The sequence below is a fragment of the Cibotium barometz genome, chromosome 10, assembly GCF_041138505.1.
Source record: "Cibotium barometz isolate CiBa-2024 chromosome 10, ASM4113850v1, whole genome shotgun sequence".
Taxonomy (NCBI): Eukaryota; Viridiplantae; Streptophyta; class Polypodiopsida; order Cyatheales; family Cibotiaceae; genus Cibotium; species Cibotium barometz.
Window position 1 is genome coordinate 57442048 of NC_141055.1, and position 144179 is coordinate 57586226.

Below are 144179 nucleotides of genomic sequence, written 5' to 3' on the forward strand. Positions count from 1 at the left end.
TGATGTGATGTAAATGGATGTGGATGTGGATGTGATGACATGTGGATGAGATGTGATGTGATGTAAATGGATGTGGATGTGAATGAGAATGAGATGTAATGATATGTGAAAGGATGTGATGTGATGTAAATGGATGGGAATGAGATGTGATGTGATAGATATGCATGTGAATGAATGGATAGATGTGAATGTGAATGAATGGATGGATGTGGATAGATGTGAATGTGAATGAATGGATGGATGTGGATAGATGTGCATGTGAATGAATGGATGGATGTGGATAGATGTGAATGTGAATGAATGGATGAATGTGATGAGATGTGATGAGATATGGATAGATGTGGAGGTGATGTAATGTGGATGGAATGAATGAGATGTGATGTGGATAGATGTGGATGTGATGTAATGTGGATGGAATGAATGTGATGTGATATGGATGAAATGAATGTGATGTGATAAGGATAGATGTGGATGGAATGTATGTGATGTGATGTGGATGCAATGAAAGTTATGGATGTGATGGATGTGAATGGGTGTGATGAGATGAGAATGGGTGTGATGAGATGTGAGTGGATATGATGAGATGTGGATGGATGGGATGAAATGTGAATGGATGTGAATGTGATGTGATGTGATGATATCTAAATGGATGCGATGAGATGTGAATGGATGTGAATGTGATGTGATGATATCTGAATGGATGTGACATGATGTGAATATGATATGATGAGATGTAAATGGATGTGAATATGATGTGATGAGACGTGAATGGATGAGATGTGATGTGAACCGATGTGATGAGATCTGATGTGAATCGGGGTAGATGTGAATGGATGAGATGTGATGTGAATGGATATAATGTGGATCTAGGTAGATGTGAATGGATGTGATGTGATGTGAATAGATATGATATGGATCTGGGTAGATGTGAATGTGATGTGATGTGAATATGATATGATGAGATGTAAATGGATGTGAATGTGATGTGAATGTATGAGATGTGATGTGGATGGATGTGATGTGATGAGATGTGGATCTGAATGAATATGAATGGATGTGATGTAATGTGAATGGATGGATGAGATTGATGTAAGGTGGTGGATGAATGGATGAGATTGATGTAAGGTGGTGGATGAATGCGATGTGATATGGATCTAGGTGGATGTGAATGGATGAGATGTGATGTGAATGGATGTGATGTGATGTGAATCGAGGTAGATGTGAAAGGATGAGATGTGATGTGAATGGATGTGATGTGATGTGGATATGGGTAGATGTGAATGGATGAGATGTGATGAGGATACATGTGGATAGATGTGATGAGACGTAATATGCTGTGATTGGATGAGAATGGATGAAGACGATGGGAATACATATGATTGGATGTGGAATAAGCAATGTGAATTGATGTAGAAGAATGTGGAATAGCGAGAAATGATGTGGAACAATGTGGAAAGATGAGAGTTCGTAAAGAAATTGTATTTATGAAACCTATTTTTAAATGATTGTTTTATGTCAAGAATGCTCGGGAAGCATTTTGACCATCTTGTGATTGAGACCGTTGAGACCTAAGTGATAAAGTTGCAAGAGATGATGACGGAGAGTCAATGAAGGACGTCTCAAGTAGTAAGGTCGGCCAAGGTCTTGACCAACACCGGTTTGATTTAAATGGTGAGCTTCTGGTACGGTGGATGAGGGACCAAGGAAACGGTCTATGAGTGAAGCGATAGGTGACCTACGAAGGAGCCTAGAGGGTGCTGACCATACAGTGCTCAGGCTCTAGGTCGCTGAAGATACCCACACGTGCATTGGGGAAGAAAATTGGAACAAGGAGTTAGACTTGTTTTCTGAACTCCGGCATGGATCTGGTTAATTGTCCTTGCTGGTCCTCAATGGATGAGTCCATGGCTCTTTTATATGCATCTGTTGGTTGATCTTGCTGATCTTCAATGGAGTGGATTTTCTTATGTGATCATATTGCCGGGTACTATGAGCTATGAACTATTCAAAAGGCCCCTGAGTGAACAGGTGGTGAGCGTTCTAGTTGCCAATGATGCCATAGGTACACCAATGAAGGAATGATTGGAAATTAGAATTCAAGCTGGATATTTTGGAGGATTATGATCAGTGATACTATGGTTTCATTAAAAGATTGTTTTAAAGATAGCTGAATCTGTGAAACAGGAAATTTCATATTGGGTGTGTAAGTGGTGTGACTATCTTGAAGTTTCCTTGAAGCACCGGTAAGGGGGCCTGGGAACATGTGAATGGGTGTGATGGATGTGAATGGGTGTGATGAGATGTGAATGGGGGGGATGAGATATGAATGGATGTGATGAGATGTGAATGGGGGGGATGAGATATGAATGGATGTGACGAGATGTGAGTGGATGTGATGAGATGTGAATGGATACACTGAGATGTGAATGGATGTGATGATATCTGAATGGATGCGATGAGATGTGAATTGATGTGAATGTGATGCTATGATATTTGAATGGATGTGATGTGATGTGAATATGATATGATGAGATGTAAATGGATGTGAATATGATGTGATGAGACGTGAATGGATAAGATGTGATGTGAACTAATGTGATGAGATGTGATGTGAATCGGGGTAGATGTGAATGGATGAGATGTGATGTGATGTGAATCGGGGTAGATGTGAATGGATGAGATGTGATGTGAATGGATGTAATGTGGATCTAGGTAGATGTGAATGGATGTGATATGGATCTGGGTAGATGTGAATGAATGTGATGTGATGTGAATATGATATGATGAGATGTAAATGGATGTGAATGTGATGTGATGAGATGTGATGTGGATGGATGTGATGTGGATCTGAATGAATATGAATGGAGGTGATGTAATGTGAATGGATGGATGAGATGTAAGGTGGATGAATGTGATGTGATGTGGATCTAGGTAGATGTGAATGGATGTGATTTGAATCGGGGTAGATGTGAAAGGATGAGATGTGATGTCAATGGATGTGATGTGATGTGATGTGGATATGGGTAGATGTGAATGGATGAGATGTGATGAGGATAGATGTGGATAGACGTAATATGCTGTGATTACATGAGAATGGATGAAGACGATGGGAATACATATGACTAGATGTGGAATAAGCAATGTGAATTGATGTAGAAGAATGTGGAATAACGAGAAATGATGTGGAACAATGTGGAGAGATGAGAGTTCGTTAGAAACTGTATTTATGAAACCTGTTTTTAAATGACTATTTTATGTCAAGAATGCTAGGGAAGCATTTTGAACATCTTGTGATTGAGATCGTGGAGACCTACGTTATAAAGTTGCAACAGCTGACGGAGAGTCAATGGAGGACGTCTTGCGTAATAAGGTCGGTCGAGGTCTTGACCAGCCTCGGTTCGATTTAAATGGTGAGCTTCTGGTACGGTGGATGAGGGATCAAGGAGGCGGCCTATGAGTGAAGCGCTAGGTGACTTGCGAAGGAGCCTAGAGGGTGCTAATCATACGGTGCTCAGGCTTTGGGTCGCCAAAGATACCCACGCATGCGTCGGGGAAGAAAATTGGAACAAGGAGTTAGAGTTGTTTTCTGAACTCGGGCATGGATTTGGTTGATTGTCCTTGCTAATCCTGCAAACAACGGATGAGTCCATGGCTCTTTTATATGGATCTGTTGGGGTTGATCTTGCTGATCTCCAACGGAGAGTCCATTTGGATTTTCTTATGTGATCATATTGCCGGGTACTATGAGCTAGGAACTATTGAAAAGGCCCCTTAGTGAGAACAGGTGGTGAGCATTCTGGTGGCCAGTGATGCCATAGGTACACCGATGAAGGAATGATTGGAAATTAGAATTCAAGCTAGATATTTTGGAGGATTATGATCAGTGATATATGGTTTCATTAAAAGATTGTTTTAAAGACAGCTTAATCTGTGAAACAGGCAATTTCATATTAGGGTGCAAGTGGTGTGACTATCTTGAAGTTTGCTTGAAGCACCGGGTAGGGGTCCTGGGAACTCTTTTCCCTGATGCCCGGGGTAAAACATAACCAAATTTCTAAATGGATCCTATCACTATAGTGGTTGGGCGGTTGGCTAACCCATGGGATGGGGTTAGGTTGGAGTGATGGATCCCTAAAATGAGACTCAATGTTGTTATGTTACGATAGATGAAGTAAATCCCGGATAGTCCTTGTTCTATGGAAAAGAATCAACGCCTGTGCCTCTTCACGAGGAAATTATGGGTTCGGTCGGATCAGTTTGGTTAGTGCAGACCTTGACTACGCTAGAATAAAATATCCTAGAGGAATCGCCTATGTCTGTTGGGGGCAAGGGAAGTTTTTCTGGGTTCGGTTTTGGAAGAATCGAGGGATTAGTCTCTTGTTCGGATATTCATGGGCAAGTCCCCGAGTGAGAGGCTCAGCCTTGCGTAAGAAGTGCTACTTTCACTGCTAGCATCCCAAAATTCGTTGCGTTGAGGGGTAGGGATCTTTTAGCTGGTAGTATCATAGCGAATTGGCTAAAGTGGATCAACCGAGAAGCAAGCAATGTTAAAAAGTTATGAAGTACCAGGAAAAGATTGTAATTGTGTGATGAAATTCATACAGTTTGATATTTAGAGTGAAGATTAATAAATTGGAAATTGGCACTTCGGATGGAAGTGCCACAATTGTGTGGAATCCCTAACTTGCTTGAGGCCTAGATATGATGGTATTTACCTTATAGCTCCAAGGACCATGACTACCCGTATATACCGTGGGTATATCTGCAGCTCTTTACTGACAATATATATGAGTAAATCTAAGACCTTGAAGTTATAAGCAAAAATGCTATCCAGAGGATGAATTGGAATGCTGGTTGATATGATTTTAGAATTCTGGTTGAGAATTGATGAGTTGATTTGGATTCCGATTGAAAGATGATGATTCCTGAATTCTGGTTGAAAGAAGATAAGTTGAACAAAGCCACAATGAGGATGAATGGGACGAATCCTAGTGATGATGTTAGTAACTGGAAGGACGATTATGACTTCAACAAATCACTATGAGATTAGTGGATTGTGCTGACAAATTGCTGCTATTAACCTTTGACCCAGTGGATCTAATTAAGGAATGACAAATTGAGAACTTACATAACTGAAATTTCCGTGGAGAATGTTAAGATGGAATTTTCGGTCTGATGGACCATTATTGTGTTAGGGATATGAATGATATGTTCTGAATGAATTATTCTCTGATAATGAGTTCTGTATGTTCTTCTTGTAGAAGAGATCTTTATCCCAGGATTCTGTGTGGGTTGACTAGACTATAAGGAACCCCAGAATCAATTGGATCTTAAGGTGAAAGAGTTTATCCTCCAGCTGCGAGATGAGGACATCTCACATTTTTTAAGTGGGGTAGGATGTAAGATTCCTCCCTCAACCTTTTGAGGTGTAACGGTGTAAGAACGTCCCCTTCTGTTCTTGAAATTATTCCCCTCTGAAATAGAAGAAAGATCTTGTTTTACCCTGTTTTGGCCTAGAGAGAGATAATCCAAAACTGAGATATCTTTGGATATAAAAATCCTCCTAGTGTCTAAAATGGATTCTCCTAAAACAGAAGTTCAAAATGAACTTTCCAATGTGCATTAGGAATTAATTGAAAATGGTATAAGAGACCTTAGCCTAAAGGTCTACATTTTTAGAAATTTTTGGATTATGGTCCAATTAAGGTTCCAATGGGCCAATTGGATTAATCCAAGTGTTGGGATGAGATAAATCCTAAAGAATAAAAGAAAATACCCAAAAATGAGTAAATGCTCACATAAGATAAAGAGTTGACTGAGTACAAGGTTTATTAGTTAAAAATTATGAGATATTACTAAAAAAATGAGACATTTTGGAATAATGATACATTTTTTGCCTTGGTAAGGAAAGGGGGACTCTTGAGGTAGGCGCCTATTTCACATGTGTGGAAGGGTTTTTAATTCAAAAAATATATGATATTTTTATCTCTCCTCTCTCTTGGATCAAACCAAATAAAAAAAAGTAGCAAAACTGGTCCAAATCTTGTCCAAATTGAGTCAAACTGAACCAGGAAATTTCTAGAATCCAGCTGGACTTGGTTAGTGGCCTCCCTCACTTATAAATAGACCCTCAGTCTTTTGTAATGGGATATTGGAGCTATACTATGTCAGTATTATATTAAAATAATCATATTTTCTATTATCCTTTAGATTTTCCTCTCTCTTGGGAGCTTGGAGCTCTCTCTCTACAAGAAGTGTTGTAGTTGCTCTTCTCCTCTTGGTGGACCAAATGATTGGTCGCGGGCTTCACTGCAATTAGAGAATCAAGCCAAACTTGGAGGCAAAATCAAATTTTATGGTTTTTTTCCATTTATCTCAATGACTTTCTTCTTCTCAACCCCTCTCAAGCTTGAGAAGCTTTCTAAATAATTGTTTTAATTCAAATCGAGCTTTCCCTTAAAGTCTTAATGCTTAATCAAGAGAAATTTAATCTTTATGCTTTTTTGTAATGCTTTCTTTAAGTAAATCTCTCTCTCTACAAGAATAGCCATCCTTATGACTAAATCCCTTGAAAAAGGATGCTTCTCAATGATAGTCTCTTAATTCAAAGCTAAACTCTAGGCTTGATAAGCTAGAGATTAAGAAAATGGTATTTTTATGATTTTGTGTTAACAAAATAATGGTTATTTATTTTAGATTATTTATAAGTAGTTAAGAGCTACTTTGATTGATTCTAAATGAGAAATAGATTATCCTATCAATTTGGAAAAAGAGGAATAATGGAATGAGCTTAATCTAGTGGGATAATCATAATTAAGTTTATGATTATGGTTAAAATTATGATTCAAATTCATAGTTTGATTTTAAGCATAAAAGAGAAACCACTATCATATTTTCATTACAAGCTTTTACTCTTTTAAGAAAAAATGAGAATTATCAGTAATAATAGCGAATGGTAAAACTTTTAGAAAATAATACATATCTTTTTTTTATGCATAATGCTAAAAAAGGACTTCCTACCATATTCTAGGATTGGACATCCTATGCAAAAAGAATGATTTTCATCATATTCATGAGAAATAATTTTTTTGTAATTATGCATAATTAATTGATTATGAGAAAGGAGTAAATTTTGGTAATTTTATTTTTATACAAAAAGAGGAATTCCCATGATATTTGAGATCCAAGTAATTAAATGGTAAAAGAGGAATTTTTGGTAAATTTATTTTATGCAAAAAGAGGAATTCTCACGATAATTGAGATCCAAGTAATTAAATGGTAGACAAGGATTTTTTGGTAAATTTATTTTTATACAAAAAGAGGAATTCCCATGATATTTGAGATCCAAGTAATTAAATGGTAAAAGAGGAATTTTTGGTAAATTTATTCTATGCAAAAAGAGGAATTCCTATGATAATTGAGATCCAAGTAATTAAATGGTAAAAGAGGAATTTTCTGTGAATTCATTTTATGTAAAAAGAGGAATTCCCATGATAATTGAGATCCAAGTAATTAAATGGTAAAAGAGAAATTTTTGGTATAATTCAAATTATGATTATTTATCAAAAGTGAAATTTTGAGCATTATTAATTTTAGTGGAAAATATGGATAGAATTGATTTTTGTAAATCCCATGAATCCTTTACTCAAAAAGAAGAATATTGAATATATTTCACTTAAGAAATTTGAGAAAGAATATGAAAATATCCATCAAGAAAAAGTACCTTTAACTACACCAAGCAATTGGCAGAAACTTAGAAAAGTCCCATTGGTATTGAACGTAGAAAACGGTACTAAATGTGAATGCGATGTGAATGCGATGTGAATGCGATGTGATAATATATGAATGCGATGTGATAAGATGTGAGTGGATGTGATGAGATGTGATAAGATGTGAGTGGATGTGATGAGATGTGATGTGATGTAAATGGATGTGGATGTGAATGTGATGGAATGTGGATGAGATGTAAATGGATGTGGATGTGGATGTGATGAGATGTGGATGAGATGTGATGTGATGTAAATCGATGTGGATGTGAATGGATGGATGTGATGTGATGTAAATCGATGTGGATGTGAATGGACGAGAATGAGATGTGATGATATGTGAAAGGATGTGATGTGATGTAAATGGATGAGAATGAGATGTGATGTGATAGATATGCATGTGAATGAATGGATGGATGTGCATAGATGTGAATGTGGATGAATGGATGGATGTGGATAGATGTCCATGTGAATGAATGGATGGATGTGAATAGATGTGCATGTGAATAAATGGATGGATGTGGATAGATGTGAATGTGAACGAATGGATGGATGTGGATGAATGTGATGAGATGTGATGAGATATGGATAGATGTGGATGGAATGAATGAGATGTGATGTGGATAGATGTGGACGTGATTTAATGTGGATGGAATGAATGTGATGTGATATGGATGGAATGAATGTGATGTGATAAGGATAGATGTGGATGGAATGTATGTGAGTGATGTGGATGCAATGAATGTGATGAATGTGAATGGGTGTGATGGATGTGAATGGGTGTGATGAGATGTGAATGGGTGTGATAAGATATGAATGGATGTGATGAGATGTGAGTGTATGTGATGAGATGTGATGTGAATAGATGTGATGTGATGTGAATGGATGTAATGTGGATCTAGGTACATGTGAATGGATGTGATATGGATCTGGGTAGATGTGAATGGATGTGATGTGATGTGAATATGATATGATGAGATGTAAATGGATGTGAATGTGTGTGATGAGATGTGAATGGATGAGATGTGATGTGGATGGATGTGATGTGATGAGATGTGGATCTGAATGAATATGAATGGATGTGATGTAATGTGAATGGATGGATGAGATGTAACGTAGATGAATTTGATGTAATGTGGATCTAGGTAGATGTGAATGGATGAGATGTGAATCGGGGTAGATGTGAAAGGATGAGATGTGATATTAATGGATGTGATGTGATGTGGATATGGGTAGGTGTGAATGGATGAGATGTGATGAGGATAGATGTGATGAGACGTAATATGATGTGATTGGATGAGAATGGATGATGAAGACGATGGGAATACATATGACTGGATAAGCAATGTGAATTGATGTAGAAGAATGTGGAATAACGAGAAATGATGTGGAACAATGTGGAAAGATGAGAGTTCGTTAGAAACTGTATTTATGACCTGTTTTTTAATGACTGTTTTATGTCAAGAATGCTGGGGAAGCATTTCGACCATCTTGTGATTGAGATCGTGTTGTTGGAGACCTAAGTGATAAAGTTGCAACAGGTGACGGAGAGTCAATGGAGGACGTCTCGGTAGTAAGGTTGGCCGAGGTCTTGACCAGCCTCGGTTTGATTTAAATGGTGAGCTTCCGGTGTACGGTGGATAAGGGACCAAGGAAGCAACCTATGAATGAAGCGCTAGGTGACCTGCGAAGGAGCCTAGAGGGTGCTGACCATACGGTACTCGGGCTCTCTGTCGCCGAAGATACCCACGCCTGCGTCGGGGAAGAAAACTGGAACAAGGAGTTAGAGTTGTTTTCTGAACTCGGGCATGGATCTGGTTGATTTTCCTTGCTGGTCCTCAACGGATGAGTCAATGGCTCTTTTATATGGATCTGTTGGTTGATCTTGCTGATCTTCAATGGAGAGTCCATCTGGATTTTCTTATGTGATCATATTGGTGGGTATTATGAGCTAGGAACTATTGAAAAGGCCCCTTAGTGAACAGGTGGTGAGCGTTCTGGTTGCCAATGATGCCATAGGTACACCAATGAAAGAATAATTGGAAATCAGAATTCAAGCTGGATATTTTGGAGGATTATGATTAGTGATACTATGGTTTCATTAAAAGATTGTTCTAAAGACACCTGAATCTGTGAAACAGGTAATTTCATATTGGGTGTGTAAGTGGTGTGACTATCTTGAAGTTTGCTTGAAGCGCCGGCTAGGGGACCTGGGAACTCTTTTCCTTGGTACCTGGGGCAAAACATAACCAAATTTCTAAATGGATCCTATCACTAGAGTGGTTGGTGGGCGGTTGGCTAACCCATGGGATTGGATGGGGTTAGGTTGGAGTGATGGATCCCTAAAATGAGACTCAATTATGTTATGTTACAATAGATGAAGTAAATCCCGGATAGTCCTTGTTCTATGGAAAAGAATCAACGGCTCTGCCTCTTGATGAGGAAAAAAGCGTTGGTCTCTATGATCCAAGTGCAAGTCTCTTCCTTGATCTGACCACATGAGATTTACAGGTTCGGTTGGATCAGTTTGGTTAGTGAAGACCTTGACTACTACGTCAGAATAAAATATCCTAGAGGAATCACCTATGTCTGCTGGGCGAGGGAAGTTTTTATGGGTTCGGTTTTGGAAGAACCGAGGGATTAGTCTCTTGTCTGGATATCCGTGGGCGAGGCCCTGAGTGAGAGGCTCTGCCATGTGCAAGAAGTGCTACTTCCGCTGTTGGTAGCACCCCAGAATTCGTTGCACGGAGGGGGCAGGGATCTTTCAGTTAGGCGGCTACAAAGTTTTTCCATAATAAGGTGGTTAACCACATGAATGCTCTAACCAAGGGGGGTCTATGATAGTTTTTTTTTCGTTCAAGTAGAAGGCATCAGTGTGTGCGTTCAACATACTCGACTTGGATGGCAATAAGGCATGGAATATAAGGTTTTTGGACTTGTGTGATGCATGGATGGAGCCACTCCAGCTGTGGACAAGCATCAAGGTGTAGCCAAGGCATCTCCTATGGGCTAGCCAAAGTGTGGAAGTAATGGCTGGGCATTTTTGTGCGTGTGAACACCTGTTATGTGGAACCAAAGCATTTAAGGTTTTTTTAAGGAGAAGCTTGTGGGTGTAAGCCTTACAATGCCTAATTGCACGAAGTGAGATGGCTTGGGTTTTGTCCAGAGCAGAGGGTGCAAAAGAAAGCAGAGGATCTTTTAGGATGTTGAGGTGCCCTAGGATCTCTGGGAACGTAGATCTGTTAGAACCTGAATCAATCGAGTGCTCTGCTTAATTATTCCGTTTTGGTGATTGAAGATAGAGACCTGCGAAAACTGGCTGTAGATTCCATTGATGTTTGTAGTTGTGAAGAAGAAAACACAAGTTTTGAAGAGTTATTTCTGGGATATACTTGTGGAAGATCCCTATGTCGTTTGGTGCACTTTTGGTGCTTCTTCTCTTTTGTTTGACCCATATCTTAGGGTTGTTGAGATTGTCTTGATTTCATCTATATGTAAAAGGCTTGAGTGTGAGTTTTAATCTTATGAATTGAATTGATGAGTTTTTTATGCTCCAACGTTATATTTGTGTTGTTTTGATGGAATTTGTTGAGAGGAATCAGTTGTGAGTGAAAGTCTCTCTTAGTACAGAATCAGAACTAAGTCAGATAGCTTTGATTTTGAGTCAGTAATGTCTGCCTGGGTCAGCTGGAGTTAGCTATGTATCTGGGTTAATCAGCTGATCTGTAGAAGAGTAGAACTTCTTTTGTTGGATTTAAGGGAAGCCTCTGAAGTCTAGCTTGAGAATCAGAGGACTATCATAAGTCATTTTCAAATAAGTTTGTGGACTAGATAGTGGTCCAGGTGTCAAGTGAGGGTTGATTCAGGTGACAAGGGAGTCAGATAAAGTCAGCTGTGCATCAAGAGAGATCAATTGGAGGTGTAGAGGGTAGATATGATCCTTCTAGGTTGAAGGGAAGTGGTTCTGGGTTTGGTATATGATAGTTAGAGGACTATTGGCACATTAGTCAATCACATTGTATTGTGGAGTGTAAGTGTTTCAGAGTCACTAGACAATCAACTGCTGTCAATGTTGAGTCTATTGTGTTGAATCTTGTGGGATATGAGGTATTTGAGGGTGTGGAAGTATACAAGGACATTGGAGTGGAGAGATCTGATTCAGCTGAGTCATCGAAATTAGTTGGGTCAGATTTGAGTCAGCAAGAAGTCCACATAGGAGTGCTGATAGGTTCAAAGAGGTTATGAGGCAAGGCATTTGACGGAGTCAATCACATTGTATTGTGGAGTGTAAGTGTTCCAGAGTCACTAGACAGTCAACTGTTGTCAATGTTGAGTCTATTATGTTGAATCTTGTGGGATATGAGGTATTTGAGGGGGTGGAAGTATACAAGGACATTGGAGTGGAGAGATCTGATTCAGCTGAGTCATCAAAATTAGTCGGGTTAGATTTGAGTCAGCAAGAAGTCCACATAGGAGTGCTGATAGGTTCAAAGAGGTTATGAGGCAAGGCATTTGATGGTTGCTGATGTTGGAGGAAATTTTGGGATCCTGGAGGACATGTTGGAGGAAATTTTGGGAGTCTATTATGTTGAATCTTGTGGGATATGAGGTATTTGAGGGTGTGGAAGTATACAAGGACATTGGAGTGGAGAGATCTGATTCAATTGAGTCATCGAAATTAGTCGGGTCAGATTTGAGTCAGCACAAGAAGTCCCAATAGGAGTGCTGATAGTTTCAAAGAGGTTTAAAGAGGTTATGAGGCAAGGCATTTGATGGTTGCTGATGTTGGAGGAAATTTTGGGAGCCTGGATGACATGTATCTGACAACAGGAATCTTATTCACGTTACAGTCAACAAAACTAATCAGCTGGGTGTTAAACCTAACATACTACCTTGCACCACACAAGGGAGAGAGAAGAGAAGAGAGACAACATGCAAGGGTTGAGTCCAGAGAGTTGCACTTAGCCAACCCTAATGAGGGTTAGCTCCTCGATGTGAAGCCACTAGGATCTCACTCCACCTCTCATTGTGTCACCCAAGTAGAGATTCAATGGCTAGGTGGAGATTAAGAAGGCAGGAGCTATGGAAAGCTCAACCTTCACCTCATGCCATATGCATGCAAGATGGACTTGGTAGAGATCAAAGAGAGGGGAGAGAAGCTAGATCATCACCATCCCTACAAGAAAACACCAATAATCAAGCATGAAAGCAAGGAAACACAAGCAAGCATACATCCACAAGCTCAAAAGAGAGAGAGAGAAGAGGCAAAACTCAAATGAGACTAATGGCATTGTCCTTGTTTATATTTCATAAATGTCTTATATACAAGAGCTCATAGTTTACAATGGCCGGCAGCCCAATTACAATTGGGCTGCCGGCCAATTGTATGGGGGCCCAAAACTAGTCTTCCTAGCTTTATGTACAACTATTCCTCATGACCGGAATTACACGTCGTAAGCTTGGTCATCCCATGTCTCTTTTACACATTAAGCACTTTTGTGCGGTTACAAAAGACGAATACAATAAGCGTAGCCATGCTTGAAAAGTAATGTCAACTAGAGTGGTTAATATACCCCCCTTCCTAATTCAAGTCCATCCTCGGAGCTAGCCGGAGCTATCTGTAGTAGATCGAATATGTTTGGATAAAGTCGCAGTGTGAGGTTAGAAGAGGGGGGGCTTGATGGAAGGGTCTGTAGCTAGTCCAAAATGTCATCTTCATAATATCTTCAAAAGTCTACAGTCTCTAGGCGATAGTCTCTAGGCAGGCATCCACATTATGCGCTCATAATATCCAAAAATCTTCTTGAGCATTGGCCCTTTGTTGATATGGCCAAGCCCTGCGTGCCTTCATGGTGGTAATGGTCCCAATCTAGAAAGGAATCTATCATTGTGTCTTCAATACATGGCTGCTGCACCGTCAGAGCCACGAAAAATTAAATTGTAGCTTCGGGTTTTCTTCTGCTCCTCGTAGAATAGATTCCACGCCCACCATCTTCTTATGGGTAGGTAGTCGGGGGGCTGATGGGGAGTGCTATGGGTGCCTTGTAGTAGGTGTCCCAGATGAAGGGTTTGAGTAGGAAAGGGTGCCTCCAGGCTGATTGCTCGCCCATGAGTTCAAAAGTGATGGGGTGAGCAGGCGGGTGGTCAATGGTATCCACCAATGCTCTCTAGGTGGATGCACCCACCACCATTGTTGATGTTTGGCCTCAAGGTATGGATGTAAGACAATGATTTCCATGTGGTTCGTTATGCGGGGGTGATGGGCATGGCTTCTTGGAGCTATCGACCGAGCAGGACAGCAATCGCCCTGCTCAAACTTCGTGCGGTCGATGGGGTCCCGCCAATTGAGAGGGTTAAGAGGAGGGTTGACCTCCTCACGCTCCAATGGTGGTGGTGGCAAAATCTCTCCATTTTCGAGGGTTGGGCAGGAAGGTTAATGTGTCGGTGATGAGGGTAGAGGGGTTGTCGATGTGGAGGATCCCGTAGAGAGATAGGCATCAAATAAGGGTGGGGGCTTGGTTGAGGTGGACGGGATCGCGGAATGCAGTGTGCATTCCCAAATCCAATGACAAGGAGGGTGATGAGGGTGGGGTGGGTGAGGGAAGTGGGGTAGGAAAATGAATTGGGGGAGTAGATGTTTGGGGAGGGAAGAGGGGTAGTGTGGATGCACCAGATGGGGTGGTGGTGGTTGGGTGCTGGTACTTGGGTGAGAGGAACTGGGTGGTGGAGGGGGAGGTGGGGGAGATGAGGATGGTGGGAGGTTACCGTGGTCGCCACACCGGTGTCATGGCCGTCATGGTCATCATGAGCATTTTTTGCCGAATTAGGTGGTCCATGGGATCGGAAAAATTCTTCATCATGCTGCTGCTGCCACTTCCTCAAAGGTGAATTCCATGGGGAATGCCACATGTGAGTCGTCAAACTGGCATATCCTGTGGCTTCCATGACCTCTTTTTTCTCATGACATATGTGGTATAGTACAAGGAGGCCTTCTGTTAATTAAGGGGGAAGGGCATGAGTGTGGAGGGAGTAGTAGGCTTTATTGAACGACGTGCCATCCCCTACCATGTAGATGTTGCAAGGCATCGATCTTCCTTTGGGAGGGGTAGGGATATAGACACAAACCTTCTGCAAGACGAAGAGGTCAATAATATCAGCTAGGTCAGATGGAAAGCTGAAGTGAAGGAGGTGACCCTAACTAACCAATATGGCTTGGAGAGGGTGGACAGGCAATGCATAGAAGTTGTGGGGGTGGGTAAATGATATGAGGCCCTGGGTGGAAGTAAAAGTGGGGGATGAGGGCGATGCTGGTGATAGGAGCTTAGTGAGGAGATAGGTGTAGGTGTGGCCAGAGAGTGGCTCATCCAAAAAGATGTGTTGGAGTAGGCTGAGTTGATGCTCCTGTAATGGAGGTCGATGAGCTCGAAGGGGTTCTGTGGGGGAAGGATGATAAGGAGCTTAGTGAGGAGTGTAGGTGTGGCAGGACAGTGGCTCATCCAAAAAGACATTGTGCTGGATTAGGTTGAGCGTGACGCTCCTGTAATGGAGGTTGATGAGCTAGAAGGTGTTCTGTGGGGGAAGGGTGAGTACTAGAAGCTCTGTTGTTGTATCCATAAGGGCGTCTACTTTCTGATCTGTGGCGTTGGAGCCTAGGGAGTAGGTGGCGGCTATGTAGCTCTAGCTTCGGCTTCTCCGAGGTGTTCCTCCATCTTGTGGGTGGTATCCTCCGAGACCTCCTTGTATCTTTGTCAAAATCCAACTTTGTCTATGCAAGGGTCTCCTGCGTAGCTTGTGCTCTATATTGGGAGTTGTCAGGGGCAAGGGTCTCTACTCCAGAGAGTTTGTGGTGGGACCTCTGAGCAGCTTTGTGGGCTTGTTGGAGCTATTGTTGCAATTTAATAATCTTGGCTATGGCTTGCTTGAGCTGCTGCTCCTTCTCATTGATCTTATTTTGCAGCTAGAGGTTATGCAGATTGACCTGGTAGAGATTTTCGTAGTCTTGCCTCTCCTGTGCTTTTTCCAGCAACATCTCTTGTTGTGAAACTGCATCCACCTCTTGTTGACAGTAGATACAATCTATCATTTGAGTGATCAACTCCCTGGCCATGTGTGAAAAGGCTAGTGCAAAATTGGACACATCACCATGGGTTGCATGCAGGCTCTTTGCGTATACTTGGCTGGATTTGAAACTGCCTAACCGTGCCAATAGAGGGTATCTAGTGTGTTTTGATGAGATATATGAAGGGAGGAGGGTCCAACCTCAATGAAATGAGGGGGGAAATCTGTAAAGTGCTCTGGGGGCACTGTTAAGAAAAGGTTCTGTTGAAAAAAATCCTATTTTTGCTTCTCCTTCTCCTCGGCCTGTCTTCTTGCTTCCTCAGCTGTCAGTTCATATTGTGTAGGCCCTGGGTGGACTGAGCGGTGGGGGTACCTGATCCTTGTCCTTAGGATCGAGGTGGTGGTGCTTTGCGGGTAGTGACTTTGGAGAGGACTATGGCAGGGGCATAGAAATCAGCATCGCGTCTAGGCCGCTCACCTGGATAGTGTGAGGTAACTCCTCCCACCCAGCCGCCATGATAAAGGCCATGGCACTTCTTTTTGTGGTTTGGTATGGCCGTGGCAAGCTGATTAAAAGTTGGAATGACCGTGTGGCAGTTTCAATGAAAGTTGGTGTGCCTGGGGCATATTCGGAACGGCTTGGGCAAATTTGAAGTTTTACTTGGTGCAGCCGTGGCAAATTGAGAACATGAATGGTACGGCCATGTCATATTTGGTACAGCCGTGGCACTTCTCTCTCTCTTCACTTCCTGCTTCTGTCTTTTTTTTTTTGGCACCCTGAATCAGGTTTTGTACCCATGGGCTATGCTACTAGCACCCCGTTGCGAGTTTTGTACTGACAGCATGCCCTATTTGCCAAAGTTAGGAGTCGGTTCAATCTTGGTGATGGAAAGGTGGGGAAGTCCAATTTATGGGGGGGTACAGAGACTAATGATAAGGGAGTACCTCAAACTGAAGAGGGTGACAATGGCTTTGGAGTACTCCGAGGTAGCCTTACCATAATAGGGGGAGGAGTTGCTGACGTTGAGGGTATATCATGGGTAGGGTCTATTGGCGGTATCATGGGTAAGGTCTATCGGCAGCAGAATGGGGGTTAGAGTGTCTTTGTGAAGCTTCTGCTTTCCTTTGTCAATGGTCATTGTTTAGTCTTTATGGCGGAGGCCACCTTGGGTTCCAAAAATGTCAATTTTCCTCATAGAAGTTTTGGGCTTGTAGTAGAGGTTTGGGGATCCACCGGAAGGTTGTTTTAGGCACGGTGGAGGGTTGGAGATTGAGGATGGGGATGCCGTGGGGAGAACAACACCTATCCTGTATCCTCTAGGCTTGTGGTTCGGCGAATTGGTTTCCTACAAGGTAGACGAGGAGCTCTGGATGCTAGTGGATGAAGGTGAGAGTTTGATCGTTGGGGGATCCACAATGTAGATGTTCCCTCATAAAAACCCTTTGTGCAGTTAGGAGCTTCTTAGGCACCCAAGTCGGTGAAGGCGTGCTTGTGCATATGTTAGTATGGTTAGGAGTATTAGTATGGTTAGTTTTCGGTAGGGCAGCAGTTTGTGTGATTGTGGACATGTCGAAGTGGGCTGCTGTTGGGTGTGGTGGTGGGGGGGCAAGGGTGTGAGAGGCAATGATGTGGTTGGAAGTTTGAGCGGCCTCTTCTTGAGTGGGATGGATTTGTGGGGGTGTGAAGGTGGAATGATGGTGGGGGGTGTAGGAGGGACGACTTCTTGGAATTTAGGGCATGCATATGGTTGCCAAGAACATGTACCCTTTTTCTACTATATGAATATACCAAAAGTTTCCTAAACCATTCTCTTTTCTACGTCTAATTGTATTTCCATGCTTTCCTTACCTTACGCTTGTTGATAGCATGTATGTAGGATGAAGGGGAAGAAGAAGAGAAGGATCCAGATTATCAGTGTGAAGCAAGTGAAGAGGACGAGGAATTGGATGAGGAAGATCACTCGGAATCTGCTGATCACGAGGAAGTGGATGATGAAGATCACTCGCAATCACTCGCAATCTGCTGAGGATTCTAGTTAGACACCCACCTCTTCATACCTCTTTTGTAAAAACTTTATGTATATATGGCCAAAGGCCCAACAATTTCTAAAATATAATAACCTTTTGGGCTCAATTGCATTCTCCACAATGTATGTGTTTCTTGTATATGTTTTTGTGTTTTGTATTTATGTATTCTCCACTTCATTATCACTTTGTGAGGGAGAAGGTTCTAGTAGCAAGAGATGTAGATCTGGTATATGTCAGCATAGAGGATCAGGTGGCTCATATCTTCACGAAGGCATTGGGCGCAGAGAAGCTCCACAGGTTTAGGAGCTTACTTGGAGTGCAGTGTGTGGAGTTTAGCTCGAGGGGGAGTGTTGAGACATTGAGCTCAACTAGTGATACGACGAACATTGATGACCCGCATGGGTGATAGCTTCCGCATCTACACCATTGGCATGGCTGGTGAGATTATGGATAATATGCGGCCAATGGGATGACAGGTTGTGTGATAGCCATTTTGGATTACTAGAGACTGGCAAAGTTAAAGCGCTAGCTCATTTAGTTGGGTTCACATTATGTTGTAGTAGTTGAGTACTAATCCATATAGTGTGTACTCTTATCTTTATGTTATGTTGGTTGAGTGGAGAAGAAGAAGATAGAAGAAAATTCAGCTATCCATCTCTCTCGTGTGTCTTGCTCTCTCTTGTGTGTGTGTCTTGCTCTCTCTTGTGTGTGTGTATTTGCGTGCTAGTTTTTGAAGCTCTCCCTCTCCCCCACATTCTCTTTTTACTCGAGCAAAACAAAGAGAGAAGGATAGATTCTTGACATGCCATAATCCATGACCCTATGTATGCCTCTACTAGAGACAGAGAGAGAGAGAGGTTGGTGCATGCTGAGCAACACATAATCAAGATACCATGAAAAGAAGATTTATGCTAATTTGAAAGTGTAATTAAAAGCCTTGCAAATGGACAGGTGGTGCTCAAATATGCTATCTAATTATTTCATTGAGTGAAAAAATAGCTGGGGCACCTATGGTGGGGAACTTTATTGAGAAGTTCAATAACATGGTTTGATAACATACATGTATTGTATTCCATCAATCTCCCTTTGATAGAATTTCTCAAAAACTTTATTGAGAAGTTCAATAACATGCTTTGCTAACATACATGTATTGTACTGCATCAATATCCCTTTGGTACGACTTTAGCCAACTAACTTCATTCGAGAAACCCTAACGGGCATGCATAATAATGTCCGGCCTTGAATTAGAACCTGCGAGAAGACCAACATCCCAAACATTAGCTCCTAAGATACACCATGCATAAAAGACGGCTTACGTTGAATTTCGGGGTGCCATGATACGTGGCACCCTGCGGGTCCGGTCACCCAGTCAATGGCCGGTGACGGTTCCATCTGTACACAAATGTCCGTAACATGTTATGGATATGTGTGCATATCATGAGTGTGCGCGTGGTGCAGTGGATAGGTGCTTCGCCTCCCTTGGTAGGGAACTGGGTTCGAATCTCAACAATGCACAAACATGTGTCTATACCCCTTTTGCACCACAGTCTAGACCAAGGCGGTCACCGGTTTGGTGACCGCCCGTGCTGGGACCTACGGTGGCACCCCGAAATTTAACATAATAAAAGACAAGTTCAAAGTTTAACCAAAGAAACGCTTATTAAAAGAATATTGCCCTTTGAGTTGTGCAAAAGACTGCGCTCGAGCCGAGAGCGGCGTTCTGCATCTCTGTTTCTCAAGTACTGAAGTTTGTCTTTACATCAGACAGGTGCACGGTCTTGACAGAGGTAAGGAGTGGATTGTAGAGATTGGGATAAGGGTTGGGTGGTCAAGGAATTGATTTATGAAAGAGATCAAGGCCATGAACCCTAGTTAGTAGGCCATGAACTTCCGTCTTTGATCATCTCATGGGAGTGGGAGAGGGAGAGAGAGAGAGAGAAACTTGCCAGAGAGACTCTTTCATCTTAACAAAGAGAAAAAAATCCATTGAGAGAGGAGAAAGAGTAAAAGAGAGAGGCCCGGGTTTGTATTTGATAATACGTCTCCTTGTATCGTTCATTCCCTCTCATGTGTGAGGTAGCATTTCAAGATTCCAGCTCTGAAGCAGCTACTCGAATCTGAATCATTACCTCTGCCAAGGCCCTGCGCCTGTCTGCTTGCATCTGTTGCAAAGCAAAATAGTTCTCAACACAAAAGCAACAACATCAATAGAGAGTAAGAGAACTCGTGCATACATGCAGTTACAGGAGTCATCTCAAATTATCAAATCAGATCGAGCTGCATAATTAATTAGCGTGTGATTTTGCATAGTGCAGTGGTCAGTCTAAGCCGATCATTGATCTCACCGCAGATCGAACCAGCTACTGTCAGGAAGCTCGATCGAGGCCCAGTGGCTTTAAAATAGTCTACGATTTCTACAAAAGCAGCCTGGATCTGCATGGCGCGCCATCTCGCCATGATCTGTAGCCGATCTGGTGAGAGAAGCATATGGTGCATGACCAATCGCGAAAAAGTAAAGATGGGCAGTCTCTGCATTTGTCAGGGGGGTTGCGTGCCGGCATGGCACGGTTTCTGTGCCTCGATTGGTAAACACAGAAGCAGCGCTAGAATTTGAAGGTTGCATTACCCTTCCAAGGGGGTCAAAACCTTTAAAGAAGGGTAAACACACAATTACCTTTCAAAATTGGAAAGGGATTTAGGAAATTTAGTTATATGCCTTTCCAATCTCTTGATAAAGATAAAGAAAAGCTACTTAAAGAAAAGCCTTTCAAAAGAAAAAATAGGGGTGCCTTTCAAATTCTAGTCTTGCACGGAAGCTTAATAATTTTCGGAATCTATTTTTCAACTGTGCAAAAACTAGAACTCAGTTAATTAAAGATATAAGCAATGATCCCCATGCATTCACTAAAACTCATTCCTTACAACAATAAAGTCTACTTCAAATCTCAACTAGTTTTTCTTAATTCTCGCCAATAAAAGTACACTAGAATGCTGTTTTCTTGATTATGGCCGATGAAAATGCACTAGAATGGAATCACTCCCAAAGTCGCATCGAGATTGAGAGGTAGCCAAAACTCCATCCCACTTGTTGCCAATGGCAGCAAGTGGGTGTCTCGACAATTGGATTCGTGATAGAATCATTCCCATAAGGGTCTAAAATGGTGCAACTAAAAAATCACTCGAGTTCGAATCACTCCCAAAGTCGCATCGAGATTGAAAGGTAGCCAAAACTCCATCCCACTTGTTGCCAATGGCAGAAACTGGGTGTCTCGGCAATTGGATTCGTGATAGAATCATTCCCATAAGGGTCTAACACTAGAATGCCCTTTTTTTGAGCAATATTAGGATCCAAATCCACTAACCACACCAATGGTCCACCACCACCACCACCAAATTCCACTCAACTTTGTATCCATTAATAAACAACACATTGCTATTCTACTTTCTAGTGTACTTTATGAATTGCAATGATGCTCTCAGTACAATGTCTCTCTAGCACTTTACTATACGGTGTACCCCATGCTAACCACATCATGAAAGGTTTCATACATATATGTTTGATTCACAACCATTGATTTCTATAAGTGCCTCAAAGACGCCAAAATATGTATATGCCACAATGTGACCTTTCTTTTGCATCCCCTATGTTCTCTCCCTCCTTCATGGACACCCTTATGTGTAAAAAACTTAAGATCACTACTCGGTTGTTGCAAATTTGAGATGGCTCACAACCACCTAGGAATTTGTATTCATGGCGTCCATATCGATTCTTTTTTACCTACATTAAACCTACTTTTTGCATAATGTTCCTGGATCAAAATCCGAGAGTGATCATTTTAAATCCATTACATTATACATTTTTTATTATTTATTAGTGGATCCCTTGAGTTTTATCTTCATAATTCACAAGGGCGCTTTAACATCACATCTTAGTGCACATGATATCTGCTGAGAAAATTCCCTTCCCTTTTCCCCCTCTCCTCCCTCCCTCTTCTCTCTCATGTACCTTCATATCTTAGTGCACATGATATCTACTGAGAAAATTCCCTTCCCTTTTCCCCCTCTCCTCCCTCCCTCTTCTCTCTCATGTACCTCCTCCTTTTGGAGATATTTTACTAGTACCGTTAGCAATGTAGGTTTGCTTTTAAATGCCAAGGATAAAACATAGTTTTCTCTTTTCATTAAGGTACACACATTCTGGTACTTACACGAATCGTTATTACTACATATACTTTGCATAGTCTCTCTCAATAATGACTAGATTCTTCTTATGTGATTTAACCTTACCTTCAAGAGGGGTGAGACTAAAGTTTCACTTCTTTTAATATGTAGCACTTGTTCAATGTATATCAAAAAAATATTTTTTAAAATTTAAGCTATATCTTTATTTTAATGAAGTAAAAGCACATTGTTTGATTTTGCTCCGATATATTCAAGACAGTTTGCTTGTCTTTTTACAAAAACTCACTAGTACTCCGTACTATAAGCTAGTAGCTTGAGCATCCTAAGAGTAAGATTCCATTTTGCCTTAGGTATTCAAATTGAAAGAAACCATGTGCACAAGCAAGCAAGAATTTGTAGCTTTTTATGATGTACTATTAGGAGCCTTCAAATTCTATGTAGTCATTCTACTTGATCGAATAAATGAGTAGTGATTAATGTCATGCTATGTTATGTAACAAATACCACATAGTTGAATAATTTGCATGAGGTCTCTCACTCAAGTTGACTTATAATACAAAACTAAGGAGAAAAAATAAAGGATTGTAACTAAATGTTTCTAAATGGTAATTGACATAGCTACCCCACTACCTTTGAAACTTAAGAGAAAGAAATATCTAGGTGATTGTTTTTCAATTCTATAATGGAATTACTATAAATTTCTAAAGTTTTACTTTATGATAAATTTTAGCTAGAGAATTCCTCCATTCAATACAATAAATAATTATAGCATATGATGTCTTCTTAAAATAGTATACCTTCCTTGTTTTTTATTTTACCTCTCTTGCATATCACAAGTCTCCCTCTTCTTTTTTATTTTCCTTATAAAAGATGTGTTTTAGTTCTGTGTGATACTTTGCCTTAAATTACACAACCAATAAATTTTAGAAATTATAATTGTTTAAAGTGAGCATTAGGAGATTACATAATAAAACATGAGTATTTTCTAAAGGGGTGCACACTATGGTTTATCAATCCAAATTCTCTATCTAAATCCTAACTTTTTCTACCATGCAAAATTGATCCAAATATTTTTCAATTGGATAAAACAATAAATTATAATTTTCACTAGATTAAACTTTTAGGTATTCAAACATAAATTACATTTGAATGCCTTGATATTTATAGGAAAACATAATAGAGTATACTACTCACTACATGTAACTTTTAAGTGTTCAAACACAAGAGTTTGAATGCCTTGATATTCATTATGTAACTACATGTAACTTTCAGTGTTCAAACACTCACTACATGTAACTTTTCAGTGTTTAAACACAAGAGTTTGAATGCCTTGATATTCATTATGCATAAGGTTATGGTTAACCATGTAGAAAACTATCTTGAAGCTATATGCCCTTGTTATATTCGATAACACATGTTCTTCTATTAATGATTTTAGTTATCAAATAATTATTCTCTTTTCCGGCTCTAAGCATGTTAGGGTCTAAAAATTTTAATTGTGAAGTTTTGAGCATCTATTGCATATAATCAAATTGCAAACTTTACATCACCTATTACAAAGATAAATTGATCTACATTCTTTTAACTTTCTCCTAGATAAGAAAACCTACAATTATCATAACTGAATAAATTAGTAGAAAGTGATACACTTGCAACAATTTCCATTATTAGATTTAAAACTCGCATGAAAATGTATTTTTTCTTCTCTCTCTCTCTCTCTCTCTCTCTCTCTCTCTCTCTATATATATATATATATATATATATATATATATATATATATATATATATATATGTATGTATATGTATGTATCATATTTTATATTTTTGGGTGGTGGGGTTAGCACATGAGTTCAATTCAGTTTTGTTTTGTTTTGGAGCTACAAAATATAATATTGAGTATTTTTTATTTAAATAGTGAAAAATATATATAAAAAGAAAACCTTTTATCATGTCTCAAATTTCATAAAAGGCATATATCTAGATTACTAACATCAAAAGGTACTAGATTTTATAATTAACCCTTGGATCCCCATGACTTATGTGGTTTTACATAGTGCCACGATATCTTAAATCATAAAGTGCCCCTCCTTTCCTTCAAAAAGAAGGGATTGTAAAAATATAAAATAGCACATGATTACAATAGGAGTATTACTTTTTTATTTTATTACAAAGGGTTTATAAATAATTAAAGGGTTTTTGATTCAAGTATTAAATAAACCATATAAAAGGGATGCTTTTATTATCTCAAAATTTTAATAAGAGACTAAAAAACTATATACCAATGCTCCACCCTCATATTATAATGTTTGGGCATCGACTAGTTGATGTTTATATAACCCCCATTATAAAGAGTAGCCATGGTTGAGTAGCCCAGGCACAACAGGGCGTCCTCCTATTCACATAGGAAAGTGGCATAAGCTGCCATATGATTTAGAGATGGGTTGGATTAGATTTGGCACACTCCAAAAATAGGCTACATACTACACTATATAGCAATTACTACATTTCATCTTTATGGGTTGAGCCTACAATGCAGTTGATGTACTCACTATGACCACATACAACCATAGACCTATGTGGTTATGTTATGGTGGCTACCTTGCATAGCATGCAATAGTGCTTCAAAAGAAATACAAATAGTGCTTGATTGTTGTTTACTGCTTTTAATAGCTTGAATGTAGTTTGCATAGTAGCACAAGTGTTGTGTGCCTTATAGTGCTTCCCTAGTTTTTTTAAAGTAGTTCCCATAGCTTCTAAGTGCTTTAGAGTGCTTGATTGGTTATGCAAACTTTCAACTAATTTAAAGGAATGTATTACTTTTAATTTCTTTATAGTGTTTCATTGCTTGTCAGTGCTTTCAACTAGTTTAAAGCAGTATATTACTTTTAAATACTTTACATTGTTTCACTAGTTTGTGAGTGCCTTTTAACTACTTTGAAGAAGTATTTATTGGTTGTTAATGCTTTTAATTTCTTTCAAGTAGTGTTTACTCGTTGTCAAAATTTTCTAAAGTATTATATTACTTTTATCTAATTACACTATTTTCTATGGGAATCTATTTTAAGCCCTCTTAAAAATATTATTCTACCCTCTTAGATAATTCGGGGACGCTTGGATTATCTTTGCATCATGCCAAATTATGTTAATATCATGGGTGATACCATTATAAATATTAATATGTTTGGTGGATATTGACGTATGCTTAGGGTCTCTAATGTTTGTTTCAGTTTGTTCGTATGTAGGCGTGATTCCTGGGTTACTTACACCTGGCAAACACGTGTGTGATGATGGTTTGTATGCTTATGGAATATTTATTTCACCAATTTATTTTTGGTTATTTTAGGTGAAGAGGATTGAAGAGAAGTCACACAAATTTATTACTTGGCACACCAATTTTGTAAACAAGCTTTGTATATACATGTGCTAGCTTGTGCACATTTCGATTTACTTTGAAAAAGGCATAGTTTATCAAGCATAGACTTGATCTTTAATATTTGGTAAAGCATGATATGCTTTAAACCCAAGCCTCAATTAATGGGAACTCTTTTCTTACAGATAAGAGAGTGTCGTGCAAGAAAAGCACCCTTTTTGTACTTTTGGAGGCTATGGCCTAAATTGGAATAAAGTATCTCGTAAATACTCATGTGTGGGGAAAAATAGGCCATACACACATGAGGGGGGATGATTGCATCCAATCTTGGAGTCGAACCTTTGTGAGCTAAGTATTTTTATTTGTTTTTTAATATATTTATCATGATCATGTGTGTTTGATGAATTATTTGAATTTAAATCAATCCTTAAAAAATATTTAAATTCTATCTCCCTAGAAATATAAATCCATGATAGTGGTATCAAAGCTAGACCTAGGGAGAAGGGGATAAGAATTGAGTGGTAAAAAACTAAATTCAAAGGTTTTTGAAGGATTGCTTCTCTATTAACCAAAGGGCAAAAACCAAAGGTTAAGAGGAGGGTGGTAAACCACTTTCAGAAAACTATGAAACCACTTTATATTTGAAAAGCGATTTTGCTAGATTCTTAACCTCATCTTGATCCGTCTGTATGGATGAAATCTATAATTGAGAGGAAATTTGGCTTAGCTTTTGGATTGCTAAACCACTACTGGAAGGAGAAATCTATAATGGAATGTGTTTGTGTCTCCATAAGTCAATCTGTGAGTATATATAGGCTCGAAGATTTTAGAAAAAGAGGCTTAATTAATTAAATTTCTTTTTTTTTCTTCCTTTCCTTTCTCTCCACGGTGACGGGACTAGCAAGAACCTCCAAGATTTTTTTTTCTCTTCAATTAGACCTCCGTTGGTCTACACTACGCGGATTATTCTAGGGAGGAGGGGGGGCTGCACTGTTTGCTTGTCTTTTTACAAAAACTCACTAGTACTCGGTACTATAAGCTAGTAGCTTGAGCATCCTAAGAATAAGATTCCATTTTGCCTTAGGTATTTATATTGAAAGAAACCATGTGCACAAGCAAGCAAGAATTTGTAGCTTTTTATGACGTACTATTAGGTGCGTTCAAATTCAATGTAATCATTCTACTTGATCGAATAAATGAGTAGTGATTAATATCATGCTATGTTATGTAACAAATACGATGTAGTTGAATAATTTGCATGAGGTCCCTCACTCAAGTTGACTTATAATACAAAACGAAGGAGAAAAAAAAAGGATTGTAACTAAATGTTTTTGAATGCCAATTGACATAGCTACCCCACTACCTTTGAAACTTAAGAGAAAGCAATATCTAGGTGATTCTTTTTAAATTCTATAATGGAATATTACTATAAATTTCTAAAGGTTTACTTTATGATAAATTTTAGCTAGAGAATTCCTCCAATCAATACAAGAAATAATTGTAGCATATGATGTCTTAAATTATAATTTTCACTAGATTAAACTTTTAGGTATTCAAACACAAATTACATTTGAATGCCTTGATATTTATAGAAAAACATAATAGAGTATACTACTCACTACATGAAAAGTACTACTCACTACATGTAACTTTTCAGTGTTCAAACACAAGAGTTTGAATGCCTTGATATTCATTATCCATAAGGTTATGGTTAACCATGTAGAAAACTATCTTGAAGCTATATGCCCTTATTATATTCAATAACACATGCTCTTCGATTAATGATTTTAGTTATCAAATAATTTTTCTCCTTTCCGGCTCTAAACATGTTAGGGTCTAACAATTTTAATTGTGAAGTTTTGAGCATCTATTGCATACAATCAAATTGCAAGCTTTACATCACTTATTACAAAGATAAATTGATCTATATTCTTTCAACTTTCTCCTAGATAAGAAAACCTACAATTATCATAAACTGAATAAATTAGTAGAAAGTGATACACTTGCAACAATTTCCATTAATAAATTTAAAACTCGCATGAAAACGTATTTTTTCTTGTATATATATATATATATATATATATATATATATATATATGTATCATATTTTATATTTTTGGGTGGTGGGGGTGTTGCTCACTAAACAATTTCTAAGGTAGCACATGAGTTCAATTCAATTTTATTTTGTTTTGGAGCTACAAAATATATTATTGATAATTTTTTATTCAAATAGTGAAAAAATATATAACAAGAAAACCTTTTATCATGTCTCAAATTTCATAGTAAAAGGTATATATCTAGATTACAAAAATCAAAAGGTAGTAGATTTTATAATTAACCCTTAGATCCCCATGACTTATGTGGTTTTACATAATGCCATGATATCTTAAATCATAAAGTGCCCCTACTTTCCTTCAAAAAGCAGGGATTGTAAAAATATAAAATAGCACATGATTACAATAGGAGGATTACTTTCGTATTTTATTAAAAAGGGTTTATAAATAATTAAAGGGTTGTTAATTCTAGTATGAAATAAACTATATAAAAGGGATGCTTTTATTATCTCAAAATTTTAATAAGAGACTAAAAAACTATATATCAATGCTCCACCCTCATATTATATTGTTTGGGCATTGACTAGCTGATGTTTATATAACCCCCAATATAAAGAGTAGCCATGGTTGAGTAGCCCAGGCACACAGGGCTTCCTTGTATTCACATAGGAAAGTGGCATAAGATGCTAGATGATTTAGAGATGGGTTGGATTAGATTTGGCACACTCCAAAATAAGCTACATACTACACTACCTAGCAATTACAACATTTCATCTTTATCGGCGCACCGGATTCTCGGTTGCTCTAGCAGCGGAAGTAGCTTCCTCTTGCGCGGGGTAGGGTTTCCCACTTAGGGCCTTGCCCTCGAATGTCCGGACACGAGACTAATCTAGTGGTCATTCCGAAACCGAAAAACCGGGAAAATTTCCCTTGCCCGAAAAACGCCTTTTTGATTTTCTTAAACGAATTTTCTAACGGGGTTAAGAGACTAAACTATCCTTCACCTAATTAAACCAGGTGAAGGAGAACTATCACTGACTTAATTTGAAGAAATCAATACTTTTTTCCTAACCGAAATCAGGCACAGCCATTGATCTAATCATTTGAGGAAATCAATGCTTTTTTCTTAACCGAAGTCAGGCACAGCCATTGATCTACTCATTTGAGAAATTCTTCAAGGTTTTATTTAACTACTCAAATTCTAAGCATATTCAGGCTGAGACTACAATGCGGGTGATGTACTCACTATGACCACATAGAACCATAGAGCTACGTGGTTATGTTATGGTGGCTGCCCTGCATAACATGCCTATATACATACATGGCCAACCCCTTCTCCACATAGTTTTTTATTCATGACTCTGTGAGTCTACTCCCTAGCTTGTACATCAACCAGATCCATGCCCGAATTCAGAAAACAACTCTTACTCCTTGTTCCAATATCTTCCTCGACGCATGCGTGTGTATCGTTGGCAACCCAGAGCCCGAATACCGTATGGTCAGCACCCTCTAGGATCCTTCGCAGGTGACCTAGCGCTTCACTCATAGGCCGCTTCTTCCTTGGTCCCTCATCCACCGTATTCGGAAGCTCACCATTTTAATCAAATCGAGGCTGGTCAAGACCTTGGCCAACCTTGCTACGCGAGACTTCCTCCATTGCAACTTTAACAGTTAGGTCTCCACAATCTCATTCACAAGACGGTCAAAATGCTTCCCCAGCATTCTTGACATAAAACAGTCATAGGTCATACATACAGTTTCTATAACGAACTCTCGTCTTTCCACATTGTTCCATCTTCAATCCACATTATTTAATTCCACAACCATTTCATAAGTATTCCTATTCTCATCCAGTCACATCATTTTCATCTCATCACATATTTCCTCAATTTAACCTCATCAGATCTCATCCACTCGCATCTACCCCCCATATCCACATCTCATCACATCACATTCATTCACATCTCATCCATTCCTTCACACCACATCACACATTCACTCACATCACATCTCATTCATTTTACCTCACATCTCATTCCTTCATATCTATCTTGATTCCTGATTCACATCCCATCACATTCACATTCATTTACATCCATCACATTCACATTCATTCATATCCATCACATTCATTCTCATCACCATTCTCATCACCATTATATCACATCACTTCTATCCACATCATATCTCATTCATACACATCTCATCTCATTCATCCACATCCATCCAATCGTTCACATGTACAACTACTCATATCTATCCATACATTCATATCTATCACTTCACATCCACATATATTCATGTCACATCACATTTCTTTACATCACATCACATTCTTTCACATACACATCTATATCCATTCTTTCACATTCATCCACATCCATTCTCTCACATACTCTTTCACATCCATTCTTTCACATTCATCCACATCCATTCTCTCACATACTCATTCACATCCATTCTTCACATACACATTCACATCCATTCTTCACATACACATCCATATCCATTCTTCACATACACATTCACATCCATTCTTCATATACACATTCATATCCATTCTTCACATACACATCCACATCCATTATCATCACATACATTCACTCACATCCCATATCATTCATTTACATCCTGATTTACATGACATCACATCTCATCTATTCATTCACATCTATCTGATTCACATCACATCTCATCACATCTATTCACCTCACATTCTCATCACCTCTATTCACATCACATCCATCCATCCATTCACATCTATCCGATTCACATCACATCACATCACATCTATTCACCTCACATTCTCATCACCTCTATTCATATCACATCCATCCATCCATTCATTCCCATCTATCCTATTCACATCACATCTCATCACATCTATTCACCTCACATCTCATCACCTCTATTCACATCACATCCATCCATCCATTCATTCACATCTATCTAATTCGCATCACATCTATTAACCTCACATTCTCATCACATCCATCCATCCATTCATTCCCATCTATCCGATTCACATCACATCTCATCACATCTATTCACCTCACATCTCATCACCTCTATTCACATCACATCCCATCCATGGATCCATTCATTCACATCTATCTAATTCACATCACATCTCATTCACCTCACATCTCATCACCTCTATTCACATCACATCCATCCATCCATTCATTCCCATCTATCCGATTCACATCACATCTCATCACATCTGTAAGATTCCTCCCCAGCCTCTCAGGATGTCCAGCATCTTCCCCTGTAATCAAATCCCTCTTCAGAAATATAAAAGATCTTGTTTCTACCTATTTTGACCTAGAGAGAGAAAATATTCTAGAGAGAGGTTATTAAGATTTTGAATATTTTTGGATGGAAAAATATCTCTTCTTATTAAAATAAGTTCCCTCAAAAGAGAAGTTCAAAAAGATTTTCAGAAGGTGCATTAGAAATCAAGTATAATCTGTTCAAGAGGCCTTATCCTAGGGGTCCAGACTTTCTAAAAATTTTAAATTAAGATTTTGAGGGGCCAATCAGATTCATCCAAATGTGTGGAGAAGATAAATAGAGGAAAGAAAGAAAATCCCCGTAAAAATGAGTAAATACTCACATAAGATGAAGAGTGGACTAAGGACCAAAGGAAATACTAAAAAAATAGATTTTTGACACCTCACAATGGGAATTCCCCCCTCATGAAGGAGGCGCCTATTTCACATGTGTGGTGGAGTTTTAAATTATCAAAAATTGAGATATTTCATCTCTCCTCTCTCTCCTAATTCAAGTCTAGTTCCAAAAAGTAAGCTAAATTGACCTAAAAATGGTCAAAAATTGACCAAATTGATCTGGAAAATTCTAGAATCAGTTTGCTTGGTTAGAAGCTCACTTTTTCCTATAAATAGAAGACTCCCCCTTTGTTAAAGCTTAATAGTGTTTTATGCACTCTTACTCTACTCCTCCCAAGAGCCAAGAACTGTAAATTTCTTAATAATTCACTAGTTTTTGACCATTCCCTCTTCTAAAGATTTTGTGGCCACTCTTGTTGCAAACAAGAGTAGATCCCTCAAACCATCAAGCCAAAGGAAAGCTCCCAGAATTCATGTAAGTTAGAAATCTTATATTTTTCTTTATTCTTTGAATGGTTTTCTAATTTTTGTTTTGTTTGAAATGATAAATGGATGCTATGCCTTGTTGGAAAGGCTTTTCCCCTCTCTCATTCTTAAAATCAGCCCTTCTTTATCCTAGTTAAGTGATCTAATAGTTGGAATTAAACTTTTCATATTGTTTCTCTTTTAAAAGAGAAAATTGATTAGTTTAGAGTGCTTAAAACCAATTGGGGTTAATTTTTAAGTAAATTAAAGTAGAAAAAATTAAAAAACGGTCAGCCATACAAAGGAGGTTATGGTGAAATTTTTTAAAATTTTGTGAAATAAGTTTCATCTTTTATTATTCTAAAAGAATAGTCCCTATTTTTTGTGTATTCTAAAAGTGTCATTTTCATTCTATGCATAGAAAAATGCATAGTAGAAATATATTTATTCTAAAAGTGTTATTTTCATTAGATTTAAATTCTATGCATAGAAAGATGCATATTGGTTATTTTTTTATTAGAAAAGAGTGATTTTCATTAGATATAAATTCTATGCAGCATAGAAAGATGCATATTGGTTATTTTTTTAATGATAAAAGAGTGATTTCATTAGATATAAATTCTATGCATAGAAAGATGCATATTGGTTATTGTTTTTTTATAAAAGAGTGATTTTCATTAGATTTAAGTTCTATGCATAGAAAGATGCATATTGATTAATTTTTTTATTGTAAAAGTGTTACTTTCATCAATAGTGATTTTTATGCATAAATAGATGCATAAAAGAATTTTTATTATTATAAAAGTGTTTCTTTCACTAATATTGATTTTTATACATAAATAGATGCATAAAAGAATTTTTATTATTATAAAAGTGTTACTTTCACTAATATTAATTTTTATGCATAAAAAGATACATAAAAGAATTTTTTTTATTATAAAGTGTTTCACTAATATTGATTTTCATGCATAAATAGATGCATAAAAAAGAATATTTTTTAAATTATAAAAGTGTTAATTATAAAAGTGTTAATTTCATCAAAATATATTTTTATGCATAAATAGATGCATAAAAGAATATTTCTTATTATAAAAGTGTTACTTTCATCAAAATGGATTTTTATGCATAAAACAATGTTTTTTTATTATAAAAGTGTTACTTTCATCAAAATGGATTTTTATGCATAAAATGATGCATAAAAGACTTTTTTTATTATAAAAGTTTTACTTTCACTAATATTGATGTTTATGCATAAAACGATGCATAAAAGAATTTTTTTAATTATATAAGTGTTACTTGCACTAATATTGATTTTTATGCATAAATAGATGCATCAAAAGAATTTTTTTTATTATAAAAGTGTTACTTTCACTAATATTGATTTTTATGCATAAATAGATGCATTAAAGAATATATTTTTTAATGATAAAATTGTTAATTTCATCAAAATGGATTTTTATGCATAAAAGAATATTTTTTATTATAAAAGTGTTACTTTCATCAAAATGGATTTTTATGCATAAAGGAATATTTTTTATTATAAAAGTATTACTTTCATCAAAATTGATTTTTATGTATAAAATGATGCATAAAAGAAAATTTTTTATTATAAAAGTGTTACTTTCATCAAAATGGATTTTTATGCATAAAAGAAATTTTTTAATTATAAAAGTATTACTTTTACTAATATTGATTTTTATGCATAAAATGATGCATACAAGAATTTTTTTTATTATAAAAGTGTTACTTTCATCAATATTGATTTTTATGCATAAAAGGAATTTCTTTTTATAAAAGTGTTATTTCCATAGAAGTTGGGTTTTATGCATAAATACATGCATACAAAATTTTTTATATCAAAATAAGAGTTCTCTTTAATCCTTTGTTTAAATCCCATGAATATTGGTAAATGAATAAGTAAATACTCTATGAAAGAAAATTCTACCGTTTCATATTCTCTAGGATGGTAATGAGAAAATTCAAAAAACCTATCGAAGTCGAAATTTTAGTTAAATGATTAATTTATCCCTAATAGAAATTCGTGATTAGTTTTGAATTTAGTTAAGCAAATACTCAATGAATGAAATTCAGTAAAGTAGTAATTGAAATATTACCCTTCGATAAAGATAGTTCAGGGAGAACCTTTCCAGACTCAATCCCCTGAATCAGACTATGACCAAGACATAACTCCTTCGTTAGTTTCAAAAATAGACGATGTGACCAGTTTAGTAATCTACACTCAAATCACCCACCGAATCTAAAACTAAGTTGAGACCTTTGATTTTGATATGAGGATCAAGATTACAAAATTCGAGGAATTCTGCTTGGGAATCAGTAGAGTTTTAATAATAAAATTGATTAATAGGATTATGCTTAAAACTCGAATAGTTAAATAATAACCTGAAGACTTCTCAAATGAATAGATCAACAGCTGTGCTTAATTCAATTAGGAAAAAAGCGTTGATTCCTTCAAGTTAAGTCTGTTATAGTTTCCCTTCTATCTGGTTTATTCAGATGAAGGTTAGATCACTCTTGACTTCGTTAGAAAAAATCATTAAGAAATTCAAAATGGTGGAATTGTCCCCGTTTTTTGGGCATGAAAAATTTTCCTAGTTTTGGTTTTTGGAATGACCACCAGCTTAGTCTCGTGCCGCCCGGACATTCGAGGGTGAGGCCTCGAGTGGGAAACCCTGCCCGGTGCAAGAGGGAGCTGCTTCCGTTGGGCCAGCAATCGGGAATCCGCCGGTGCGCGGAGGGGGCAGTGGGCTCTCACAGCAGTTGGTATCAGAGCGTTGTTGTAAATTTACGTAACAGCAACAAAAATTGCTTAAAGATTTTTAAGTAAATCTGGGAAATAATGTTTTCGCTTGTTAATATGATGTTGAAGGAACTTCAAAAGTTGTAAACTCATAAATTGAATTGGAATTTATAGATGGATACCCCGAATCTATCTAGCACTCTTGAACTCTCCCAGAGTCAGGATATGATAGCCTTTGCATTTGAGCACCTCACCAACTCTGCTCTGCTATGACCCGAGTAGGCAGAGTAGTGAGACTCGCACGTCATTTTGAGAGTCTTTACTTTCATGATCCTGTTGAGCGATGTCAGTATATGTGGTTCTGTGGAGGACGATGTATTAATGTCAGTACCAATCAGCGTCAGAGGCTCAGGCAAAATATTTCCTTGGCCATGATTCTGATAAGGCTAGGGCTTGTTCAGCATGTGCAACTCTTTGATCATTCACCCAGGAATTTCAGAACTTCATGCCGAGTTTTTAGGCTTCTTAGCCGTTTTATCCCTAGAGATAGAATTACAGCACCTCTTTTTGTAATGAATCGTGTGTACCATGGCATGTATCCTTTGCAATTTTGCTTCTTTATGCGTATACGATTGAGGCAACGATTTTGGGAGCCGTGATGCTCTATGTATATATCAAAAGCTTTTGATAATAAACGATGTTTTGTAAAAAAAATTTTAAATTGTTTTCATGATTGTGAATATAGTTAATAAAATTATTAGAGTAAATCTTGTTTCATGATGTATGATGAAATAATTATCTGTTTAAAGAATAAATTGTAAAAATTAAATAATCATAAGTCTGTTGTCAAAGTTAAGTTGACAAAAATCTCGTTTTGTCAGAGTCATGAGGCACGCGGCCCGTGCAAGGCAACCGGATCCTCTAACTGATGACGAAGAGTTAGAACGGATGTTCAAAAAGCCTTGCACAGATCCCAACATGGTCCCTTCAAGGGTGAAGGGGAACAATTAGGTGAAGTAGTGGAAGAGTGGATTGAGGAATGGAGGAATACTTTGATGTAACTGGCTACAAAGAGAGAAGCAAGATGGCTACAAAGAGAGAAGCAAGATGACTCTCGCTGATTAAAGATTGTGGAAATGGTCGGGGTCGCTTGGAGGAATCACTACAAGACTAACCGTCTCGATTGGAATACCCAGACCTGGACCGATCTTAAAGCTTACCTCAGAAAGAGGTTTTGTCCTCCGGGCTTCCTTGAAACTAGAATGAATGAGTTCTTGGAACTAAAGCAGGATAGCCGGACAAGAGTACCATCAAGCTTTTGCCCTTCTCCTCAAATATTCCCCGCAATTGGATGAAGAGCAGCTGATGGCCAGGTTCATTCGAGGAATGAACGAGCCATTGGATACCTTAGTAAAGAATGCCAAACCTGTCTCAATGGCAGAAGCAGTAAGAATGGCAAAAGACCTTGCCAAAGCCTTTGTTGTTAAGGTCCCGCCAAAGCCTACACCCTCTAACTTTAAAAGATTCCAAACCCCAGGAAGTACTTCAAACTTTCCTCCCCCAAAGAGGCAGCAAGACCCAATTCAGAATCAGGATGCGGGAAGATTCAAAAGTGAAGGAAGACCCTTCTCCCAAAACACTTTCTCAGGAGCCCCACCTATTTCAAGGATTCAGAGGGATGAGCTTAGAAGTGAGTACCAGTGTTTTGGATGCCAGGGTTTTGGTCACCAGCTGAAAGAGTGCCCGACTCCTGCCATGTCAAGGGGACAGGGAAGTCAAGGACCAAGAGTGCAAAGACCAACCCCTTCCTATCAGTCAAATCAAGGTCCATCTTGCCCAAATCAGGGAAATCCCAAGAGAACTCTAGCTCAGCCATTTGCCTCTATCCAGAGTAGCCTCAGAACTCCTTCCCAGAACTGGGGCAACCAAAGAGAAAGAGTTCCTCCTCGGACTGCAACAGCCAGAGCAGTCACAATTGCAGAAGTAGTGGAAGAGGAAAGAGGACAGATTTATGCTGCAACTGAAACCCAAGGGCCAAATGGCCAATTCTCCGTCATTCATACTCCAGCTGAGTATCAGTGTAAGCCTTTTAAGCTTTTGATTGATTCAGGCATTACTCATTCTTTCATTTCCCCTAGATGCTTGCGTAAGCTAGTCTTAGATCAGAAATAAGGAGAACCTATGCAAGTTGAATTGGCAAGTGGGAAGATTCTTTTCACTCACCTTGAGAAAGATCGTATTCAGTTCAATCTAGATGGGAATTTAACTGACTGTCAGTTCAGAGTTATACCTTTAGGAGTTTTCAACGGGATCCTTGGAATGGATTGGCTCCACAAAAATCAAGATGACATTCACTGTCATAATGGAACCATTTCCTTCCATGACCTTCACGGAAACAAGGTTCAAGGAACCGGAATTTCAGGATCCCCAAGTCTGCAGTAAAAGCTTCTAAGTTACTAAAAGGACTTACAAAGAAGCAGTGCATTTATCTTGTTAAAATGAATCCGATAGACTCAAAGTTAAAAGCTAAAGAACCTGAATGGTTAAGTGATTATGATGATTTATTCCCAGCAGAGCTAACAGAGATGCCTCCAATTTGGGAAGTAGATCATGTGATAGAATTGACCCCCGAAGCTCAGCCTGTAGCCTTGCGCACGTACAAAATGCCAGTTCTTGAAGCCATCAAACTCAAGGAACAACTTAGATAGCTATTGGAACAAGGGTTTGTAAGACCCAGTGTTTCACCTTGGGGTGCGCCAGTTTTCTTTCAGAAAAAGAAAGATGGAACGCTAAGACTCTGTGTGGACTACAGAGGTCTCAATCAGCTATGACAGTTAAGAATAAGTATCCTATCCCCAAAATTGATGAGCTTCTGGACAGGCTAAATGGAGCATAGATCTTCACAAAGATAGATCTCAAATCAGGGTATTATTAAATCAGGATTAATGAGCAAGATATCCCGAAGACAGCCATCAATACTCGGTATGGGCATTATGAATTCATTGTCATGCCGTTTGGATTGACAAATGCCCTAGCTACATTCAATCAATTAATGCAGGACATTGTCAGAGAATACTTGGATGATTTTGTTCTTATTTTCTTTGATGATATTTTGATTTACTCAAAGAATGCAGCTAACCATGAAGCTCATCTCAGAAAAGATCTTGAGATTCTAAGGAAGCACCAGCTCTTTGCAAAAAAGAGTAAATGCACTTTCTCTGTCGACTATGTTGAATACTTGGGCTTTCTGGTATCCAAAGATGGAATTTCTCCGGATTTCGCTAAAGTCCAAGCAGTCATAGCTTGGCCTGAACCAAAGACAGTGAAAGAAGTCAAAGGATTCTTGGGATTGACTGGTTGGTATAGAATTTTTATACCAAAGTATGCTCTCATACCTTTCCCCCTGTGACTAATCTTCTCAAGAAGAATATCCCGTTTCAATGGTCTGCCAGGTGCCAGAGTGCTTTTGATAAGTTAAAGACCACCTTTGGTAACCAATCTCGTTCTAAAGCTGCCAGATTTCTCTCTACCCTTTGAGGTAGTAAATCTGATGCCAGTGGTTTTGCCCTCGGAGGTGCACTCATGCAGGAAGGTCATGCAGCGGCCTATGAGTCCCGAAAACTCAGAACGCATGAGAGGAATTATGCTGTCCACGACCTGGAACTACTTTCAGTAGTGCCGTGAAGTTATGGAGACATTACCTACTGGGTCAAAGATTCACTTTAATGACAGATCATCAGAGCTTAAAGTGGATCTTCACTCAGAAGGATCTCAACATGCGCCAAAGAAGGTGGATGCAGACCCTACAGGAATTTGATTTTGAAATCAAGTACCGCCCACCAGGCAAAGAAAATGTGGTAGCAGATGCCCTCAGCAAAAAAGCCTCCTTGCTTGCAATTACTGTAGTGTCAAATCCTTTGATTATTGAAGAAAGAGAGAAGACCATGCAGGATAGATTCTTTGGCCCTATTGCTACCCTACTTATGCAGGAAAGCAAAACTCCACAGAAGTTGAACCGAGTTGAAGGGTACAGCTTGGATGATGGAATTATGTATTATAATCGTAGGCTATGCATTCCCAATGATGAGGGAACTAAGGGTCAAATTCTGAATGAAGCCCATGACAGCCTTATTGCAGGACATGTAGGTTTCATCAAAACCTACATGTATGTGCAGAAAAGATTCTTTTGGCCTAGTCTAAAAAAGGATGTACTTAATCATGTACGTCAATGTCTGACCTGTCAAAAAGTTAAGGCCGAGAGCGTAAAAATGCCTGGGAAGTTACATCCATTAGACATCCCCCAGATGAAGTGGGAATGCATCAGTATGGATTTTATTACTGGATTACCCTCAGTGCAATCAGGTTACAAGTCCATCTTCGTGGTAGTTGATAGACTAGCCAAAGTTGCCCATCTGATTCCAGTAAAAGAAACCTACACTGCAGTGGATGTGGCCAGAGTGTTCCTCAAAGAAGTCTTCAGATTGCATGGCCTACCCAGAAGAATATTAAGTGATCGAGATCCCAAATTCATGTCAAGATTTTGGACTGCATTTTTTGAAGCAGTAGGAACTTTCTTGGATCTCAGCACAGCTTACCACCCTGAGGCCGATGGTCAAACAGAAAGGGTGAACCAAGTAATCGAAGATATACTTTGGTCATGCTGTGGCAAGGAACCCAAGAAGTGGCTAAGCTATCTACACCTAGTCGAGCTCGCTTACAATGCTTCTTATCACAGAAGTATTGGGATGAGCCCTTTCAAAGCTTTGTATGGACAAGATTGCTTAACTCCATTAACTTGGTCCGACCCATTGATTAGGGTGTCGAGATGTCCAGACAGATGCTTGACGACATGGAGCAACAGATGCAGTCAATTTGCAAAAAGATATAAAAGCTGCCCAGGATGGACAGAAGCAGTATGCAGAGATAAGAAGAGGTCAGACAGAAAATTCGAAGAAGCAGATATGGTCTTCATTCGAGTACGCCCCAAAAGAAGTTCTCTATCTCTTGGGAAGTACAAGAAGTTATCCCCCAGATATTGTGGACCATATCTGATTACAAAGAAAGTAGGTGACTTAGCCTACAAGCTTCTTCTGCCTCATCTCAAAGTACATAATGTATTTCATGTCAGCCTTCTTTAAAAGTATGTACCAAGCCCGAATCATGTGCTTGATGATGAAATCTTAACTTCTTCAACCCAAGGGCAGATGGAACTCCAACCTGAAAACCTGAAGAAATCCTTGATGTTTGAGAAAAGGTTCTTAGGGACAGAATTCTGAGATAATTATTGGAGAGAATTATTGGTCAAATGGAAGTTCTATCCTTTTGAAGATGCCACCTGGGAGAAAGAAGCCGAACTGCTGCGGGATTACCCCCAATTTGCGAGATGAGGACATCTCGCATTTTTCAAGTGGGAGAGAATGTAAGATTCCTCCCCAGCCTCTCAAGATGTCCAGCATCTTCCCCTGTAATCAAATCCCTCTTCAGAAATATAAAAGATCTTGTTTCTACCTGTTTTGGCCTAGAGAGAGAAAATATTCTAGAGAGAGGTTATTCAGATTTTGAATTTCTTTGGATGAAAAAATATCTCTTCTTATCAAAATAAGCTCCCCCGAAACAGAAGTTCAAAAAGATTTTCAGAAGGTGCATTAGAAATCAAGTATAATCTGTTCAAGAGGCCTTATCCTAGGGGTCCAGATTTTCTAAAAATTTTAAATTAAGGTTTTGAGGGGTCAATCAGATTCATCCAAATGTGCGGAGAAGATAAAAAGAAGAAATAAATAAAATCCCCCCAAAAATGAGTAAATACTCACATAAGATGAAGAGTGGACTAAGCACCAAAGGAAATACTAAAAAAATGGATTTTTGACACCTCACAATGGGAATTCCCCCCTCATGAAGGAGGCGCCTATTTCACATGTGTGGTGGAGTTTTAAATTATCAAAAATTGAGATATTTCATCTCTCCTCTCTCCTAATTCAAGTCTAGTTCCAAAAAGTAAGCTAAACTGACCTAAAAATGGTCAAAAATTGACCAAACTGATCTGGAAAATTCTAAAATCAATTTGCTTAGTTAGAAGCTCACTTTTTCCTATAAATAGAAGCCTTCTCCTTTGTTAAAGCTTAATAGTGTTTTATGCACTATTACTCTACTCCTCCCAAAAGCTAAGAACTGTGAATTTCTTAATAATTTACTAGTTTTTTATCATTCTCTCTTCTAAAGATTTGGTGGCCACTCTTGTTGCAAACAAGAGTAGATCCCTCAAACCATCAAGCCAGAGGAAAGCTCCCAGAATTCATGTAAGTTAGAAATCTTATATTTTTCTTTATTCTTTTAATGGTTTTTTAATTTTTGTTTTGTTTGAAATGATAAATGGATGCTATGCCTTGTTGGAAAGGCTTTCCCCCTTGTTGGAAAGGCTTTCCCCCTCTCTCATTCTTAAAATCAGTCCTTGTTTATCCTAGTTAAGTGATCTAATAGTTAAGTGATCCTAGTTAAGTGATCTAATAGTTGGAATTAAACTTTTCATATTGTTTCTCTTTTTAAAGTGAAAATTGATTAGTTTAGAGTGCTTAAAACCAATTGGGGTTAACTTTAAAGTAAATTAAAGTAGGAAAATTTGAAAAACATTTAGCCATACAAAGGAGATTATGGCAAAATTTTCTAAAATTTTATGAAATAAATTTCAACTTTTATTATTCTAAAAGAATAGTCCCTATTGTTTGTGTATTCTAAAAGTGTCATTTTCATTCTATGCATAGAAAAATGCATAGTAGAAATACATTTATTCTAAAAGTGTTATTTCCATTAGATTTAAATTCTGTGCATAGAAAGATGCATATTGGTTAATTTTTATTATTATAAAAGAGTGATTTTCATTAGATATAAATTCTATGCATAGAAAGATGCATATTGGTTATTTTTTTAATTATAAAAGAATGATTTTCATTAGATATAAATTCTATGCATAGAAAGATGCATATTGGTTATTTTTTTATAAAAGAGTGATTTTCATTAGATTTAAGTTCTATGCATAGAAAGATGCATACTCGTTAATTTTTTTATTGTAAATGTGTTACTTTCATCAATAAAGATTTTTATGCATAAATAGACGCATAAAAGATTTTTTTATTATTATAAAAGTGTTTCTTTCACTAATATTGATTTTTATGCATAAAAGAAAATTTTTAATTATAAAAGTGTTAGTTTCACTAATATTGATTTTTATGCATAAATAGATGCATAAAAGAATATTTTTTAATTATAAAAGTGTTAATTTCATCAAAATGGATTTTTATGCATAAATAGATGCATAAAAGAATATTTTTTATTATAAAAGTGTTACTTTCATCAAAATGGATTTTTATGCATAAATAGATGCATAAAAGAATATTTTTTATTATAAAAGTGTTACTTTCATCAAAATGGAAAATGGATTTTTATTCATAAAATGATGCATAAAAGAATATTTCTTATTATAAAAGTATTACTTTCATCAAAATGGATTTTTATGCATAAAATGATTTATAAGAGATTTTTTATTATTATAAAAGTTTTCCTTTTACTAATATTAGCTTTTATGCATAAAACAATGCATAAAAGAATTTTTTTATTATAAAAGTGTTACTTTCACTAATATTGATTTTTATGCATAAATAGATGCATAAAAGAATTTTTTAATTATAAAAGTGTTACTTTCACTAATATTTATTTTTATGCATAAATAGATGTATAAAAGAATATTTTGTTTTATTATAAAAGTGTTAATTTCATCAAAATGGATTTTATGCATAAATAGATGCATAAAAGAATATTTTTTTTAATTATAAAAGTGTTACTTTCATCAAAATGGATTTTTATGCATAAAAGAATATTTTTTATTATAAAAGTGTTACTTTCATCAAAATGGATTTTTATGCATAAAATGATGCATAAAAGAATATTTTTTGTTATTAAAGTGTTACTTTCATCAAAATGGATTTTTATGCATAAAATGATGCATAAAAGAATTTTTTTAATTATAAAAGTGTTACTTTCACTAATATTGATTTTAATGCATAAAACGATGCATAAAAGATTTTTTATTATTATAAAAGTGTTACTTTCATCAATATTGAGTTTTATGCATAAATAGATGCATATTAAAAGGAATTTCTTTTTATAAAAGTGTTATTTCCATAGAAGTTGGATTTTATGCATAAACAAATGCGTACAGAATTTCCATAGAAGTTGGATTGTATGCATAAATAGATGCATACAGAATTTTTTATATCAAAATAAGAGTTCTCTTTAATCCTTTGTTTAAATCCATGAATATTGGTAAATGAATAAGTAAATACTCTGTGAAAGAAAATTCTACCATTTCATATTCTCTAGGATGGTAATGAGAAAATTCAAAAAACCTATCGAAGTCAGAATTTCAGTTAAATGATTAATTTATCCCTCATAGGAATTCGTGATTAGTTTTGAATTCAGTTAAGCAAATACTCAATGAATGAAATTCAGTAAAGTAGTAATTGAAATATTACCCTTCGATAAAGATAGTTCAGGGAGAACCTTTCTAGACTCAATCCCCTGAATCAGACTATGACCAAGACATAACTCCTTCGTCAGTTTCAAGATTAGATGATGTGACCAATTCAGTAATCTACACTCAAATCACCCACCGAATCTGAAATTAAGTTAAGACCTTTGATTTCCCGGTTTTGGTTTTTGGAATGACCACTAGCTTAGTCTTGTGCCCGAACATTCGAGGGCGAGGCCCCGAGTGGGAAACCCTACCCTGCACAAGAGGGAGTTGCTTCCGCTGCCAGCAATCGGGAATCCGGTGCGCGGAGGGGGCAGTGGGCACTCACAACATCTATTCACCTCACATCGCATCACCTTTATTCACATCACATCCATCCATCCATTCATTCACATCTATCTAATTCACATATCTCATCACATCTCATCACCTCTATTCACATCACATCCAATCATAGAATTTAAACATAGATTTTAAGAGAATTCTAATTTTATATAAAAAATTCTTTATGCATCTATTTATGCATAAAAATCAATTTTAATGAGAATAACACTTTTGAAATAAAAATAATTTCGTTATGCATCTTTCTATGCATAAAATCAATTTTAATGAGAATAGCACTTTTGAAATAAAAAAAATTCCGTTATGCATCTTTCTATGCATAAAATCAATTTTAATGAGAATAACACTTTTGAAATAAAAATAATTCCTTTATGCATCTTTCTATGCATAAAATCAATTTTAATGAGAATAACACTTTTGAAATAAAAATAACTCCTTTATGCATCTTTCTATGCATAAAATCAATTTTAATGAGAATAACACTTTTGAAATAAAAATAATTCCTTTATGCATAAAATCAATTTTAATGAGAATAACACTTTTGAAATAAAAATAATTCCTTTATGCATCTTTCTATGCATAAAATCAAATTTAATGAGAATAACACAATAACACTTTTGAAATAAAAATAATTCCGTTATGCATCTTTCTATGCATAAAATCAATTTTAATGAGAATAAAACTTTTAAAATAAAAATAACTCCTTTATGCATCTTTCTATGCATAGAAATCAATTTTAATGAGTAACACTTTTGAAATAAAAATAATTCCTTTATGCATCTTTCTTTGCATAGAAATTAAATTCAATGAAAACAACACTTTTATAATAAAAATTTCCATGATGCATCTTTCTATGCATAAAATTAAATTCAATGATTAATATCATTAATATCCATGCATATTCATATGTGAATATGTACATGGAGTAAATTAGAATATTTCTTTTAGAATGCACAAATGGTGGGAATTACTCTTTTGGAATAACATAAAAACAAACTTTCTTTTCCACAAAATTCTAGAAAATTTTGCCATAACCTCCTTTGTATGGCTGACCATTTCTCATTTTTAACATTCTATTTTCAATTTAAATTAACCCCAATTAGATGTAAAGGACTCTAATCTACTCAATTTAAATTAACCCCAATTAGATGTAAAGGACTCTAATCTACTCAATTTTCACTTTCCAAGAGAGTAAACAATAAGAAAAGTTTAATTAATCTTTTTGTTAAACATTCTAGGATAAAGAAAGGCTGAATTGTAAGGAAGAGAAGGGGATGGCCTTTTCATCAAGGCATAGCATGAGAATTTACTTTAATCATTTATAAGAAAAATCAAGAAAACCATAGATTTAAATTTAAAAAGTAAGAAAAATTTAGCTTACATAGAGTTGTAAGCTTTCCTTTGGCTTGAGGGATTGAGGGTTCTACTCTTGTTTGAAGCAAGAGTGGCCACCAATTACTTTGGAGAGGATTAAGCCAAAAACAATTGAATTATCAAGAAAATTCAATGTAATTGGCTCTAGGTAGGAGTAGAGTAATAGTGCGTAAACACCATTAACATTTTACAAAGGGAGATGCTTCTATTTATAGGAAAAAGTGAGCCTCTAACCAAGCAAATTGATTCTAGAATTTTCCAGATCAGTTTGGTCAACTTTTGTAGGTCAGTTTAGCTTACTTTTTGGATCTAGTTGAAACAGGAGAGAGGAGAGATGAAAATATCTCATTATTTTTTAGTTTAAAACTCCTCCACACAAGTGAAATAGGTGCCTCCTTCATGAGGGGAGATCCCCACACCGAGGTGTCAAAAATGCATCATTTTATCTAAATATCTCTTTTTTTTAAAAACTCATAAACCTTGTCCTTAGTCAACTCTTCATCTTATGTGAGCATTTACTCATTTTTGGGGGATTTTCTTTTATTCTTCAATTTATCTCCTCCCTACATTTGGATTAATCTTATTGGCTCATAGGAACCTTAATTGGACCATAATCCAAAAATTTCTGAAAATCTGGACCCTTAGGCTAAGGTCCTTTTTACCTATTTTCAATTAATTTCAATTGCACATTGGAAAGTTCTTTTTGAATTTCTGTTTCGGGGGAAACCATTTTAGACACTAGGAGGATTTTTATATCCAAAAATATCTCAAATTTGAATTATCTCTCTCTAGATATATCCAAAAATATCTCAAATTTGAATTATCTCTCTCTAGATATTTTCTCTCTCTAGGCCTTAATACGATAAAACAGGATCTTTCTTTTATTTCAAAGAGGGGAATAGTTATAAGATCAGAAGGGGAGGTACTTACACCTACACACCTCAAAAGTTGGAGAGAGGAATCTTACATCCTACCCCACTTAAAAAGCGCGAGATGTCCTCATCTCACAACTAGAGGACAACTCTTTCCCTTAAGATCCAACTGATTCTGGGGTTCCTTATACTCTGGTAAACCCAATAGAATCTTGGGATAAAAATCCCTTACATAGAACTCATCATCAAATAACAATTCCTTCAGATCATATCATTCATATTCTTAACACAAATATGGTCCATTAGAACGAAGTTTCCATCTGAACATTCCTCCAAGGGGAATTTCAATTATACATGTTTATAATTTGTCATCCCTTAACTTGATTCACTGGGTCAAGTGTTAACAGTAGCAAACTGTCAGCACAATCCACTAATCCCATAGTTATTTACTGAAGTCATTAACGTCATTGCAATTACGAACATCATCACAGGGACTCGTCCCATTCATCCTCATTGTGGTTTTGCTCAGCTTATTATTACATTTCAACCAAAATTCAAGAATCATCATTTTTCAATCAGAATCCAAATCAACTCATCAGTTCTCATACAGAATTTAAAAATCATATCAACCACATTCGAATTCATCATCTGGATAGCATTTATGCTTATAATTTCAAGTCTTAGATTTACTCGTATATAGTGCCAGTAAAGAGCTGCAGTTATACCCTCGGTATATACGGGTAGTCACAGTCCTTGGAACTATAAGGTAAATACCATCATGTCTAGGCCTCAAGCAAGTCAGGGATTTCATATAATTACGGTACTTCCATCTGAAGACCCAATTACCAATTTATGAATTTCAGTCTGAATAATAATTTGTATGAATTTTATCACACAATTACAATCTTTTACTGTTACTTCATAAATTTTTGACATTTTTGGATTCTCGGTTGATCCACATTAGCCAATTTGTTCTGATACCAGCAGAAAGATCCGTGTCCCCACCGTGCAACGAATTCAGGGGTGCTAGCAGCAAAAGTAGCATTTCTTACGCAGGGAAGCGTCCCTCACTCGGGGCCTTGCCCACGGATATCCGGACAAGAAACTAATCCCTGGGTTCTTCCAAAATCGAACCCAAAAAAACTTCCCTCACCCGAAAAGCACGGGCGATTTCTCTAGGATATTTTTACTCTAACGTAGTTAAAAGCCTTAACTTACTGAACTGATCTGACCGAACTCGTAAGCCCCATAATCAGATCAAGGAAAAGATTGCACTTGGATCATAGAGACCAACACTTTTTTCCTCATTGAGAGGCATAGCCGTTGATTCTTTTCCATAGAACAATTTTTATCCGGGATTTACTTCATCTATCGTACCAAAAAAGAATTGAGTCTCATTTTAGGGATCCATCAATCCAGCCTAACCCCATCCAGTCCCGTGGGTTAGCCAACCGCCCAACCACTGTAGTGATGGGATCCATTTAAGAATTTGGTTATGTTTTGCTCCCCCGGGTACCAAGGAAAAGAGTTCCTATGTCCCCTAGCCAACGCTTCAAGCAAAATTCAAGATAGTCACACCACTTAGACACCCAATATGAAATTGCCTTTTTCACAGAATCAGTTGTCTTTAAAACAATCATTTATTGAAACCATAGTGTCACTGATCATAATCCTCCAAATTTCTGGTTGAATCCTAATTTCCAATCATTCCTTAATCGGTGTACCTATGGCATCATTGGTAACCAGAATGCTCACCACCTGTCCACTCAGGGGCCTTTTCATGATGGTTCCTAGCTCATAGTACTCAGCAATATATCAAAATGGAATCTCCGTTGAAGATCAGCAAGATCAACCAATGGATCCATATAAAAGAGCCATGGACTCATCCGTTGAGGACCAGCAAGGTCAACCAACCAGATCCATGCCTGAATTCAAAAAACAACTCTTACTCCTTGTTTCAATATCTTCCTCGATGCACGCGTGGGTATCGTCGGCGACCTAGAGCCCGAGCACCGTATGGTCAGCACCTTCTAGGATCCTTCACAGGTGACCTAGCGCTTCACTCATAGGCCGCTCTTCCTTGGTCCCTCATCCACCGGACCGGAAGCTCACCATTTGAATCGAACCGAGGCTGTCGGCCAACCTTGCTACGCGAGACGTCCTCCATTGACTCTCCGTCAGCTATTGCAACTTTAACAGTAGGTCTCCACGATCTCATTCACAAGATGGTCAAAATGCTTTCCCAGCATTCTTGACATAAAACAGTCATTTAAAAACAAGTCATACATACAGTTTCTATAATGAACTCTCGTCTTTCCACATTGTTCCATCATCAATCCACATTATTTAATTCCACAACCATTTCATAAGTATCTTCGTCTCTCATTCACCTTGTTGGTCTTATCTTGGGATGGCTATCCTGCACTTCTTTTCTCATTCACCTTTTCGGTCTATCTATGTTACAATGACATCTATATTTCTTCTAGTTTCATGGGCCATATGAGTTTTGGCACTTGTGTCACTTGAGTTTTCTATTTTCTTATGAGCCATTGTGCCTAAGTTTGAATCTCAAAGGTACCTGAGTATAGGATGGTCCCACATAACCATAGGTTGGTGACCCAAATGATGCTTCTATTGGTTTCTCAGGAGGTACAAAGCTTGAATACATCATTGGATATCCACATACTAGCACTCTAGGAGTTACTCATATACTTGAGGCTCTATATTATTCATTCTCAACTTTTGTGATTCTTCCCCATCCTAAATGTATTGGTACTATATTACTGGAACACTTAAGGCTATATATTCCTGGTTCTATATTCTTGAGGCTCAATATTATTGGTACACTTGAGGCTCTATATTGTTGGTTCTCAACTCTTGCGGTTTCTTATCCTGAATGGATTGGCACTATTAATCAAGCTAGGGTTACCGATATGGTTCTTTCTAAAGGTGAAATTTCTTGCCTAACATTTCTTTCTAAAGGTGCAATTTCTCACCTAACATTTATTTCTTAAGGTTCAGCATCTTGCCCTAACAATTCTCACACCAATGGAAGTTAAATATTCCTCCCTTATATAGGGTCTAATGTGGAGGGAAGCTTGACTTTAAGTTTGCATCCATGAGTGGTTTTCCTTGTAGAAGAAATTAAAAATTTCCCATAGAGCTTCATGATCTCGAAGTGATTTTCTCAAGATAAGTCCTCACTTTCCTTGGCCTTGAAGTTCTTTTATTTGGATGGGAAGACTCTCCAATAGCCAAAACTTTCTCTAGATGGGAAGACTCCCCCTACCCAAAACTTCCTTTCTGTACCTCTTACTTTCTTGGCCATTCTTGGGATGTATACATTACCATCCTTATCCACATACATAGTTTGATAATTGGTTGGAAGATAACACCTATTGACTAAGGGTGCATCTAGAAACTTGTGGTTTCAATCCTCATCCCACTGTACAATGGTGATGAAGAGGTTACCATGGACATCCTCATATAGGCGTATACTACCTTAATCTTATTCAAATCTCCTCAAAAAGAATCTATTGCATTTGGAGGTTGAGCCTATATGATGAAGAGGTTACCATGGACATCCTCATATAGGCGTATACTACCTTAATCTTCTTGAAATCTCCTCATATAGGTGTATATAGGTTACAATGGTGATGATGAAGAGGTTACCATGGACATCCTCATATAGGTGTATACTACCTTAATCTTCTTGAAATCTCCTCAAAAAGAATCTATTGCATTTGGAGGTTGAGCCTCGGAAGGCTCCATGTGGGCTCTTGATGTTTTTTGGATTCTATGAGGTCCTTACACTTTAGTAGGTTGACTAAATGACTTGATACTTGAGGAGTTCTTTTGTGGGGATACTACATCTTTCCTTCCATATCTACATAGAGTTTATGTCCATTGTGCGTAGCGATGATACATTTTGGGTTATTGTTAAGGATCTCTGGTTCATGGCTTTGGCAATGCTAGAAGTCACCATCGCTCCAAAAGCACCCCATTTTGGTCAATATAGATTTAAATTTTTAATGTCACGAGGGGTGATACCTAGTCAGTGTGCTTCATTTCATAAATGAACCGTGCAGTAATAAGTTTGTCAATATCGTTTTGAATTAAAAAAATGGTAAGTTTGTCAATATCATTTTGTATAAAAAAAATGGTTGAATACTTAGGGTTTATTTGGTAAGGTTTTGCCTGTGTTGTTCTTAAACCTTCAATGATAGGGATCGTGTGTTGTACTACCTTGGGAGGTATTCCCTTCATGTATGTACATTAAGAAAATATGGACTCAACAAAGGGCCCTCTAAGAAGAGCCATGTCATCACTTTTCTAGAAGAAAGGAAGTCAAGGTAAACCTTATGTATCTTACATCAAAATCCCCACTTGTGACATACCATTGGAAAGCCCTTGAAAAGTAGATTCTTAAACTATAGCCGCCAAAAAACTTTGGAGTTGATATGCTCAAGTTATGCCTTCCCCACTAAATAGTAGATTCCAATGATTGTGATATCCATGCAACATGGATGTCACAATCACAATCGTTTGGATTCTACCTTTTAGTACAAAGGCAACTTGAGCATATCAACTTTCAACACCATATTAGTGAATTTGGGAATTTCCCAATTCCCATTTTTGAATACTTAAAAAAGGGGACATGGATAACATGTTTGTAAGTTTCTCAAAACCCTATCATATGACCTATCGTTGGAAAGCGCTTGAAAAATGGAATCTAAAGAGCTATAAAGCGCTCATTTTGGATTAGTGGTTTTCAAGTTATGGCTAATCCAAACTTTTGACCACGTGTCCCAAACTTGTGGGAAATTCCCATATTCCCCAATATGGTGTTTTTCGATTTTTCAAAGGTGGTAGATTTAGAATCTATTTTCAAGGGCTTTCAATGGTATGTCGCATATGGGGGTTTTGACGTAAGACATAATTTTACTAATGGCTCCATTTTTTCTAGAAAAGTGATGACATGGATCTTCTTAGAGGGCTCTTTTTTAGTCCAAATTTTTCTTAATGGTATTTTTAAGTAAAGAAATCCTTAAAATCTTATAGTAGATCCACCAACTCCCTTTCCTCCTCAAACACAAATCTTTAGCAATAAACACTAGTGTATGCTCCTTTGAGGGAAGTCTTTGGAAAGCTTATTGAGGTGAGAACTCTTAACCAAGTGAGATTCTACACTAAAAAAATTCATATTCACAAGATTCTGTACCATACCATTTTTACACACACACATTAAAGAAACTTAAACATTGCCTTTATTCATAAGACTATCTGAAATATGGGACTAAAATTACAAATGTATAGAAAAGGATGCATTTTTGTCTATGAAATCTATAAAAAGTTCTTTTTTTACAAGAATTAAAAAGGATACATTCATGTCTATGGAAGTTACAAGAAGGGCTTTTTGTACAAGAAGCCTAACTTAAATCGATGAGCATTTCTAAAAGAAGCCTTACTTGAATCGATGGTATTTCTAAGTAAAGAAATCCTTAAAATCTTATAGTAGATCCACCAACTCCCTTTCCTCCTCAAACACAGATCTTTAGCAATAAACACTAGTGTATGCTCCTTTGAGGGAAGTCTTTGGAAAGCTTATCGAGGTGAGCACTCTTAACCAGGTGAGATTCTACACTAAAAAAATGCATATTCACAAGATTCTATACCATATCATTTTTACACACACACATTAAAGAAACTTAAATATTGCCTTTATTCATAAGACTATTTGAAATATGGGACTAAAATTACATATGGGTTTTTGGCACAAGAAGCTTAACTTGTATAGAAAAGGATGCATTTGTGTCTATGAAATCTATAAAAAGTTCTTTTTTTACAAGAATTAGAAAGGATACATTCATGTCTATGGAAGTTACAAGAAGGGCTTTTTGTACAAGAAGCCTAACTTGAATCGATGAGCATTTCTATAAGAAGGAAAAAGGAGTCTGTGTATAAGACCATAACTTGAAGCCATATGGGAGTTACAAAAAGGTTATTGTCTTTCAAAACATGCCAACTTTGTGGGATGGTTGGCAGTACTAGAAAAATGTTTCTGTCTTTCTAAGTGTGTATAATCCGCATAACAAAACCACATCACTTGTGATTTTGTGCATATGCTATCATGATACTTTCTTATTCACAATTTACATAGGCTTATTTTAAATCATGATTTAAATAGACACATTTTGTAAGATTCCTCCCTAGCCTCTCAAAATGTCCAGCATCTTCCCCCTGTAAATCAATTCACTCTTTAGAAATATAAGAGATCTCGTCTCTGCCTGTTTTGTCATAGAGAGAGAAAATATTCTAGAGAGAGAATATTTAGATTATGAATATTTTTGGATAGAAAAATAACTCATCTTATTAAAATAAGTTTCCCTCAAATAGAAATTCAAAAAGAATTTTCCAATGTGCAATTGGAATTAATTGGAAATAGGTATAAAGGACCTTAGCCTAAGGGTCTAGATTTTCAGAAATTTTTGGATTATGGTCCAATTAAGGTTCCTATGGACCAATAAGATCAATCCATGTGTGGGGAGGAGATAAATCTAATTTTGTAAAAGATGATACCCAAAAATGAGTAAATGCTCACATAAGATGAAGAGTTGACTATGTACAAGGTTTATTTGTAAGAAACTATGAGTAATATCAAAAATATGAGATATTTTGGGTATCCAAAAATGAGTAAATGCTCACATAAGATGAAGAGTTGAAAATGTACAAGGTTTATTAGTAAAAAACTATGAGCAATATAAAAAATATGAGATATTTTGGGTATCCAAAAATGAGTAAATACTCACATAAGATGAAGAGTTGAAAATGTACAAGGTTTATTAGTAAAAAACTATGAGCAATATTAAAAATATGAGATATTTTGGGTATAATGATTCCATTTTGACACATATGTAAGGAAGGGGAGTCCATTAAAGGAGGTGCATATTTCACATGCTTGAATGAGTTTCAAACTCATAAAAATTGAGATATTTCATCTCTCCTCTCTCCTAATTCAAGTCTAGTTGCAAAAAGTTAGCTCAACTGACCTAAAAATGGTCAAAAATTGACCAAACTGAGTTGGAAAGTTCTAGAATCAGTTTGTTTGGTTAGGAGCTCACTTTTTCCTATAAATAGAGGCCTTCCCCTTTGTTGAAACTAAACATTGTCTAATGCATTGTTACTCTACTCCACCCAAGCCAAGAACTATGAATTGATAAGATGAGTTAAGAAGTGATAAGATGTGTATGGGATGAGGTAAGAAGTGTATGTGATGGGATAAGATGTATATGGGTTGTGATAGGGTGAGAATATGGATGTGGATGTGGATGCATGAGTATGGATGTATGGATGTGAATGTGGATGTGTATGTATGGATGTATGCATGTAGATGTGGATGCATGAGTATGGATGTATGGATGTGAAAGTGGATGGGTATGTATGGATGTATGAATGTGGATGAGAATGTATAGATGTGTATGTGGATGTGTATGTATGCATGTATGCATGTAGATGTGAATGTGGATGTGGATGAGTATGTATGGATGTATACATGTAGATATGGATGTATGCATGTAGATGTGAATGTATGCATGTAGATGTGAATGTGGATGTGGATGAGTATGTATGGATGTATGCATGGAGATGTGGATGTATGCATGTAGATGTAGATGTATGGATGTGAATGAGAAAGTAGATATGGATGTATACATGGAGATGTGGATGTATTCATGTAAATATAGATGTATGGATGTGAAAATGAAATGTGGATGTGGATGTATACATGGAAATGTGGATGTATGCATGTAGATGTAGATGTATGGATGTGAATGAGAATGTAGATGTGGATGTATGCATGGAAATGTGGATGTATGCATGTAGATGTAGATGTATGGATGTGAATGAGAATGTAGATGTGGATGTATACATGGAAATGTGGATGTATGCATGTAGATGTAGATGTATGGATGTGAATGAGAATGTAGATGTGGATGTATACATGGAAATGTGGATGTATGCATGTAGATGTAGATGTATGATGTATGGATGTGAATGAGAATGTAGATGTGGATGTATACATGGAAATGTGGATGTATGCATGTAGATGTAGATGTATGGATCTGAATGAGAATGTAGATGTGGATGTATACATGGAAATGTGGATGTATGCATGTAGATGTAGATGTATGGATGTGACTGAGAATGTAGATGTGGATGTATACATGGAAATGTGGATGTATGCATGTAGATGTAGATGTATGGAAATGTGGATGTATGCATGTAGATGTAGATGTATGGATGTGAATGAGAATGTAGATGTGGATGTATACATGGAAATGTGGATGTATGCATGTAGATGTAGATGTATGGATGTGAATGAGAAAGTAGATATGGATGTATACATGGAGATGTGGATGTATGCATGTAGATGTAGATGTATGGATGTGAATGTGAATGTGGATGTGGATGTATACATGGAGATGTGGATGTATGCATGTAGGTGTAAATGTATGGATGTGAATGAGAATGTGGATGTGGATGTATACATGCGGATATGGGATTGGATGTATGATGTGGATGTACGAACAAGGATGTGTATGTAGAATAATGAATGTGAATGTGTATGTGAACTAATGTGTCGTCGATATGAGAGAATGGATGAGAATGAGTACACATTGAATGGAATGTGGAATAAGTAATGGGGACTGAGGAAGGATAATGTGAAAAGACGAGAGTTCGATATAGAAACTGTATTTTGTGACTGTTTGTAAATGACTGTTTTATGTCAAGAATGCTAGGGAAGAATTTTGACCGTCTTGGGGATAAAAGTCATGGAGACCTAACTGATAAAGTTGCAAACTGCTGACGGAGAGTCAATGGAGGACGTCTCGCGTAGCAAGGTCGGCCGAGGTCTTGACCAGCCTCGGTTCGATTTAAATGGTGAGCTTCCGGTATGGTGGATGAGGGACCAAGGAAGCGGCCTATGAGTGAAGCGCTAGGTCACCTGCGAAGGATCCTAGAGGGTGCTGACCATACGGTGCTCGGGCTCTGGGTCGCCGAAGATACCCACACGTGCGTCGTGGAAGATATTGGAACAAGGAATAAGAGTTGCTTTCTGAAACTGGGCATGGATCTGGTTGATTGACCTTGCTGGTCCTCAACGGATGAGTCCATGGCTCTTTTATATGGATCTGATGGTTGATCTTGCTGATCTTCCACGGAGATTCCATTATGTTATGAGAATATATTGCCGGTTACTATGAGCTAGGAACTATGGGTGAGCGTTCTGGTTGCCAATGATGCCATAAGTACACCGATGAATGAATGACTGGAAATAAGGATTCAACCAGAGACTTTGAGGATTGTCATTAGTGACGTAATGGTTTTATTAAAGGATTGTTTTAAAGCTAGAAAAAGGCAATTTCATATTGGGTGTGTAAGTGGTGTGACTAGTTTTATGTTTGCATGAACTTCCGACTAGGGGGCCTTGGAACTCTTTTCCTTGGTACCCGAGACAAAACCTAACCAAATTCCAAATTGGATCCCATCACTACAGTGGTTGGGCGGTTGGCTAACCCATGGGATCGGATGGGGTTAGGCTGGACTGATGGATCCGTAAATCGAGACTCAATTTTTGTTATTACGATAGATAAAGTAAATCCCAAATAGTAATTGTTCTATGGATAGGAATCAATGGCTGTGCCTCTTGATGGGGAAAAAAGCGTTGATCCCAATGATCCAAGTGCAAGTTTCTTCCTTGATCCGACTGAGTATCTTTATAGGTGCAGTCGGATCAGCGTGATCAATAATGATCTTGACTACGTTAGAGTAAAAAGTTATCCTGGGGGAATCGCCCGTGCTTTCCGGGTAAGGGAAGTTTTTTCGGGTTCGGTTTTGGAAAAACCGACGGATTAGTCTCTTGTCCGGATATCCGTAGATGGGGCCCTGAGTGTGGGACCCTACCCCACGCAAGAAGTGCTACTTCCGCTGCTAGTACCCCGAATCCATTGTGCGGTGGGGACAGGGATCTTACAGTTGGTATCAGAGCAAATTGGCTAATAAAGATCAACTGAGAAGCCAAATATGTCAAAAATTTATCAAGTAGCACAAAAAGGTTATAATTGTGTGATATAATTCACACAAATTGATATTCAAACTAATTTCGTAAATTAGTAATTGGGTCTTCAAATGGAAGTACCGTAATTATATGGAACCCTGACTTGCTTGAGGCCTAAACATGATGGTATTTACCTTATAATTCCAAGTATCATGACTACCTGTATATACCGAGGGTATAACTGTAGCTCTTTACCGGCAGTATATACGAGTAAATCTAAGACTTGAAATTATAAGCATTAATGCTATCTAGATGATGATTTCAAATGTGGTTGATATGATTTTTAATTCTGTTTGAGAACTGATGAGTTGATTTGGATTCTGATTGAAAAATGATGATCCCTAAAATTTGGTTGAAATGTAATAAGCTGAACGAATCCTCAATGAGGATGAATGGGACGAGTCCCTGTGATGATATTAATAACTGGAATGATGATAATGATTTGAGCAAATCACTATGAGATTAGTGGATTGTGTTGTCAAATTACTACTGTTAACAATTGACACGGTAGATCAAGTTAAGGGATGATAATTTGAGAAATTACTTAACTTAAAATTCCGTGGAGGAATGTTCAGAAAGAAATTTTTCGGGTTGATGGACCATTATCATGTTAATGATATGAATGATATGATCTGAATGAATTGTTATTTAATGATGAGTTCTATATAAGGGATATTTTATCCCAGTATTCTGTTGGGTTGACCAGAATATAAGGAACCTCAGAATAAATTGGATCTTAAGAAAAAGAGTTGTCCTCTACCTTGAGAGATGAGGACATCTCGCGCCTTTTTAAGTGGGGTAGAATGTAAGAATTCCTCCCCCAGCCTTCGAGGTATATAGGAGTAAGAACCTCCCTTTCTGATCTTATAATTATTCCCTCTCTAAAATAAAAGAAAGATTCTGATCTTATAATTATTCCCTCTCTAAAATAAAAGAAAGATTCTGTTCAAAAAAGGAAGACCTTTCCCCATAATACTCTCTGGGGAGCCCCACCTGTTTTAAGATTTCAGAACGATGAGTTCAGAAGTAAGAACCGGTGGATGTGGATGAGTATGTATGGATGTATGCATGGAGATGTGGATGTATGCATGTAGATGTAGATGTATGGATGTGAATGAGAAAGTAGATATGGATGTATACATGGAGATGTGGATGTATGCATGTAAATGTAGATGTATGGATGTGAAAATAAAATGTGGATGTGGATGTATACATGGAAATATGGATGTATGCATGTAGATGTAGATGTATGGATGTGAATGAGAATGTAGATGTGGATGTATACATGGAAATGTGGATGTATGCATGTAGATGTAGATGTATGGATGTGAATGAGAATGTAGATGTGGATGTATACATGGAAATGTGGATGTACGTATGTAGATGTAGATGTATGGATGTGAATGAGAATGTGGATGTGGATGTATACATGGAAATGTGGATGTATGCATGTAGATGTAGATGTATGGATGTGAATGTGAATGTGGATGTGGATGTATACATGTAGATGTGTGGATGTGAATGTGAATGTGGATGTGGATGTATACATGGAGATGTGGATGTATGCATGTAGATGTAGATGTATGAATGTGAATGTGAATGTGGATGTGGATGTATACATGGAGATGTGGATGTATGCATGTAGATGTAGATGTATGGATGTGAATGTGAATGTGGATGTGGATGTATACATGCGGATATGGGATTGGATGTATGATGTGGATGTACGAACAGGGATGTGTATGTAGAATAATGAATGTGAATGTGTATGTGAACTAATGTGTCGTCGATATGAGAGAATGGATGAGAATGAGTACACATTGAATGGAATGTGGAATAAGTAATGGGAACTGAGGAAGGATAATGTGAAAAGACGAGAGTTCAATATAGAAACTATATTTTGTGACTGTTTGTAAATGACTGTTTTATGTCAAGAATGCTGGGAAAGCATTTTGACCGTCTTGTGGATTAAAGTCATGGAGACCTAACTGATAAAGTTGCAACTGCTGACGGAGAGTCAATGGAGGACATCTCGCATAGCAAGGTTGGCCGAGGTCTTGACCAGCCTCAGTTCGATTTAAATGGTGAGCTTCCGGTATGGTGGATGAGGGACCAAGGAAGCGGCCTATGAGTGAAGCGCTAGGTCACCTGCGAAGGATCCTAGAGGGTGCTGACCATACGGTGCTCGGGCTCTCGGTCGCGGAAGATACCCACACGTGCGTCGTGGAAGATATTGGAACAAGGAATAAGAGTTGCTTTCTGAAATCGGGCATGGATCTGGTTGATTGACCTTGCTGGTCCTCAACGGATGAGTCCATGGCTCTTTTATATGGATCTGATGGTTGATCTTGCTGATCTTCCACGGAGATTCCATTATGTTATGAGAATATATTGCCGGTTACTATGAGCTAGAAACTATGGAAAAGGCCCCTGATGAGCGTTCTGGTTGCCAATGATGCCATAAGTACACCGATGAATGAATGACTGGAAATAAGGATTCAACCAGAGACTTTGAGGATTGTCATCAGTGACATAATGGTTTTATTAAAGGATTGTTTTAAAGCTAGAAAAAGGCAATTTCATATTGGGTGTGTAAGTGGTGTGACTAGTTTTATGTTTGCATGAACTTCCGGCTAGGGGGCCTTGGAACTCTTTTCCTTGGTACCCGAGACAAAACCTAACCAAATTCCAAATTGGATCCCATCACTACAGTGGTTGGGCAGTTGGCTAACCCATGGGATCGGATGGGGTTAGGCTGGACTGATGGATCCGTAAATCGAGACTCAATTTTTGTTATTACGATAGATAAAGTAAATCCCGGATAGTAATTGTTCTATGGATAGGAATCAACGGCTGTGCCTCTTGATGGGGAAAAAAGCGTTGATCCCAATGATCCAAGTGCAAGTTTCTTCCTTGATCCGACCGAGTATCTTTATAGGTGCAGTCGGATCAGCGTGATCAGTAATGATCTTGACTACATTAGAGTAAAAAGTTATCCTGGGGGAATCGCCCGTGCTTTCGGGGTAAGGGAAGTTTTTCCGGGTTTGGTTTTGGAAAAACCGATGGATTAGTCTCTTGTCCGGATATCCGTAGACGAGGCCCTGAGTGTGGGACCCTACCCCATGCAAGAAGTGCTACTTCCGCTGCTAGTACTCCGAATCCATTGCGCGGTGGGGACAGGGATCTTACACATTTGGACATGTATATGATCAATCTTGTAATATACCTTGGATTATAGATGTAACGTACCAGTAATGACCACCCAACTACTCTTTGTGTGTGGTAAAACATAACATACAATTGTTGACGATCTGACTTCTCTTTGTGTGTGGTCAAACACAACCTATACACCGTTAAGATCACCACTTACATCCAAATCCATTCACCTCACCAATTCAACACCATATGTAGGTCACTTTGTAGAAATTTTGAAAACCATGTTGTTCATCTCCTTGATGAGCCTAAGGTGCCTTTTTGCATCTAGCATACAACACTGTAATATTACTTTTCATGAAGTTCAGCAGTGGTGTAAAGTTCAAGCTTGATTTTGCTTTTGCTTCTCACTGTTTTTTAGTGCTTTACAGTTCTTTGCTTTTCAATAGTGCTTCAAAAGCAATACAAATAGTGTTTCATTGTTGTTTATTGCTTTTAATAGCTTGATGTAGTTTTCATAGTAGCACAACTTTTATGTGTTGAAGTACATGCTCACATTAGATAGATGCGGGTTATGTGAGTGTGCCTTATATTAATAGTTATTTCCATTTGGATTAATTCTAGATGGTGTTTTCATGATTTTTTATCGTTGTTTAGCCACCAAAATGCTAATTAAAGTATTTTTTCTTATTATGTGCAGTTAGTTTTGGTGAATTAATTTGCTAGATCATTTTGGTCAAGGGTGGTCAAGTGAAGTTGGTTCGAGTGATTCATGATTTTCGGAGAACATTTTTACCATGGCTCACATTGATTTCTCGATCAATGATAATGTCGATGAGATGTGTGATCATCCTGACTCAGGAAGGGAAGATCTTCATTAGGACCTCAATGGAAGGCTTCTTGGGTCATTTTATTTGGCAGTTTAAGGAATCAAACCTTTTCTCTTAAGAAGAAACGTTTTCTAATTAGAAGCTTCAAAACGGCTACTTTATTCGAATTTGAATTTTGGGGAGAAAATGGAATTTAAAATCTAGCACACAAAACCATATCATGTAACATATCTATGGAAAGCTCTTGATGCGTAGATCACGGATCTATAATCTTCGCTCAAATCGGACTTGTATGTAGAAGTTATGGAGGTCCGAAAATTGTAAAATTGCCTCCCCCCCTTTTTGGGAGGAAAAGTGCACCCTTTGACCACTCTTACACCTCTCTTACAAACCCAACATTTCAGTCCACATGGCAACCCCCCATTTGGCTATTCCTTAATCACCTTGATTAGGCTTGGACAAATTAAAGGGCCCAAGAAGACCCCATTCACTTCCTAATGAAATTCCAAGTTGAAGAAGAGGAGGCTGTTCAAAAGAGTGAATTTATGGAAGTGACAGAGCATCTGGAAGCAACTATTGCCAAATGCCATGACGAGATGGAATCATTGAAGGTGCAAATCTTGACTCTGCAAAAGGCTCTTTTGGTGGCAACGCCTCCTCCTACCAAAGCAGTTGCTTTGTCATTTGCACCAAAGGTGTACGGCGGTGAGAAAAAGGAGAATACTCAAGAATGTGTACATGCTTGGCTCAACACGTGGACTACACACTCTGCCTTTCATCCATTTACCGATGCACAAAAGCTACAGATGGTGCACGGATTATTGAAAGGGAAGGCATTGGCTTGGTGGAAGGATCTCAAAGAAGATTCCATTCCTACCACTTGGCAGAATTTTGAAGAAGATTTCAAAAAAGAGTTCATCCAACCAGAGGATGAATTCGAGATAATTGCCAAGCTTGTTAAAATAGCATGGGAAATCGGTCATTTGACAGTTATGTGCAAAAGTTTAGACAATCGGCTGCAAAAGCCAAATTAGATGATGAAGTACCAGGACACCTAAGGAGGATCTTGGAGGGTTCTGACTAGGCGATGCACGGGCTCGCGGTGCTTAGGACACCCATACGTATGTGGAGGAAGATATATATATGTATGTTGATGAAATGATTATTGTAATCTGTTACTCGATCTCGTTGCTAACTTGCTGGTCCCAACGGAGAGTGCAGAGTGGTACTGTTTTTGTGAAACAAGGGATTGACTGGAAATTTTGAGTTATGAAATCTGTGATCATATCTGTTTTGTCAATGGATTATTTTTTTATATTAAAGTTTTAATATTAAAGAGGAGTGTGTGAGTATATGTTTTCTAAAGCTAAAGTTAAGAAAGGCATTTCAATTATGGGTGGGTGAGTACTTGTTTGGTTCTACCGATTCTAGTGGTAGGGTGGTGGCTAACCCATGGGCCTGATGGGGTTAGGCTAGAATCAGTGGAGTTTTAATAATCAAATTGAGAAATCTTAGGATTACGCTAGGATTCGAGTATAGCTAGTTAGTTCCCTAATAAATTTCTCAATTGAGTGGATTAACGGCTATGCCTGATCTTGATTAGGAAAAAAGTGTTGAAATTAGTCAGATGATCAAATTATAGCAGTGATAGTTTCCTTCTATCTGGTTTATTCAGGTGAAATATAGTTTAGAATTGATCTCGTTAGAAAAATTCGTGAAGAAAATTCAAAAAGGAGGAATCGTCCCCACTTTTCGGGCATGGAAAATTTTTCCAGTTTCGGACCACTAGCCTAGTCTCGTGCTCGGACTGTGAGATCCCTGTCCCCACCATGCGACGGATTCGGGGTACTAGCAGCGGAAGTAGCACTTCATGCGCGGGGCAGGGACCCACACTCGGGGCCTCGTCCACGGATATCTGGACAAGAGACTAATCCGTCGGTTTTTCCAAAACCGAACCCGAAAAAACTTCCCTTTCTCGGAAAGCACGGGCGATTCCACCAAGATAACTTTTTTCTCTAATGTAGTCAAGATCATTACTGATCACGCTAATTCGACTGCACCTATAAAGATACTCGGTCGGATCAAGGAAGAAACTTGCACTTGGATCATTGGGATTAACGCTTTTTTCCTCATCAAGAGGCACAGCCGTTGATTCCTATCCATAGAACAATTACTATCCGGGATTTACTTTATCTATCGTAATAACAGAAATTGAGTCTCGATTTACGGATCCATCAATCCAGCCTAACCCCATCCAGTCCCATGGGTTAGCCAACCGCCCAACCATTGTAGTGATGGGATCCAATTAAGAATTTGGTTAGGTTTTGTCCGAGGTACCAAGGAAAAGAGTTCCAAGGCCCCCTAGCCGGAAGTTCATGCAAACATAAAACTAGTCACACCACTTACACACCCAATATGAAATTACCTTTTTCTTAGCATCAGCTAACTTTAAAACAATCCTTTAATGAAACCATTATGTCACTGATGACAATCCTCAAAGTCTCTGGTTGAATCCTTATTTCCAGTCATTCATTCATCGGTATACTTACGGCATCATTGGCAACCAGAACGCTCACCACCTGTTCACTCAGGGGCCTTTTCCATAGTTCCTAGCTCATGGTAACCGGCAATATATTCATATAATAGAATGGAATCTCCGTGGAAGATCAACCCACAGATCCATATAAAAGAGCCATGGACTCATCCGTTGAGGACCAGCAAGGTCAATCAACCAGATCCATGCCCGGTTTCAGAAAACAACTCTTACTCCTTGTTCCAATATCTTCCACGATGCACATGTGGGTATCTTCGGCGACCCAGAGCCCGAGCACCGTATGGTCAGCACCCTCTAGGATCCTTTGCATGTGACCTAGCGCTTCACTCATAGGCCGCTTCCTTGGTCCCTAATCCACCGTACCGGAAGCTCACCATTTAAATCGAACCGAGGCTGGTCAAGACCTCGGCCGACCTTGCTACGCGAGACGTCCTCCATTGACTCTCCGTTAGTAGTTGCAAATTTATCAATTAGGTCTCCTTGACCTTAATCCACAAGACGGTCAAAATGCTTCCCCAGCAGACACCAAATCTATAAAGTTGGGAATGTTTTCCTGAGTCTCAATAGACATCTTGAGTGCCTTGTGTTGTGGCCCGAGACCATGTAGACAGACTTCCACCTTATCATCATCATCTACTGACACACCAATAGATGCAAGGGATTCCACAATACTCTTCATCTTCAGTGCATAGTCATTCACAGACATGCTCTTTTTCTCCACAGTATGAAGTTCGTTCTTCAACTGTATCTTGCGTGCCTTGGTATTTGTTTCATAGAGTTTAACCAAGGTGTCCCACGCCTCCTTGGGAGACTCGACATCCTGAATGTGCCCAATCATGGTGTCCTGTATATTAATGGAGAGCCAATACATAACTTTCTTGGCTCCTTGGTTCCAGTCTTTAAACTCTTTCACATCTGTAGCAGTCGTTTTATGTCCGGTATCTCCGGTGCCTCTTCATGCTCACCTTCTATGTAGTCCCAATAGCCCTTTCCCATCAAGAAATTCATCAACCTGAACCTCCAAGCATGGAAGTTATTCTTATGAAGCTTCTCAACCACAATCTGGGTTATCCCATCATTTGACATCTTGCCAAACACACAATTTTACCAGAAACAGCACTCTGTCATGTCCTGCACAAACTGCTGTATTTTCTGCAGCGGTACTGTAGTACTCTCAAATGTCACAACTAGTGACATTTGAGAGTACTGTAGTACTCTCAAATGTCACAACTAGTGACCTCAATGTGCATACATACACCCAATGGCAACTGTTGACCTCTTTGCAGCACACACAGTGTCTGCACAGCCAGCCAATCTGTCTTCCTGCAGTTCTTAAAATAGAGTTCTGCACAGAGAATCGATGACTTACCCGCAGTGCTCGAAATCGCCTGCTTTCTGAAAAACGGAGGTCCTGAAACGCATATTTTGGTCTAGAAATTCTATCCGATAGGACAGTCTAATAGGACAATATAGTTGCCCTATAGCTTTACTCCCGCGAAGAAAGATCCTCAATCAGAGATCGTTTGCTGTTGCCTCCCGTAGAGCTCCCGACAAGGGTGTAGTCACCAACACAAATAGGTAAGAGTAGTTGAAGCTCTTACCCTCGTACTGCTTCCTATGGTTCTCTTGCTTGCAGCTCAGTCCTTAGCACGAACCATGCTCTGATACCATGAAAAGATGCAGGGGGAAAGAGAGATTGAGCTCTTGCAAGCACACACACACTCACAAAACCCTAATAGAGAACACACAAGGTGAGGCTGAAAATCTTCTTCTTCTTCACTCAACACTCAACACACCATATACAAGATAAGAGTACACATAATATGAAAGGTACTCAACCAATACATACACGGGTTCTCTATAGTGTGAACCTAACTAAATGAGCTATCAAGCAAAAGAGGTGGAGTGAATCAAGGAGAAATCAGTGGGATTGGATGCTTGGATGTAAACTCTATAAATTGAGGCATTAGCCTAATGAGAATTTGCTGGTTTTTGATTATCCATGCCTACATTAAGCTATCAATTAATTGCTCACTAATCACATCTTAATTATCATCTAATCTCTTTGTTAATGATGTTGATTCTAGTATTTGATCCACCATTGCTCACTAATCACATCTTAATTATCATCTAATCTCTTTGTTAATGATGTTGATTCTAGTATTTGATCCACCATAGCTCATCACATTGCTGCAAATTTAATAGTCACGTTTATCATGGGTTAAGAATTATGCATTTAGGATTGCAGGTAGTCCATGGGTATTGACTTCCATACCCATGTGGTCTCGAAGAAGTCAAGAGCTTATAACAATACACAAGATTTTGCATATTGTGAAAAAATCTGCAAGATAATGGCATCCTCAAAACACTGCCATTCTCCCTTACATTCAAGGAAGAATGGAAGTGGTGCCATTCTCCCTTACACTCTAGGAAGAATGGTAGTGGTGCCATTCTCAAGGCCTCCCATCACTTCATGGGGAGAATGGCACCACTACCATTTCCCCTTACATTCTAAGAATAATGGCAATGGTGCCATTCTAAAAGCCTCCCATCACTTTGTGGGAAGAATGGCACCACTGCCATTCTCCCTTACACTCAAGGAATGGAAGTGGTGCCATTCTCAAGGCCTCCTATCACTTCATGGGGGGATAATGGCACCATTGCCATTCCCCGCTACATTCTAGGAAGAATGGCAGTGGTGCCATTCTAAAGGCCTCCCATCACTTCGTGGGGAGAATGGCACCACTTCCATTCTCCCTTACACTCAAGGAATGACAGTGGTACCATTCTCAAGGCCTCCCATCACTCACTTTGAAGGGGAGAATGGCACCACTCCCATTTAGCCTAGCATTAAAGGAAGAAGGGCAGTAATGCCATTCTAAAGGTCTCCCATCACCTTAAAGGGGAGAATGGCACCACAGTTGTTCCCCTCACATTCAAGGCAATCACCTGACAAGGGAGAATGGAACCAGTGCAATTATCAAGTCATCACTTCCCAACATCTTCAGGGGTATAATGGCACCATTGCCATTCCCCTTTCTTTCAGGGAGGAATGGCACTGGGTTCCATTCTCAAGTCCTCCCCCATTACCTTGAAGGGAAAAGTGGCACAAATGTCGTTCTACCTTACATTCAAGAAAGAATGGCACTGGCGCCATTCTCCCTTATATTCTAGGAAGAATGGTAGTGGTGCCATTCTCAAGGCCTCCCATCACATCATGGGGAGAATGGCACCACAGCCATTCTCCCTTACATTCTAGGAAGAATGGTAGTGGTGCCATTCTCAAGGCCTCCCATCACTTCATGGGGAGAATGGAACCACTGACATTCCCCCTTACCTTCTAGGAAGAATGGTAGTGCTGCCATTCTCAAGGCCTCCCATCACTTCGTGGGGAGAATGACACCACTTCCATTCTCAATTACACCACTCAAGGAATGGCAGTGGTGCCATTATCAATGCCTCCAATCACTCACCTTGAAGGGGAGAATGACACTACTACCATTCAGCCTTACACTAAAGGAAGAATGGCAGTGGTGCCATTCTCAAGGTCTCACATCACTCTGAAGGGGATAATGGCACCACTTCCATTCCCGTTACATTAAAGGCCATCACCTCAAAGGGGAGAATGGCACCACTATCATTCTCAAGGTCTCACATCACCTTGAAGGGGGCACCACTTCCATTCCCATTACATTAAAGGCCATCACCTCAAAGGGGAGAATGGCACCACTATCATTCTTAAGGCCTCACATCCCATCATCTTGAGGGGTAGAATGGCACCACTCCCATCATCTTGAGGGGTAGAATGGCACCACTCCCATTCTCCTTACTTTCACGGAAGTATGGTAGTGGCTGCCATTCTCAAGTCCTCCCATCACCTTGAAGAGGAAACTGGCACGACTGCCATTCTCCCTTACATTCAAGGAAGTATGGCAGTGGTGCCATTCTCCCTTACATTCTAGGAATGATGGTAGTGGTGCCATTCTCACTCACCTTGAAGGGGAGAATGGCACCAATATAAGGGAGAATTCCATTCTCCCTTACATTCAAGGAAAAACTAGAGTGGTGACATTTTCAATGCCTTGCATCCCATCACCTTAAAGCGGAGAATGGCACCACTCCCATTCTCCCTTACATTCAGGGAAGAATGGTAGTGGTGCAATTCTCCCTTACATTCTAGGAAGAATGAAAGTGGTGCCATTCTCTCTTACATTCTAGGAAGAATGGTACTGGTGCCATTCTCTCTTAAATTCTAGGAACAATGGTACTGGTGCCATTCTCAAGGCCTCCCATCACTTCATGGGGAGAATGGCACCACTGCCATTCTCCCTTACATTCTAGGATGAAAGGGAGTGGTGCCATTCTCAAGGCCTTCCATCACTTCGTGGGGATTGTGAGATCCCTGTTCCCACCGAGCAACGGATTCGGGGTACTAGCAGCGAAAGTAGCACTTCTCACGCGGGACAGGGGTCCCACACTCGGGGCCTCACCCACGGATATCCGGATAAGAGACTAATCCATCAGTTGTTCCAAAACCGAACCCGGAAAAACTTCCTTTACCGGAAAGCACGGGCAATTCCACCAGGATAACTTTTTACTCTAACGTAGTCAAGATCATTTCTGATCAAACTGATCCAATTGCATCTATAAGATATTTGGTCGGATCAAGGAAGAAACTTGCACTTGGATCATTGGGATCAACGCTTTTTTCCCCATTCAAGAGGCACAGCCGTTGATTCCTATCCATAGAACAATTACTGTCCGGGATTTACTTTATCTATCGTAATAACAAAAGTTGAGTCTCGATTTATGGATCCATCAGTCCAGCCTAACCCCATCTAATCCCATGGGTTAGCCAACCGCCCAACCACTGTAGTGATGGGATCCAATTTGGAATTTGGTTAGGTTTTGTCCCAGGTACCAAGGAATTTGGTTAGGTTTTGTCCCGGGTACCAAGGCCCCCTAGCCGGAATTCATGCAAACATAAAACTAGCCACACCGCTTACACACCCAATATGAAATTGCCTTTTTCTTAGCATCAGCTAACTTTAAAACAATCCTTTAATGAAACCATAGTACCACTGATCACAATCTTCCAATTTATCCGGTTGATTCAGAATTTCCCATCATTCCTTCATCAGAGTATCTATGGCATCATTGGCAACTAGAACGCTCACCACCTGTCCACTCAGGGGCCTTTTCAATAGTTCCTAGCCCATAATACTCGGCAATATAATCACTTATAAAAATCAAGATGGACTCTTGTTGAAGATCAGCAAGATTAACCAACAGATCCATAAAAAGAGCCATGGACTCATCCATTGAAGACCAGCAAGGCCAATCAACCAGACCCATGCCCGGTTTCAGAAAACAACTCTTACTCCTTGTTCCAATATCTTCCTCGACGCACGCGTGGGTATCCTAGGCGACCTTGAGCCCGAGCACCGTATGGTCAACATCCTCTAGGATCCTTCGCAGGTGACCTAGCGCTTCACTCATAGGCCGCTTCCTTGGTCCCTCATCCACCGTACCGGAAGCTCACCATTTTTAATCGAATCGAGGCTGGTCAAGACCTCGGCCGACCTTGCTACGCAAGACGTCCTCCATTGACTCTCCGTAGCAGTTGCAACTTTAACAGTTAGGTCTCCACGACCTTAATCACAAGACGGTCAAAATGCTTCCCCAGCATTCTTGACATAAAACAGCCATTTATAAACAGCATTTACAATAGTTTACAAATACAGTTTCTATATTAACTCTCATTTTTTCACATTATCCCTCATTAATCCACATTACTTATTCCACATTCCATTTATATATGTACTCATCCAATCACATCATTTTCCATTTCTTCACTTCAGATTCCTTCACATCAGATATCAAGTTTGATTTTTAATTCAAAGTGTCATTCTCATCTAAATTGAATTTATGCATAGGAATTTGCATAAAAGAATAAGATTTCAATTCAAAAGCGTTATTCTCATCCAAATTGAATTTATGCATAGGAAGATGCATAAAAGATGGATTTTTAATTCAAAAATGTCAATTCTCATCCAAATTGAATTTATGCATAGGAAGATGCATAAAAGATTGAATTTTAATTCAAAAGTGTCATTTTCATTTAAAATGAAATTATGCATAGGAAGATGCATAAAAGATTGATTTTTAATTCGAAAGTGTTAGTCTCCTTAAATGGAATTTATGCATAAATAAAAATGTAGAGAAATCTTATATCAAATATAAGAATTCTCTTGTATTCTATAAAAAGATATGAAATGTGATAAGACGTGATAAGAGTTGTATGAGATGTGATAATATGTGATAAGATGCGTATGGGAAGTGATAAGAGGTGTATGAGATGTGATAAGATGTGTATGAGATGTGATAGGATATGATAAGATGTATATGGAATGTGTAGGGCGAGAATGGATGTAATATGGATGTATGGATGTAGATACGGATATGTATGTATGAATGTGAATGTGGATGTGGATGTGTATGTATGAATGTGAATGTGGATGTGGATGTGGATGTATGGATATGAATGTAGATGTGGATGTGGATGTATGGATGTAGATACGGATGTGGATGTATGTATGTGGAAGTGGATGTATGAATGAGGATGTGAAAATGGATGTATGCATGGATGTGTATGTAGAATAATGAATGTGAATGTGTATAGGAAATAATGTGTCGTCGATATGAGTGAATGGATGATGATGAATACATATGAATGGGATGTGGAATAAGTAATGTGGACTAAGGAGGATAAAATGGAAAAGACGAGAGTTCGATATAGAAACTGTATTTTGTGAACTGTTTGTAAATGAATGTTTTATGTCAAGAATGCTGGGGAAGAATTTTGACCGTCTTGTGGATTAAGGTCAAGGAGACCTTACTGATAAAGTTGCAACTGCTGACGGAAAGTCAATGGAGGACGTCTCGCGTAGCAAGGTCGGCCGAGGTCTTGACAAGCCTCGGTTCGATTTAAATGGTGAGCTTCCGGTACGGTGGATTAGGGACCAAGGAAGCGGTCCATTAGGAACTCAATGGAGTCTTTTTGGGCCCTTTAATTTGCCATGAGGTTATGGAAACGTTTAACTTTTTGACAAATAGGAGCCCGCCATGTAAGCAAAAACCAATGGTTTGTAAGAGAGGTGTAAGAGTGGTCAAAGGGTGCACTTTTTCCCCCAAAAAGGGGAGGGGGTAATTTTACAATTTTCGAACCTCCATAACTTCTACATACGAGCTCCGATTTGAGCGGAGATTATAGATCCGTGATCTACGTATCAAGAGCTTTCCATAGATATGTTACATGATATGGTTTTATCCGCTAGATTTTAAATTCCATTTTCCCCCCAAAATTCAAATTCGAATAAAGTAGCCGTTTTGAAGCTTCTAATTAGAAAACGTTTCTTCTTAAGAGAAAAGGTTTGACTCCCTTAAACTGCCAAATAAAAGGGCCCAAGAAGACTCCATTGAGTTCCTAATGTATGAGTGAAGCGCTAGGTCACATGCGAAGGATCCTAGAGGGTGCTGACCATACGGTGCTCGGGCTCTGGGTCGCCAAAGATACCCACACGTGCATCGTGGAAGATATTGGAACAAGGAGTAAGAGTTGTTTTCTGAAACCGGGCATGGATCTGGTTGATTGACCTTGCTGGTCCTCAACGGATGAGTCCATGGCTCTTTTATATGGATCTGTGGGTTGATCTTGCTGATCTTCCTCCACGGAGATTCCATTCTATTATATGAATATATTGCCGGTTACTATGAGCTAGGAACTATGGAAAAGGCCCTTGAGTGAACAGGTGGTGAGCGTTCTGGTTGCCAATGATGCCATAAGTATACCGATGAATGAATGACTGGAAATAAGGATTCAACCAGAGACTTTGAGGATTGTCATCAGTGACATAATGGTTTCATTAAAGGATTGTTTTAAATTAGCTGATGCTAAGAAAAAGGTAATTTCATATTGGGTGTGTAAGTGGTGTGACTAGTTTTATGTTTGCATGAACTTCCGGCTAGGGGGCCTTGGAACTCTTTTCCTTGGTACCTGGGACAAAACCTAACCAAATTCTTAATTGGATCCCATCACTACAGTGGTTGGGCGGTTGGCTAACCCATGGGACTGGATGGGGTTAGGCTGGATTGATGGATCCGTAAATCGAGACTCAATTTTTGTTATTACGATAGATAAAGTAAATCCTGGATAGTAATTGTTCTATGGATAGGAATCAACGGCTGTGCCTCTTGATGAGGAAAAAAGCGTTAATCCCAATGATCCAAGTGCAAGTTTCTTCCTTGATCCGACCGAGTATCTTTATAGGTGCAGTCGAATCAGCGTGATCAGTAATGATCTTGACTACGTTAGAGAAAAAAGTTATCTTGGTGGAATCGCCCGTGCTTTCCGAGAAAGGGAAGTTTTTTCGGGTTCGGTTTTGGAAAAACCGACGGATTAGTCTCTTGTCCGGATATCCGTGGTGGACGAGGCCCCGAGTGTGGGTCCCTGCCCCGCGCATGAAGTGCTACTTCCGCTGCTAGTACCCCGAATCCGTCGCATGGTGGGGACAGGGATCTCACAGTCCGAGCACGAGACTAGGCTAGTGGTCCGAAACCGGAAAAATTTTCCATGCCCGAAAAGTGGGGACGATTCCTCCTTTTTGAATTTTCTTCACGAATTTTTCTAACGAGATCAATTCTAAACTATATTTCACCTGAATAAACCAGATAGAAGGAAACTATCACTGCTATAATTTGATCATCTGAGTAATTTCAACACTTTTTTCCTAATCAAGATCAGGCATAGCCGTTAATCCACTCAATTGAGAAATTTATTAGGGAACTAACTAGCTATACTCGAATCCTAGCGTAATCCTAAGATTTTTCAATTTGATTATTAAAACTCCACTGATTATTAAAACAGGGATCTCACAGTTGGTATCAGAGCAAAATTGAAAGCTAATAAAGATAATTAAATTCTTATCTGAAATTGGTAATAAGAATTCAGAAACAGCATTTTCATAATGAATTTTCATTCAGTAAGCTTCTTTAATGAAGAAATTTTAATCAAAGGAATTGTTTTTATAGATGGAAGTTTCCCATTTATCTGGTATTCCCAACCTCACCCAGTCGCAAGATATGATTGCATTTGCCTTCGAGCATCTCATCTCTTCCGCTTCAACTCGAACAAACCGAGCAAGACTCGCACGCCATTTTGAGGAATTATATTTTTCTAACCTAGTGGAGAGACAACAGCATAAGTGGTTTGCAGGGCTATATATCCATGCCTCTTGCAACCGGCATGCAATGCTGAGGCAGAACCTCTCATTGGCCATGATTTTGATAAAGCTGAAAATGACGCGTGGTGTCATTCTATATCATTCAACGCCTTAAAATTTCAGACTTGCTTGCCAAGTTTATAGACTCTTTAGTCGATTTATCCCTAGGGAGAAAATAATAGCTCCCTTCGCAATTAGAGAAATTATGTAACAGGGCATGACTATAGCCCAGTACCGTCGTCTTATGCGTCTCTCGTGGAGATTTTGAATTTTGGAGCCAAGACACTCTATGTACTTATTGCAACTTGTATATAAATATACAAATGTTTTTTTATTTAAGTGATTGTTTACGGACGATCGGATAAAGAAAAATCTGTTTATCAGACTTATGTCATAGATCTCCAATAAGATCAATTGAGGAGCCAATTATGTCAAAAGTTATCAAGACGCACAAAAAGGTTGTAATTGTGTGATATAATTCATACAAATTGTTAATTCAAATTGAAATTCGTAAATTAGTAATTGGGTCTTCAATTGGAAGTACCGCAATTGTATGGAACCCTGACTTGCTTGAGGCCTAGACATGATGGTATTTACCTTATAGTTTCGAGTATCATGACTATCCATATATACCGAGGGTATAACTGCAGCTCTTTACCGGTAGTATATACGAGTTAATCCAAGACTTGAAATTATAAGCATTAATGCTATCCAGATGATGAATTCGAATGTGGTTGATATGATTTTTTAATTCTGTTTGAAAACTGATGAGTTGATTTGGATTCTGATTGAAAAATGATGATCCCTGATAATGGATTGAAATGTAATAAACTGAGCAAAACCACAATGTGGATGAATGGGATGAGTCCCTGTGATGATATTCATAACTGGAATGATGATAATGAATTCAGCAAATCACTATGAGATTAGTAGATTGTGCTGTCAGATTGCTACTATTAATACTTGACTTGGTGGATCAAGTTAAGGAATGACAAATTGATAACTTAACTGAAATTTTCGTGGAGGAATGTTCAGAAGGAAATTTTTCGGTCTAATGGACCATTATCGTAGGAATGATATGATCTAAATGAATTATTATTTAATGATGAGTTCTATATAAGGAATATTTATCCCAGTATTCTGTTGGGTTGACCAGAATATAAGGAACCCAGAATAAATTGGATCTTAAGAAAAAGAGTTGTCCTCTACTTTGCGAGATGAGGACATCTCGCACCTTTTTAAGTGGGGTAGAAGTTTGTAAGATTCCTCCCCCCAACCTTCGAGGTATACAGGAGTAAGAATCTCCTTTTCTGATCTTATAATTATTCCCTCTCTAAATAAAAGAAAGATTCTGTTTAAAAAGGGAAGACACTTTACCCAGAATACCTTCTCAGGAGCCCACTGCCTGACTCCTACCATAAAAAGGGCACAGGGAAGTCTAGAACCCAAATTCAGAGACCAACTCCTTCATACCAATCTAATCAGGGTCCGTCTCGGACAAGATTGCTTAACTCCATTAACTAGGTCCGACCCATTGATTAGGGTCGAGATGACCAGTCAAATGCTTGGCGACTTAGAGCAACAGATGCAGGCAATTCATAAAGGTATAAACGCTGCCCAGGATCAACAGAGACAATATACAGATAAGAAGAGGACAGTCAGAGAATTCAAAGAAGCAGTTATAGTCTTCATTTGAATACGGACCAAAAGAATTTCTTTATCTCTAGGGGAGTATAAGTAGTTATCTCCCAGCTATTGTGGATCAAAGAAAGTAGGTGAATTAGCCTACGAACTTCTTTTATCTCCTCATCTCAAAGTTCTTAATGCCTCTTATAGAAATATGTGCCAAAACCAAATCATGGAAAGACGGTAAAACTTCAGTGGCAAGATACCGTTGGCTTCTAGGTTACGATAACTCCTTCCTTTATATAAGTCGTAACTTTTACTTATCGCTCACAGTAATCTTACTTCCATCGATCTCCCTTCTTCTTAATCTCCTTCATGGCTTGGCAACAGGAATTAGTTTTATCCATGATGATTTCTCACCTTCAAGACGCAAGCGAATCTGTGAAGAAGGATTTTATAGAACTGTATGAGCGCTCACTTTTTCCTCACTTGGGAACGTCTGTAGCTCAGACCAAATTGCGGACCTATCAAGACATAACTAGGGTAACTCCTTGGGGGTTAGCAGCACTTTTGTAACAATGTCCGCTTGGCCATGGTTATTGAAGCCTTGGGTTTGGGTCCCCGATACTACTGCATCATGAGATCAAGACATCTTGGGTTTTCTGAGTGGGTCTTCTTACTGGCGTGTTTTCTTCCTCACCAGAAGATATGCCTTTACCCCGTTTTTGGCTTGCCTCTCAGAGGTCCTTTTATTAGATCACCTCATACCACTGAGATAGGTGCGGCAATAACCAACAGAATTATTCCCATAAATAAGTTACCTTATACGTGCGCAGCTTGTGAGTGCTGCTTTTGTGATCATATGATGGATGGGCTTATGGAAGTGTAAAGAGTTCTTCTATCTTTACTGTATATGTTCCAAGAATGAATAAAGTTTAAATCTTATTCTTGTCTTGACCCTTACTCTCTTTGAGACTTTTCTTGGTGGTTAATCTTAATTATAAATTTTCTCTCAGTCTCATACTTGTGCATCTTGCGAAATTACCCCCAGTTTGCGAGATGAGGGCATCTCGCGTTTTTCACATGGGAGAGAATGTAAGATTCCTCCCCAGCCTCTCAAAATGTCCAGCATCTTCCCCTGTAATCAATCCCTCTTAAAAAATATAAAAGACTTGTTTCTAACTGTTTTAACCTAGAGAGAGAAAATATTCTAGAGAGAGAATATTCAGATTTTTAATATTTTTGGATAGAAAATTATCTCATCTTATTAAAATAAGTTCCCCAGAAACAGAAATTCAAAAAGAACTTTCCAATGTGCAATTGGAATTAATTGGAAATGGGTATAAAGGACCTTAGCCTAAGAGTCTAGATTTTCAGAAATTTTTAGATTATGATCCAATTAAGGTAGGGAGGATCCTTATTAAGATATTTTATCTCTCCTCTCTCCTAATTCAAGTCTAGTTACAAAAAGTTAGCTCAACTGACCTAAAAATGGTCAAGAATTGACCAAACTGAGTTGGAAAATTCTAGAATCAGTTTGTTTGGTTAGGAACTCACTTTTTCCTATAAATAGAGGCCTTCCCCTTTGTTGAAACTCAACAATGTTTAATGCATTGTTACTCTACTTCACCTAAGCCAAGAACTGTGAATTCATTAATAATTCACTAGTTTTTGACACTTGCTTCTTTCTTCAATCCCCATTGGTGGCTCCATCAACATACTAAACCAATTAATTGGTTAGGGGCCTCTACCGTGAACAAAGAATCAAGCAATTTGTAAGGTAATTAGTGAATATTGATCTTTTCTATAATTTCTCAATGTTTCTCTCTTCTCAACCCCTCTCAAGCTTGAGAAGTTTAATTGGTATGGTTTTTAAATGCTATTGAAGTTAAGAATAGTAGTGAAGAGTTACATAATTTGATGAATGCTATTGAAGTTAATTGATTAATGATAGTAAAGAATTACATAAATTTTCATTTATGTTTAAATTCTAATGGTTTTTATATAATTTCTCTCTCTCTCACTCAAGAAATTCTCAATCCAAATGAAGCTTTTCATAAAACTTTTTCTTAATCCAAGATTAATCTATGCTTGAGACCAAATTAATGGTTTTTTTTTCTATGCTTTTAGTTTATGTATTTCATGATTATTTTTGATTCAATCCATTATGGATTAATGATCCAATTAGGGATCATTCTAATCATTCCCTTAAAGATAAGCTTTATCTTTTAAAATAATTGAGATTTATCAGTCATAGCAGCGGAGCTATGGCAAAATTTTGTAAAAATTTACACATAAAATAATTTCATTCAAAGCATGAAAAGAGGACTTCCTACCATATTCTAGGAATTATCATCCTAGATTAATTAAAAGAATTTCATTGTAATCATGGAGAAATTAAATTTTTATATTATGCATAAAGGATAAATTTTTATATCAAAAGTGTTACTTTTATCATTTTTATTTTCATGCATAGAAGTATGCATAAAGGATAAATTTTTATTTCAAAAGTGTTACTTTTATCAGTTTTTATTTTCATGCATAGAAGTATGCATAAAGGATAAATTTTTATATCAAAAGTGTTATTTTTATCATTTTTATTTTCATGCATAGAAGTATGCATAAAGGATAAATTTTTATATCAAAAGTGTTACTTTTATCAATTTTTATTTTCATGCATAGAAGTATGCATAAAGGATAAGTTTTTATATCAAAAGTGTTATTTTTATCATTTTATTTTCATGCATAGAAGTATGCATAAAGGATAAATTTTTATATCAAAAGTGTTACTTTTATCATTTTTATTTTCATGCATAGAAGTATGCATAAAGGATAAATTTTTATATCAAAAGTGTTACTTTTATCATTTTTATTTCATGCATAGAAGTATGCATAATGGATAAATTTTTATATCAAAAGTGTTACTTTTATCATATTTGAATTTCATGCATAAAAGTTAATTATTTTATTATAAAAGTGTGACTTTTATTATAATTGAATTTCATGCATAAAGGTATGCATAAAAGCTGATTATTTTATTATAAAAGTGTGACTTTTATCATAATTGAAGTTCATGCGTAAAGGTATGCATAAAAGTTGATTATTTTATTATAAAAGTGTGTCTTTTATTATATTGAATTTCATGCATAGAGGTATGCATAAAAGTTGATTATTTTATTATAAAAGTGTGACTTTTATCATAATTGAATTTCATGCATAGAGGTATGCATAAAAGTTGATTATTTTATTGTAAGAGTGTTACTTTTATCATATTGGATTTCATGCATAGAGGTATGCATAAAAGATATTCTTTTTATACTAAAAGTGTGATTTTCATCATAAATGGATTTTATGCATAACTTAGATGCATAAGAGAAATTCTTTTATTCTAAAAGTGTAATTCCTACCAAATTGAATTTATGCATAAGAAGATGCATAAAAGTTTGATTTTTAATTCAAAGTGTCATTCTCATCTAAATTGAATTTATGCATAAGAAGATGCATAAAAGAATAAGATTTCAATTCAAAAGCATTATTCTCATCCAAATTGAATTTATGCATAGGAAGATGCATAAAAGATGGATTTTTAATTCAAAAATGTCAATTCACATCCAAATTGAATTTATGCATAGGAAGATGCATAAAAGATTGAATTTTGATTCAAAAGTGTCATTTTCATTTAAAATGAAATTATGCATAGGAAGATGCATAAAAGATTGATTTTTAATTCGAAAGTGTTAGTCTCCTTAAATGGAATTTATGCATAAATAAAAATATAGAGAAATCTTATATCAAATATAAGAATTCTCTTGTATTCTATAAAAAGATATGAAATATGATAAGACGTGATAAGTGGTGTATGAGATGTGATAATATGTGATAAGATGCGTATGGGAAGTGATAAGATGTGATAAGAGGTGTATGAGATGTGATAAGATGTGTATGAGATGTGATAGGATATGATAAGATGTATATGGAATGTGTAGGGCGAGAATGGATGTAATATGGATGTATGGATGTAGATACGGATATGTACGTATGAATGTGAATGTGGATGTGGATGTGGATGTGGATGTGGATGTGAATGTGGATGTGGATGTGGATGTATGGATATGAATGTAGATGTGGATATGGATGTATGGATGTAGATACGGATGTGGATGTATGTATGTGAAAGTGGATGTATGAATGAGGATGTGAAAATGGATGTATGCATGGATGTGTATGTAGAATAATGAATGTGCATGTGTATAAGAAATAATGTGTCGTCGATATGAGTGAATGGATGATGATGAATACATATGAATGGGATGTGGAATAAGTAATGTGGACTAAGGAGGATAAAATGGAAAAGACGAGAGTTCGATATAGAAACTGTATTTTGTGAACTGTTTTGTAAATGAATGTTTTATGTTGCTGATTATAGAAGAGAAGAGCTTGGGTGAAGACCAACAGTCTTCACAAAACAAAAACAATTCAGAGCAACAAGCCTTCTACACAAGTTTAGAAAGAGGACGAGGAAGAGGAGGCCGTGGACGTGGTTAAGGAGGTGGCCGAACAGGTAATCAGAATTATGGTCAGCAGCAACAACAACAACAGTCCCAGCATTCACAATAACAACAACAACACGCAGGTGGAAGAGGCAAATTCAGAGGCAGGGGGAGTCAAAGAGGTCGTGGAAATTGGCAAAGGCAATATAATGATGCACGTGAATGCTTTTATTGTGGTAAGCCTAGACATGTGCAGGCAAAATGTTATAAGAAGCAGGCTGACATGCAAAATGGGAAAGTGCAACAAAACAACTATGCATCCTCAAGCAGAAACAATGAGGATAATGAAAGGTTGTTTGTTATGCAGCATGTCGGAATGCCATGTCTGAAAATGTTGAAGCAACACAAAAAGATGATGTATGGTATGTGGATTCAGGTGCTTCGAACCACATGACAAGTCATGGGGAGTGGTTCAAGGAGATGAAAAACCTTGAAAGACCAGGTTTTGTGGAAACAGGGGATGACAGTGCTCATCCAATTGCCCATGTTGGAGATGTGCCATTGTCTATGCAGGATGGCAAAGTGAAGTACCTTGCAGATGTACTTCACGTTTCGAACATAACAAAGAATTTGGTTTCAGTTGGCCAGATGATTGAGCAGGGTTTGCAGGTTTGGTTTAACCCTGATGGTTGTTATGTTGAAGACTTTAAAGACAAGTGCAGGTTGGTTGCAAAAGGCAATAGAGTGGGCAGAATATTTACGTTGAATGTAGGCATGCCTGAAATGAGTGCTGCGATGTTTGCAAATGGTTCAGGAATTGTTGCAGACACAGACATTTGGCATAAAAGAATTGGACATGTGAATGTGCAGAGAATGAAGTCTATGCAGACTAAAGGAATTGTGACAGGGCTGCCAAAGTTTAAAGTGGAAGGTATGCAAAAAATATGTGAAGCATGCCAATTTGGAAAGCAAACAAACCATGTATTTCCACGTAACAGATATGTGAGCAAAAATGCACTAGATGTTGTGCATTTAGATGTATGGGGTCCTATGAAGACCATGTCTATGGGAGGCTGCAAGGAAAGTGTGGTGGGTATATTTCATGAAGGAGAAGAGTGAGGTGTTCACCCACTTTCAAAATTTCAGAGTTTTGGTTAAAAAGAAAATAGGGAAATATGTAAAGTGCCTAAGGTCAGATGGAGGGGGAGAGTACTTATCCAATGAGTTCTCTGAATTTTTGAAGAAGAATGGTATTCGGAGACAGTTTACATGCAGATACACTCCGCAGCAAAATGGAGTTGCTGAGCGAAAAAACAGGCACATTGCTGAGATTGCGCGAGTATTGATGGAAGAGAAGAATATGCCGCATAGCTATTGGACTGAGGCTGTTTCTACAGCAGTATACATCATGAACAGGACTCCAACTGCAGCCATACATGATGTAACTCCAGAGGAGAGGTTTACTGTGGCAGAAAACCTGATTTGTCTCATCTGAAAGTCTTTGGATGCATTGCATGGATGCATTGCATATGTGCATGTGCCAGATGAGCTGAGAACTAAGATGGATCCAAAAGCTGAAAAATGTGTGTTTATTGAATTTTCCTTTGAGCAAAAGGGATACAGGTGTTATAACCCTGCTACACGTGAGTTGAGGGTAAGCAGGGATGTTGTTTTTGATGAGATGAGCAGCTGATATGCTACTGAAAAAGAAGCTGTTGGGGCTGATGTGAGTGGAAGTGTGGTTGCACAAAATGCAGGTCAGCAATCACAATCTTTGAGTGGACCAGGAGAGTCCTCATCTAGTGGGTCTGTTGATAGACCATGGAGTGGCAGGCTGCGTCATAATACCAATCCTGCAAATGTGATTAGTACATCACGTAAAGGAAAAGAGAAAGTGGTTGAGCCCCTTGGTATGCCTGACATTTCTGCAGGGCATTCTCATGTTGATGGAGAGTCTAGTGGCTCAGATATGAGCCTTGATGAGGGGCTTGGGATCCCATCTATGAGAACACCTGGTGTAAAGAAGGCTATGGAAGCCATGAATGAAAAGCTGCGAAGATCTAGGAGAGTGAAAAATCCTGTGCAGAGATTTACCTATGATGGTTATGTGGCACATCACTATGCATATATGGCAAAGGTTGTGTAGGTTGTTGAGCCCACATGCATTGATGAGGCTATTGGAAATGTGTGTTGGGAGAAAGCTATGGATGAGGAGATGAATGCACTATATGGAAATGAAACTTGGGACTTAGTGCAATTGCCTGAAGGCAAGAAAGCCATTGGTGGATGCAAGTGGGTGTACAAAGTAAAACATAACAGTGATGGAAGCATAAACAGGTATAAGGCTAGGTTGGTAGCCAAAGGATATGCGCAGACATATGGCATTGATTATGAGGAAACTTTCAGCCCAGTTGCCAAAAGATGGCAGCAATGAGAGTTGTGATAGCAGTGGCTGCATCAAAGCAATGGTCTTTACATCAGATGGATGTAAAGAATGCATTCTTGCATGGGGATTTGCAAGAAGAGGTGTATATGTTGCAGCCACCTCGTTATTATGAGAATGTGGGTCACCCCGAGCATGTTTGCAGGTTGAAGAAAGCCTTGTATGGCTTAAAGCAAACACCAAGAGCATGGTCTGACAAGATTTCTGAATATCTTGTCACTATTGGCTTTCATGTAGCCAATGCAGATTTCTTGCTGTATGTGAGACATGTTGATAGAGGGGTTGTGCTTGTTGTCATCTATGTAGATGACTTGATCATTATGGGGGACCATGATGCAGAGATTTTTGATGTAAAGATCTTGCTTAGACAGAAGTTTGAGATGAAGGATCTAGGGGAGCTCAGATATTTCTTGGGCATTGAGGTGATTAGGTCACCACATGGTATTGGATTACTGTAGAGACAGTATGGCTAGGACATGTTGTCCAAGTATGGTATGACAGGCTGTAAGCCTATTTCCGTGCCATTGGATCAGAATGGCAAGTTGAGTGCAGATTCAAGAGTGATCTTGGAGGATCCTACTATGTATAGGCACATAGTAGGAAGCTTGATCTATATGACGATCACCAGACCAGATTTGAGCTATGCTGTTGGGTTGGTGAGTCAGTTTATGCAGGTTCCACGAAAATCGCATTTGGATGCATTGAGACGCATACTGCGATATGTGAGGTCTACTTTGCATTGTGGACTATTCTATGAGACTGGGACAGAGATATGTGTACATGGGTACACAGATGCTGATTGGGCTGGTAGTATCTCAGATAGAAGATCTACCAGTGGCTTCATGTTTTCTTTGGGGAGTGCTGCTATGACTTGGAGCAGCAAGAAGCAGCCTACGGTTTCTCTATCCAGTACAGAGGCCGAGTACAGAGGAGCTGCTATGGCAGCATGTGAGGTAGCTTGGTTGAGAAAGCTACTTGCAGATTTGGGTCTATCAGTGGATAGACAAGTTGTCATTTTCTGTGACAACATTAGCAGTATACAGTTAGCTAGGAACCCAAATTTTCATGCTCGTACTACGAAGCACATAGAGGTCCACTACCATTTCCTCAGAGAGAAGGTCTTGGCAGGAGATCTTGACCTTGTTTATGTCAGCATAGGAGGATCAAGTAGCTGACATCTTCACCAAAGCATTGGGTATAGAGAAGCTCCGCACATTCAGGACTTCGCTTGGTGTACATGAGATGGAGTTTAGCTCGAGGAGGAGTGTTGAGATATCGAGCTCATCTAGTGAGGCGCATCTACTAGTGAGGCGGTGGTGGACACAGATGACCCACTTGGGGGATAGGCCCCACACTTACACCACTGGCATGGTTGAAGATCTTAGGTAATATGCGGCCAGTGGGATGACAGGCTGTGTGGCAGCCATTCTAGAGACTGGCATAGTTATAGCGCTAGCTCATTTAGTTGGGTTCACACTATAGAGAACCCGTGTATGTATTCGTTGAGTACCTTTCATATTATGTGTACTCTTATCTTGTATATGGTGTGTTGAGTGTTGAGTGAAGAAGAAGAAGATTTTCAGCCTCTCACCTTGTGTGTTCTCTATTAGGGTTTTGTGAGTGTGTGTGTGCTTGCAAGAGCTCAAGCTCTCTTCCCCCTTGCATCTTTTCATTAATCTGGTTGAGCAACTAGGATTCAAAGGAGAATTTATCAAGCCACACATTGCTAAGGATTACATAAAGTCCTTAAGGATTGCACATGGTTTCTCATGGTATAAATATTGTATTCTTTTATCTATTTGTATCTCATATGTTTTTTTGATGATGAATATGAGATATTATTCTTGGTGCTACTTTTTGGGATGATACAAATGTTGTGCATTGGTTGATAAGCTTACCAGATGAACAAGAAAAGCTTAACGGTGGAAGACCATGATGATAAATTTTGGAAGCTTTCTCGTATATTGAATGTAGCCAATTGGCTTGCAGAGGATATCCTCAATTATTATTTCATCAGCAGACAAGTAAAAAGGGAAATAGCCAGTTTTTATCTTGCCATCATAACTCTTGAGTAGCTGGTCAAATAAGCTCTAAGGGTAGAGCGTTTGTTGGTAGGATCCGTCAAGAGCAAAGGCAAGACCAAGAGAAAGAGGAAGTCCAAATATTCCGCTTCCAAATCTTTGGAAGAGGAGGATGACTCTGATAACTCCACTGCAAGTGAGGAATTGGAGGAGGAGGAGGAAGATCATAAAGGCACGGTCCAAGAGCAAGAACGCAGGAAAGATAGCCAAGGAACTAGCAGTAGCCATGGCTCAGAATGTGTCTTGAATGAGCTTTGGTGTGCCATCTGCAGAACCTCCACCCATACCATAGAAGCATGCAAATAATATGGGAGGAGAGCACCTCCACAGCATGTGATCCAAGGCCCCGTGGTGACAATCATTCAACCCACCCCGCCAATGGCTGTGTTTGATCCGTCCAAAGGCTACAATTCCATCCACATGGGAATTACCTCCCAAGGATGTGTCTAGTGCTCAACAACCTAATTTCACATGTTTTTATTTCCATGCCTTGGCCATCGCAAGTTTGAATGTGAAATATGGAGAAAGCATAGGGACAAAGTGAAAGGATCCCAGGCTTCAGTATCAGTTGTGCAAGTAGTGATGAATGCTGTAGAAGGCAAAGCTCTTGATGAGCAAGAAGTAGTCAAGCCAAGCACAGAGGTGGCCGAATCATCTACCATGTTGGTGACAAGATCCATGCAACCCGAGTCTCCGGAGGTAGAGAAAAAACTAACCTCGGGATAAGAGGGGGAAGCAAAAATTTGTCACCTACTAGTAGGAGCAGAATGGGGTACATACGGAAGTGTCCGATTGGGTGGAAAAGTAGCAGGCTAGAGAGGTGCGGAAAAAGGAGCCAGAAAATCCCTGTACACTCTATCGCCAAGATCCCAAAGTCAGTATACCAATGATGAACCTGAAGCAAGAACGTGAAGTGCTCTCACCAGAGCCAAGGTCAAAGAAAGGTGTGGAGACACCACTGCTGGAATAAGGTGCGGAGGCACTAAAGGAGGGGGAAAGCCAAAGTAGGCTTACTGAAACAAAAACGTAGCCATCCGATATGTGGGAAGATCTAAAGTGGCAATCTATTTGTATTTCAGTGAAACATCTCCTCTTGCTAGTACCGAACTTCACGCAGCAGCTCTGCTATGTTGACTGATGCCTCAAGAAGAGAATATGGTACCCTTGCAGCCTGCTAGAACATAGAAAAGAGAGAAACCTCGTCAAGGGAATCCCTAATTTATGATGAAGCCATCCCAATGATCCAGGTCAAGCTGGTCGAAGTGGACATAGTAGCAAAAGTACTATTGGATGGTGGATGAGGAGGCAACATCCTGTCAAATACGACATGCAGAATGCTCTCATTGAGTATATGGGATCCCACTCCATTGACCATAAAAATGGCAAAAGATCAGTGGCAAGTGCAGCCACTCAGATTAATCCACAAGCTCACTGTGGAAGTCATTGAATTCAGTTTCCATATTGCAGGTAGTGGTGCTCCAAATGGAGGACATCAAAGGTGCCTACCTAATTCTATTGAGCAGACCATGGCTCAGGCAAGCACAAGGATCAAGCAAGACGGGGTTGCGGATAGGATAACTATCTTGTAATAAGAAAAGAGGAAAGTCTGGATTTCTATTGGCTAGTCGATGGAAAGTGCAGAGTCTGTCCTGCCAAAAGTAGCTGAGGGAGTAAATATGTTGGAAGGATTAGACCTCGATGATGAAGAGGAAGAATATCTCCAACAGAACGCCAATCTGATCAGTGGTCTGAGGTTTATGTGGTCCTCAGATAATGGACAGGTACAGACCATATCGTCAGCACAAAAATGCAATCGCTAGGGGTGAAGCTTATTCGCCGCCGCCAAATGAAGGGAAAGTTTTTGATGAGGTCAAAGTTTTTATGAAGCTTTAGCCGATGATGGTAGTACCTTGACTGTGCAGCATATCATTTCAGTGGTGGAGAGAGCCTTTGACTGGGACCTCAAGCAATCCAAAATGGTCAAGGAAGATGAGCTGATGGAGATGAATCTGGGAATAGATGTCGCCAACTTGAAGATGGTGGTCAGAGTAAGTGTGTGCCAAGTTGGACGTTCATTTCGGTGACAAGAAGTTTGGATGTTTCTCATGTCCTTCAAAGATGTTTTTATATGGAGCTACACCAAAATGAAAGGATTGACCCTCGATTCTACTAGCATCGGATCAACCTGAGGGAAGATGCAGTTTTCATATCTAGGTATCGGATTAATCCCAACTATGCGAAAAGGGTTAAGGAGGAACTAGATAGATTGTTGCACGTTAGATTCATACATCTAATTGATTGGGTGACATGGTTTTTCCCCATCATGATTATTCCCAAGAAAAATAAGAAGCTGAGGGTCTATGTGGATTACAGGAAGCTGAGTGCCGTCAAAATATCAGATCCCTTCTCTTTGCCGTTCACGTATTACCAGCTAAATGTTGTAGTCTGCCATGAAATGGAATCCTCCTTGGATGGATTAAGTGGCTACAACCAATTCTAAATGGCACAAGAATATCGGAGAAGCTTATTGAAATTTTATTTTGATCATAAAAGTGTGATTTTCATCATAAATGATTTTTATGCATAAATGGATGCATAAAAGAAATTCTTTTATATTTAAAGTGATTTTTATCATAACTGATTTGTATGCATAAACATATGCATAAAAGATAATTTTTATATTAAAAGTGTGATTTTTATCATAAATGAATTTTTATGCATAAATGGATGCATAAATAAAATTCTTTTATATTAAAAGAGTGAGTTTTATCATAAATGATTTGTATGCAAAAATATATGCATAAAAGATATTTTTATATAAAAAGTGTGATTTTCATCATAAATGATTTTTATGCATAAACATATGCATAAAAGATATTTTTTTATATATTAAAAGTGTGATTGTCATCATAAATGATTTTTATGCATAAATGGATGCATAAAAGAAATTCTTATATTAAAAGAGTGATTTTTATCATAAATGATTTGTATGCATAAAAGATATTTTTTTATATTAAAAGTGTGATTTTCATCATAAATGATTTTTATGCATAGGAAACCGTGGCCGTCAGCCAGCAGACCCTCTCTCTGAACATGATGAGCTTGACCCTGACATTTGCAAGGCTCTTCATAGAACTCAACACCCTTCAAAGGAGAAGGGGAGAACCTGGGCGAGGCTGTGGAGAAATGGGTGGAAGCCATGGAAGAATATTTTAACGTTACAGCCTACAATGAGCAAAGTAAAATGCCTCGTGCCAGGCTGAAGATAGTGGAAATAGCCAAGCATGGAGGAACCATTGTGACACTAACCGTCTGGACAGAAATACTCAGTCCTGGAACGACCTTAAAACCTATTTAAGGAAGAGATTTTGTCCCCCTGGATTTTTGGAAACCAAAATGAACGAATTCTTATAGCTGAAGCAGGGGAGCAAAACCATCAAGGAATATCACTCAGCCTTCGCTCTTCTACTCAAATATTCACCACCTCTAGATGAAGAGCAACTCATGGCCAGATTCATTCGGGGAATGAATGAACCCTTGGACACATTGGTCAAAAATACCAAGCCAGTGTCTGAAAATATGCAGGGGAGAAGAGAGCTTGAGCTCTTGCAAGCACACACACACTCACAAAACCCTAAAAGAGAACACACAAGGTGAGAGGCTGAAAATATTCTTCTTCTTCTTCACACAACACTCAACACACCATACACAAAGATAAGAGTACACACTATGAAAAGGTACTCAACCAAATACATACTAGGGTTCTCTATAGTGTGAACCCAACTAAATGAGCTAGCGCTATAACTATGCTAGTCTCTAGAATGGCTGTCACACAGCCTGTCATCCCATTGGTCGCATATCACCCATGATCTCACCAACCATGCCAGTGGTGTAAGTGTGGGGCCTATCCGCCCGAGGCGGATCATCAGTGTCCACCACCTCACGCATAAATTCAATTTGGATGAGAATAACGCTTTTGAATTGAAATCTTATTCTTTTATGCGTCTTCCTATGCATAAATTCAATTTAGATGAGAATGACACTTTGAATTAAAAATCAAACTTTTATGCATCTTCTTATGCATAAATTCAATTTGGTAGGAATTACACTTTTAGAGTAAAAGAATTTCTCTTATGCATCTAAGTTATGCATAAAATCCATTTATGATGAAAATCACACTTTTAGTATAAAAAGAATATCTTTTATGCATACCTCTATGCATGAAATCCAATATGATAAAAGTAACACTCTTACAATAAAATAATCAACTTTTATGCATGCCTCTATGCATGAAATTCAATTATGATAAAAGTCACACTTTTATAATAAAATAATCAACTTTTATGCATACCTTTATGCATGAAATTCAATTATGATAAAAGTCACACTTTTATAATAAAATAATCAACTTTTATGCATACCTTTATGCATGAAATTCAATTATGATAAAAGTAACACTTTTGATATAAAAATTTATCCATTATGCATACTTCTATGCATGAAATAAAAATGATAAAAGTAACACTTTTGATATAAAAATTTATCCTTTATGCATACTTCTATGCATGAAAATAAAAATGGTAAAAATAACACTTTTGATATAAAAATTTATCCATTATGCATACTTCTATGCATGAAAGTAAAAATGATAAAAGTAACACTTTTGATATAAAAATTTATCCATTATGCATACTTCTATGCATAAAAGTAAAAATGGTAAAAATAACACTTTTGATATAAAAATTTATCCTTTATGCATACTTCTATGCATGAAAATAAAAATGATAAAAATAACACTTTTGATATAAAAATTTATCCATTATGCATACTTCTATGCATGAAAGTAAAAATGATAAAAGTAACACTTTTGATATAAAAATTTATCCATTATGCATACTTCTATGCATGAAAATAAAAATGGTAAAAATAACACTTTTGATATAAAAATTTTATGCATACTTCTATGCATGAAATAAAAATGGTAAAAATAACACTTTTGATATAAAAATTTATCCATTATGCATACTTCTATGCATGAAAGTAAAAATGATAAAAGTAACACTTTTGATATAAAAATTTATCCATTATGCATACTTCTATGCATGAAAATAAAAATGGTAAAAATAACACTTTTGATATAAAAATTTATCCATTATGCATACTTCTATGCATGAAATAAAAATGGTAAAAATAACACTTTTGATATAAAAACTTATCCTTTATGCATAATATTAAAATTTAATTTCTCCATGATTATAATAAAATTCTTTCAATTAATCTAGGATGATCATTCCTAGAATATGGTAGGAAGTCCTCTTTTTATGCTTTGAATGAAATTATTTTATGCATAATTTTTATAAAATTTTTGCCATAGCTCCGCTGCTATGACTGATAAATCTTAATTTTTCTAAGGGATAAATCTTATCATTAAGAAAATAATTAAAATGATCTCTAATTGGATCATTAATCCATAATGGATTGAATCATCAATATACATAAACTAAAAGCATAGAAAAAAGCCATTAATTTGGCCTCAAGCATAGCTTAATCTTGGGTTAAGGAAAAGCTTTATGAAAAGCTTCATTTGGATTGAGAATGGGTCATGAGTATGACCATTTCTTGAGTGAGAGAGAGAAATTACATAAAAACCATTAAAGTTTAAATATAAATAGAAATTTATGTAATTCTTTACTATCATTAATCAATTAACTTCAATAGCATTCATCAAATTATGTAACTCTTCACTACTATTCGAATTAACTTCAATAGCGTTTAAAAAACCATACCAATTAAGATTCTCAAGCTTGAGAGGGGTTGAGAAGAGAGAAACATTGAGAAATTATAGAAAAGATCAATATTCACTAATTACCTTACAAATTGCTTGATTCTTTGTTCATGGTAGAGGCCCCCAACCAATCAATTGGTTAAGTATGTTGATGAAGCCACCAATGGGGATTGAAGAAAGAGGAAAGCTCCAAAAACTAGTGAATTATTAATGAATTCACAGTTCTTGGCTTAGGTGGAGTAGAGTAACGATGCATAAACACTATATATTTTTTTTCAACAAGGGGAGGCTTCTATTTATAGGAAAAATTGAGCTCCCAACCAAACAAACTGATTCTAGAATTTTCCAACTCAGTTTGGTCAATTTTTGACCATTTTTAGGTCAGTTGAGCTAACTTTTTGTAACTAGACTTGAATTAGGAGAGAGGAGAGATGAAATATCTCAATTTTTATGAGTTTAAAACTCATTCAAGCATGTGAAATATGCACCTCCTTTAAAGAACTCCCCTTCCTTACATATGTGTCAAAATAGAATCATTATACCCAAAATATTTCATATTTTTAATATTGCTCATAGTTTTTTACTAATAAACCTTGTACATTTTCAACTCTTCATCTTATGTGAAATATGCACCTCCTTTAAAGAACTCCCCTTCCTTACATAGTGTCAATATGAAATCATTATACCCAAAATATCTCATATTTTTAATATTGTTCATAGTTTTTTACTAATAAACCTTGTACATTTTCAACTCTTCATCTTATGTGAGCATTTACTCATTTTTGGATACCCAAAATATCTCATATTTTTAATATTGCTCATAGTTTTTTTACTAATAAACCTTGTACATTTTCAACTCTTCATCTTATGTGAGCATTTACTCATTTTTGGGTATCTTCTTTTACGAAATTGGATTTATCTCCTCCCTACACATGGATTGATGCTATTGGCCCATAGAAACCTTAATTGGACCATAATCCAAATTTTTTTGAAAATCTAGACCCTTAGGCTAAGGTCCTTTATACCCATTTCCAATTAATTCCAATTGCACATTGGAAATTTCTTTTTGAATTTCTGTTTCAGGGGAACTTATTTTAATAAGATGAGATAATTTTCTATCCAAAAATATTAAAAATCTGAATATTCTCTCTCTAGAATATTTTCTCTCTCTAGGTTAAAATAGTTAGAAACAAGTCTTTTATATTTCTGAAGAGGGATTGATTACAGGGGAAGATGCTGGACATTTTGAGAGGCTGGGGAGGAATCTTACATTCTCTCCCACTTGAAAAATGCGAGATGCCCTCATCTCGCAAACTAGGGGTAATTTCGCAAGATGCACAAGTAAGAGACTGAGAGAAAATTTTTAATTAAGATTAACCACCAATTAAAAAAGTCTCAAAGAGAGTAAGGGTCAAGACAAGAACAAGATTTAAACTTTATTCATTCTTGGAACATATACAGTAAAGATAGAAGAACTCTTTACACTTCCATAAGCCCGTCCATCATATGATCACAAAAGCAGCACTCACAAGCTGCGCACGTATAAGGTAACTCATCTATGGGAATAATTCTATTAGTTATTGCCGCACCTATCTCAGTGGTATGAGGTGATCTAACAAAAGGACCTCTGAGAGGCAAGCCAAACACGGGGTAAAGGCATATCTTCTGATGAGGAAGAAAACACACCAGTAAGAAGACCCGCTCAGAAAACCCAAGATGTCTTGATCTCATGACGCAGTAGTATCGGGGACCCAAACCCAAGGCTTCAATAACCATGGCCAAGCGGACATTGTTATACGAAAGTGCTGCTGACCCCAAGGTGTTACCCTAGTTATGTCTTGATAGGTCCGCCATTTGGTCTGAGCTACAGATGTTCCCAAGTGAGGAAAAAGTGAGCGCTCATACTGTTCTATAAAATCCTTCTTCACAAACTCACTTGCGTCTTGAAGGTGAGAAATCATCACGGATAAAACTAATTCCTGTTGCCAAGCCATGAAGGAGATTAAGAAGAAGGGAGATCGATGGAAGTAAGATTACTGTGAGCGATAAGTAAAAGTTACGACTTATATAAAGGAAGGAGTTAGCGTAACCTAGAAGCCAACAGTATCTTGCCACTGAAGTTTTACCGTCTTTCCATGATTTGGGTTTGGCACAAATTTCTATAGAAGGCATTAAGAACTTTGAGATGAGGAGATAAAAGAAGTTCGTAGGCTAAGTCACCTACTTTCTTTGATCCACAATAGCTGGGGGATAACTACTTATACTCCCCTAGAGATAAAGAAATTCTTTTGGTCCGTATTCAAATGAAGACTATAACTGCTTCTTTGAATTCTCTGACTGTCCTCTTCTTATTTGTATATTGTCTTTGTCGATCCTGGGCAGCCTTTATATCTTTATGAATTGCCTACATCTGTTACTCTAAGTCGCCAAGCATTTGACTGGTCATCTCGGCCCTAATCAATGGGTTGGACCTAGTTTAAGCAATCTTGTCCGAGAGATGGACCCTAAATAGATTGGTATGAAGGAATTGGTCTCTGAATTTGGGTTCTAGACTTCCCTGTGTCCTTTTCATGGTAGGAGTCGGGCAGTCTTTTAACTGATGACCAAAACCTTGGCATCCAAAACACCGGTTCTCACTTCTGAACTCATTGTTCTGAATCCTTAAAACAGGTGGGCTCCTGATAAGGTATTCTGGGGAAATTGTCTTCCCTTTTTTTAACAAAATCTTTCTTTTATTTTAGAGAGGGAATAATTTTAAGATCAGAAAGGGAGATTCTTACTCCTGTATACCTCGAAGGTTGGGGGGAGGAATCTTACAAACTTCTACCCCACTTAAAAAGGTGCGAGATGTCCTCATCTCGCAAAGTAGAGGACAACTCTTTTTCTTAAGATCTAATTTATTCTGGGTTCCTTAGATTCTGGTCAACCCAACAGAATATTGGGATAAATATTCCTTATATAGAACTCATCATTAAATAATAATTCATTTAGATCATATCATTCCTACGATAATGGTCCATTGGACCGAAAAATTTCCTTCTGAACATTCCTCCACGGGAATTTCAGTTAAGTAAGTTATCAATTTGTCATCCCTTAACTTGATCTACTGTGACAAGTGTTAACAGTAGCAATTTGACAGCACAATCCACTAATCTCATAGTGATTTGCTGAAATCATTATCATCATTCTAGTTATGAGTATCATCACAGAGACTCGTCCCATTCATCCTCATTGTGGTTTCGCTCAGGTTATAATATTTCAACTAAATTTCAAAAATCATCATTTTTCAATCAGAATCCAAATCAATTTATCAATTCTCAAATAGAATTAAAAATCATATCAACCACATTCGAAATCATCATCTCGATAGCATTAACGCTTATAATATCAAGTCTTAGATTTACTCGTATATACTGTCAGTAAAGAGCTGCAGTTATACTCTCGGTATATATGGGTAGTCATGATACTTGGAACTATAAGATAGATACCATCATGTCTAGGCCTCAAGCAAGTCAGGGTTCCATACAATTGCGGTACTTCCATCTTAAAACCCAATTACTAAATTACAAATTTTTCAGTTTGAATATCAAATTGTATGAATTATATCACACAATTACAACCTTTTTGTGTTTCTTGATAAATTTTTGACATATTTGGCTTCTCAGTTGATCTTTATTAGCCAATTGCTTTGATGATTGTATCCTGTGACGTCAAAATACTCTTCCAAGGCTTCTACCCATTTCTCCACAGCCTCACCCAGGTTCTCCCCTTCTCCTTTGAAGGGTCCTGGCCGAGACCTATGAAGAGCCTTGCGAACATCAAGGTCAAGCTTGTCATCTTCAGAGATGGGGTCTGGCTGACGACCGCAATTTCCTCATCTCATGATTCTGCCAAAATTTATATATTATTAAATTTTTATTTTGATATTATTCACGAGATCCTAAGACCTAAGAGTTCGGAAAACAATTTCTTATACAAGACAAGATCTTAATGGAGATCTATGACATATGTCCGATAACAGATTTTTTTCTTTATCAGCCAGCAGATCGTTCGCCATAAACAATCATTTATCCAATAGGAATTTTTTTTAACCGAAAAATGTTTCTTTATTTATATAAAAGTTGCAATATGTACATAGAGCAACTCGGCTCTGAGTTCAAAATCTCCTCGAAAGACATATAAGAGGACCGTACTGGGCCATAGTCATGCCCTGTTACATAAGTTCTCTAACTGCGAAGGGAGCTATTATTTTCTCCTTAGGGATAAATCGACTAAGGAGTCTATAAACTCGGCAAGCAAGTCTGAAATTTTGAGGCGTTGAAAGATATAGAATGACACCACGCGTCATTTTTAGCTTTATCAAAATCATGGCCAATGAGAGGTTCTGCCTCAGCATTGCACGCCGGTTGTAAGAGGCATGGATATATAGCCCTGCAAACCACTTATGCTGTTGTCTCTCCACTAGGTTAGGAAAATATAATTCTTCGAAATGGTGTGCGAGTCTTGCTCGGCTTGTTCGTGTTGAAGCGGAAGAGATGAGATGCTCGAAGGCAAATGCAATCATATCTTGAGACTGGGTGAGGTCAGGAATACCAGATAAATGGGGAACTTCCATCTATAAAAACAATTTCTTTGATTAAAATTTCTTCATTAAAGAATCTTACGGAATGAAAATACATTATGAAAATGCTGTTTCTGAATTCTTATTACCAATTTCAGATAAGAATTTAATTATCTTTATTAGCTTTCAAAACCTGCTCTGATACCAACTGTGAGATTCCTGTTTCCACCACGCAACGGATTCGGGGTACTAGCAGCGGAAGTAGCACATCGGGCGCGGGGCAGGGGTCTCACACTCGGGGCCTCGCCCACGGATATCCGGACAAGAGACTGATCCGTCAGTTTATCCAAAACCGAAATCGAAAAAACTTCCTTTACCCGGAAAGCACGGGCGATTCCACCAGGATAACTCTTGACTCTAACGTAGTCAAGATCATTACTGAATGATCAAACTGATCCGACTGCACCTCTAACGGTACTTGGTGAGATCAAGGAAGAAACTTGCACTTGGATCATTGGGATCAACGCTTTTTTCCCCATCAAGAGGCACAGCCGTTGATTCCTATCCATAGAACAATTACTATCCGGGACTTACTTCATCTATCATAATAATAGAATTTAATTCTCGATTTACGGATCTGTGAGATCCCTGTTCCCACCGAGCAATGGATTCGGGGTACTAGCAGCGGAAGTAGCACTTCTCGCGCGGGACAGGGGTCCCACACTCGGGGCCTCACCCACGGATATCCGGATAAGAGACTAATCCGTCGGTTGTTCCAAAACCGAACCCAAAAAAACTTCCTTTACCGGAAAGCACGGGCGATTCCACCAGGATAACTTTTTACTCTAACGTAGTCAAGATCATTTCTGATCAAACTGATTCAATTGCATCTATAAGATATTTGGTCGGATCAAGGAAGAAACTTGCACCTGGATCATTGGGATCAACGCTTTTTTCCCCATTCAAGAGGCACAGCCGTTGATTCCTATCCATAGAACAATTATTGTCCGGGATTTACTTTATCTATCGTAATAACAAAAGTTGAGTCTCGATTTATGGATCCATCAGTCCAGCCTAACCCCATCCAATCCCATGGGTTAGCCAACCGCCCAACCACTGTAGTGATGGGATCCAATTTGGAATTTGGTTAGGTTTTGTCCCGGGTACCAAGGAAAAGAGTTCCAAGGCCCCCTAGCTGGAAGTTCATGCAAACATAAAACTAGCCACACCACTTACACACCCAATATGAAATTGCCTTTTTCTTAGCATCAGCTAACTTTAAAACAATCCTTTAATGAAACCATAGTACCACTGATCACAATCTTCCAATTTATCCGGTTGATTCATAATTTCCCATCATTCCTTCATCAGAGTATCTATGGCATCATTGGCAACTAGAACGCTCACCACCTGTCCACTCAGGGGCCTTTTCAATAGTTCCTAGCCCATAATACTCGGCAATATAATCACTTATAAAAATCAAGATGGACTCTCGTTGAAGATCAGCAAGATCAACCAACAGATCCATAAAAAGAGCCATGGACTCATCCATTGAAGACCAGCAAGGTCAATCAACCAGATCCATGCCCGGTTTCAGAAAACAACTCTTACTCCTTGTTCCAATATCTTCCTCGACGCACGCGTGGGTATCCTAGGCGACCCAGAGCCCGAGCACCGTATGGTCAGCACCCTCTAGGATCCTTCGCAGGTGACCTAGCGCTTCACTCATAGGCCGCTTCCTTGGTCCCTCATCCACCGTACCGGAAGCTCACCATTTTAATCAAACCGAGGCTGGTCAAGACCTCGGTCGACCTTGCTACGCGAGACGTCCTCCATTGACTCTCCGTCAGCAGTTGCAACTTTATCAGTTAGGTCTCCACGACCTTAATCACAAGATGGTCAAAATGCTTCCCCAGCATTCTTGACATAAAATAGCCATTTACAAACAGCATTTACAAACAGTTTACAAATACAATTTCTGTATTAACTCTCATTTTTCCACATTATCCCTCATTAATCCACATTACTTATTACACATTCCATTTATATGTGTACTCATCCAATCACATCATTTTCCATCTCTTCACTTCAGATTCCTTCACATCACATATCATATATTCACATCCATATCCACATCCATACATCCACATCCACATCCACATTCACATCCATACATCCACATCCACATCCATATCCACATCCATACATCCACATCCACATACACATTCACATCCATACATCCACATCCACATCCACATCCACATTCACATCCATACATCCACATCTACATCCACATACATACATACATCCACATCCACATACATACATACATCCACATCCACATTCACATCCATACATCCACATCCACATTCCACATTCACATCTATACAGCCACATCTACATCCACATTCACATCTATGCATATACATCTTCATGCATACATCCCTTTCCACATTCATACATCCACACTCCCATCTCCACATCCACACATCCACATACATACAACCATTTCCACATTCCCATTCATATAACCCCATATGCCTTCACATCTAATCTTTTACATCACATCCATTCTCGCCCTATCACAACCCATATACATCTTATCCTATCACATACACTTCTTACCTCATCCCATACACATCTTATCAAATCTTAATTCATCTTATCACCTCATAACTTATTTCATAAGCATCTTATCACCTCTTGTCACATCTTATACACCTCTTATCACATCCTATCACATCTCATATCTATTTATAGAATACAAGAGAATTCTTATATTTGATATAAGATTTCTTAACACATTTATTTATGCATAAATTCTATTTAAGGAGATTAATACTTTCGAAGTAAAAATCAATCTTTTATGCATCTTCTTATGCATAAATTCAATTTGGTAGGAATTACACTTTTAGAATAAAAGAATTTCTCTTATGCATCTAAGTTATGCATAAAATCCATTTATGATGAAAATCACACTTTTAGTATAAAAGAATATCTTTTATGCATACCTCTATACATGAAATCCAAATATGATAAAAGTAACACTTTTATAATGAACTTTTATGCATACCTCTATGCATGAAATCCAAATATGATAAAAGTAACACTTTTATAATAAAATAATCAACTCTTATGCACACTTCTATGCATGAAATTCAATTGTGATAAAAGTAACACTTTTATAATAAAATAATCAACTTTTATGCATACCTCTATGCATGAAATCCAATTATGATAAAAGTAACACTTTTATAATAAAATAATCAACTCTTCTGCATACTTCTATGCATGAAATTCAATTGTGCTAAAAGTAACACTTTTATATTAAAATAATAATCTTTTATGCATACCTCTATGCATGAAATCTAATTATGATAAAAGTAACACTTTTATGTTAAAATAATAATCTATTATGCATTCCTCTATGCATGAAAATCAATTATGCATTTCTCTATGCATGAAAATCAATTATGCATAATATAAAAATCAATTTCTCTATGAATATCTTCAATTAATCTAGGATGATAATTCCTAGAATATGGTAGGAAGTCCTCTTTTCATGCTTTGAATGAAATTATTTTATGCGTAATTTTTATAAAAATTTTGCCATAGCTCCGCTGCTATGACTGATAAATCTCAATTTTTTCTAAGGGATAAAGCTTATCATTAAGAATTAATTAGAATGATCCCTAATTGGATCAATAATCCATAATGGATTGAATCATCAATATTCATGAAATACATAAACTAAAAGCATAGAAAAAAGCCATTAATTTGACCTCAAGTATAGATTAATCTTGGATTAAGGAAAAGCTTTATGAAAAGCTTCATTTGGATTGAGAATGGGTCATGAGTATGACCATTTCTTGAGTGAGAGAGAAAAATTTCATAAAAACCATTTGAATTAAGCATAAATAGAAATTTATGTAATTCTTAACTATCATTAATCACTTAACTTCAATAGCATTCATCAAATTATGTAACTCTTCACTACCATTCATCAATTAACTTCAATAACATTCAAAAACCATTCTAATTAAGCTTCTCAAGCTTGAGAGGGGTTGAGAAGAGAGAAACATTGAGAAATTATAGAAAATGATCAAAATTCACTAATTACCTTACAAATTGCTTGATTCTTTGTTCACGGTAGAGGCCCCCAACCAATCAATTGGTTAAGTATGTTGATGGAGCCACCAATGGGGATTGAAGAAAGAGGGAAGCTCCAAAAACTAGTGAATTATTAATGAATTCACAGTTCTTGGCTTAGGTGGAGTAGAGTAACGATGCATAAACACTATATATTTTTTTTCAACAAGGGGAGGCTTCTATTTATAGGAAAAATTGAGCTCCCAACCAAACAAACTGATTCTAGAATTTTCCAACTCAGTTTGGTCAATTTTTGACCATTTTTAGGTCAGTTGAGCTAACTTTTTGTAACTAGACTTGAATTAGGAGAGAGGAGAGATGAAATATCTCAATTTTTATGAGTTTAAAACTCATTCAAGCATGTGAAATATACACCTCCTTTAAAGAACTCCCCTTCCTTACATATGTGTCAAAATGGAATCATTATACCCAAATATCTCATATTTTTAATATTGCTCATGGTTTTTCAATTCTAAACAGAATTCCTTGAATTCTGTTAACTTGATCCTTAGATCAAAATCACAAGTCTTAACTTAGTTTCAGATTCGGTGGGTGATTTGGGTACATTTTCCTTGAATTGGTATATCGTCATTGATTGAAACTGAGGAAGGAATTAGGTCTTGGTCAATAGTCTGAGTCAGAGTTTAGGTCTGAAAAGGTTCTTCCTGAAATTATCTTTCTCCAAGGTACTATCTCAATTTCTCTTTTTCTAAAATTTCTTTCAACGAATATTTATTTACAAATTTCAAAAACATGGATTTCTTTGGGAATATTTATTTTCCTCGATCTTCGATTAAAAATTATCTTTTATGCATAATTTTATGCATGAATATCAATTATGATAAAAGTAACACTTTTATAATAAAAATTTATCTTTTATGCGTCCTTCTAAACATTAAAATCAAATATGATAAAAGTAACACTTTTATAATAAAAATTTATCTTTTATGCATACTTCTATACATTAAAATCTAATATGATAAAAGTAACACTTTTATTATAAAAATTTATCTTTTATGCATACTTCTATACATTAAAATCGAATATGATAAAAGTAACACTTTTATAATAAAAATTTATCTTTTATGCATACTTCTGTGCATTAAAATCGAATATGATAAAAGTAACACTTTTATAATAAAAATTATCTTTTATGCATACTTCTATGCATTAAAATCAAAAATGATGAAAATAACACTTTTGATATAAAAAAAATTATCCTTTATGCATACTTCTATGCATGAAAATTAAAAATGATAAAAGTAACACTTTTGATATAAAAAATTATCTTTTATGCATACTTCTATGTATGAAAATTAAAAATGATAAAAGTAACACTTTTGATATAAAAAACATTATCCTTTATGCATACTTCTATGCATGAAAATTAAAAATGATAAAAGTAACACTTTTGATATAAAAAAAAGTTATCCTTTATGCATACTTCCATGCATGAAAATTAAAAATGATAAAAGTAACACTTTTGATATAAAAAAAAGTTATCCTTTATGCATACTTCCATGCATGAAAATTAAAAATGATAAAAGTAACACTTTTGATATAAAAAAAATTATCGTTTATGCATACTTCTATGCATGAAAATTAAAAATGATAAAAGTAACACTTTTGATATAAAAAATTTTATCCTTTATGCATACTTCTATGCATGAAAATTAAAAATGATAAAAGTAACACTTTTGATATTAAAAAAATTATCCTTTATGCATACTTCTATGCATGAAAATTAATAATGATAAAAGTAACACTTTTGATATTTAAAAAAATTTATCCTTTATGCATACTTCTATGCATGAAAATTAAAAATGATAAAAGTAACACTTTTGATATTAAAAAAATTATCCTTTATGCATACTTCTATGCATGAAAATAAAAAATGATAAAAGTAACACTTTTGATATATAAAAATTTATCCTTTATGCATACTTCTATGCATGAAAATTAAAAATGATAAAAGCAATAAAAAAATTATCCTCTATGCATACTTCTATGCATGAAAATTAAAAATGATAAAAGTAACATATTTGATATAAAAAAATTTATCCTTTATGCATACTTCTATGCATTAAAATCAAAATGATTTTTAGAATATAAAAACCATAAGGATTACTCTTTTTGAATAAATAAAGGATGAATTTTATTTCACTAATTTCTACAAATTTCACCATAACCTCCTTTGTATGGCTGACCATTTTTCAAGTTCCTAAGTCTTTAGAACTAATTAAAAGTACACCAAAGTATTGAAATATCCTAAAGTAAACATTTATCCATTTACTTGAAACAACATTATAAAAATTTGACATTAATCAATTAACCATTCACCTAGGATAGAGGAAGGTTGGTTTTGCTAGAGAAGAGAGGGGAATGTCTTTTGTATAATGAGGCCTAACATTATAGAGAAGACATAAAGCATAAAAACCATAAAAATCCATAAAATAATTGAAAGAAAGAAGAATCACCAACTTACTAATAATGACTTTGATAGCTTTGCTTTGGCTTGATGGTTTGAGGGTTCAACTCTTGTTTGGACAAGAGTGGCCACCAATCTTTGGAAGAGGGAAATGTCAAAAACTAGTGAATTATTAATGAATTCACAGTTCTTGGCTTGGGTGGAGTAGAGTAACAGTGCATAAAACACTATTGAGTTTCAACAAAGAGGGAGACTTCTATTTATAGGAAAATTTGAGCTCCTAACTAAACAAACTGATTCTAGAATTTTTCAAATCAGTTTGGTTGAATTTGGACTAGATTTGGACCTAGTTTGGTTCCTTTTTTATTCGGTTTGGTTCCATTTTGATTTGGTTTGGTTCAAGAGAGAGGAGAGATAAAAATATCCCATTATTTTTAAGTTTAAAACTCATTCAAGCATGTGAAGTATGCACCTCCTTTAAGGGACTCCCCTTCCTTACATATGTGTCAAAATGGAATCATTATACCCAAAATATCTCATTTTGTTTTAGTAGTACTTATAGTTTCTTACTAATAAACCTTGTACATATTCAACTCTTCATCTTATGTGAGCATTTACTCATTTTTGGATACCCAAATTATCTCATTTTTTTGATATTACTCATAGTTTCTTACTAATAAACCTTGTACATATTCAACTCTTCATCTTATGTGAGCATTTACTTATTTTTGGATACTCAATTTATCTCATTTTTTTGATATTACTCATAGTTTCTTACTAATAAACCTTGTACATAGTCAACTCTTCATCTTATGTGAGCATTTACTCATTTTTGGGTATCTTCATTTACAAATTGGATTTATCTCCTCCCCACACATGGATTGATCCTATTGGCCCATAGGAACCTTAATTGGACCATAATCCAAAAATTTCTCAAAATCTATACCCTTAGGCTAAGGTCCTTTATACCCATTTCCAATTAATTCCAATTGCACATTGGAAAGTTCTTTTTGAATTTTTGTTTTAGGGGAATTCATTTTAATAAGATGAGATATTTTTCTATCCAAAAATATTCAAAATGTGAATATTCTCTCTCTAGGCTAAAACAGTTAGAAATAAGATCTTTTATATTTCTGAAGAGGGATTTGATTACACGGGAAGATGATGGACATTTTGAGAGGCTGGGGAGGAATCTTACATTCTCTCCCACTTGAAAAACGCGAGATGTCCTCATCTCGGATAATCTCGCAAAATAGATCGGCTTCATTCTCCCAGGTGGCATCTTCAAAAGGATAGAACTTCCATTTTACTAATAATTCTCTGAGAATTCTGTTCCTGAGAATCTTTTCTCGAACATCGAGAATTTCTTCAGGTTGGAGTTCCATCTGTCCTTGGGCTGAAGAGATTAGGATTTCATCATCAAGCATATGATTTGGGTTTGGCACATATTTCTTTAGAAGGCTTACATGAAATACATTATGAACTTTGAGATGAGGAGGCAGAAGAAGCTCGTAGGCTAAGTCACCTACTTTCTTTGTAATCAGATATGGCCCACAATATCTGGGTGATAACTTCTTGTACTTCTCAAGAGATAAGGAACTTCTTTTGGGCCGTACTCGAATGAAGACCATATCTGCTTCTTTGAATTCTCTATCTGTCCTTTTCTTATCTGCATATTGCTTCTGTCTATCCTGGGCAGCTTTAATATCTTTACGAATTGACTGCATCTGCTGCTCCATGTCGTCAAGCATTTGTCTGGACATCTCGACCCTAATCAATGGGTCAGACCAAGTTAATGGAGTTAAACAATCTTGTCCATATAGAGCTTTAAAAGGGCTCATCCTGATACTTCGGTGATAAGAAGCATTGTAGGCGAACTCGACTAGATGCAGATAGCTTAGCCACTTCTTGGGTTCCCTGCCACCACAGCATGTCCGAAGTATATCTTTAATTACTTGGTTTACCCTTTTAGTTTGACCATCGGTCTCAGGGTGATAAGCTGTGCTGAGATCCAAGAAAGTTCCCACTGCTTCGAAAAATGCAGTCCAAAACCTTGAAGTAAATTTGGGATCTCGGTCACTTACTATTCTCCATGCAATCTTAAGATTTCTTTGAGGAACACTCTGGCCACATCCACTGCAGTGTAGGTTTCTTTTACTGGAATCAGATGGGCAACTTTGGTTAGTCTATCGACTACCACGAAGATGGAGTTGTAACCTGATTGCACTGAAGGTAATCCAGTAATGAAGTCCATACTGATGCATTCCCACTTCATCTGGGGGATGTCCAATGGATGTAACTTCCCAGGCATTTTTACTCTCTCAGCTTTGACTTTCTGGCATGTCAGACATTGACGTACATGATTCAGCATATCCTTTTTCAAACCAGGCCAAAAGAGGCTTTTCTTTACGCACATGTAGGTCTTGATGAAACCTGGATGTCCTGCAATAAGGCTGTCATGGGCTTCATTCAGAATTTGGTCCTTGGTTCCCTCATCATTGGGAATGCATAACCTGCGATTATAATACATAATGCCATCATCCAGGCTGTACCCTTGAACTCTGTTCAACTCCTGCGGAGTTTTGCTTTCCTGCATAAGTAGGGTAGCAATAGGGCCAAAGAATCTATCCTGCATGATCTTCTCACTTGTTTGAATAATCAAAGGATTTGATATTACAGTAATTGCAAGCAAGGAGGCTTTTCTGCTGAGAGCATCTGCTACCACATTCTCTTTGCCTGGGCGGTACTTGATTTCAAAATCAAATCCCTGCAAGGTCTACATCCACCTTCTTTGGTGCATGTTGAGGTCCTTCTGAGTAAAGATCCACTTTAAGCTCTGATGATCTGTCATCAAAGTAAATCTTTTACCCAGTAGGTAATGTCTCCACAACTTTAAGGCATAGACTACTGAAAGCAATTCCAAGTCGTGGACAGCATAATTCCTCTCACGCGTTCTGAGCTTTCGGGATTCATAGGCCACTGCATGACCTTCTTGCATGAGTGCACAAGGCGGTCTTCAGCTTATCAAAAGCACTTTGGCACTTGGCAGACCATTGAAATGGGATATTCTTTTTGAGAAGGTTAGTCAGGGGGGAAGCTATGAGAGCATAATTTGGTATAAAAATTCTATACCAACCAGTTAATCCCAAGAATCCTCTGACTCCTTTCACTGTCTTTGGTTTGGCCCAATCTATGACAGCTTGGATTTTTGCGGAATCTGGAGAAATTCCGTCTTTGGATACCAGAAAGCCCAAGTATTCAACGTGGTCGTCGGCAGAGAACGTGCATTTGCTCTTTTTGGCAAAGAGTTGATGCTTCCTTAGAATATCAAGAACTTTTCGGACATGAGTCTCATGGTCAGCTGCATTCTTTGAGTAAATCAAAATGTTATCAAAGAAAACTAGAACAAAATCATCCAAGTATTATCTGAGGATGTCCTGCATTAGGCGATTGAATGTAGCTGGGGCATTAGTTAATCTGAATGGCATGACAGTAAATTCATAATGCCCATAGCGAGTATTGATGGCTGTTTTTGGTATATCTGGATCATTGATCCTGATCTGGTAATACCCAGATTTGAGATCTATTTTGGTGAAGATCTGGGCTCCATTTAGCCTGTCCAAAAGCTCATCAATCCTTGGGATAGGATACCTATTCTTAACTGTCAGCTGATTTAGACCTCTGTAGTCCACACAGAGTCTAAGCTCATCAATCCTTGGGATAGGATACCTATTCTTAACTGTCAGTTGATTTAGACCTCTATAGTCCACACAGAGTCTAAGTGTTCCATCTTTCTTTTTCTGAAAGAGAACTGGCGCACCCCAAGGTGAAACACTGGGTCTTACAAACCCTTGTTCTAACAGCTGCCTAAGCTGTTCCTTGAGTTTGATGGCTTCAGGAACTGGCATTTTGTAAGAGCGTAGGGCTACTGGTTGAGCTCCGGGTTGAGCTCCGGGGGTCAATTCAGTCACATGATCTATTTCCCGAATTGGAGGCATTTCAGTTAGCTCTGCTGGGAATAGATCATCAAATTCACTTAACCATTCTGGTTCTTTAGCTTTAAGCTTTGAGTCTACTGGGTTCATTTTGACAACATAAATTTGTTTCTTCTTCCTAAGTCCTTTAAGTAACCTGGAAGCTTTTACTAACTGAAGGTCTGGGGATCCGAAAACTCCAGTTCCATGGACTTTGTTCCCGTGAAGGTCTAGGAAGGAAATGGTTGCATTGTGACAGTGTATGTCAGCTTGATTTTTGTGGAGCCAATCCATTCCAAGGATTCCGTCAAAAACTCCTAGAGGTAAGACTTTGAACTGACAGTCGGTTACATTACCATCTAGATTGAACTGGATAAGATCTGTCTCATGGTGAGTGAAAAGAGTCTTCCGACTGGCCAATTCAACTTGCATAGGTTTCCCTGATTTCTGTTCTAAGACTAGCTTACGCAAGCATCCAGGGGAAATGAATGAATGAGAACTGCCTGAATCAATCAAAAGCTTAAAAGTCTTACCTTGATACTCTGCTGGAGTATGGATGACGGAGAACTGCTGGTTCCCCTTGATTTTCAATTGCAGCATAGATCTGCCCTTTTTCCTCTTCTACTACATCTGAAATTGTGACTGCTCTGGCTGCTACAGTCTGAGGTAGAACTCTTTCTCTTTTGTTGTTCCAATTTTGGGAAGGAGTTCTGAGATTACTCTGGATAGAGGCAGATGGTTGAGCTGGAATTCTTCTGGGGTTTCCCTGGCTTGGGCGAGACGGACCCTGATTAGACTGGAATGAAGGGGTTGGTCTCTGAATTCGGGTTTCTTGACTTCCCTGTCCCCTTGACATGGCAGGAGTCGGGTAGTCTTTTAATTGGTGACCAAAACCCTGGCATCCAAAACATCGATTTTCAGTTCTGAGCTCATCCTTCTGATTTTTTGAAAGCGGTGAGGTTCCTGATGAGAAAGTACTCTGGGGGAAGGATCTTCCTTCACTTCTGAATCTTCCTGTATCCTGATTCTGATTCAGGCCTTGCTGCCTCTTTGGGGGTGGAAAGTTGGAAATACTTCCCTCGGCTTGGAATCTTTTAAAGTTAGAGGGTGCAGGTTTTGGTGGGACCTTTACTACAAAAGCTTTGGCAAAATCTTTTTCCATTCTTACTGCTTCAGCCATGGACACTGGCTTGGCATTTTTGACCAGTGTGTCCAAGGGTTCGTTCATTCCTCGAATGAACCTGGCCATGAGTTGCTCTTCATCAAGAGGTGGTGAATATTTGAGTAGAAGGGCAAAAGCCTGGAGATATTCCTCAATGGTTTTGCTCTCCTGCTTTAGTTCTAAGAATTCGTTCATTTTGGTTTCTAAAAATCTAGGAGGGCAAAATCTCTTTCTTAGATAGGTTTTTAGATCATTCCAGGATTGAGTATTTCTGTCCAGACGGTTGGTGTCACAGTGGTTCCTCCATGCTACCCTGGCTGTTTCCACTATTTTCAACCGGGCAAGATCCATTTTGCTCCGCTGATTGTATCCTATGACGTCAAAATACTCTTCCATGGCTTCCACCCATTTCTCCACAGCCTCGCCCAGGTTCTCACCTTCTCCTTTAAAGGGTCCTGGCTGAGTCCTATGAAGAGCCTTGCGAACATCGAGGTCAAGTTCGTCATCTTCAGAGACAGGGTCTGGCTAACGACCACGGTTTCCTCGTCTCATGATTCTGCCAAAATTTATATATTAATAAATTTTTATTTTGATATTATTCATGAGATCCTAAGACTTAAGAGTTCAAAAAATAATTTCTTAAACAAGATATTGGAGATCTATGACATATGTCCGATAACAGATTTTTCTTTATCAACAGATCGTCCGTCGTAAACAATCATTTATACAATAGGATTTTTTTTTTCGAAAAACATTTTTTTATTTATATAAAAGTTGCATTATGTACATAGAGCAGCTTGGCTCCAGAATTCAAAATCTCGTCGGGAAACGCATATGACGACGGTATTGGGCCATAGCCATGCCTTGATACAAACGTCCACTTACTGACAAGGGAGCTATTATATTCCATTTAGGAATAAAACAACTAAGAAGTCTATAGACTTGGCATGCAAGCCTGAAATTCCGAGGCGTCAAATGATATAAAATGACACCACGTACTATTTTCAGCTTTAACAAGATCATAGCCAATGAGAGGTTCTCCCACAGCATTGCACAACGGTCGCAAGAGGCGTGGACATATTGCCCTGCAAACCACTTATGCTGAAATCTCTCCGCTGGGTTAGGAAAATATAAATCCTCGAAATGGCGTACGAGTCTTGTTCAGCTTATTCGAGTTGAAGCGGAAGAGATGAGATGCTCGAAGGCAAATGCAATCATATCTTGAGAATGGCTGAGGTCGGGAATACCAGATAAATAGGGGACTTCCATCTATATAACAATTTCTTTGATTAAAATTTCTTCATTAAAGAAGCTTACGGAATGAAAATACATTAAGAAAATGCTTTTTCTGAGTTCTTATTATCAATTTCAGATAAGAATTTATTTATCCTTATTAGCTTTCAATTTGGCTCTGATACCAACTGTGGGATCCCTCTGCCCTCTCCGCGCAAGGCAGGGTTTCTCACTCGGGGCCTCGCCCTTGAATGTCCGGGCACGAGACTAAGCAGGTGGTCACTCCAAAAACCGAAACCGGGAAAAATTCCCATGCCCGGAAAGCGGGGACGATTCCACCTTTATGAATTTTAATTTTTTTTAAAACGAATTTTTCTAATGTGAACAATTCTACGCTATCCTTCAACTGAATAAATCAGATAGAAGGAAACTATCACTGATATAATTTGATCATTTTAGTAAATTCAATGCTTTTTTCCTGATCAAGGTCAGGCACAGCCGTTGATCCACTTATTTGAAAAATTTATCAGGGAATTATCTAGCTATTCGAATCTTAGCGTAATTCTCAGATTTTTCAGTTTGATTATTAAAACTCCACTGATTCCAGCCTAACCCCATCCGGCCCATGGGTTAGCCACCACCCTACCACTGGAATTGGTGGAACCAAACAAGTACTCACCCACCCATAATTGAAATGCCTTTCTTAACTTTAGCTTTAGAAAACAGACACGCACACACTCCTCTTTATTAAAACTTTAATAAAAACAATCCTTGATAAACAATTTACGGGTTATACATGTCATACTTCAAAATTTCCCATTGATTCTTTGTTTCTCAACAAACAATATCACTCTGGACTCTCCGTTGAGATCAGCGAGTCAACAACGAGATCCAGTGATAGATTACAAAAAACATAGGTCCATCATATAATATCTTCCTCGACATACGCATGGATGTCCTCGGCACCGCGAGCCCATGCATCGCCTGGTCAGAACCCTCCAGGATCCTCCTTAGGTGTCCTTGCACTTCACTCAGGGACCGCTTCGTCGGCCCTCGTCCATCATACCGGAAGCGCACCATTTTAACCATACCAAGGCTGGTCAAGACCTCGGCAAGCCTTGCCGCGCGTGAGCTGTCCCTCGAATACTCCCCGCCGCCAGCTGTTGCAACCGAACTTCCCTTAGATAAACATATATGCCAAATGCTCCCTCCAGCATTCTGGCGTAAGACAGTCTTTTAAGAAGGCAGGGTTTCTATGAAAGTTTACAGTTTTGATTGTGTTTGAATACCATTAGTATATCTTAAATCCGTATCTCATTACTTCTAGATCCAGTTCTCAATTCTAAAGAGAATTCCTCGAATTCTATTAACTTGATACTCAGATCAAAATCACAAGTCTTAACTTAGTTTCAGATTCGGTGAGTGATTTGGGTACATTTTTCCTGAACTGGTACATCGTCATTGATTGAAACTGACGAAGGAATTAGGTCTTGGTCAATAGTCTGAGTCAAAGTTTAGGTCTGAAAAGGTTCTTCCTAAAATTATCTTTCTCGAAGGTACTATCTCAATTTCTCTTTTTCTAAAATTTCTTTCAACGAATATTTATTTACAAATTTCAAAAACATGGATTTCTTTGGGAATATTCATTTTCCTCGATCTCCGATTAAAAATTATCTTTTATGCATACTTTTATGCATGAATATCAATTATGATAAAAGTAACACTTTTATAATGAAAATTTATCTTTTATGCGTCTTCTATACACTAAAATCAAATATGATAAAAGTAACCCTTTTATAATAAAAATTTATCTTTTATGCATACTTCTATACATTAAAATCGAATATGATAAAAGTAACACTTTTATTATAAAAATTTATCTTTTATGCATACTTCTATACATTAAAATTGAATATGATAAAAGTAACACTTTTATAATAAAAATTAATCTTTTATGCATACTTCTATGCATTAAAATCGAATATGATAAAAGTAACACTTTTATAATAAAAATTATCTTTTATGTATACTTCTATGCATTAAAATCAAAAATGATGAAAAAAACACTTTTGATATATAAAAAATTATCCTTTATGCATACTTCTATGCATGAAAATTAAAAATGATAAAAGTAACACTTTTGATATAAAATTTTATCCTTTATGCATACTTCTATGTATGAAAATTAAAAATGATAAAAGTAACACTTTTGATATATAAAAAAATATCCTTTATGCATACTTCTATGCATGAAAATATTAAATGAAATAAGTAACACTTTTGATATAAAAAAATTTATCCTTTATGCATACTTCTATGCATGAAAATTAAAAATGATAAAAGTAACACTTTTGATATAAAAAAAGTTATCCTTTATGCATACTTCTATGCATGAAAATTAAAAATGATAAAAGTAACACTTTTGATATAAAAATATTTATCATTTATGCATACTTCTATGCATGAAAATTAAAAATGATAAAAGTAACACTTTTGATATAAAAAATTTATCCTTTATGCATACTTCTATGCATGAAAATTAAAAATGATAAAAGTAACACTTTTGATATTAAAAAAAATTTATCCTTTATGCATACTTCTATGCATGAAAATTAAAAATGATAAAAGTAACACTTTTGATATAAAAAAAATTATCCTTTATGCATACTTCTATGCATGAAAATTAAAAATGATAAAAGTAACACTTTTGATATTAAAAAAAATTATCCTTTATGCATACTTCTATGCATGAAAATTAAAAATGATAAAAGTAACACTTTTGATATAAAAAAATTATCCTTTATGCATACTTCTATGCATGAAAATTAAAAATGATAAAAGTAACACTTTTGATATAAAAAAATTTATCCTTTATGCATACTTCTATGCATGAAAATTGAAAATGATAAAAGTAACACTTTTGATATAAAAAAATTATCATTTATGCATACTTCTATGCATGAAAATTAAAAATGATAAAAGTAACACTTTTGATATAAAAAAATTATCCTCTATGCATACTTCTATGCATGAAAATTAAAAATGATAAAATTAACACTTTTGATAATCCTTTATGCATACTTCTATGCATTAAAATCAAAATGATTTTTAGAATATAAAAACCATAAGGATTACTCTTTTTGAATAAATAAAGGATGAATTTTATTTCACTAATTTCTACAAATTTCACCATAACCTCCTTTGTATGGCTGACCATTTTTCAAGTTCCTAAGTCTTTAGAACTAATTAAAAGTACACCAAAGTATTGAAATATCCTAAAGTAAACATTTATCCATTTACTTGAAACAACATTATAAAAATTTGACATTAATCAATTAACCATTCACCTAGGATAGAGAAAGGTTGGTTTTGCTAGAGAAGAGAGGGGAATGCCTTTTGTATAATGAGGTCTAACATTATAGAGAAGACATAAAGCATAAAAACCATAAAAATCCATAAAATAATTGAAAGAAAGAAGAATCACCAACTTACTAATGACTTTGATAGCTTTCCTTTGGCTTGATGGTTTGAGGGTTCAACTCTTGTTTGGACAAGAGTGGCCACCGGAAGAGGGAAATGTCAAAAACTAGTGAATTATTAATGAATTCACAGTTCTTGGCTTGGGTGGAGTAGAGTAACAGTGCATAAAACACTATTGAGTTTCAACAAAGGGGGAGGCTTCTATTTATAGGAAAATTTGAGCTCCTAACCAAACAAACTGATTCTAGAATTTTTCAAATCAGTTTGGCTAAATTTGGACTAGATTTGGACCTAGTTTGGTTCGGTTTGGACTAGATTTGGACCTAGTTTGGTTCCTTTTTGATTCAGTTTGGTTCCATTTTGATTTGGTTTGGTTCAAGAGAGAGGAGAGATAAAAATATCCCATTATTTTTTAGTTTAAAACTCATTCAAGCATGTGAAGTATGCACCTCCTTTAAGGGACTCCCCTTCCTTACATATGTGTCAAAATGGAATCATTATACCCAAAATATCTCTTTTTTTTTAGTAATACTCATAGTTTCTTACTAATAAACCTTGTACATATTCAACTCTTCATCTTATGTGAGCATTTACTCATTTTTGGATACCCAAATTATCTCATTTTTTTGATATTACTCATAGTTTCTTACTAATAAACTTTGTACATATTCAACTCTTTATCTTATGTGAGCATTTACTCATTTTTAGATACTCAATTTATGTCATTTTTTTGATATTACTCATAGTTTCTTACTAATAAACCTTGTACATAGTCAACTCTTCATCTTATGTGAGCATTTACTCATTTTTGGGTATCTTCATTTACAAATTGGATTTATCTCCTTCCCACACATGGATTGATCCTATTGGCCCATAGGAACCTTAATTGGACCATAATCCAAAAATTTCTGAAAATCTATACCCTTAGGCTAAGGTCCTTTATACCCATTTCCAATTAATTCCAATTGCACATTGGAAAGTTCTTTTTGAATTTCTGTTTCAAGGGAATTCATTTTAATAAGATGAGATATTTTTCTATCCAAAAATATTCAAAATCTGAATTTTCTCTCTCTAGAATATTTTCTCTCTCTAGGCTAAAACAGTTAGAAATAAGATCTTTTATATTTCTGAAGAAGGATTTGATTACACGGGAAGATGTTGGACATTTTGAGAGGATGGGGAGGAATCTTACAGCTTTTATTCTTGTCCTTTTACTGAACTTCTTTGTTTCTACCTTTAGAGGATCCTTGTTCAACTTTGTGATCGAAGTGGTTACTAACATTGCTTTGGCAATCCCAAACCCATCTTGTTGAGTTGTCTTCTTCCTCCACACCAATGTTTGTGTAGTTTTAGCATTGGTTGGGAGTTAATGCTATATGCTCTTACTACTCTTTCTTTTGCTATAAAAAATGCTTGTGATGGTGGCTACTAAGTGGGGTTTGGGTATCCACACTGCCGTATTGCCTTGGTAGTATCCTTGCGCTCGTAGTACATCTTTTTAGACCCATTTCTTATGAAAGCCTTGTGGGATGCTAGTATGTCTGTAGTACTGCCAACTTGTTTGAGAAGGCCAAGTCTGATTTTTTGCTCCTTTGTGAATATTTCTTGCTGTCCCCATATTATTATTCCTCTCCTTCTTGTATGGTTTGTTTTTGAGTTGAACCTTGGGCACCCACTTCTGTGTACCCTGCAACTTTGGGTATTGTTTGTGTAGGCTTTGTGGGACTGATTCTTGTGTTGTTTTATGAGTTGATGTTACTATACTTGGTGTTGTTCTTTGTCAATAATGATCTGTTTGCCTATGGTTGTTAGGCTCCATAAGGGTATGGACATGAAATTGTGGCCCTCGTTTAACAGCATTGTCCCCTCCTCCCATTGAATATTGCATTTTTTGGCACAAATCCAAGATCTTTCTAGAATCATTGCCTCTTCCATGGAACCTACAGGCATGACAAACACTTTCCCAACCAAGGAATTATTTTTGATGGAAATGTTAACACTAAAAAATCCCTCAAGTTTTGTAGTTATCAAGTGTACTTATGCATCAGTGGGTTTAAGTTATGGTCTATCTAAGGCTTCCCATCTCTCATATGAGATCAAATTATGACTTGATCCCATATCTATTAGTGCAATGCTCGTTGCATGGCCTTCAGCTGTACAGAACTAGTTCCACCGTGAGTCATGCAGCGCTGGTTCAATGTTGAGTTCCTCTTCGTCTGAGAGAGTCAAGTAATCCATGTTGACATGTAACATCCTCTTCTAGAGTAACTGTTTAGTTTTGGCCTCCCTTGCCTTGGACTCTTTGGAAGATCCTTGTCCCCACCGCACAAACGAATTCAAGGATACTAACAGCGGAAGTAGCACTTCTTGCGCGGGGCAGTGTCCCTCACTCGGGACCTCGCCCACGGATATCCGGACGAGAGACTAATCCATCAGTTCTTCTAAAACCGAACGCGAAAAAACTTCCCTTGCCCGGAAAGCACGAGGGATTCCTCCACGATAATTTTTCTCTAACGTAGTCAAAAGCCTTAACTAACTAAACTGATTTGACCAAACCTGTAAGTCCCATAGTGAGTTCAGGGAAAAGATTGCACTTGGATCATAGAGACCAACGCTTTTTTCCTCATTGAGAGGCACAGCCATTGATTCTTTTCCATAGAACAATTTTTGTCCGGGATTTACTTCATCTATCATACCATAATAGAATTGAGTCTCAATTTAGGGATCGATCAGTCCCATTGGTTAGCCAACCGCCCAACCACTGTAGTGATGGGATCCAATTAGAAATTTGGTTAGATTTTGTCCCGAGTACCAGGGAAAAGAGTTCCCAGGCCCCCTAGCCGGATATTCATGCAAACTTAAAACTAGTCACACCACTTACACACCCAATATGAAATTGCCTTTTTCATAGACTCAGCTGTCTTTAAAACAATCATTTAATGAAATCATAGTTTCATTGATCATAATCCTCCAAAATCTCCAGTTGAATCCATATTTCCAATCATTCCTTCATTAGTGTACCTATGGCATCATTGGCAACTAGAAAGCTCGCCACCTGTCCACTCAGGGGACTTTTTGATGGTTCCTAGCTCATAGTACTCGGGAAAATATTCATATATCAAAATGGAATCTCCGTTAAAGATCAGCAAGATCAACCAACAGATCCATATAAAAGAACCATGGACTCATCCGTTGAGGACCAGCAAGGTCAATCAACCAGATCCATGCCTGAATTCAAAAAATAACTCTTACTCCTTGTTCTAATATCTTCCACGATGCACGTGTGGGTATCTTCGGCGACCCAGAGCCCGAGCACCGTATAAGTCAATATTAGGTAATTTGGAAAAAATCGCACATTTTGGGAATCAATTACTCCATATAGTTTTGGACATATCTTAAACATACTAACTCCAAATTTGTCGGAGATCATAGATTTAGATTCTACTCTTCAAGATCTTTCTAATGATATGTCACATGAGGGGGTTTTGACAAACTTTTGGACAAGTTCACCATGCTCCCATTTTTCAAATGGAAATGGGATTTTTCCCAAATTATCTCATATGGTGTTGTATGGTCAGCACCCTCTGGGATCCTTCGCAGGTGACCTAGCGCTTCACTCATAGGCTGCTTCCTTGGTCCCTCATCCACCGTATCGAAAGCTCACCATTTGAATCAAACCGAGGCTGGTCAAGACCTTGGTCGACCTTGCTATGCGAGACATCCTCCATTGACTCTCCATCAGTTGTTGCAACTTATCAGATTAGGTCTCCATGACCTCATTCATAAGACGGTCAAAATGCTTCCCCAGCATTCTTGACATAAAACAGTCATTTAAAAATAGGTCATAAATACAGTTTCTAAAATGAACTCTCGTCTTCCACGTTGTTCCACATTATTTAAATCACATCCATTTCATAAAAATTCCCATTCTAGTCCGACCACATCATTTTCATCTCATCACATCTTTCCTCATTTATCCTTATCATATCTCATCCACTCGCATCCATCTCTAAATCTCATCACATCACATTCATTCACATTTTATCCATTCACATCCCAATTCCCATCACATTCACTTAAATCCATCACATTCATTCTCATCACCAACCTATCACATACATAACATCACATCACATCTATTCACATGATATCTCATTCATACACATCCATCCAACCGTTCACATGTACGACTACCCACATCTATTCATACATTCATATCTATCACTTCACATCCACATATATTCATGTCACATCACATCTCTTTACATCACATCACATTCTTTCACATACACATCCACATCACATTCTTTCACATACACATCTAACTCAACTATTATCTTCTATTTCACACATGACTAAATCACATTTAGAACAATAAGATGGTCAAAATAGAAAAGAAAACATAATAACTCAGACAAAATTAAACCATAACAAAACAACATAACATATAACAAGATGGACATACCTCCATTGCTCTCTTGTTCTTTGATTCTTTTGCAAAGCTTAATGAACATAAAGGTGATTGAAGGGGAAGATGAATATGTGGTTCCAACTAAATGGCACCAAATAATCAACATACCCTTCAATTTCTCTGTTAAGGATAGAAGAAACCCCATGATTAAGAAGATCTAAGCTCATTAATTTGGTTTAGGATGGAAAGAAAGCTTTTGAGCATAGCTACTAAAGAAAACAAGCACAGATTTGAATTTTCTCTATACAAAGGAGGGAAAGTGAAAAACCTAAAGCAATATCTCATCAAAGCAAACTAAAATTGCCCTAAATTGAAAATCCTATTTTTCTTATTTTAAAAAATCTAGAGAAGTCTCTAAATGAAGAAAAAAAATCATAAACAACTCTATACTTAATGAAAAATGACAAAAATTAACGTCACACTCTTAGAGCATAAAGGTAGGCATGGGTAAAAAGAAATTCAAAAATGTGATGCCTACATCAAGTTATTCCGTTTTTTAACTTCTCCCATTTTGAAATACGTAAATGCAATCTATTTGGAAGGATTTAGAAGCTAAAAAGTCATGTGGGTATTTAAGAGTGTCACATCTTAGATGCTTCACGTTTTTAGATCAAATAGAATATTATTATTCTAGATTTGAGAATTTTGAGGACAAGTGGTCCTAACTTTGGACATGGGACAATACTACAATAAAATAATTGATGAATCTCTTTTAAAAACAATATAAAGAGATCTCCTTGATTCTACAAGAGCTAATATTATAACATTATTTTAGAATCTTTTTCTAGAGAGAGAGAGAAGTGAAAGAAACCCCTTAAAGGGTAAAGTGGAGAGTCCATATTTCTCATAATGCATCCGAGAGGTCATCATCTACACGAGTTGTTGGTTCCCCATTTGGAATTCTTGACATATGATCGGCTAACACATGATGTGTCCCTTTCCTTACCATAACTGTGAAGTGTCCAATAGTAAGAGCAACCATCGTGTGATTCTTCCCATGGTACAAGGCTTATTCACTAAGTATAATAAGGCTTGATGGTCCACGAAGAATACAAATTTGTTGGCCAATAGGTAATTTTGATACTTCTTGACAGTGTAAACCATGGCCAATCCTTCTCTCTCTGGTGGTGGTGTAGTTCACCTCTGCATCATTTAATTGACAACTAGTGAAGCAGACTAGATAGTCTAACTTGAACTCACCGGGTTGGGCTAGTACGCATCCAATAGCAAAGTTTGATGCATCAATATGCACATGAAATATAAGGTCCCAAATGGGGGGTCTTAAAATTGGCGCGCTGGGCAATGCCTGCTTCATGGCATTCCTCAGTCCATTCAAAGACAATGAGTAGCTTGTACAATGGCTTGTCAATTTCCGCATAGAAGATTATGAAGTAGCGGTAATAACCAATCTGGCCCATAAATCTTTGCACACCTTTGTAATTAGTGGGTGATGGCAGCTCCAATATCAATTTGACCTTGCTATCATCTGTGGAAATATCGTTCTTTGAGATAATATGTCCCAATATCACACCATGCTTGACCCAAAATTGGCACTTTAAAGGGTTCAGGGATATACGATATAATTGACATCGCTCGAACACCTTCCTTAAGCAAGATAGATGGTCCGCCCATCGAGAGTGTGCATAATAAAACCATTTCTTAATCTACTATGGAAAAGAAAGAATGAAATTCACAAAGTTGGAATTTCCTTACGATTAGAATTTCAGTAGTTGTTTATATGAGAAAATCCTTATTAGAACTAAACCGAATGATTTTGGTTAGACTACAAGAGGAACGAACAGTAAACCTACTTGTCCATCTCTCGATCATCTGAATCAAGCAAGAACTTCGTGACCAATTCCAGTTCCTAAATACAAAGAATAGACTACCGTTGAACTAAACTAGTTTTTCTTTGACACCAAAATCACCAAGAATCTAGTTGGACAATTAGTCAAATGATGGGTATAACGGGTAGATTGGCCTGATGAGAGATCAAGGATTCTCATTATTATGAAATTACGAAACTAAGGAGAAAAGGGTTTTGTGGAACCAATCTCAAACTGGGAATTTTACTTGCATAGAACCTTTGTTTTTCATTTCAAGGACTGTTTTACGCCACAATGCTGGAGGAAGCATTTGGCATATGTTTTACTAAGTGGAGGTTCTTTTTGCAATAGCTGGCAGGGAGTCATCGAGGGATGTTTCTCGCGGCAAAGCCTGCCGAGGTCTTGACCAGCCTCGGTATGGTTAAAATGGTGCGCTTCCGATACGATGGGCGAGGATCAACAAAGCGGTCCTTGAGTGAAGTGCTAGGACACCTAAGTAGGATCCTAGAGGGTTTTGACCACGTGATGCACGGGCTCGCGGTTGCTAGGACACCCATGCGTGCATCGAGGAAGATTCGGATGGACTAAAAAGAATGACTTTTTTGAATCAAATTTTGATATTAGATCTCGTTGGTTGGTCAGCTGGTCTTCAACGGAGAGTCCAGATGACATATTATGTAATACAATCGACCCAAAATTTGGGAGGATGATGATCAGTAATATTATGATTTTCATTGAAGGATTGTTTTAAAGATAGTCGAATCTGTTATAAATGGCAATTTCATATTGGCTGTGTACGTGGTATGCCTACTTTAAATTTTGCTTGAAACATCGACTAGGGGGCCTGGGAACTCTTTTCCTCCATACCCGAGTAAAACAAAACCAAATCTTTATAAAGGAATCCCACCAATACAGTGGTCGAGCCCATGGGCCGGTTGGATTGGGAGATTCTTGCGATATCATTAAGTTTTTATTAGTTACGTTAGTTAGATTAAGTCCTGAGAAGACCCTTGTTCTATGGGAGGGAATCAACGGGTGTGCCTCGTTTAAAGGAGAAAAAAACGGTGATTCTATGGACCAAGTGCAAGTCTCTTCTTTGATCTAACCATGTGACTTCAAGTTTGGTCGGATCAGTTTGAATAGTTAAGACTTTGACCCGTTTAATTGATTCCCCCATTAGAAGATTTTCCCTGGAGGAATCGCCCGTGCCTTTCGGGCGAGGGACGTTTTTCCAAGTTCGGTTTTGGAGGAACCACTAGACAAGTCTCTTGTCTGGATATCCACGGGCGAGGCCCCGAAATTGGATCCCTGCCCATGCGAGAGGCTGACGCTGCTTCCACCGCCAGCGCCATCGAAGGGGGCACCGCGAAGGGGGCGGGGGTCTCACAGCAGCTGGTATCAGAGCTTTGTTGAAAGCTAATAAGGACAAATGAATTCTTATCAAATAAAAACTCAGAAATAGCATTTACATATTGTATTTTCATTCCTTAAGCTTTATTAATGAATATTTTTAATCAAAGAATTTGATTTTATAGATGGAAGTTCCACACTTATCCGGTGTTCCCAACCTCACCCAGTCACAAGACATGACTGCGTTTGCCTTCGAGCATCTCATCTCTTCCGCTTGACACTTTACCAACATGCGCAATGGGATGCATAGTATCATCACCTGTTTGACAGCAGTATCATCACCTGTTTCTACATAACCTAGTTTTTCCATTTTCTACATATCTCTAAACCACTCAGCATGACTGGTCATATAGTTAGAGGTGCCAGAATCCACATACCATATATCTTGAGATCCTGACACATCCCCTGTTATGGAACTAAGCATGTGCTGCATCACAAACAACTGCTCACTTCAATCATCACCTCCATGTTTGCTAGATGATGCATGGTTGCCTTGCTGCAACTTCCCACTTTTAATGTCATTCTGCTTTCTGTAGCAGTCCCTTGCATGTGTCCTGGTTTGCCACACTAATAGCTTTCTATGCTATTTGTATTTTGATTTCTTTGCCAACCACCTTTGCCTCTTTGGCTCCCCCTACCTCTAGACTAGCCTCTTCCTCGTGTATATGATTACTGTTGTGAATCATTGGACTGCTGTTGTGAACAAGTTATTATCACAAAAAATCTATTTTCAACTAACCTCTACACCCCCAGCTAGTGGAGGAGCTCCCTTTTCCTCTAGGCTCAACATTAGCTCAAAAGAATCCAGCCATAGCTAGCCACAATCCCTATGCTCTAGCCCATCGCCTCAACACGTCAAACCACTAGGTGGAGCTACCGATTTTCGCGAAAACGCCAATGCTATTTTTTCTGAGAGCAAAACTTCAATTGTGGCTTCCAAACTTGGAATTGGGAGCAATGGCATTAGCCCAAAGGGTTTTTAGATGCTCTGAGCATGCTGGTGGCCTCAGATCTAGAAATTCTTCAAGGAGAAAGCGGAATCAAGCTCTGCATCAAATCTGCAACAAGTGACTTTGGTAAAACAGAGATTAAGCATTCAATGTTTGGTCAAATCTTTTGTTTCTTGGCTTGATCCTCTACTAGACTAACTGCTATTGATGCCTTTGAAAGGAGTTGAGCTCATTTGGACTCTAAGGCCCCAGATCTGGCCTCCCCGATACTCTATTTTTTGCACACAAAACATGAGATTATTTTGCTAATTAGTGATTAATTAGCACTAATCACTATATTTTGGTACGATTGAGGGTTCAAATTTACTATTGGGTATCTCATACAGATCCCTATAACTTCAGATTGCAATTCAGAGATGGTTTGATACTCCAACCATTCAGTACATATTTGTTACCCTTGGCTTTATGTAATTTTTGATGAATTTATGCTGATAAATCTGTTGTTATCATCACCTAAACACCAGATTGAATTGTAAAAGGGTAGACACTACCCTTGAATCTTGAAATTAAAGCAAGAGGTAAGACCCCCTTCACATTATCATGAGCACGACACAAGAGATAACTAAATTTAATGGAGAGCAGTTTTATACATGGCAAACAAAAACCATGTATTTGCTCATGCGAAAACATCTGTGGGGGCTAGTCAAGGGAAGAGATGAATGCCCAGAGGTGAGTGGGAAAAGTGAGTGGAAGATCAAGAATGAGAAAGCATTAGGACTAATTGCACTCAGTTCAAATGATGAAATAATTCACCACATCACACGGATACAATGGGCAAAAGATGCATGGGATGAAAATAAATTATTTGGCACTCAAGCAAAAAATTCAGAGATAAATCTGTTAATGCAATTCTACAAACTTGACATGAAGGAAAGTGAACCTTTAATCACACACTTGAACAAATACAAAAGCATTAAGCAACAACTGGCAGCCATTGGCAAGAAGGTAGAGGATGATAAGGCACTAGCAGTGCTTCTGAAGAGTGTGGACAAAGGTGAATATGAAAACATTGTAGCAACCTTAAAGAATGTACCTGCATGAGATAGAAGGAGCTCTACTAGAGAAAGAGACTAACGTGAAAGAGAAGAAATGGTTGGACTCAAAAAGCATTCTTCACCCGAGGAGGATTCTCACGAGGACGAGGAAGAGGCAGAGTAGGAGGAAGGACCTTCACATGCCACAACTGTGGGAAGCCAGGAAACACGGCAAGAGACTGCTACAGCAAACCCAGTGGAGAAGGAACGACATCGGCAAACTTTATGGAGACTCCTAAGGAAGTGGAGTCAGATCATCTTTTCTAAGAGAGAGAGAGAGAGAGAGAGAGAGAGAGAGAGAGAGAGAGAGAGAGAGAAACCCCACAACCCAATGTAACCTGCCCCAATAGAGTAAATCCACCTCTGAGCCACCGATGATGTAGGCCATGTGGTAGATGTATGTGTGAGCACTTTAGTCAAGGTCACGGGTGCTTGTAGTAGCCTTGGACACATAGAGAAAGAGAATGTTAAGGACTATGAGTTTAGGGACTTGAGGCACTGTGTTCAAGTAAGAGGGAAACTTGGTTTAGGGTCCAGGTGTGCTAGGATTATTCACTTGAGTGGAGGTGTTGAAATATACAAGTGAATAGGGTGTGTGCGGGAACAAGCCCTTAGCAAGAGACTATAAAAGAGAATCTGTAAATGAGTGAGAAGCAGTGAAAAGGTGAGAGGTATCTACTAGGAGAGAATAAAGGGTAGCATGAGAAGATTTAGGATGTGTGGAGATACTCTGGGAAAAGTGAAGAGATGGAGAGAATCAAGCAAAAGAGGTGGAGTGAATCAAGGAGAGATCAGTGGGATTAGATGCTTGGATGTAAACTTTATAGATTGAGGCATTGGCCTAATGAGAATATGCTCGTTTTTTATTATCCATGCCTACAATAAGCTATCAACTCACTAATCTTATCTTAAGCATCATCTAATCACTTTGTTAATGATGTTGATGCTTGTATTTGATCCACCATAGCTCATCACTTTGCTGCAAATTTAACATCTGTGACACTAATTGAAAGCTAGTACATGCGAGTGGCATTCTTCTCAGATAACTCTGGATGCTCCTCATTGTCTCCTTCTACATAATCCCAAAATCCTTTACCCATTAGGAAATTGGTCATTCTGAACTTCCAGGCATGGAAGTTATTCTTATCCAGCTTCTCACTAACCATCTTATTAATTCCGTTAGACATGTTTTCCTGCAGCAATCAAATAATCTATAAACAGACAACTTTTGTATGCAACTTGTAATACAATAGTATCTCCTATAACTGCTGCAGTAGCGGTACTTCAGCACGGCCTCCGTGTCACAAAATGCGACCAGAGTACATGTACATACACCTAGTATATCAACAATACATGTGCAAACCCTGTCTGTGCTTCCAAAATGCACTACTGCATTGCAATAACCAGATTTTGAGCAGAAACAGTTCTCTACTAGAACTTCCAGAAAACTGCCAGAATACCATACAGTGACAAAACAGGGCCCGAAACACTCCTGAAATGCGAATTTGGCTAAAAAACCATTGTCTAATATAGGATGATATATCTGCCCTATAGCTCCTCTCCGTGTGAAGACATCTCCTCAATGTGTAGCTCCTAGAGCTACTGAGGGGGTGTTGTACCTAAACTAAGAAGGGGAGAGAGATGATGGTGCTCTTACCTGTGTGTAGTACCGCTTTCTTCCTTGCTTGTTCTTGCCTCTTGCTTTCCTCCTTAGCTCTCACACGAACCAAGCTCTAATACCATAAAGAGAATGTGGGGGAGATGGAGAGCTTCAAACCCTAGCAAGCAAACACACACACACAAGAGAGAGCAAGACATAAGAGAGAGATGGATAGCTAAATTTTCCTCTATGTTCTTCTTCTCTACTCAACCAACATAATATAAAGATAAGAGTACACACTGTATGGGTTAGTAATCAACTACTACAACATACAAGGGTTGGTCCATAATGTGAACACGACTAAATGAGCTAGCACTATAACTATGCCAATCTCTAGTAATCCAAAATGGCTGTCACACAGCCTATCATGCCACTGGCCGCATATCACCCATAATCTCACCAACCATGCCATTGGTGTAGATATGAAGGATATCACCCAATCGGGTCATCAATGTCCTTCCTAGCACTATAGTTGAGCTTGATATCTCAACACACCCAAGGGGAGTAATGATTGTTGTAACTCACATCGGACCACCTTGAGTAGCCCAGAGATACGGCACCAAGGGGGGTGTTGAGAAGCGTGGTGCCATAGAGCACGTGTAGAGGCAGGGAGTGAGTAGGTGAGGATGAAACCATATGGAAAAAATGGATTATCCCACATGTATGTGGAACAAGAAAAGATGTACTCTACCCATATAAAAGGGGTCATTTTCAAGCAATGGAAGTACAAACACATCTCAAGAATCTCTATGAGTGCAAGTTAATCTATCTTGCAATCTACTTAGCTTGTGATCATCACTTTGTTTCACATACTCTCATCACGATCATGCTTAGGCATCATCCACCTTAGTATTAAGTTAATAATGTGTCATTATTTTTTCTTAGTATGTAATTAGTCTAATTAGCTTCTTGTAGGAAGTACCATAAATCTTAACATTTGTAAGTATCGATCTTTCTAAAAGCTTATCAGATGCAAGTTTATATATTTTCTTTGAGAAGGGCAGGTGAATTATCATTGTGCTATATGTGGGGGGATGACCTCCTTATGATAGGGAACCACGAAGACATGGCCTAGAAAAATACACAAGAGATGTTGAGTTCAGAGTTTGATATGAATGACTTTGGCCTTATGCGTTTCTTTTGGGGATTGAGGTCTAGCAAGTGTTAGATGGAATATTCATTTCTCAAAAAAAGTATGCAGGTAGAAATTCTGAAGGGATTGGACATGGATGAGCAAGTTGGTGGTTACTGCCATGGAGGTTGATGCGAAGCTATCTGTGGAAGATACTTTTCTATTATAGATATAAAAGAGTACAAGAAGTTGGTGGAGAGTTTGATCTTTCTGTGTAATACATGACATGACATTAGCTTTGTAATTGGTGTCCTTAGCAAGTTCTTAAGTCAACTCTAAGAGAACCACTAAAAGGTAGGGATGCGGGAGTTGTCAAAATACATCAAAGATACCATTGGGTATAGCATCTCTTAACAAATCAGGTAATTCATGGAGTAGATTTTTTGACTTAGATTGGGAATCAGAAGAAGAGGGTCAAAAAAGAGGGAACAAGCCTAGCTAATTCCTGGAGTAGATTTTTTGACTTAGATTGGGAATCAGAAGAAAAGGGTCAAAAAAAGGGGGAACGAGCCTAGCTTACCTAAAAAGGAAGCTCCACAACACTTAGAAAATCTCACCAAGCTCTCCCTTCATACTCACCTCTCCCTCACAAGCCTAAGCTTAATCAAATGACAAGAAAATGGCAATGAGAATATGGAAACCCACACACAAGCTCTCAACCATAAGCCTCACACCACACATGGGGATTACTCAATAGTGAGCAAATCATGCCCAAAATGACACACCCTAGTTCTCTCATGAGCAAGAAGAAGACCTCACTCAACCCTAAGCAAACCCTAAAAGGAGTTACCTCACCCTCTAAGATGAGAGAGAGGAGCACAAGACTTAATCTTGATCAAAGGAAAAGAACAAAAGAATCATATCCACAACTTGTACTAGAGGGGAATGAGATCACCCTCACCTATGCTCTCTATATATAGTAAAACAACATAGGGCCGTCCCATATATGTAAGTGCCACATAGTGAGCATAGATGAGTCCACAAAAGATACACATGCATCTCAATGTTACCTAAATATCCTATGGAAAAATATAGGATATGTGCACCAAAGTGATATGGCTATACATGTGCATGTGCACCATCATGTGGAGAAGGTATGTAGTGAAAAGCTATGCTATATAGAATGGGGTTAGCATCCAGTGCCATGGATGTGGTCGGATGTGATGGAAATGAGTACAAAAATGGAGGGGGGAAGGGAATGTTGATGTTGATGAAGCCCAAAAGAAGGATCATGGAGAATATGTGTTCACGTAGAGCATGACCCAAGCCCAAGGATCATGTGGAATATGTGTTGATGTAGACTCGCATGACCCAAGACTAATCCTAATCCACGCACCAAAAAATGAAGCAATAGAAACTTCCCATCTTGAGACGATGGAAGTGTTGTGTGACGATAAAGAGGATCCAGATCCATGCACCAAAAAATGAAGCAACAGAAACTTCCCACCAAGAAGCTCCCAAAGGTGTATTCCATGATCCCATATGTATGAGGAAATAGTCGTGCTCAAGGAAAGGTATGTCAATTGATAAGGTGACATCAATGAGGCCCGTGTAAAGTCAATGTAGAGGGTGGCATCAATGAGGCCCACGTAAAGTCAATGTATACTAATCTTGAATCCCACACAAAGTGGCTCAAGGTGGGTAACCATGCATAGTCTAATGATGAATAGAATCCATACAAAGTGGGGCCTTTAGAACAAGATGGAGATAAGGTCTCTAAATGTGACGTGGAATGGAAGGGATAAATAGGCTTCCCCTAGAAAGATGTAAGAAGGGTGGAGGTGAAACCCCCTCAAAATTTGAGGATAATGTATCCACACCCAAGGATATTGGATACCAAATGTAGCTACTAAGAGCAGGTTCTCTGTGAAATGCAAGTGATGAGTGAGAACCATGCAACATGAGGGTGGACCTGGTGGTGCATATGCCTTGAATGGTAGGTAGTCACACGGGTGCAAGGGTATCCCAAAAAAAGTGTATGAAGGGTAGGGGAAAGATCCTCTTCAATAAGAGCAAGAGGGTACTTGGATACAATGCTCGATGGCAAGGATGTGTGAGGTATGGTAGGCTTGTCCCAAGGCTCAAGATGTGGTGATACAAAGCTCAATGATGCCGAAGCCATGGGGAGCATGAGGTGGAGCTCCTCATGATGCACCATGATGTGGTCCAAGTGATGCGGGTAATGAATGTGTGACACCAAATGTGGTCCAAGTGATGCGGGTAATGAATGTGTGACACCAAATGTGGGGGTTGTTGCAAGATCAGGGTGTCTAGTTTATCCAGTTTATGCTGGACTGGGACAATGCTTGGAGAGCAAATTTTGGGGGGCAAGGTACTTAAAATGAGATCAAGCAAATAATAGAAAATACACTTGCCCTTAAATTAACCCAATATAACTTAAATTAATATAAATTAGTCTAATTAATCAAAATTAATCAAAAATATGATGAAATGATAAACAAATGATCTTTCCATACTTAGAGTGATCCGATTTATTTTCCATAGATGCACCATTACAAGTACACTAGTCCCAATAGGTTTTAGATGATTCACATCAAAAATGTAATTTTACTAATTAGATTATTAATATTTGCAGGTCTTCTGATAGTCTGGAAGAATTTTGAAAAAGAGATCATTAAAAATCCAACCATTGGATTTGCAATTTTTACTTACCACCACATTCTAATAATGTCTCAGTATCTACCCACTCTTTTGATCTACAAGATTGAGGATTTTAAGTGGTAGCTATTATGGGTACAAAAAGTGGCGTATATTATAACACTTTAAAGACCTTGAAATATTTAAAGAAAATAGTCAAATATCTTAAAATTTTCTCGAAAAATCAAGTTAAGATCCATATTATGTGAAGATCAAAGGTACAAAGTGGGAATCTCATATGAGTTTATATGTAAAAGATATTAGCATTTTATGGAATCAGTTCAAATTTGGGACAGGGTGCATACATTGACTTTGTACCTAAGAAAATGAGGACTTTTGACTATCTAATGCTTAATCAAATTATGCAACTATATTTCCAACTTTGAATATGATGTTCCAACAAAAAAACTTGAAACGAAATTCCTTCATTTACTAGGAGATATTAACCAATGCCTGTTTTTTTACTATTTACAAGGTGCCCCAGTGGACAAAACTGGGCACCCTGATCTTGCAACTACCCGTGGCCAAATGGTTAGGAGATGGCTTATGTAGACTTGACACTCTGGCAAGTAGGTATGCATGCCTATATGGGCTACGTGGCTGTGTTTGTGAGTACTAGACACATCAAACCAAGGACATATTGTTCTTGGGTTCTAGGGCCCATTTAAGGGTCCAAATGGTCTAAGATGGCCACCCATGGAAAATGAGTATAGTCCCTTTGGGACTTTGTTATAGTATAATATGGTCCCAATCAGATGATATGGTTGGTTGGAAACTTTGGAACAAGTCATGGGGTGGCCAACCACCGCCAACACCCATACTGACCTTGGGTACTATATATAGACTAATTTGGCAACCTTAGTTAATCATCAATTTAATAGTGTTCAAGAACTCTTGTAAGAAAAACATCCTCTGTCCCCACAAGGAGCTATCTAGATCTCCATCAAATCTCCTTACACAGAGCACATGGGTGGGTGGAACTGCCATCTGTTTATAGTCAAGTTTGCAAGCAGTAATATTATTTCCTCTCCACTTCTTTCTATAATTTAGTTCATTGTATTGTGTTGATCATGCTTCCACTATTGTGTACTCTTACAATTTATGCTAGCACTTTCAAAGGAGAGTAATAGATGAAAGGATCAGAGATCCTTAGTTGTATTTATGATTAACTGTGTCAGATACTCCCTTTAAATTTTGCATATAGGATTGTTCTCACTTGGATTGACTACGCGAGATTCTCACATTGATTGACCATGTGAGGTTCTCACTTTGATCGGCCATTAGAGATTCTTAGTTTGTGTTTTTGTAGGTGATCATTGATAACATTCTCACTTTGAAGGTTTAAATTCCATATCAATTTATATGTTAGATCCTCTTTGCCATGTTTTATATCAAAACATTCTTCTACCCCTTGTTTTTTTTTTGTGAGGACTTTCTATGAGTAGTTAAATGTGTTATTTTTGACATACTATGTGTCTGACTATATGCTCAAAAAAAGTGATTGCAATATGTATCATCAATCCTTATCACCACACACTTCTAGATGCACATCAATTGTAATTAATATATACAATAATAATCATGAGGGGATGCCAACATTTTTTTGTCCCATGAGATGAAAAATAATTTTGTGTCTATTGAAAAATAAAACTATCATTATAGTGTATCCATTGATATGATAGCTATAGTATAATTAATTAATACCACCGAAAATTGGGGATTACTTATGTGTATATATTAGTTTTATGATTCCTACAATATCTTTTAATAAAATTAGTACATATATTTGCACCTTGCAAGCATTCGAGTCCCTATAGATTTATTACTTTTCCTCTTAATAAGTAGATAGTATATGTGTATATAATTACTTGCCTCTACAAGGAGGGGGAATATCATGTATAGAGGAGGAGGATCTAATTAAATCCACACAATTATTTTATCATGTCCACAAGGAGGGGGAATATTATACTTAGAGTACGTGAGTTCAACCCACACAATCAAGTTATCCTAGTGTATGGTTAAGAAGCTTGATATTTTAAGTGTGCATTCTCAACAACGAAAAAAAACTCAAGTCATTTTAGAGATAATAATAGACGAGTTGGCCTCATTTTAATGTTTTAAAAAAGGACATAAACTTGTATCTTTTATACGACAAGCCAAAAAAGACCACAAGATTTGAGGATGGAACTTGAAAGAAGTTTTTACAAATGGTTTTTTGTTTATTGTGGTAGGTTCCTTTTGGCATTTTTTTAAAGAATAAACTTTAATTACATTTAGTGCAATAATACAACACAATTTATGAAAAACATTCAAGATGTAAACATGTCCATACTTTTTGTTTTTGAGAGATTGGGTCGTTTTAATCACAGACATGTGCAAGTCCTCCCCCCATATTCTTATGATGTTGCAGCCATTTGCAAGCAACGAGATCCAAACCCGTGTTCTCCCTTGGGGAAGTCCAAATATCTGACCACTACATGAATATCAATGTACTAATTTTATTAGGAGCGCCACTAAACCTAGTTTTTTATAGAGAACTTAGAATCATTATATTCTTTTGCTTTGATAAGCAGAATTTAGAATTAAGAAGAAATGAGTATGTTATATGACCACTAGAAGTTCCCCAAAATTTTAAGCATGCAAATCAAAATTTTTTGAGTATCTTCAGTCATGCTTTAGATATGTACCTTGTTCTTCCGGTCATGTATGGAAAAGAACCAAAAAAGAAGAAGGAAAAACCCCTTGAATGCAATAGCACTACTCAAAAAATTATGTTAATAAGACTCAATTAATCAAAGTTGTGTTGGAAAGCTAAATACAACAAAACAAACTTCACAATTGAACACATGAACTTTTTGATGTTGGTGGTGCCTTCACCTTGTTGATAATTGCAAAACATAACTTTTGGTCTAGAAAGCTAAACACAAAAAAATAAGCTTCATAGTTGAATACATGAACTTTTTGATGTTGGTGGTGCCTTCACCCTTGATGATAAATAATTTCTTGGAAGTTTAAATGTAGACTTAGAGATTTTGGGGAAATGATGTAGATAATGATCAACACGAACACACATGTGAGCTTGTTTAAATAGTAGACCGAACTTCAATGAGCATCTTGGCTTTTTTAAAGGCTTTTCGATTTTCTATTGGGCATGTTTTAACTCATTTCTACTCCTAGGAAAAATGGTTTTCTATTGGGCATGCTTTAACCTTTCCCGTGTCTTACACCATTTGAACTCCTAGGGATATTAAGCACCCGAGCTACTTTTGTAATAGGGGGTTGTACATACATGAGCTAGCCAATAACCAACCAATACCATGAAATTAAAATACGAGGGTGGATCATTGATATCCAACATTGTACTAGTTACCTTCTCGAAGAAAGGTGAGGATGTTAGCACTACATGCTCTTCCCTTTAATACCTTCATATGCCACCTTCTTGTGAAGCGTGGAGGGAGTTCCCCCCTTCCCTTTCTATTAGACAGCTTGCACCTCAATAGGATTTCTCCAATCCCTTTCAATCTCGGAATGGTTGCTCTTATTGATTGGTTGAAGACATGAAGTTTTAGTGATTTATGAGGAACTTCAATTATTTTTTTGCTACATTTTTAGGCATGCAACAACTTGTTGAATATTTTCAAGCTACATGGGGAGCTTTTTGAATAGTGCTCTAAAAAGTATTTTATTTTTTTGCGCCTTTGGTACAAGAGAAAGAATTGGTGTATTTTTCCTACTTTTTATTAGAAAAAAGGCATAGTGCCTGCCGGTAGCATTAGACTATAACACTTTAGCTCGACTCTTTGCGAAGGGACGTGTCGGAGTATAAACAAGTCTCTCGGTCTCTTCCGGTGGCGTACAGAATGTTGCTGATCAGCTAACATGGGAGCCGGCTGCGACCAGGCAACTGAATTGGGGAAAACATATTAAAAAACAACAAACAGCAGGCTCCGTAGCCACGCCTATTGGACGGACGTTCTCTCTCTCTCTCTCTCTCTCTCTCTCGCTCTGTCTGTGGCTCTGTGTCTATAGGAGGCGAGAGGGGTCATCATAGACATACATGTGCAGCCTCTATTGTATATTATGTGACAGAGCATTCGCCGTGCATTCGTTTTGAAATCCATGTCTTCGCGTGCCTGCATTTCTATCTTCTTGCTTAATCTTGGTGCTCGTGCATGCAGTGTGGTAAGCATCTTCTATGAAGTATCCAGCTGACTGACTGCCTGCCTGCCTGCGCTGCTTGCTGTGCTTGGTTGTTCGCGACAAGGCCAGTCCCACCACGTACTCTCGATAGAGAAAAGCCTGGTTGTGTGAATTTCTCTCTATCCTCCACTCAGCACTGGCCTTGTTCCTACCTCACTCTCTATCTAAGCTTCTATTTATTTATTTTGCAAACTAGTTAGCTTACTTAACTCACCTCCAAAGCTCCTATAATTTAGCGCGTACTAGTCAAATGGGCAGCACGCACTCATTAATTTTGCACCTAAGCTGATGTCCATTATACGATCTTCAAGTACATGGAAGTTGGAACATTATTGAACACAGATTGTACTTTTGGTATTATATGTGATAGCTCTTCAAAAGAGTCAATTTGTTTTATGTGCTCGCTTATTAAAACTTGCCTTTAGAATAAAGCTTGGCATCTCGAGGAGCTAACTTGTGATCAATACTCATTTAAAAGGAGCTAGATCTTGAGAGCACAATCATGGTAGTGACTAAAAAGCATTATACTTCATGATATCAACTTTATCACACTTTTGAATTTTATATTACTAGTGGAAGAACTCGTGGCTAGAGGACCAAGAAATACTAAGTACTCTCACATAGAATGTGCTCAGATCCTGATGATGGTGTATTTTGTTTCGGTAACATACGTTAAAATTATAGTCAATATCCTTTTTCAATTTTGCCATCAAAACTCTTATAGAAAACATTGAAATTTGAGCTACAAAGTTTATTATTTAATATATTCAAGCATTAAATTACTTGATTTCTATCCCTTGGATCGACCAATAGAGTCCTAAATAGTTAGTATTATGGTATTATTTATATTGATTTTGAAATATGAAGATGGGTCACTACCAAAACTATATTTTCTCTCATAGAGATCACATATAATGTATCATATTAAGAGCATCTACACAACTTGTTTCCACCTTAGAAGGAAAAGGACATAAAAAATTATCAACATAATTTCTATCACTACAAGAGATCAACCCTTATACCGATGTTATTTACTTAGGAAAATCTTAGTCGATATAAGCACCATTATTGAAGTATCGATAAAGAAGTCAATGCATATTGGTGCCTGTACTGCCTTGCATAGAAAATTACAAAGCATTGGTATAGTTAAATAATAACCGATGACTATATCGACGATTATACTAACTCTGTAAATGAAATGCTTATAGTGACTCTTTAAAAAAAAAGATTGGGTAAAATGGGATAGATTGGGCCCTACTAGCCCCAATCTGTTCTTCCCATGGTACCTCAGGTTGATTCACCCATAATAGAACATCAAGATACTCAAATATAGAACACATTGAATAAAAATTAATGACACAAAAATGTTATTTATATTGACGAGCGACAATGTATATAACAATTACAAGGCTTCCCAATTGAAACCAATGGCTTATAAAAATATGAGCTACTGGCTTACAGAAAGGGTGCTAGGAATTAATAGGTAGGAGCCAATGGCTACAAATAGGATAAAATGTCAGCTTACAAAAATTATGCCAAAATAAAATTGGTATGAGGAATGAGTTGAACTACTCGTCCACATTTTTTTCCTTCACATCATTACCACCTTCTTCATCTTCATTGTGTTCCCTACATAAATATAATAAAAAACACAAGTTCATTGCTTGCAATAGTTTTTCAAATCAAAGAAGATACAAAGGTTATACTTACATTTCCTTCACACTCCATATTGTGAACAATGCATTGATACCATGAGACCATGCATAGTCATACTCAGCTTCCACGTATAATCTTGCACCCCATTATGTGTCTCTACATCCTGTAAAAAATAATAATTAGCATGGATGACTATGCACAAACCTATTAATAAGTATATCAAAATGGAAAGAAACATTTACTTATAAAGTAGGTAAAAATCACTCATATCCTTTGTTGTTCCAAGATGAGAGGCCCTTAGTCCTTCGAGGCATGCTCTAGCCACCTTTCATGTTGCTTATACTTGTCTTGGGTGTCATGGATCTTGGCTTTGGTCTTCTTCCAATTATCCACATTGAGATACGAAGGCTTTTCCTTTCATCTTTGATTGCATGTCACACTTCATTCATTTGATTTTCTTATTATGGACCTCATCCACTTGAACATCCACTTGTTATTGAACTGGTTGCCTTTAGTAGCATCAACAAAGGCATTAGAAACTCTCTACTACTTAATCATGTGTCTCTCCTTATTGTTGTGTTTGGTCATGCCACCTGGTGAGGATGTATTGGTTGAACTCGACACAATTGTTGAGATGTCAAGCTTAACATGAGCTAACACTCACGAGGCACCTGCATGACCGTTCGATATTTACATCGCAGGTTTGGTAGCTGGCACTGACATATCTTCGCTAGAGATTCTACAACTGGACTACACCGACTAGTCCACACCTACCCACCCCCCTTAGCGTGTTCACATTATGGACTGCTTGTATATACTCTATTATGTGTCTTAGTCACTTTATCTTCTTTGTAGACCTCTTTTGTTGTGTGAAGAAGAAGAAGAATTTTCAGCCTCTCACCTTGTGTGTTCTCTTCTAGGGTTTGTGTGAGTATGTGTGTGCTTGCAAGCTCTCTTCTCCCCTGCATCTTTTCATGGTATGGGATTCTAGTTCATGCTAAGGGAAGATCGGTAAGTAAGAGAAGCACACGAAGTGGTACGAGGGTAAGAGCTTCATCTACTCTTCCCCCTTTGTGTTGGCTACTACACCCTTGTTTTTGGGAGCTCTTCAAGAGGCACCGGTAAATGAACTCTGATTGAGGAGCTTTCTTCACGAAAGCAGAGCTACAGGGCAACTATACTGTCTGTTGGGTGGTTTGGGTGTAGTATAGTACCACTACAGGGAATACAAGAGTTTGTGCAGATCAAACAAGAGTGTTGTTTTTGGTACGTTTGTGTTGCAAAAAAGATGTCGAATGATGGAATAAATGAGAGTTTTTGCAGAGAATATTGACAAGAACAACTTCCATGCTTGGAGGTTCAGATTGATAAATTTCCTGATAGGAAAAGGTTACTGGGACTACATTGAAGGTGAACATGAGGAGGCACCAGAGATACTGGAGATTAATCCAACTGCTCTGCAGATGTAAAATAATTTAAGAATTAGAATCAAGGAGCAAGGAAAGTCATGTATTGGCTTTCACTATGATTGGGCATATACAGGATGCCAAGTCACCTAAGGAGGCATGGGACACCTTGGTGAAGCTGTCTGAAACCAACACCAAGTCACGAAAGATTTAATTGAATAATAGGCTTCATACCATGGAGAAGAAAAATATGTATGTGAATGATTATGCCTTGAAGATCAACTCAAGGGAATTGTGGAATCCCTTACATCAATTAGTGTTGGTGTTGATGATGATGATAAGGTGGAAGTGTGTCTACCTGGTCTCGGGCCACAATACAAGGCATTCAAGACATCTATTCAGACTTGGGATAACATTCCCAACTTCACAGATTTGGTGTCAATACTGATTATTGAAGAGAAGAATTTGGGTGAAGATTAACAGTCTTCACAAAACAAAAACAATTCAGAGCAGTAGGCCTTCTACACAAGTTCACGTAGAGGACAAGATAGAGATCATGGACGTGGCCAAGGTGGTGGCCGAACAGGTAATCAAAATTATGGTCAGTATAGCAGCAATAGTCCCAGGATTCGCAAAACAACAATACAGAAGTAGAAGAGCCAGTTTAGAGGTAGGGGGAGTCAACGAGGTCTTGGTAATGTGCAAAGGCAACATAATGATACACGAGGTTGTTTTTACTATGGTAAGCTTGGACATGTGAAGGCAAACAGCTATAAAAAGCAGAGTGACATGCGAAATGGAAAAGTGCAGCAAAACAACTATGCATCCTCTAGCAGAAATAATGAGGATAATGAGAGGTTGTTTGTTATACAACATGTGGTTAATGCTGTGTCTAAAAATGATGTAGCAGCATCTAAGGGGATGATGCATAGTATGTTGATTCAGGTGCTTTGAACCAGATGAAAATTCATGTTGAGTGGTTCAAGTAAATGAAGAGTCTTGAAAGACCAGGTTCTATTAAAATAGGGGATGACACTGCTCATCCAATTATCCATGTTGGAGATGTGTCATTGTCTATGCAAGATGGTAAGGTGAAGTACCTTGCAGATGTACTTCATATTCTAAACATTACAAAGAACCTAGTTTCTGTTGGACAGATGATGTTTACGTTGAATGTAAATATGCCTAAAGTGAGTGCTGCAATGTTTGCAAATGGTTCAAGAGTTGTTGCAAATACACACATTTGGTATAAGAGAATTGGGCATATAAATGTGCAAAGAATGAAGTCTATGTAGAATAAAGAAATTATGATAGGGCTGCGTAAGTTTAAAGTTGAAGGCATGCAGAAAGTATGTGCAGCATGTCAATTTGGAAAGCAAACAAAGCATGTATTTCCACATGATAGAAATGTGAGCAGGAATGTACTAGATGTTGTGCATTCAGATGTATGGGGTCCTGCAAAGACTGTGTCTCTGGGTGGCTGTAGCTACTATGTAACATTAACTGATGACCACATGAGGAAAGGGTGGGTGTATTTCATGAAGGAGAAGCGTGGAGGGTTTAATCATTTTTAGAATTTTAGAGCGATGGTTGAAAAATGGACAAGAAAGCATGTGAAGTGCCTAAGGTCAAATGGAGGGGGAGAATACTTCTCTAATGAGTTCTCTAAATTCTTGCGAAAGAATGGCATTCAGAGACAATTTAAATGTAGATACACTCCATAGCAAAATGGAGTTGTTGAGCAAAAAAATAAGCACATTGCAGAGATAGTATGAGCATTGATGGTGGCAGAGAAGAATATGCCACATAGCTATTGGGCTAAGGCTGTGTCTATATAACAGTTTATATCATGAATAAGAATCCTACTCCAACCATACATCATGTAATGTCAGAGGAGAATTTTACAGGTAAGAAACCTGATTTATATCACTTGAAAGTTTTTGAACATATTGCATATGTGCATGTGCCAGATGAGTTATGTACCAAACTGGATCCAAAGACAGAAAAATGTGTGTTTACTGGGTATTCCCTTCAGAAAATGGGATATAGATGCTATAATCTTGCTACACGTGAATTGAGGGTAAGTAGGGATGTTGTATTTGATGAGATGAGTAGTTGGTATGATGCTGAAAAAGATGTTGGGGATGATGTAAGTGGAAACGTGGTTGTACAGAATGCAAGTGAGCAATCACAATCATCGAGTGGACCAGGAGAGTCCTCATCCAACGGTTCTATTAATAGACCATGGAGTAGTAGGCTATGTCATAATACTAGTCCTGAAAATGTAGTTGGTACATCACATAAAGGCAAAGAGAAAGTGGCTAAGCTCCTTGGTATGCCTGATATTTCTGTAGGGCATTCTCTTGTTGATGGAGATTCTAGTGGCTCGGAGATGAGCCTTGATGAGGAGCTTGGGATTCTAACAATGAGGACACCTGGTGTGAAGAAGGCTATGGAAGCCATGAATGCAAAGTTATGATTATCTGGAAGAGTCAAAAACCCTATGGAGAGGTTGACTTATGATGGTTATGTGGCACATCACTATGCTTATATGGAAAAAGTTGTGCAGGTTTTAGAACCCACTTTGATGAGGCTACTGGAAATGTGTGTTGGGAGAAAGCTATGGATGAGGAGATGGTTGTAGTGTATGGAAATGAGACTTGGGATTTGGTGCCATTTTTTGAAGGCAAGAAATCTATTGGCTATAAATGGATGTATAAGGTGAAACATAACAGTGATGGTAGCATAAGCACGTAGTACAAGGCTAGATTTTAGTAGCCAAAGGATATGCGCATACATTTTCTCGAGTTGGAAATATCGCAGCTGTGAGAGTTGTGATTGCAGTGGCTGTAGCTAAAGGTTGGTTTTTACATATAAGATGGATGTAAAAAATGCATTCTTACATGGTAACTTCCAAGAAGAGGTGTATATGGATCAGCCCCACCAGGTTTTGAGGATGCAAGTCACCCAGAGTATGTATGTAAGCTTCGTAAGGCTTTGTATAGGTTGAACCAAGCTCCAAGAGCATGGCATGACAATATTGTGAGTATCTTGTCACTATTGGTTTTCATATGGCAGATGCAGATCCCTCTTTGCATGTGCGCAAGAGTGATAAGAGTATTGTGATCACTATATATGTAGATGATCTTATTGTTGGGGGGGGCTGAAAACTTGGATGAGATCGAGCATGTGAAAAGTCTTCTCAAAAGGAAGTTTGAGATAAAGGATTTGGGAGATCTGCACTACTTTTTGGGAATTGAGGTCGTTCGCATACCTGAGGGTATTTGGCTGTCAGAGACAGTATGTATTGGACATGTTGTCCAAGTATGGGATGGCTAATTGTAAGTCAATCTTGGTGCCATTAGATCAAAATGGCAAGCTTAGTGTGGATGAAGGTTATGTGTTGGAGGATCCCACTATGTATAGAAAGATTGTGGGGAGTTTGATCGATGTCACAATCATTAGACTAGATTTGAGTTACACACTTGTCTTATAGAGCCAATTTATGTAGGTTCTGCACAAACCACATCTTGATAGTATGCAACGCATACTTCGGTATTTGAGGGCCACTGCTGATTATGCATTTTTTAATAGAGAAGGTGTAACATTAGAGCTATATGGGTACATAGATGCAGATTGGGCAGGTATCATCTCAGATAAGAGATCTACCAGTGGATTTATGTTTTCATGGGGGAGTGTTGCTGTGACATAGAGCAGCAACAAGAAGCAGCCCACAGTTACCTTCTTGTCAAGTACAGAGGTAGAGTATAGAGGAGTTGCGATGGTAGCATGTGAGGTAGCTTGGTTACACAAGCTACTTGTGCTGATTTGGGGTTGCACTTGGAGAGAGAGGTTGTCATATATTGTGACAATCTTAGATTTATACAGTTGGCCCGGGAACCCGATTTTCCATATGCGGATGAAACACATTAAGGTACATTACCACTTCATCAGGGAGAGAGTCTTGGCAGGTGACATACACTTGGCCTACGTGAGCACATAGGATTAGGTCGCTCTAACATCTTCACGAAGGCCTTGGAAGCTGAGAAGCTCCACAGACTTCAAGATATGCTTGGAGTTCATGAGCTGGAGTTCAGCTTGAGGGGGGGATCGTTGAGATGTCAAGCTCAACATGAGCTGACACTCACGAGGCGCCTCTATGACCGTTCGACATTTACATCACTGGTGGGTTTGGTAGCTAGCACCAACATATCTTCGCCAACGATTCTACAGTTGGACTACACCGACTAGTCCACACCTACTCACTCCACTTAGCGTGTTCAAATTATGGACCGCTTGTAAATACTCTATTATGTGTGTTATTAACTTTATCTTCTTTGTAGACCTCTTTTGTTGTGTGAAGAAGAAGAAGATTTTTCAGCCTCTCACCTTGTATGTTCTCTTCTAGGGTTTGTGTGAGTGAGTGTGTGTGTGTGCTTGCCCAAGAACTCAAGCTCTCTTCTCCCCTACATCTTTTCAACAATTAGACACCAAGACGCTTAAGCTAGCCTCATCCTCTATAAGCCATCACTATGGCTATCTATATGAGAATTGGGGTGGTGATGGAGAGATCGAGGAGTGTTTGGTTTAAAAAAGTCACAGGAGTGTGTGAGGAAGATGATATTTTTCACAAGGGGTGAGTCCTGAAGTAGTATCATGACCATAATAAACAAAAGGAGTGGGCGCTAGATTATGAAGTGTTGGAATTTGAGCATCGGTATCACCATCACCACTATGGCCCCCATTGCCACCACCATTACAACTACCACCATCATAGCCTATAGGAAAACATAATAACGGAAGAAGGACCTTCACAATACAAAGTACTAAATTGCAAAAAGAAGAGAGGATTAAACAATATTACTACTTATAAGCTTTGATTATAAATTGATGGTTGTTTGCCCACCCATGTGCTTTAGGTAACGAGTTTTGATGGGCGATCACTACAATAGAATAAGGGTATACGGAGATGTTGGGTCCATTTCATTGCTAAACACGTAACTATTTTTGCTGCAAACGGGTTTGCTGCACAGCAGTGAAAGTAGTAGCGCTTTTTCATTGCTCTGCAACATAATACTACTGGGTAGAGATGCTTTGCTATTGAGTACTATAGAGTTAAAAAAAAGCTAGGGCAAACTGGGGAGTCTGCATAAGACTTCCCAGTCTTCCCCAACTCTTTTTTTCTAATGTAGACACAATAACACAACTTCATGTCCTACTCATCGTTATGGAAAACGTAATGTAAATAAAACTTGACAAATACAAAAAAAAAAGACAATTGAAATTCATGGTTTTAGGAATGTTGAAATTCAATTACAATACTTGGTGTAATTACATAAGTGTATGATTCCAAAACGCTTATACAAAAAAGCTCATAGATGGAGAGCTCAAATACTACTAAATGCCTTCACGTGTGCAAAACTGGAAGAGAGAGAGAGAGAGAGAGAGAGAGAGAGAGAGAGAGAGAGAGAGAGCAAGAAGAAGAAGAGGTAAGCAATGAGAACCTCACCTACATGCACATACCACAATCAAGCAAGCAAGCATAGACATACACAAGCTCACCACATCAGGGAAATCATGAGCTCATTTTGGGGCCCTCTAAGGAGTTTCATTCTCTTTCTCTCTCTAGAAAAGGGGGCCATGGTGAGCCCTATCAATATTATGTCAGAATAACTATATGTGACATATCATTGAGAAGCTTATGATGATGAGTAGATTTCAAATATACAGTAGTAATGCTCAAAATACACCACAAACAAGATCTAAAATGCCAAAATGTAACGTTACATGCCACATCATCACTTTTGAAACCACTTTTTGGGGAGCTTCATTATCCTATATTAGAATCCCATCATATTATATACCATTGGAAAGATCTATCATAGTGTCTATGACACTAATTTAAAGCAAGTACATGAATTTTCTCGCACCATGAATTTTCCAATCCTTGAATGCCTTTATATCTGGAGTAGTGGCATGATTCTTAGATAACTCTGGAGGCCCCTCATTGTCTTCTTCTACATAATCCCAGAATCCTTTACCCATTAGGAAATTGGTCATTTTGAACTTCCATGCATGGAAGTTATTCTTATCGATCTTCTCACTAACAATCTGATTAATTCTGTCAGACATGTTTTCATACAACAATCAAATAACCTACAAACAGACAACTTTTGTATGCAGCCTCCTGTAATACAACACTATCTCCTCTAACTGCAACAGTGGTACTTCAACATTACTTGTGTGTCACCAAATGTGACTAAAGTACATGTACATACACCTGGTATCAACAATACATGTGCAAACCCTGTCTGCACTTCCAAAATGCAATGCTGCACTGCAATAACCAAATTTCAAGTAGAAACAATTCTCTACCAGAACTTTCAGAAAACTACCAAAAATACCCTACAGTGACGAAACGGGGCCTGTAACGCGCCCAAAATGTGAATCTCGCCGAAAAAGAGTTATCTAATACGACAATATACTTTCCCTCCTATAGCTCCTCTCCCGCGAAGATAGCTCGTCAATCGGAGATGTGTAGCTTCTAGAGTTACTGAGGGGGTGTTGTACCTAAACCATGAAGGGGAAAGAGATGATGGTGCTCTTACCCGTGTAGTACCACTTCCTTCCTTGCTTGTTTTTGCCTCTTTCTTGCCTCCTTAGCTCTCACACAAACCAGGCTCTGATACCATAAAGAGAATGTAGGAGACAGGGAGAGCTTCAAACCCTAGCAAGCAAAAACACACACACAAGAGAGAGCAAGACACAAGAGGGAGATGGATAGCTGAATTTTATTCTATCTTCTTCTTCTTTACTCAACCAACATAACATAAAGATAAGAGTAAACACTATTTGGGTTAGTACAACACTTAACTATTACAACATACAAGGGTCGGTCCATAATGTGAACCAGACTAAATGAGTTGGCGTTATAACTATGCCAGTCTCTAGCAATCCAAAATGGCTGTCACACAGCCTGTCATCCCACTGGCTGCTTATCACCCATAATCTCACCAACCATGCTAGTGTTGTAGATGCAGAAGCTATGACCCAGGTGGATCATCAATGTCCGTCGTAGCACTAGTTAAGCTCGATATCTCCACAACCTCTTCATGCTCGTGAGCGGTTGCGGTGGGAGTTTTCCTTCCTCTAATGGGGTGGGTGAAGGAGGTCAATTGGAGGTGGAGCAGCCAACAAGGAGGCAATTGTGCTGAAAGAGGCATTGAAGAAACAAGGTGGATGTGTCGACGAAGAGGGTAGATCCTTGGGAGGTATAGGCGACTAGTCCCACTCCTTGTTTTGGCAGAAAGGCAAAGTATACAATTATTCATATTAAATTATGACAGATACAGAACATCAAGAAATAACAATACAAATAAATGAAAGATAGGTGATTGGCTAATCATCAGTGAGACTATGTATATTACTGCTTCTCTGAATGAATGAATAAGTACATAAGCTTTGTGCATTATGCCATAAGATGCTAACAGGTGTGATACAAAGTGTCACATACATTCAGTATGTCGGTTGGATTCTCATAGCTATTCGGTGGATAATTATTGAATGCTAAGGATAACTAAGGGTAAACACCTGGCACACTCAGTGGGTAGTTCGCCCCATGGAACAAAGACGAACGCACATGATGACAAGAATAAGTATAGGTAAAACCAGATTCTGTAACTTCTTGAAAGAAATCCTCCTTAAATCCTAATCTCTTGAGAAATTTGGTGGCAAAGAGCACAAGAAAAAGGTAGGGAGTGAGTCACATGAACAAGAAAAGGAGCACGCACATTAGAAAAGGAATAGACTAAGGGTACATTGGTAAATGTTGACTTGTTTGGTCACTTGTAAAAGGTGAAGTCAAAAAGGTAGCACACGGAAAGTGCAAGGGAGCACACATGTAGTGTGAGCATTTATGGACACATGGTTGGCACTAGGGTGCACACAAAGCATGGATTGGAGCCCTTCCGAAGGTTATAAATATGGGTGTATGGAACTTGATTATTGCAATGAGATTATTGAGTTTGTGCCTTAACCACTGTGTCATTGATTAACCTTTATCTTAATCTTGTATTAACATTTGCTTAGTTTTTCATCATGAGCTTAATCACTTACTATGAGCCACCTTAGGTTCATGAGCTTAATCACTTAATCACTTACTATGAGCCACCTTAGGTTCATGTATTCTAACATGGTCTCTAGGGTTTGTAATTAGCAAGTGATTGGAAGAATTAAAGAGACTAGTAGTTAATTCTTTTTGGTTTGCCTAAGTTAGGAAGGTGTGACATTGAATCTCTTTCTCTTCATGTCCATTAATGTCTAGGTTTAGGGAGTGGTTATATTTTTTGGTTGTGTGTTTTATATTGCAAATTAGCTCAAAGTTGTGATCATACTTTCGTCATTTCATTCCTCTTTTTTCAAGTTAGGAAAGAGAGTGAAAGAAAGAAGCACTTCTGTTGTCAATTTTGTTGGTGCATATCTAGTCATTGTGGAATAATGCAATAGCGTACATCAGTTACCAGTGGACTGTAGCAAATTCCTTCATCGTTCACACCACCATAAGTGCAAAGCGTTCTTAGTATATCACATAACACCATCTACAACTAGGCGGTGGGAAAGTAGGCAACAAGGATACTAATCCAATGGAGATGTTGGGTGATACAACATAGCAAGGCTAGAGGGAGTGTTGCAGCACATGAGCATTGGACCATTGGGCACATCAACACTAGGCATAGTAGCGCATGACAACAAAAGCGCAGGGTGCATGAGCGCAACACATGGCAACAAAAGTAAGGAGAATAGAAGGAGCTTCAACACATCAACAATCAAGAGATAGGTTCCAGAGAAGTACACGAGGAGAGAAAAAAGAAACAATTGAGATCGAATTGCAGTCAACAAACGACATCTCTCCAAGAAGAGCATAGCAAAAAAACACACGAGAAGTAGCAATGCGACTGAAGAGAAGCAGTGGGTGGCACAATTTGTAGAGAGAGCAGCCAACAAGAAGTAGCGTGGAGGCACACCTAACACAAGTAGTGGGCACTTCCACAAGGTAGCGGGCTTGTGTTTCATAAACAAACGAGAATCAACGTCGCACAACAGAGCTGGCTAGCAACTGAGAGAAGAAAAGTCATACAACTCTAGTGCCACAACCTACAAAGAAAGAGGAGAGACGGGTGGCGGAGAAGTGTTTACATAAGCCATCGCCAGCAGCCACATGCAAAGATAAGGTTTACAATTTTTATTTATTTATTTTTAGTTATTAAAAAAACATTGGTATGAGGAAACTTGGATAAGGGTGTGTTCACATGAGTGTTGAAACGATTGAGTATATGGGCACATTAAATTGGGATTCTTTAACAGACATGATGTGTGCAAAAGTGCTTTCATCAAGTCTTCATCAACAAAAACCATCACCAAAAAGTTAAAGCAAAATCTTTGTAAAACCTCCACCAAAACCTTTGTAGAAAGCTGCAACCACATGAGTATGCGAGCAATCTCTAAACTCACCAAAATTCATGACCAAGAATTGAAAAATAATGTAACCCTTAATGAAAAGCAGTCAAATGAGCACGCAATTTAAAAAAAAATCCTCTCACTACCCATCTCTTAAAATTTATTGGTAAAAAATCCTACTTCCTACGAAAAGTTATTGTAACTACCCTCTGCTGGCACCAATGATGTAAAAGAAATAGCTAAATGTTTGTTACCTCACTCTTAGAAGAGACCTCTAGACCTCAAAGATAGGTTAAAGCTTTATCAAGGGGGGGACCTCACTCTTAGAGATGACCTCTAAGACTAAAAGATAGTTCAAGTCACCATCAAGGGGAGGGAAGTGCTAAAGTAGCACATAAGCCAAAGTTGCTCGCAGCACATAGGATAATGTAGAAAGTAAAAATTCAAAACAATGTTTTGTATTAACTTGCACTCATAGAGAAGCTTGAGATGTGCTTGTACTTCCATTGCTTGAAAATGACCCCTTTTATATGGGTAGAGTACATCTTTGCTTTGTTCCATGCACGTGGGATAACCCACTTTTGCCATATGGCTTCATCCTCACCTACTCACTCCCTGCCTCTACATGTGCTCTATGGCACCACACTTCTTAACAACAAAGAAAGCATATATATGTTGGGTACCATGCTGGAGGGGTCAATACGCCTTCCAAAGTCTACACACTTTGTTTTCTAAATTGGTATCTAAAACCCAAGTGGGTGTGCCATATAGACCTCCTCCTTTAGATGTTCATTCATCACAAATGTTGAATTCACATGCATTTGTAATATTGGCCACTTCCCACATGAGCAGCCAAGGCTAGTACTATATGAATAGTGGTCAATCTAGTTATGGGGGTAAATATCTCCTCAAAGTGGAGCAGCCAAGGCTAGTAAGTATATGAATAATGGTCAATCTAGTTATGGAGGTAAATATCTCCTCAAAGTCGAACCCTTCTACCTATGCAAAACCCTTTTCCATATGCCATACCTTATACTTTTCCAATGTACCACAGGACTTGTACTTGGCCCTTTCAAACCCACTTGGTGCCTATAATCTTCCGTTTATAGGATGATCCACAAGATTCCAAGTGTGGTTTCTCAAAATGAATTTTCCATGGCACCCTCCTCTAGTCACTGTTGGATTTTCTAATGCTTTCTATAAGATAGCTAGAGCTCTTGTACTTTCATTTTCTTAGCCACCATCAAGGCCATACTGATAATGTGAGCAGAGGCTCTCTTGTACTTCTTTATTCACTTGGATCTACGAACTCCTGCTAGCTCTTCTGTGATTTTTTAGTGGACCTTTTCCATCCCAAATCTACTTCATCCATTTCGGATATAGTCCCTTTTCTATGATATTATAGGATTCTCTTCTTCGTGATGTATCCACCTCTTATGGAGTTCGTACTTGTAGCCATATTTGGTAGTGATGTGTGTGAACACACTAGGACCAACTGGGCCACTTTTTCCCTCTTTAGGAGGTTTTTCCCTGTGCTAGAGTACACCCATTTTGGGGTATACTTATCTTCTTTGTATAGCACCCATTCATTATCTATCTATCATCCTATTGTTTGATCTCTTGAGATTTTCCACTGTGTGTGTGTGTGTGTGTGTGTGCACGCGCGCGTAATCCTGCAACCGTATTTCCAACATTTGGTATGAGAGCATACGCTCCTCACCCCTGTGTTGCTGCCTACCCCTAACCCTGAGTCACTTATCTTCTTGAATTCGATCAAGGAGACCTTTTGGGAGAAGAGAAATGTGAAATGTTTAGTAATTTGTACTTAATTTTTTGGATCGGATTTTTCGTATGGATGAGGGAGACTCCATGTACATTTTCCTTACAAAGATCAAGGATTTTAAGGAGCACTTGGCTAATGTTGATGAAATATATTCTAATAGTTCATTGGTGCCTATTGTCTAGAATGCATTGTCAGACTCATATCAAAGTTTTGCTTCTACCATCAGGCTCATGTGATGAAAGGCAATCCAAATGCCTTGAAGTTTGAGGAGTTATTTTATGTGCTCTTTCACAGAACAATCTAGGTAAAATAGATCTATCATGCATACAAGAGATCAGTCTCTTGCTACCAGTCAACAAAGAGATAAAGGTAAATCCTTTCTGCAAAATTAGATTCATCGAGCAAGCCTACAGACAAGGAAGGCGACAAGACAAAGAAAAAGAGAAAATGCAACTATCGCAGGAAACCTAGTCGAACTACATTAATGAGTGTAGGAAATGGCTAGAGAAGGAGAAAAAGAAAGACTCAAGTATGGCTGTATAGTTGTGATGCATCATCCAATGCAAAAAACAAAGAATCTACAAACTATGCACACGATGATTGCGCTTTCATTGTGAAATGTAGTTATGAATCTTTGCATAAGGATGTATGCATGGCTGTTTTAGAGATGTACATGTCTGGTACTTTGACAGTGGTACTAATAAGCACATTATTTCTCATTGCAATTTGTTCTCAGCTCTTGAATTTCTCCAGAGGGAAACACTATAACATGTGCAAACAACTCCTCATATCTTGTAAAAGGAGTTAATAAAACAACTCCTCACTATTGCAAATGGTGGAATAATCATGCTTTTAGAAGTATTATATGTACTAGGTATAAAAAAGAACTTATTATCTGTCTCAACCATTACTAAGGCTAGCTTAGTGGTTCTGTTTGAGGATGACACATTATATTGTTTATGATGGCAGTGATGGTAAGATAGTTGTTGCTTCTAGTACTTTTTCTCATGGCATTTATAGGCTAGATGCATATGAAAGATAAAGGAATGCTGCATTTAAAGTTTATGAAACAAAGACAATGGCTGATGCTAAGCATGTGGCATGCATGTTTTGGTCACTTGAACTTTGGCAGTTTGTTGCGTTTTCATAAACATGACATGGTGTCTAAGCTGGTACATCTTGAAACTCCTATCAAACATGTTTATGAGGGTTGTCTTCTTGGAAAAATGTAGCGGGCATCATTTCCCAAAGACGGTGCGGTAAGAGCTATCCAAAAATTGTAACTTATACAAAGTGACATATGTGGTCCTATTATGAGGAAACCATCTATTGGGATCTACCTCTGTTTTTCATAATTATTGATGATTATTCCAAACATACCTAGGTCCATTGAAATAGAAATGAGAGGTTTTTATGTGCTCTAGGAACTTTGATTCTATGATTCAAAATTCTTATGCTTGTAAGATTGGTACCCTCTGCGTACTCAAGGGAGTATATGTCTAAGGAGTTTCATGCATACATGGTTGTTGATAATGGAAAACAAAATTGTATTAAACCCTATACACCTCAATAAAATGGTTTAGTTGAACGTAAAAATAGGTCTCTCATGGAGATGGCATGTTGTATGGTTAAAAGTCAAGAGTTATCTCATGGTTTTTGGCTAGAAACATTCATGTGTGTGACATATGTTTTGAATAGGTGTCTTACA

General features: G+C 37.8%; 1 long non-coding RNA gene across 1 annotated transcript; it reads right to left on the reverse strand.

Annotated features, from left to right (window-relative positions):
- Positions 1-18807: 18807 nt before the first annotated feature.
- On the reverse strand, positions 18808-20530 carry LOC147635093 (uncharacterized). The gene is made up of 2 exons (XR_015266740.1): positions 20198-20530; positions 18808-20014 (listed from the first exon to the last, which is right to left on the reverse strand). It is a non-coding gene; the product is annotated as an uncharacterized LOC147635093 (long non-coding RNA).
- Positions 20531-144179: the final 123649 nt, after the last annotated feature.